Source organism: Neovison vison, chromosome 11 (genome assembly GCF_020171115.1).
Source record: "Neovison vison isolate M4711 chromosome 11, ASM_NN_V1, whole genome shotgun sequence".
Classification (NCBI taxonomy): Eukaryota; Metazoa; Chordata; class Mammalia; order Carnivora; family Mustelidae; genus Neogale; species Neogale vison.
Genome location: NC_058101.1, coordinates 119776115 through 119920293, shown reverse-complemented (window position 1 = coordinate 119920293; position 144179 = coordinate 119776115). Strand labels below are relative to the sequence as shown.

General features: G+C 39.7%; 3 protein-coding genes and 1 non-coding gene across 5 annotated transcripts; 1 reads left to right on the top strand and 3 right to left on the bottom strand.

Annotated features, from left to right (window-relative positions):
- Positions 1 to 17116: 17116 nt before the first annotated feature.
- Positions 17117 to 17275, bottom strand: LOC122890569. The gene has a single exon (XR_006381098.1). It is a non-coding gene; the product is annotated as a U1 spliceosomal RNA (small nuclear RNA).
- A 16693-nt stretch (positions 17276 to 33968) lies between these two features.
- HSD17B13 (hydroxysteroid 17-beta dehydrogenase 13) lies at positions 33969 to 51918 on the bottom strand. The gene is made up of 7 exons (XM_044224566.1): positions 51575 to 51918; positions 47979 to 48086; positions 46827 to 46958; positions 44591 to 44697; positions 44226 to 44363; positions 41335 to 41451; positions 33969 to 35064 (listed from the first exon to the last, which is right to left on the bottom strand). The coding sequence occupies exons 1-7, from the start codon at positions 51782 to 51784 to the stop codon at positions 34974 to 34976; spliced, it is 903 nt and encodes a 300-aa protein (XP_044080501.1). The 5' UTR covers positions 51785 to 51918; the 3' UTR covers positions 33969 to 34973.
- An 8322-nt stretch (positions 51919 to 60240) lies between these two features.
- On the bottom strand, positions 60241 to 100399 carry HSD17B11 (hydroxysteroid 17-beta dehydrogenase 11). Its single transcript, XM_044224565.1, has 7 exons — positions 100008 to 100399; positions 93144 to 93251; positions 90467 to 90598; positions 89608 to 89714; positions 80201 to 80338; positions 66337 to 66453; positions 60241 to 61112 (listed from the first exon to the last, which is right to left on the bottom strand). The coding sequence occupies exons 1-7, from the start codon at positions 100215 to 100217 to the stop codon at positions 61022 to 61024; spliced, it is 903 nt and encodes a 300-aa protein (XP_044080500.1). The 5' UTR covers positions 100218 to 100399; the 3' UTR covers positions 60241 to 61021.
- A 15195-nt stretch (positions 100400 to 115594) lies between these two features.
- NUDT9 (nudix hydrolase 9) lies at positions 115595 to 142178 on the top strand. 2 transcript variants are annotated; one of them, XM_044224564.1, is made up of 8 exons: positions 115595 to 115674; positions 123676 to 123915; positions 127045 to 127140; positions 129574 to 129660; positions 134433 to 134544; positions 138448 to 138594; positions 140473 to 140557; positions 141379 to 142178. In XM_044224564.1, the coding sequence occupies exons 2-8, from the start codon at positions 123719 to 123721 to the stop codon at positions 141561 to 141563; spliced, it is 909 nt and encodes a 302-aa protein (XP_044080499.1). In that variant the 5' UTR covers positions 115595 to 115674; positions 123676 to 123718; the 3' UTR covers positions 141564 to 142178. The 2 variants fall into 2 exon arrangements, with proteins under 2 accessions (XP_044080499.1, XP_044080498.1); XM_044224563.1 differs by lacking the exon at positions 115595 to 115674 and adding an exon at positions 116020 to 116279.
- The last annotated feature ends 2001 nt before the right edge of the window (positions 142179 to 144179 follow it).

Sequence of the window (144179 nt, the reverse complement as noted above, 5' to 3'; positions counted from 1 at the left end):
GCGAGGAATGTTTGGAAACGATCCTGAGACTATTTCAAGGACAGAAAAATATCAGAGAGGCTGGGATTCAAGCAAAACACTTGCCAGGCACAAGTTGGGACTATTTTAGAGTATTTTGTATCCTGCATTTTTGTTTTAGGTGTATTCCTCAGATTTTAATGTTTTCAGGTGATGGAACCTTGGAGAAAGACTCGTTATACCTTACATATTGCTTATGTTTATTGAACGTTGTTATTTGGGCCTTTAAGGCCATAAATATTGATTTTTATCTGGATGCCCTCTCTTTATGGCTTGGGTCCGGGAGCAAGAGTAGGGAATCCTTACCTAAGATAGTAATTGTGCTCCCGCCAGAGATCTGTACAAAGGAAGCAATATCCTGGTGCTAGGACAGAGTGCCAGAGGAGAGAACAGAAGTAAGGACACGTTCTCTTTGCTGAATATGCAGAGAGAGCCAAGAATCAAATCTGCAAGGCATGGGGTTTCTTAGGTGAAGGACTTACATATGGGTACACCATTTATTGATTACACAGCCATTGGTTCTACATGGATGTGTAATTAGCTACCAGGGACGAGGGGCAGCAAGGGGGATTGGGTCACCTCTGTATTACTTCTGAATCTGAAATGGTATACCGTTTCATCCTGGGTGGGGCAGGGAAAGAGATCTTTGGAACTTGATCTTTACAAAAATGTTTTGCTTAAATCCCTATAAGAGCAATGTCTTCCAACTGGCCCTGTTTTCCAAATTATGCTCCCTGCCATCTCTCATAGCAAAAGTCCTTTGAATATTGACACGTATGTAGAGACCTTTCCAAATTCCCATTGGTGCATAGCCTCCAAACTGGCATACGAGTTGTAGCAATTTTCTCTCGAACTCTAGCAAGCATTCTGTCACCAGTAGAAATGTGTGGCTGCCTTTGAGTCCCTGCCAGTTCCCAGTGCTGGACCCAGCCCATTTTTCATTAATGGCCATTTTTATTCTTTATGTCAGTGGCATGCTCTGCTTAGAACTCCAAAGCTGTCTGTCCTATCCTTGTTTTCTTCCAAATTATCTTTCGTAACTGGAGCCTAGACCAGGGTTCCCTATATGTGCCTGATCACCAGCTCTGCAGAAGCCAATCAGTCTTTTGAAAATCCTTTTTAGGTAGGTAAAGTAGGATAAGGGCTAGGGGGGATAGCAACCCCCAGCCTCCTAGGTCATCAAGAGTTTCTTGGACTTTGGGATTCCAGGAAGCTTACTGCACACTGGGGATGGCTGGGCTTCTTGTCTGAAATATTCTCTCTTAAACTGCGCCTTTCACTCCCCTATCCCAGTCTGTAATCACTACCTCAGCAGTCTCCTTAATTTCCCTGCGACACAGGTTGAATTCTGAAGCTCTTACAGCTCATGCCCCCTCTTTGTCCTCTAGGCGTCTCCCAGTTTGGCAGTAACTGTGAGGGGTGTACCTGGTTCTAAAATGATGGTTTCGTCTGAGATCAAACTGGGGGTTTCACCTTCATTCAAAGCAGCCTTGATAAGCTGAAAAGCAAAAGCACAAAATAAAACTGTGAAAGGTAAAGTGAAATGGTGGCACTCATGTCAAGGGGCCATTAAGGAAGTGAGCCTTACTCGTGTCCTCAGCAGACGGAGCCATGAACTCCTGAACTGGTCCAAGCTGCAGAGATTCCAAAGACGGCCCAAGCACCTGTGATTTGCTGCTTTGCTTCGTGACAGCCTTAGCAACCCATTATGTTCGGCCAAGATTAGTTGTCTGTCCAACCAATCAAAATTATTTGTCAACAACTCATAGAAGCACTCTCTTTGGTCTTTTAAAACCCCTGCTTTTTGTTCCCTAGGGGCACACAGTTTGGGTTGCTACCCATGTCCGTGCTCCCTGAATGGCAATTCTGAGACCCCCAAATAAATACTTTTGTTTTATTTCTGCTCTGTCTCTTTTCTTAGTTGACAAACAAGTAATGTTTGTCACTTGGGCCCCTGGCCCCTCAAAGAGTTGGCTAAGCTTGGTCCAAACCCCAGTATCACAGTCTGCGAGGGTCCAATGTCCTCTCGACTCCTCACGCTTTCCTCTGCCTTCGGCATTCCATTCCCTTCAGGTGCATCTCCGATCAGCCCCCACGAGATCCTGGACGGGAGATCTGTCCCTTCACCACGTTCAACTCACTCACCTCAAGTCTTTCATGATTTTTTCCAGTAGATCTGCCTGAGGAGTGGTGGTGGTAGTCTTAAAGAGATGTCACCTCACGGGCTTTTGTTATCCTCCATCTACCCCCTCTCTGTCTCCTTCTCTTCCTTTTCTGAATCTACCACAAGACCCATCTCCCTGTCCTACACAGGGCATTTTACCCACATGCAGACGCTCTCTATTTCTGAGCTTCCAACATACACAAGTTCCACAGGCTTGTCTTCCGTACAAATACAGCACCCTCCCCGAAGGGAATTCTGATGAATTCAACTTTTCCACTCCAATGCACTAGAAAAACAGATTGGGAAAGGTCATGCTATGGCCAGAACTACTTAGTGCCATATTTTGGGAGGAGGTAATTTTTCATCTTTACTTTTGTAGTCTATTTTTTTTTTAAGTTAGTTTTGCCAAATAGCTTCAATTAGCCCTAGGTGGAATAATTTTTAAGGGCTCCCTCAACAGAGAATTACTTCACCTTTAACCCGAACAGTGTTGATTTGGTAATGCTTTCTCTTTGCCTCTCCTCTCCTGAAGACTCTAATTTGATGCAGAATTTCTCCCAGGGTAATGAAAGAATTTCTCTTTACTGTTGTGAAAAGCATAGCTGGGATACTCCCTACACTCATTGCTCGACTTCTCCTTATTCCGCTTATCCACTTGGCTCTATTTAAACAGATTGTTTGACGGCGCCTGGGTGGCTCAGTTGGTTGGGCAACTGCCTTCAGCTCAGGTCATGATCCCGAGTCCCGGGATTGAGTCCCACACTAGGCTCCCTGCTTGGTGGGGAGTCTGACCCTCTGCCCTTGCACACTCTCTCTCACTCACTCTCCCTCTTTAGTAAATAAATAAAATCTTAAAAAAATAAAAAAAAACCAACCAACTAGATTGTTTGAAAAGAAGGAGAAAGCGTAAGAGGAAGAACAAAAGGAAGGAGGGCGGAGAGGGGCTACTTAATCACCGTTGTTGTTTTCCCTTATGTGCTATAAAGCTAGTCTCCAGTCCATTTGATATCCATTATTAAGCATGGTTAGTAGGTGAAGGGGAGGACAAACTATTAATAGGTACATGACCAAGAATGGATTATAGTGAAATGCATTTTTTTTCATCTTTATTGTATCATTAATCATTGAGGGGAGGATAGGAGGTTTTGTCCTTTTATTTATTCCACTCTTTTTCTTTCTTGGAGAATCTCTGTATTTTACTTATTTAGCTACACTTTACATGAAGGAATATAAGAATGTTTTTTAATTTAACTTAATTTTATTTAATTATTAAAAAAAAGATTTTATTTATTTATTTGTCAGAGAGAGAGAGGAGCAAGAGTGAGCACAAGCAGACAGAGTGGCAGGCAGAGGCAGAGGGAGAAGCAGGCTCCCTGCCGAGCAAGGAGCCCCATGCGGGACTCGATTCCAGGACACTGGGATCATGACCCGAGCCAAAGGCAGCCGCCCAACCAACTGAGCCACCCAGGCATCCCTATTTTTTTATTTTAAATGCTTGGGAATTTACAGAGTTATGTTCCTAGATTGGTATTATATCCATCTCAGATGAGACTTCAGAGTCATTTGCCCAAGGTTGATATAATAATAAAAATTGCCAAGTTATAAAATTTTCTGTAGTGCACTGGTGCTCTCTCTCTCCCTTTTCCAGTTTTATCCTCTGTTTTTAATGCTTTACAAATACTTAACATTTTCCCCTCTTACAATCTTCAGACACTGAGAATTTTATACCACTTTCCTTTTAGGAAGTAAGGAGAATATGAGTCTAATCTTGCTGCAAAATGACTCAGGGTTCCCTTAAAATTTTTTTTTCTTTTTTAGATATTTAATTTATTCATTTGAGAGAGAGAGAGAAAGAGCACCAATGGGGGGAGAGGCAGAGGGAGAGAGAGAAGCAGACTCTCCGCTGAGCAGAGAGCCCGATGTAGGACTTGATCCCAGAACCCTGAGACCATGACCTGAGCTGAAGGCAAACGCTTAACCATCTGAGCCACCCAGGTGTCCCTCAGGGTTCCCTTTCAAACATGACTTCCATGAAAAATGAGAGATAGTGAGCAGAAGGCAAATCAGAACCTTGTGCTTATTTAATGATCTGTTGTTGACCCACTGTCTAAATTGCTTTAGGCCTTTCCTGATTAAATTTTTTTTTTTAACTATTGGGGTACCTGGGTGGCTCAGTCAGTTAAGCATCTGACTCTTGATCTCAGCTCAGGTCTTGGTCATAGGGTTGTGAGTTTAAGCCCTGCACTGGGCTCTACACTGGGCATGGAGCCTATTTAAGAATAAATAAATAAAAATAAATAAAATTTTTTATTTTACTGTTGAATTATAGTTGACAGACAATGTTACATTAGGTTTAGGAACATAATGTAGCGATTCAACAATTCTGCCCATTATGAAATGTTCCCACGATACGTATAGTTACCTGATTTCTCTTTGTTCTAGGGTAATGCACCAAGACTTATTTTCATGGATGACTTATTCCTCTGCTCTTTCTTCAAATTCAGTGAGTACCTGAACTAGCCAGAAGAGCACACATTTTAAAAATTTGTTAAATAGAATGGATTTATCAAGGAATCATTTTTCTATTTTATTATATACTGTTTGACAACTGTTTCAAGTAGCATCAGTTTTAACTCTATTTTTACAATTTAAAATTTTTTATTTATTTTTTTTAAATTTATTTATTTATTTATTTGACAGAGAGAGATCACAAGATCACAAGGCAAAGAGGCATGCAGAGAGATAGGAAGAGAAGCAGGCTCCCTGCCGAGCAGAGAGCCTGATGCAGGCCTCGATCCCAGGACCCTGAGATCATGACCTGACCCAGAGGATTAACCCACAGAACCACCCAGGTGCCCTATAATTTAAATTTTTCTTGGAGAAAGACATGTACTCAGATTTTAACAAGACCTGTAATGAAAAGCAGTACCCTCTGCCCCACTCATTTACTTATTTAAAAAAATTTTAAACAATGTATTACTCACACTGTTTTGCACAAAACTAAAATTTTTCTAGCCATATCAAGAAGTAGTAAAGAGTGAACACAAAATCAAGAAAAACAGGAATTAATAGACACTGACTTCAAGATCTGTCAGTTGGAATTAGCAGAAAAACTTAAAAAAAAAAAAAAAAGGCGTAAGTCCTCCTCTTCTCCCACCTTCCCCACCACAATCATCGCCACTGATCCGTGTCTATCTCTGAGGGTTTTTTGGGTTTTGTTTTTTTCTTTTCTTTTGTTTTTTTCTTTTTTAATTCCAGTATGGTTAACATACAATGTTATATTAGTTTCAGGTGTACAATATAGTGATTCAAAAATTCTATACGTTACTCAGTGCTCATCCTAATAAGTGTACTCTTAATCCTCTTCACCTGTTTCTCCCATCCCCCCATCACCTCCCCTCAGGTAACCACCTGTTCTCTATAGTCAAGAGTCTATTTTTTATCTGTCCCCCCCACTCTGTTCATTTGTTGTTTCCTAAATTCCACAAATGAGTGAGATCATATGATATTTATCTTTCTCTGACTGACTTACTTCCTTAGCATTATACTCTCTAGCTCCACCCACATTGTTGCAAATGGCAACATTTCATTCTTTTTTTCTGGCTGAATAATATTCCATTGTCTATATATACCACATCTTCTTTATTCATTCATCTATCGATGGACACATGGGCTGCTTCCCTAATTTGGCTATTGTAAATAACACTACAATAAACACAGGGGTGTATGTACCCCTTTGAATTAGTGTTTTTGTATTTTTTGAGTAAATACCCAGCGGAGTGATTACTGAATCTTAGCATAGTTTTATTTTTAATTTTTTGAGGAACCTCTCTACTGTTTTCCAGTTTGCATTCCCACCAACAGTACAAGAAGATTCATTTTTCTTCGCATCCTCACCAGCACTTGTTTCTTGTGTTTTTTATTTTAGCTTTTCTGAGAACTGTGAGGTGACATCTCATTGTTGATTTACATTTCCCTGATAATGAGTGATGCTGAGTAGTTTTTCATATGTCTGTTGGCCATCTGTATGTCTTCTTTGGAGAAATGTCTGTTCACATCTTCTGCCAATTTTTAAATTGGATTATCTGAGTTTTGTAGTGTTGAGTTGTACAAGTTCTCTATGTTAATATCCAACATCCCCTATATTGGATATTAGCCCTTCATTGGATATGTCATTTGCAAATATCTTCTCCAATTCAGTAGGTTGTCTTTTAGTTTTGTTGACTATTTCCTTTGCTGTACAGAAGCTTTTTATTTTGATGTAGTCCCAATAAAGAAGAGGCAAGAATATGCAAAGGGAAAAAGACAGTCCCTTCAACAAACGGTGTTGGGAAAACTGGACAACTACAGAAAAAGAATGAAACTGGGCCACTTTCTTACACCATACACAAAAATAAACTCAAAATGGGGACACCTGGTTTGCTCAGTTGGTTAAGTGTCTGCCTTTGGCTCAGGTCATGATCTCAGGATTGTAGGACTGAGTCCTGCATCGGGCTCCTTGCTCAGCAGGGACCCTGCTTCTCCCTCTGCCTACAGCTACCCCTGCTCGGGCTCTCTCTCTCTCTCTCTCAATCTTTGATAAATAAATACATAAAATCTTAAAAAAAAAACCCACAAAACTCAAGATGGATTAAGGACCTAAATGTGAGACCTGAAAGCATGAAAATCCTAGAAGAGAGCACAGACAATAATGTCTTTGACACTGGCCATAGCAAAATTTTTCTAGGCATGTCCCCTGAGGGAAGGGAAACAAGAAAAAGGGAAACAACAACAACAACAACAACAACAACAACAAAAAACTACTCAATTTTAATGGGGCTGACAGTTATTTATTTCTTGATAAATAACAGGTTCACTCTACTATTTTTTCTCCAATTTTACATATGCGCACGAAGGACGGAAAGAGCAGAAAGAGAGAGAGAGAGAATCTCAAGCAGGTTCCATGCTCACCATAGAGCCCAACAGGGGGCTCTATCTCATGATTGGAGATCATGACCTGAGGGAAACCACAAGTCAGACGCCCAACTGACTAAGCAACCCGGGTGTTCCTATTTTACATATTCTTATTTACTTTCAACCAATTAGTTCTCTTACACCTCCAAAAAACTGTCTTTTTTGTTTTTAGTGTATTCTTGTTTTATTCATCCATCCTTGAGTCATTCATTCATAATTCTTGATAGCAGGGTAAATGTCCTCTTAAGTTATACGTATGAATCAGGTAAGCCATTTACTCCACGCAACCCTTCTCTCTTGCTCTCACTCTTTCTGCAAATAGCCACCGCTGGAGCTCCTTGGCCTTCTGTTCCAGTTGGGATTGGTTGCTCTCTAGGTCTGATGCACAGCTATCATCCTGGAACTTCCTTTGCCTTTCTTGTGTGGGATTCCGTGTTCCCTAGATCCTACATCTTTTTTTAGTTAACTTTCCATCATGTGGAAAATCTCTTCTAAGTAGCTTCCCAATAAAAACAACATGATAAATAAAGTTTTGAAAACTTGGAATGTTTGAAGATGACTATATTCTACCCTCACGTTGATTTGGCTGGGAACTTAATTTTCAGTAGAAAATAATTTCTTCTGAGATTACGAAGATACTGTTCCATCGTCTTCTAGTTCCTGTGTGTATGTTGAGAAGCCTGTTTTTTTCCATTCACAAGATTTTGTATATAAACTTTTTTCTCTTTCTGAAAGATTTAGGGATATTATCATCATCCTGGTGTTCTGAAAATTCATGTTGATGTGCTTTACTGCCAATATTCTAAAATTTATTGGCTATAATATTCAGAGGGCTCTTTCTATCTGAAGAGTTATAACCTTCATTTCTGAGTAAGCTCCGGAAGATCAGGAATTTTACTGCCTTACTCTTTAATGCTGTGTCCCCCAGGTTCTGGCACATCATAGGTACTCACTATACATGAACAAATGAATTCACGACTAAATGAAGAGGGGAGTTTTTTGGTAATACTTTTTTTGTTAATTTCCTCCCTCCCTTTCTTTTATTATTTGGAACTTTTCTGGTACTCTTGTTTTCTTTTCTGTTCTTTCTTTTATTTTAGATCTCTCTGTCTCTGTTTTAATTTCTGTGGAATTTCCTTGGCTTTACCTTCTAAACATGTGTGTGTGTGTGTGTGTGTGTGTGTGTGTGTTTAAGATTTAATTTATTTATTTGAGATAGGGAGCAAGCCAGCGAATGAGGAAGTGAGAACACAAGTCGGGGGAAGGATAAGCAGACTCCCTGCAGAGCACCACATCTGACTGGGGCTAAAACGCAGGACCCCAAGGTCACAAACTGAGTGGAAGTCAGATGCTTAACTAACTGAGCCACCCAGGTACCCCTCAAAATGTTCCTTTTATAAATTAGTACATTTTTCTTGTTCTAAGAATATCTTATGTCCTATACATATCTTAAAACTTGAGGATATCACACTTGTTTACTTGTTTTACTTCAATTTACTCAAAAGTTAGGTGAAAAAATTAGTCTGCTTCTTTTTGCTTTACCCTCTGGGGTTTTAGGTTTCAGATTTTTTCTGTTCTACTAAGTTACTTAGCACACATCCATCTGCTTTCTACATTCTCTTCTCTGTTGTAGTCTTTTTTCTTTTTAAAAAAATTCTTGTCCTTTTATAGTTCTTTTTTGTTTAAAGATTTTATTTATTTATTTGACAGAGAGAGATCACAAGTAGGCAGAGAGGCAGGCAGAGAGAGAGGGGGAAGCAGGCTTCCCACTGAGCAGAGAGCCTGATGCGGGGCTCGATCCCAGGATCCTGAGACCATGACCAGAGGTGAAGGCAGAGGCGTATTAGCCCACTGAACCACCCATGTGCCCCTGTCCTTTTATAGTTTTTAAAGATTCCTTAATTGGTATTTTAGAGAAATTATGAAAAGGAATGGTGGTAAGTTTATGTCTCAATCTACCAATTTAACTAGAATTTCCCACTACATTCTCCTGAAAACTTTAAAGGATTGGGATTGGGTAAGTTTTTTTTATGAAGACTTGAACATAGCATGGAAAAATAGTCTTGATCATGAAGATGGTGAATGAGTTATTATTGTTTTTAGGTAATAAAATATAATGTTTTAATAAGTAGTTTTAGCATATAAAACATTTAGTATAAGTGTGAAAAGTTATTCTCCTGGATTTTATTTAAAAGTTTTAATGAGGATTTATGGCCTTTGCAGAAATTCTAAGGCAAAGTAATACTAAACACTTGTCTACCCAAAATAGGGAGGAGAGAAGGGGAAAAAATAACATCTCTAAAAACTATTGTTCCACACATATTAAACACAGAAACAACTCAAGGACAATGCAAATAGTGCTCATTTCAGCATAGGCCCTTCGATGGCAGATAATTTCGCTCCCTCTTGGTGGCGCTGTCTGCAAGGAGTTTAATGAAAGAGCCTGAACCCGCTAACGCCCAGAAGAAAGTGCAAGGAGTCATTGCAGGGACTGATCATCTCCCAGAAGTACAATTGATAAAATCGAGATAAAATCTCGGTTTCCCTCAATAATCTAAAGCAAGCAATGTCTACCGTAGGGTCTGTCATTTTAAAGACAATTTACTTACAAAGTTAATACATACACACATTAAAAGTCGAGTCATACTGAAGACTTCTAAAAATGTATGCCCCTTTTTACTTCTTTTAGTTTTTTCTTTTTTTTAGCCTTTTCTTTTAATAGTTACATGCATATTCTAGGAAAATAAGGTATATACAGCCATCTTTTGATTAACTTTCGGTATTATTAACTGACTTCTGGGTTAGTCTAGACCCTCCAAGAGGCAGGCACAAAAGTGGGAAATTTATTAGGACAATGCCTCTAAGGACAAAGGGAGAGGGAACAAAGGGAAAATTGCAATGCTGTCAGACGGTTCAGCAGGGCTTCCTAAGTCAGAGAGAGGGAAAGGGGGAAGATTGGGCAGAATCACTTTATAGTGCAGAGCAATTCGAAGGAAAAGTCAGCAAGGCCGTTGGGGACTCTCTGAATCAGGGTCACCCATTGGAGAAATCCCCTCTCTCCCAGAAACCAGTTCACCTTAATATCCCTTTTTCTCTCAGTCCCTGCTGGGAGCAGCCCCTGGGAAGTACAGACTTGGCATAAAGGTAGTGAGGGATTTCAAAGCGCAGTGACTGGGCCCATTGGATGGATATGTGTGTGTTCCCCACAGTTAGAAATCTGAGAACCAAGATGCCCTTCAACGGATGAATGGATAAGGAAGATGTGGTCCATATACACTATGGAGTATTATGCCTCCATCAGAAAGGATGAATACCCAACTTTTGTATCAACATGGACAGGACTGGAAGAGATTATGCTGAGTGAAATAAGTCAAGCAGAGAGAGTCAATTATCATATGGTTTCACTTATTTGTGGAGTATAACAAATAGCATGGAGGATAAGGGGAGATGGAGAGGAGAAGGGAGTTGAGGGAAATTGGAAGGGGAAGTGAACCATGAGAGACTATGGACTCTGAAAAACAACCTGAGGGTTTTGAAGGGGCCGAGGGCGGGGGGCAGTGAACTGGTTTCTGGGGGCGTGGGAGGTTGGGGGAACCAGGTGGTGGGTATTAGAGAAGGCACGGATTGCATGGAGCACTGGGTGTGGTGCAAAAACAATGAGTACTGTTACGCTGAAAAGAAATGAAAAATTAAAAAAAAAAAGAAAGAAAGAAAGAAAAAAGAAATCTGAGAAGGGACGTTCTCATGCCTGCCTCCACTTCCAGTATGACAGGTGAAGATTTCAGCTCCCTTTCATAGACCCTTTCCCCTCTTTTCTTCTCTCCAGTATAATGATACTCCAATTTTAATTACATCCATATTCAGGGTTGTCATTATTACAATTCCATAAAATTTGCTCATAGCTGAGCCAGAGATTGTATTATACTATTTTTACTGTGTACTTTTTGTATTTCCTAGAGATAATAATTACCTCATTTTTCCCCCCACTTGCTTAGTTTTGAAATTACAGCTAAAGTTTCCCACATCCCCAATAGATTTGTAAAATACTTCTTACTATAAATTTCCACATAGTAAATGTAACAGCAAATCTGCTAAGTTCCGGAGAGGGCTGGTAAATCGTTAACAGCTAGCTGACCTGGGAGGGGTGGTAGGGGCAACTGAACTCTGAAGTTTAGCTTTTCCCCTTTCATTGTGTAAATACAGATTTACACAGGACCTACTTCAAGCTACCAGTTGTGATGTCACTGACTGCAGGGTTGGAAAGAGAAGGACACAGTGTCTTCTTGTGAGCCTGTACAAGTTGGCTCTGGCACATCATGGAAATGGCCCTCCTGGAACTCTTCAGCCTCATGTTCCAATCTGCTCTTGTCATTCTGTAGGCCTGCTATAACCTCACCTCTCTTGTAGTTCCCTGTTTTTCTTCTAATTCTTGAAGTAGGTATAATAAATAGAATAAAATAAATATTCTATTTATTTATTTGACAGAGAAAGAGAGGGAACACAGGCAGGAGGAGAGGGATAGGGAGAAGCAGGCTTCCCACTGAGCAGGGAGCCCGATTTGGGGCTCGATCCCAGGACCCTGGGATCATGACCTGAGCCAAAGGCAGACGCTTAACGACTGAGCCACCCAGGTACCCCTTGGAGTAGGTATTATCTTAATTTATCCTGTCATTTTGATGAAGCGCATCTTCTCATTATTTCTTGAGAAAGTCCATATAGCAGGTTGACAAACTTTCAATTCTGTTTGCATCTACATTTTCTTTTTTTTTTTTTTTTAAGATTTTTTATTTTATTTATTTGAGAGAGAGAGACAGTGAGAGAGAGCATGAGCGAGGAGAAGGTCAGAGGGAGAAGCAGACTCCCCATGGAGCTGGGAGCCCGATGTGGGACTCGATCCCGGGACTCCAGGATCACGCCCTGAGCCGGAGGCAGTCGTTTAACCAACTGCGCCACCCAGGCGTCCCGCATCTACATTTTCAAACTTGCCTGAGAATGTCTCCCTCTACCCAATATTTCCCTAATAATTTTCTTATAGAGCTCTAGTTTTAAAACTAGGTCTCCTCAGAAATTTATAGGCATCGCTCCCTAGTCTTTCAGCTCCCTAATGTTGCTGTTATCTCCTTAAATGTTCTTTTAAAGGTTTTATTTAGTTTTTTATTTGAGAGAGAAAGAGAGAAAGACAGCAGACTCTACAACTGAGTACAGAGCCCCATGTCTGAGTACACAGACCTGCCACCCTGTGATCATGATCTGAGCTGAAACCAAGAGTGAGTTGCTTAACTGACTGAGCCACCTGGGCACCCCATCTCCTCAAACTTCCATTATTTATTTATTTATTTTAGATTTTATTTGTCAGTGAGAAAGAAAGAGAGCACAAGCAGGGAGAGCAGCAAGCAGAGGGAGAAGCAAGCTCCTGGATGAGCAGGGAGCCTGATGTGGGACTTGATCCCAGGATCCTGGCTGGGATCATGACCCAAGCCAAAGGCAGATGCCTCACCATCCAAGCCACTGAGGCATTCCTCATCAAACTTTTAAATGCGAAGTGATTTTCTCTCCACGAGTGTTTATAATCATCTCTGTCCTTAGTGGTTTGCAATCATGCATTTTTAAAAAAATTTAAAAAATTAACATATAATGGGGGTACCTGGGTGGCTCAGTGGGTTAAAGCCTCTGCCTTCGGCTCGGGTCATGATCCCAGGGTCCTGGGATCGAGCCCCACATCGGGCTCTCTGCTCCGCGGGGAGCCTGCTTCCTCCCCTCTCTCTCTCTGCCTGCTTCTCTGCCTACTTGTGATTTCTCTCTGTCAAATAAATAGAATCTTAAAAAAAAAAAAAAATTAACATATAATGTATTGTTAGCCCCAGGGGTACAGGTCTGTGAATCGCCAGGCTTACACACTTCACAGCACTCATCATAGCACATACCCTCCCCAATGTCCATAACCCCACCACCCTCTCCCTACTCTCTCCCCTCAGCAACCCTCAGTTTGTTTCATGAGATTAAGAATCTCTTACAGTTTGTCTCCCTCCTGATCCCATCTTGTTCCATTTATTCTTTTTCTATCCCCAATCCCCCCATGTTGCCTCTCAACTTCCTTATATCAGGGAGATCGTATAATAATTGTCTTTCTCTGATTGAGAAATTTATTTTGCTAAGCATAACACCCTCTAGTTCCATCTACATCGTTGCAAATGGCAAGATTTCATTTCTTTTGATGGCTGCATAGTATTCCATTGTCTATATATACTACATCTTTATCCATTCATCTGTTGATGGACATCTAGGTTCTTTCCATGGCTACTGTGGACATTGCTCCTATAAACATTCAGGTGCATGTGCCCCTTCAGATCACTACATTTCTATCTTTAGGGCAATCATGCACTTTTTTCTAAATATTTTCTCATTCCGTGTTAGTAGCAATCTTTCAATCTGGACACTCACATGTAAGTTGTCCTTTCAGTTTGGACAATTATTTCCATCAATTCTAGTTACCTTTCTTCTTTGGTTTTATTGAAATTTCCTCCCTTTCTTATTTTTAAGTATATCTTTATTTTCTTCCTATTAGACAGATATTGAGTGTACTGGATATACTAAAAACAAAAGCAACAACAACAAAAACTTTTCCTTTTTTTTTCTCTTTTTGTTCTTCTTTCTAGCTATTTTCTTAATTTCACCTGCCAAAGTTTTCACAGAATTTTTTTATGCCTGTCATCTAATCTGTGATTGTTAAGAACTCTATTTTATTCTCTACTATTTCCTTTTAATAACATTTATAATATCTTTAATATCAATAATATCTTTGTTTCTTGTATGCAGTATCTTTTCATATCTCTCTGAGGATATCAATTAAAGTTTAAGTTTTTATTTTACTCTCTTTATTGTTTATTTTCAGTCTTTAAAAAGTTATTTATGGTCTTTATCTGTCATGTAGGAGGCATATTTTTCAAATGCCTGGCAATCCTGTGTCCCCAGTTCTAAAAAATCAAATAGAAATTCTAGAGACATTGGCTGGTTCACTGTAGTTTTTTCAGAGGACCATCAGATTTTTCCATTTTGGACCCCCACATGTCAGAATCTATAGAACTTTCCTCTTGTGTGATTCAGTTTCTTAAAGAAATAGCTGCCAATCTCTTGCCCAGGGGGATGGCTGGCCGACTGGAGGAGGATGTGGGAAGCGTTCCTCTCTCAAGGTCATTTCAACAGTCTTATTATAGAATCTCATTTAAACATGAATTGAGGTCTTCCTGTGTATAGGCATTATGGAAGAGCTGAGAATCTGAAGAAGAAAGGACAAGGTTCCTACACTCAAGGAACTTGATCCAGTGGGGAAGCAGGAGAGCAACAGATAGTTGTAATCCAGCATAGGAAAGTTATAAGAAGACTTGACTTTGTCCAGAAGTGATTAAGCACTGTCACATCTCCAACTCAGGCACAAGCCACACATGCACCCACCTCCTGTCCCGTTTCCCATTTCCCACCATTAGATCAAAGTTGTGTTCTCTTGCCTGTCCTACTTTTAGCTTCATTTCCCTTTTCCTCTGGTGTCCTTAATTTTCTGGGATTAGTTATTTGGTTTCTTCCCCCCCAAATCATCTTGTAGATGCAGTATTTAAGGTTAAATTATAATACTGTTTGCCTGAGGAGGAAGACATGTGTTATAAATGGAGAAACTTGATTTCTTAGAGATTGTTCTATAGACAGTCATAGAGAAGACGAAGGCAATAGGACATCATTAAGGACACCCAAGAAAAATATCCTGACCATAGCTTATTAGAAAAAAAAAAAGTGATGTTTTAACTTACAATTACTGTAAGTATTTACTAAAAGTTAACTTTATAATTTTATTTTCCCTTAAATTTATGGCAATTCTGTTATAAATGAATGCATTTTACATAAACAATTTATCTTTAGATTTTTTGGTGTTTGACCTTGTTACTGTCTTTGGGAACATCAGGACAAGAGCAGACACTTTAGTGTTTCTGTGACTGACTTGATTCATTCTTTAATCAATGACAGCTTCACATTTTTAAAAAACATTAATTCATCTTATTATTACCAACCAATGATTTTTCAATGTCAGAATACAATTCGCAACTGAAATATAAAAGTTTGCTTCATTATTAAGAAAGTGTCTGGGGGTACCTGGGTGGCTCAGTTGGTTCAGCCTTGATCTTGGGCTCAGATTGTGATCTCAGGAACTTAGGATCTAGCCCTGCATTAGACTCCCTGCTGAGCAGGGGGCTCTGCCTTGCTGCTCCCCCTGCTTGTACTGTCTCTCTTCCTCTCTGTCAAATAAACAAATAAAATCTTTTAAAAAATTAAAAAAGCAAGTGATGATGGAAAAAAATTTTTTTTAAAGTAAGCTTTATGCCCAGCTCATGGTGTAACTTGAACTCACGGCCTCGCGAGCAAGAATTACATGCTCACCAACTGAGCCACTCAGTTGCCGCTCAACTCAGACATTTTGAACAGGCTTCAAGCTTACAGATTTTGAATGAAGCAGCCATATAATCGAGAGCCAGCCAAAATAAAACAAGAGGAGGTAATGTATGTCACCTCTAGCCTACAAAAGCTTTCACTGGTGATTCACCAGCCTCTTATTCCCTCTGCTGACCAAAGGTGGAGGACAGGGAAGCCCAGTAGGAGAACAGAAACACACACACAAAATAGCTTGCTCTCCTGAATGGATTTCATTTAAATGGTGAATAAACTATTCTATAAGCCACTGGGATATGTGGATTTATCTGTTACAGTGGTTACTATTGCCTTAATGGATACACCTCTTCACGAAACTATCCTGCACCTTCATTTGTTTTTTTTTTTTTCCAGGCTCATTCATTCCTTTATTTAAGTAATCTTTACACTGAATGTGGGGCTTGAACTCATAACCCCAAGATCAAGAGTCACAAGCTCCACCACCGACCGAGCCAGCCCGCCGCCCCCTCACACGTTCATTAATTTAAGAAATATTTAACAACACGTAAAGAGCAGCCGCTGTATCAAGCCACTGGTATGCAGTAGTAAGTAAGACTGGTAAGGTGCTAGCTCTCTTGGAGCTTATATTCTCATGGAATGGAGACAGCCATTAAATGAGTAAGCACATAAATAGTAACCAGGGTCAGAAAGAAGGAGGTGCTAGAAAGAAATAAGACAGAGTGAAGACCAGCAGGATGTAGAGGCTGCTGTAGATGGGGTGTTCATGGAAGGACACTGTGACAATATGATATTTGGGCGGAGGCTTGAACGATGCCTCAGTTACATTTCTTTGGAAAAGAAGCATTTTCCAAAATGAAAACTTCCTTTCTAATATCCTTTCAAAATAAGCCTTTCTGCTCTGAATCAGAGTACATGCCAATGAGTCCTCAGATATCTCTCCCTAACCTAAGAGAGCTAACTGATTCCACAGCTAGAGCAGTAGCAGCTGAACCACGATCACCTGACTTGACCAAAGTACTTTTTGACAATCCCAGAGCCCTTGATTACCTAACTGCTGAACAAGGGGGCATTTGTATGATCACAAATCCACCTGTTGCACATGGATAAATGCCTCTGAAGATGTAGAAATTCAATTACACGAGATCAGAGAACAAGCCTGTTGGTTATAACAAATTTCACCTATTGACCCCCCCCCCACCTCCGCCTCAATCTTTCGACCTACTTAGCGCGTTACCTTCAGGTTTGGGCTCCTGGTTTAGAACCATCATAAAAACTAGATTTGCCATGTTACTTTTGATTCTGCTTTGCATAATTATTTTTAAGTCTTGTGCCTGCTGCTTGGCAAATCTTTGTAGAAATAAATTCTATAGGGTGACACTAGTTCAGTGCTTTGATATGCTCTCTGACATTTATGACCTTGACAAGATATAGACTTCGGATAAGAACTACCTGAGAGTTCTCTCTCCTAACCAATCTTGTTTTTTTTTGTTGTTGTTGTTTTGTTTTGTTTTGTTTTCTGTGTGTGTGTGTGTGTGTTTGCCCAGGGGTGAGTGCAAACAAGTCCTACACTACCACAAATTATGCAGTTGAGTTTCCCGCATTTGGGGACATCTCAGGGGTCAGCTCATCTGGAATACCAAGGATGAGCCTCACGCTTGGAAAACAGCCTACATGATCATGGTATCTCCCCTGCCAGGTTAGTATCTAACCTCCCTTGAGACCAATTATGTTCTTAAATGGTTTCCAACTGCTATGCACTTGCCCTCTGATGTGGGACATAACCATCGGAATAGGTCCTTCCTGGCACCAAAGGACAAAAACCACTAAATGCAGAAAACCAAACTCTTGACCAGTGCTACTTTGGAGAAAATCTGGATCAAAAAGGGGAAATGTGAAACTGAATAAAAGAAACCTCATTTAAAATGGAGAAAGGAAGCCAGAGGGGAACCTCCTACACCCTATCACTTGTCATCAATTGTAGACCCAACAGAAAGAGACATACCTTACCTCCTTGCCCAGCAACAACCTCAATCAATAAAAAATAATTTTAAAAAACCCCACAACTCAGCCAATGAGAAACCATAATACCCTGATCTCTTGATTTCCTCCAAAAGATTTTAATTCAAAGCAGTCCCTTCCAGTTTCCTCCTTTTCTCTATAAAGGTTTCTGTCCCTTCATCTCCAGACTTGCTTATGGTTTGCCATAGCTCGAATATCTTGACTGGCAATTCCTTTGCTATTTCTGAAAAAAACAATTTTGCTGGGAAAGAGCTGGCTGTCAGGGTCAACAACCTTGAGCAGAATCAGTCTTGTATTTTTTTTTAAGATTTTATTTATTTATTTGACAGATAGAGATCACAAGTAGACAGAGAGGCAGGCAGAGAGAGAGAGAGAGAGAGAGGAGAGAGCAGGCTCCCTGCTGAGCAGAGAGCCCGATGTGAGGCTTGATACCAGGACCCTAGGATCATGACCTGAGCCAAAGGCAGAGGCTTTAACTCACCAAGCCACCCAGGCGCCTCCAGTCTTGTATTTTAAAAGATGACTTTGGCTGCTGGGGAATCTTGTAGGATGTCCAGGTAGAACCCAGGAGAAACCTAGGAGGCTGTTGCAATAATCCAGGCAAAGTGAAACAATGACTTGGACCAGGGTGGCAGCAGAGGACACATGGTAAAGAGGGGCTGAATTACAGATGTGGTTTGAGTGAAGAGTGGACAGGATTTGCTGATGGTTTAGATATGAAAAAGGAAAATGACAATCAATGACAACTTCAAGGATTTTAGCCTGAGACTCAGAAGGATGAGGTTGCCATCTGCTATGATAGAAAAGACCCCATGAAGAGCTGGTTTAAGAATGAATATTGAGGGACGCCTGGGTGGCTCAGTGGGTTAAAGCCTCTGCCTTCGGCTCAGGTCATGATCTCAGGGTCCTGGGATCGAGCCCCATATCGGGCTCTCTGCTCAGCAGGGAGCCTTCTTCCTCCCCTCTCTCTCTCTGCCTGCCTCTCTGCCTACTTGTGATCTCTCTCTCTCTCTCTCTCTGTCAAATAAATAAAATCTTAAAAAAAAAAGAATGAATATTGAGAGCTTGGTTTGGGAGATGTTAAACTTGACATGTGTATTAGACATTATATATCTCATCTTATTAATTGCCAAAATAATTCTGGAAGTAGGTATTATTGTCAATTCCATCTTACAGATGAGAAAAACCAGAGTTGAGGGAAGTTAACTAAGTTGCCCATCCTCACACACTAGTAAATGGAAAAGGCAGATTAGAACCTGAGTCTTTGGGAATCCAATATCAGGATTCATCCCAGCACCAGTCTGTCCTACCTTCTTCTACAGACTGTTTTTCACCTTACTCTCTATGACCTAGAATTTTTCCACCTTGCTTTCAATACAAACTGTTCTTAGTAAGTCTCTATCTCTGGTGCCTGGTTACTATCTAAGCTCTGACGATTAAGCATAGGATTTTTACGTGATGACCATGCATGGCAGAGATTGCTAATAAGCAAACCTCCCCTAAGTTCCAAATGTGTCCATGATTGCCTAGGTAGACACTAAATTCTCAGCTCCCCTTATAGCTACGTGTAACAATACAACTAAATTATGGCTGAGTCATAGGAATGAAGTGGCACTTGTGACTTCCAGACCATATACTTAGAAGGAAGCTGCTTTCCTTTCTCTTCCTCTTTCCCATTTCCTTTGGTCTAGAACCAGGACATGCTGGAGCACAAGGGATACACCTTCAGGGAAGGTGGGGCAAAAGAAAGAGTCTGGGTCCCTAAATGACATTGTAGAGCAGAGCTGGCTTCTTCTCCTGGACCATCCAACACCTTAGACTACTTTTCAAATACGAGAAATTAAACCTTCTCTATTGGGTAAGCCAGTATTAGGAGAAGCTGAACTACTGGCTTAGCCATATATAGCACTGATCAGTCAATATACCACAGCTTCCAGAAGGTAGTACCATATAGTGGTCAAGAATACAGGATCTACCGGACAGTGGGTCCGGTTTTGTCTATGCTATTCAGTAGCTGTGCATCCTGGCCTGCCTACAGAATCTCTCTGTGCCTCAGGTCCTGTATTTTATTTTACTTTTTGCAGATTTCATTTATTTACTTATTTATTTAGAGCCCAAGTCAAGGGAGGAGCAGAGGAAGGAGGAGTGAGAGAATCTCCAGCAGACTCTGCGCAGAGCATTGATCCTGATGTGGGGCTCCATCTCATGACCCTGAGATCACAAACTGAGCCAAAATCAAGAGTTGAATGCTGAACTGACTGAGCCACCCAGGCGCCTCTCAGCTCCTTTACTTTAAGAATAACAAGAGTATCTACCTCATAAAGGTTTTACTATGGTTAAATAATTTATTTACTTATTTTATTTTTTAAAAAGATTTTATTTATTTGACAGAGAGAGAGAGAGATCACAAGTAGGCAGGGAGGCTGACAGAGAGAGGCAGGGTAAGCAGGCTCCCTGCTGAGCAGAGAGCCCGATGAGGAATTTGATCCCAGGACCCTGAGACCATGACCTGAGCTGAAGGCAGAGGCTTAACTCACTGAGCCACCCAGGCGCCCCTGGTTAAATAATTTAATATGTGCAGGCCATTTCGAGCACTGGCCAGAGCATGGTAACGGCTCGATAAATATTAGCTACATAGGCAATATTTTAAAAGGTGAGAACAAACTATTCACATTGAGATTAAATCATGACCCAGAAAACATCGTATTTGAATTGGGATGAGTGAGGATCAGGCAGGGATCATTTTTGAAAAAGAATACTTGAGTGCTTTGCCCCTTTCCCTTCCTGGTGACGGCAGAAAAGGCTAGCTGTCCATCCAAACATTGTGCTTCCTCTAACAGCGTGCTGTCTCACTCACTATCCAGCCAGGGGCTCTTTGTCCCCAGGCTTTCTAAATTAGTTTTTGGTTGAAGGCTTTAGTATTAGTATTATTGTGATAAAATATACATAATATGAAATTTACTGTTTTAACCATTTTTTAAATGGTTCAGTTACAGTCCAGTGTTGGTTAGTACATTCACATTGTTGTACAATTATCATCACTATCTCTAGACATTTTTCATCATCCCAAACTAAAGCTCTATTCAGTTTATATATATATATATATTTATATTTTATATATATTTATTATTTTTAAGCTTTTTAAAAAATTTAATTTTAATTCTAGTACACCTAACACAGAGTTATATTAATTTCAGGTGTACAATATACTGATTCAACAATTCTTTATATTATCAGTGCTCATCATGATAAATGTGTTCTTTAATCCCCATTACCTATTTTACCCAGCCTCCCGCCACACAATCCTTCTCCGGTAACCATCAGTTTGTTGTCTGTAGTCAGTTTCTTGGTTTGTCTCTCTCTCTCTCTCTTTTCCCCCTTCATTCATTTGTTTTTCTTTCTTTCTTTTTTTTTTTTTCAAGATTTATTTATTTGACAGACAGAGATCACAAGTAGACATAGAGGCAGGCAGAGAGAGAGGAGGAAGCAGGCTTCCTGCTGAGCAGAGAGCCCGGTGCAGGGCTCAATCCCAGGACTCTGGGATCATGACCTGAGCTGAAGACAGAGGCTTTAACCCACTAAGCCACTCAGGTGCCCCCATTTGTTTTGTTTCTTAACTTCCACATATGAATGAGATCATATGATATTTGTCTTTCTTGGACTTATTTCACTTAGCATCATACTCTCTAGCTCCATCTGCATCTTTGCCAGCGGCAAGATTTCACTCTTACTTATGGATGAGGAATATTCCATCGTATATCTATATATCATCTCTTCTTCTTTTTAAAGGAGAGAGAGAGTGAGCATGAGATGGGGGAAGGGGCAGAGTGAGAGGGAAAGAGAATCTTAAGCAAGCTCCATACCCAGTGCAGAGCCCCAAATGGGGCCAGATCTCATGACCCTGAAATCATGAGCTGAGCCGAAATCAAGAGTCTGACACTTAACCAGCTGAGCCACCCAGGCACTCCTCCCTTTTCAGAAGAGATTTATTTATTTTTATTTTAGAGAGAGAAAGAGAGAAAGAGACAGCATGCATGTGAGTTGGAGGGCAGAGGGTGGGAGGAGCAGTGGGAAGGGGAGACAGAGAGAGAGAATCTCAAACAGACTTGGTGCTCAGTATGGAGCCCAAAGGGGGGCTCAATCCCACAACCCTAAGCCAAAACAAGAGTCCAATGCCCAACTAATGAGCCATCTAGGGCCCCTATACCACACCTTTATCCATTCATCTGTTGATGGACACATGGGTCGCTTTCATAATTTGGCTATTATAAATAATGCGGCAATACACATAGGGGCATATACCCCTTTGAATTAGTGTTTTTATATTTTGGGGGTAAATACCCGGGAGTGTGATAACTGAATTTTAGGGTAGTTCTATTTTTAACTTTTTGAGGAACCTCTATACTGTGCTCCAGAGTGGCTGTACCACTTTGCATTCCCATTTGCGAGTGTTCCTTTTTCTCAACATCCTTGCCAAAAGTTATTGTTTCTTGTGCTATTTAATTAAATTAAAAAATTTTTAAGATTTTATTTTTTTATTTGACAGAGAGAGAGAGATCACAAGTAGGTGGAGGTGGGGAGCAGGCCTCCTGCTGAGCAGAGAGTCTGATGCAGGGCTTAATCCCAGGACCCTGAGATCATGATCCGAGCCAAAGGCAGAGGCTTAACCCACTGAGCCACCCAGGTGCCCCGTGTTTTTTAATTTTAAACATTCTGACAGGTATAAGGTGATATCTCATTGTTTATTTGCATTTCCCTGATGATGACTGATGTTGAAACTCCATATGTTTTAAGCCATAACTCCTCATTCCTTCCTCCCACCAGTTCCTGGCCACAACTGTTCTACTCTCTGTCTACACACATTTGGTTTTTTGTTTTGTTTTGTTTTTAAAGATTTGATTTATTGCAGAGAGAGACAGGGAGAGAGACTCTGAAGCAGATTCCACTGAGTGAAGAGCTTGTTGTGGGCATCAATCCCGGGACACTGAGATCATGACCTGAGGTGAAACCAAGAGTTGGATGCTCAACGGACCGAGCCACCCAGGTGCCCCTGTCTACCCATAATTGACTAGTCTAGGCACCTCATATAACTGGAATTATAATATCTGTCCTTTTTCCTTTGTCTTACTTTACTTAATATGATGTCTTCAAAGTTCACCCATGTTATAGTATGTGTCAGAATTTCCTTCCCTTTAAAGGTGGAATATTCCATTGTGTGTATCTATCACATTTGGTTTAGCCACTCATCTGTTGATAGATATTCAGATGGGCTACAGGATTTTTAGAAGTGGATGAGGCTTCTCCAGTTCTCTCTTATTCCATCTGATTTAGAAAGCCCTGAGATCTTGGAAAACAGACAAACTTCAAGAAGGAAGAGAATTGTACCCTGAAACAACCAAAAACTGCCCTCTGACCAGGCATACTTGCCTGGGTCCTTTATAAGAGCAAGAAACACATTTTCATGGTATTAATTAACCACTGGAAATGTGGAGCTTATTTGTTACAACATCTTGTGTTACTGCAGAGTACTCATACACCTTTATTGACTTGACAAAATACTTTTGGTCACTGAACCACAAAAATAATATTTTCCCCCCTCTCTACTATCACAATGCTTCTGCCTCTAGAAAACCACAGTCCTGGGGCTTCTGGATGGCTCAGTTGGTTAAGTGTCTGACTTTGGCTCAGGTCATGATCTCAGGGTTCTGGGATCGAGCCCCATATTGAGCTCCCTGCTCAGCAGGGAGTCTCCTTGTCTTTCTCGCTCTGCCCCTCTTCCCACTTTTTCTATCTCTCTCTCTCTCTCTAATAAATAAATACTTAAAAAAAAAAAGAAAAGCACAGTCCCTTAATAAAAAAGCAAGCAATATTGAAGGAGCTCTTTACACTTTGCCCTCTCAGTAAGAGTAAGAATTTTGACTTCTTTTCCAGAACCTACTGAAGATTAGTGCATCTATTACCTTGACTGAACTAAGATATTCCTCTGTGCAATCTTGGGTCATGTTTCAGTTCAAATGATGCATTTTCTTTAATGAAACTGCACAAAGTCCTTCAGGCCAAAATCATCAGAGCTTCACTTGGCAGAGGTCCTGGCAAATCAAGAGCAACTTCTTCCATTTGTGTTGGCACCACCCCCAGATATGTTTGTTTAAGCTCTGTCAGCCAAAATGTATAATGCTTACCTTTCTCATATTTATCAAGGTTTTGAAAAAAGAAGGCAGCTCCTTCTGTGAAGCATGTACAGACTGATCTTAACCCCATCTGGTGACAGGTTACGTAAGAGTGAATAAAACACATTAACAGTTTCCTTGCTGACAAGAGTGACTACAGTCAGATGGGCTTACCCAGAATTCCAAGATTCCAGGAGCCTCCGGGTGTCTGGGCTACCTTGTCTCCCTCAGATTCCTCTTTAGGTCATTTCGAAGAGCAACTTGTTTTCCAACACATCTTTTTTTAAAAAGATTTTATTTATTTATTTGTCAGAGAGAGAGGGAGAGAGAGCAAGCACAGGCAGACAGAGAGGCAGGCAGAGGCAGAGGGAGAAGCAGGCTCCCTGCCGAGCAAGGAGCCCGATGTGGGACTCGATCCCAGGACGCTGGGATCATGACCTGAGCCGAAGGCAGCTGCTTAACCAACTGAGCCACCCAGGCGTCCCTCCAGCACATCCTTTAACTGAAGGGTGGATTTTCCTGGCATTCAGTCTGGAAAAATTAGAAAGCCGGAGATACAAATTTTAAATGTGTGTTGGAAAAGTCAGGGGATGGTAGTTGACTCCATCTCTGCAGGGTCGAAAGGACCTGAGAGCACAGTCATGTACGGAGTGCAGAGCGGGCATTGGCGGAAATGCTAAGCCTGATTGTCTCTGGCCATGCTGGCTCCCAGGGTACCAGCTCTCGAGGATCTCACCCTGAACGGGGTGTGGGGGTGGGAGAGGATTCACGAGAAAGGAAACGGAGAGAGAGGGGTGGGAATGTGAAGCCTCAGAAGACAGAATGAAGGCAGAAGAATTGGTAAGGTGGTGGGTGAATCAGAAGGGGAAGAAATGGAAGGAGAAAAGGAGAATAAAGCAACGAAGAGGGAAAGGGGAAAGAAAAAATGTGAAGGAGTGAGGGAGAGGGCTGGAAATTAACATTCACCGAGTACCTTTTAGATAAATGATAATAGTCTTAAGGCTGGTATCTTACTTTTCAATTTGTTGGGACAGGGGCTAGGACTGGGCTTCAGCCACTGAAAGCCATGACGTCCATAAAATCTTGTCCTGGATGACAGCTGGTTGGTAGTTGGAGGGGCCTTCAGCCACGAGTGGACCCACAAATTGCAGGGCCCTGCACGAAATGAAAACGGGATCTCCTGTTTTAAAATTACTATGAATTTCAAGATGTTGACAGCAGAGTATGAAAGCAATTGTGGGGCCCTCCCGAGCACAGGGCCTGCAGCAGCTCCACAGATTTCATTTCTATAAAGCTCATCTTGTCCTCAACATATCGGCATGACTAGAAAGCTAGAAAAGGAACTTACATTAAGGTAGTGTCTATATGATAGAAAACCATCTGGTTGACCAAAATTGCATCTTGGGCACCATTTAAGTGAAATGGTCGCTTAGAATTTTTCTTAGACCATCTATTTGCCTTATGTTATATCAACTTAGCTCAGTTTTCTTTTGTACCTGGCTCTACCGCCTAGGGCTTTATCTTTAAGATAAGACTTGTGCTTCCTTAGTTAGGACAATAACTACTATGAAATTAATAGCTACTCATAGTTTTAAATATCAGGCTCAAAGATGGTATTAATTGCACAAGAAAGGGTCAGGCATTAGCTTAAATTTATCAAACATAAGGAGACCTTGTGATAAGCTCATGCAGACACAGAGGAAGAAAGCATGGAGAAGAAATTCATAAAAATGTAATAATGTGCAATTATTAAGAAAAGAAGTAAAGTTTATTTAACTTGTATATTTTCCTTTATGCTAATGATAAGTGACTCTAAATCCCCTTTGTCCTGTGTTCTGGGTGGCTCTAAGTTTCATATTTAGTTCATTTTTTAAAAATATTTTATTTATTATTTGAGAGAGAATGAGAGAGAGAGAAAGAGAGAGAGAGAGAACAAGTAGAAGGAGGAGCAGAGAGAAAAGCAGACCCCATGTGGAGCAGGGAGCCTGATGTGGGACTCAATTCCTGGGATCCTGGGATCATGCTGAGCCAAAGGCAGATGCTTAATGACTGAGCCACCCAGGCACCCTAGTTTGTCTTTTTGCAGATGCAAATTGCATTTTTGTTTGTTTGTTTAAAGGATTTTATTTCTTTATTTGAGGGGAGTGGGCATGAGGAAGAAGGGGCAGAGGGAGAGGGAGAAGCAGACTCTCCACTGAGCAGGGAACTCCACACTGGGGCTCAATCCCAAGACCCGGAGATCCTGACCTGAGCTGAAGGCAGATGCTAGGCACCCTGAAAAAATTCTATTTTATATAAAAAGTCAAAGATTAAGGACTTTGTGGGTGTCTCTGTTTGTTATTGGCACTTGGCCCTCCTTTACACATCAGAAAGGTGGCTGGGTCTCTGGGCAGGAAGATCTCAGCAAGCTCCTTGATGCTTACTCGAATGTAGAATGACCAAGACCATCATCCTTTTAGCCTGACCTTCTCACAGTGTGCATTTCTTTTTTTTTTTTTTTCTCTTTGACCGATACTGTTTCCTCCGCGAAGTTACTCCGCGAAGAGCGGCAGTTCACGGGGAAACCGCATAAAATATGGAACGCTTCACGAATTCGCAGTGTGCATTTCTTGATCTCTAACCCATCAAGCTTGAAATTTTAAAAGAGAAAATCCAAGTTTTACTCAGATGTCAATTAGTTAGAGAGAAACCAGCACTCATTTTGAAATAATTTCAGATTTACATAATTGCAGTAAACATAGTACAAGTATAACCTTCAACCAGTTTCTCCAAATGTTATTTTTTTTAAAAGATTTTATTTATTTATTTATTTGAGAGAGAGACAGTGAGAGGGAGCATGAGCAAGGAGAAGGTCAGAGGGAGAAGCAGACTCCGCATGGAGCTGGGAGCCGGATGCGGGACTCAATCCCAGGACTCCAGGATCATGACCTGAGAAGAAGGCAGTCGTCCAACCAACTGAGCCACCCAGGCGTCCCTAAATGTTATTATCTTACATAAACCATAGTACAATGATTAAAACTGGGAAACTTATTCAAATTTTGCCAGTTATCTCACTGATATTAAAATGTTCAAACTATATGGGCTCAGTCAGCAGAGTGTGTGACTCTTGTTCTCGGGGTTGTGAGTTCTGGTTGTGAGTTGGGTGTAGCGATTACTTAAAAATATAATCTTAAAAAATAAAATAAAACATTCAAACTACATAGAAAACAACCTGGTGGTTGCTAGAGGGGAGAAGGGGTGTGGGTGGAGTAGAAGTGGTTTAAGAGCACACTTACCATGATGAGCATTGAATAATATATAGAATTGTTGAATCATTACATTGTACACCTGAAACTCATATAACACTGTACATTAATTATACTTGAATAAAAAAATAAAAATGTCAGAATTGAGTTTTGATAAGATATAGCTGGTAACATACAGTTTTTTGATTTAAGAATTTTTCTCTAAAACGTGTTTACCATCTAGGTTGTTTGTAGTCTTTTGTAGTCTTGGGGCAAACATTGATACTGGTGAAAATCTAAAGTTATCATGTTGAGGCAATCTCTATATATATTATCCAGTTTTAGTGCTTTAATGGGATATTTGTTTTGTCCTAACTCTGGAAACATAAATTGGTGAGCTTCAATATCAATTTGATTTTAAGTAATCTCTAACTCAATGTGGGGCTCAAAGTCACAACCCTGAGATCAAGAGTTACATGCTCTTCCAATTGAGTAGCCAGGTTCCCCTTGGATCCCCACTTTTTTTTTTTTTAAGGTTTATTTACTTATTTGTCAGAGAGAGGGAGCACAAGCAGGGGGAGCAGCAGGCAGAGGGAGAAGCAGACTCCCTGCTAGGCTAGGAGCCCCAAGCAGGACTCGATCCCAGGATGCTGGGATCATGACCTGAGCTGAAGGTGGATGCTTAACCGACTAAGCCACCGAGATGCCCCAGTGTTAGGTGGTTTTTAAAATCATATATTCAAAAAATAATTGGGCACCTGGGTGGCTCAGTTGTTAAGTGTCTGCCTTTGGCTCAGGTCATGATTCTGGGGTCCTGGGATCGAGCCCCACATTGCCCTGCTTACTGGGAAGCTTGCTTCTCCCTTTCCCACTGCCCATTCTTATGTTCCTGCTCTCACTATCTCTCTGTCATATAAATAAAATAAAATCTTCAAAAAAAAATAATAGAAGAGTTAATAGTGGGTGGAAATACAGATCAAACAAATTGGCCAAGAGCTGAGAACTTGGAGAGGCTGCCTGATGGGAAAAGAGATTCATTATACTATTTTTATGTATATTTTATAAATCTATATAAACAAAAGCCAAGAAAAATATACAAAGGTCATTAACTCCTGGATAATATTTTCTTAATATAATTACTTTTTCTAATTCCCCCTATGTATGTATTTAGAGGCAGGGTGAGGGCAGGGGGTGAGGGAAAGAGACAATCTTAGACAGGCTCCACACTCATGAGGAGCCCTGTGGTACTCATCGTGGGACTTAGTCTTGTGACCCCGAAATCATGACCTGAGCTGAAATCAAGAGTTGGATGGTTAACTGACTGAGCCACCCAGGTGCCCCTTCTGGCACAATTTCTAATCACAGAGCACTCCTGATCTGAAATGAAAAAACTTTTGTTATGAGAATTTTATATTGTAAATGTTAATTGTCAAAAGGAAAGAGGAAAAGAAGTCCTAACCCAGACAGACAGACAAATAAAAGTCTGGAAAGACTTTGAAAATAAAGATGACAATAGAAAAAAATTAAAAATCATCTCAAATCCTACCACCACTGGAAGTATTTCAGTGTATATCTTTCCAGAATTTTTAAATAAAAAAAATTTAAGAAAAATATTTGTTGGGGCACCTGGGTGGCTCAGTGGGTTAAGCCTCTGCCTTCATCTCAGGTCATGGTCTCAGAGCACCGCATCTCTGCCTACTTGTGATCTCTATATTTAAGGATCACAAATTCAACATATATATCTCACGAACTCTATATTTAAGAGTTTCGGGTTTTTTGGTTTGTCTCTTTTTCTTTTTATTCATTTGTTTTGGTTCTTAAATTCCACATATAACTGAAATCATATGGTATTTGTCTCTCTCTGATTGATTTATTATTTCACTCAACATAATGCCCTCAGATCCATCCATGTTGTTGCAAATAGCAAGATTTCTTTTTTTCTGGCTGAGTAGTATTCCATAAATCCATATGGATTTATAAATCCATAAATAAATATATGTATTCCATATAGATTTATATATATGGAATATTATATATAATATACATATATATTTTTAAATAAATATAATTAAATAAATATCTACCTATCTATCTATATATCTATATATATCACGCCATGGCTTCTTTAACCATTCATCTATCAATGGACACTTGGGCTGCCTCCATATCTTGGCTACTATAAAGAATGTTGCAGGAAACATAGGGGTGCCTATGTCTTTTTTAATTAGCGTTTTTAGTATTGAAATCGTATTTTCTTTGGGTAAATACAGAGTAGTGGGATTACTGTGTCATATGGTATTTCTATTTTTAATTTTCTGAGGAACCTCCATGCTATTTTTCACAGTGGCTGCACCAGTTTACATTCCCACCAACAGTGCATAGGGGTTCCTTTCTCCACATCCTCACCAACACCTGTTGTTTCTTGTCTTTGATTTTAGCCATTCTGACAGGTGTGAGGTGAGAGCTCACTGTGGTTTTTATTTGCCTTCCCCTCATGATAAGTGAGGTTGAGCATCTTTTCACGCATCTGTTGGTGATCTGCATGTCTTCTTTGGAAAAATGTCTTACGTTTTTTGCCCATTTTTTCATTGGATTATTTGTGGTTTTTTGGTGCTAAGTTATATTAGTTCTTTATATGTTTCAGGTATTAACCCCTTATTGGATGTATCATTTGCCAATATCTGCTCTCAGTTAGTAAGTTGCCTTTTTGTTTTGTTGACAATTTCCTTCACTGTACAAAAGTTTTTATTTTAGTGTAGTTTAATTTTGCTTTTGTTTCCCTTGCCTCAGGGGATATGCATAGAAAAATATTTCTATGTCCAATGTCAAAGAGATTATTGCCTATGTTTCCTTCTAGGAGTTCTATGGTTTCAGATCTTTAATCCATTTTGAATTTATTTTTGTGTATAGTCTATGAAAATGGTCCAATTTCATTCTTTTGCATGGAGCTTATCCAGTTTTCCAAACACCTTTTGTTGAAGAGACTGTCTTTTCCCGTTGCATATTCTTGCCTCCTTTGTTGTAGATTAATAGACCACATAAGTTTGGGTTTATTTCTGGGCTCTTTATTGTGTTCTACTGACCTGTGCATCTATTTTTGTGCTAATACCATACTGATTTTGATTACTACAGTTTTGTAACATATTTTGAAAACTGGAATTGTGTTGCCTCCAGCTTTGTTCTTCTTTTTCAAGATTGCTTTGGCTATTTAGGTCTTCTGTGGTTCTGTACACATTTTAGGATTATTTGTTCTAGTTTTATGAAAAATGTTGTTGGTATTTTGATAAAATTTGAAAGTCTGAAGATTAAATCTGAAGATTGCTTTGGGTAGTATGGACATTTAAACAATATTTGTTCTTCCAATCCATGAGCATGGAATATCCTTCCATTTGTTTGGGTCATCTTCAATTTCTTTCATCAAAGCTTTATAGTTTTCAAAGCGTAGGTCTTTCACCTCTTGCTTAAATTTCTTTTTAAGTGTTTTATTCTTTTTGGTGCCACTGTAAATAAGATTGCTTTCTTAATTTATTAATTATTATTAATTAATTATTTTCTTAATTGCTTTCTTAATTTCTCTTTCTGCTATTTCAGTTTTAGTGCATAGAAATGCCAGAGATTTCTGTATATTAATTTTATATTCTGTGACTTTACTGAATTTTTTTCAGTTCTAGTAGTTTCTTGATGTAGTCTTTAATCTTCTCTATAAATAGTATGTCATCTGCAAATAGTGACAGTTTAACTTCTTCCTTACTAATTGGGATACACTTATTTCCTTTTTCTTGCTTGACTGCTGCACCTAGGACTTTTAGTATTATTTTGAGTAAAAATGGTGAGATCGGACATCCTTGTTTTGTTCCTGATCTTAGAAGTAAGGCTCTCAGTTTTTCACCATTGATCATAATGTTAGCTATAGGTTTTTAAAAATATACATTTATTGTGTTGAGGTATATTCCCTCTAGCCCCATTTTATTGAGAGGTTTTTTTTTTTATCTTGAATACATGTTGAATCTAGTGAAATGCTTTTTCTGCGTCTATTGAAATGATCATAAATTTTTTTTATCCTTTCTCTTGTTAATGAGATGTATTACATTGATTGGTGAATATTGAAACACCCTCTGAATCCTGAGAATATATCTTACTTGATCATGCTGATTTTTAAAAATGTATTGTTATTTTTAGTTTGCTAATATTTTGTTGAGGATTTTTGCATCTATGTTCATCAGAGATATTGGGCTGTAGTTTTCTTTCTTTTTTCCTCTTCTTTTTTTTTTTTTTTTGTAGTGTCTTTATTTGGTTTTGGTATCAGGGCAATCCTGGCTTTATAGAATAAATTTGGAAGCTTTTATTCCTCTTCTGTTTTTTTTTGGAATAATTTGAGAAGAATAGATATTAACTCTTCTTTAAATATTTGATAATTTCACCTGTGAGTCCATCTGGTCCTGGACTTTTGTTGTTGGGAGTTTGTTGTTGTTGGGGGTCTTTGATCACTGATTCAGTTTCATTTGAACAAACTGTAACCAGTTTGTTTACATTTTCTACTACTTCCTGATTCAGGTTTGGAAGGTCATATATTTTTAGGAATTTATCCATTACTTTAAGGATGTCCAATTTGTTGGTATATACTTTTCAGAATACTCTCTTATAATCCTTTGTATTTCTGTGGTGTTGGTTGCTATTTCTCCTCTTTCATTTCTGATTTTATTTGATGCCCACCCACCCCCCACACTTCATGAGTCTGGCTAAATGTTTATCAGTTTTCTTGATCTTTTCAAAGAACTAGCTCTTAGTTTCCTTGCCCTATTCGGGTTTTTGTTTTGTTTTGATTTTTTGGGGGGGTCTCTATTTCATTTATTTCCGCTCTAATCCTTGTTATTTCCTTTCTTCTACTGGCTTTTGTTTTTTTCTAGTTCCTTTGGGTGTAAGATTGGGTTGTTTGAAGTTTTTTTTTTTTTTTTTTGAAGATTTTATGTATTTATTTGACAGAGAGAAATCACAAGTAGATGGAGAGGCAGGCAGAGAGAGAGGGAAGCAGGCTCCCCGCTGAGCAGAGAGCCCGATGCGGGACTCGACCCCAGGACCCCGAGATCATGACCCGAGCCGAAGGCAGTGGCTTAACCCACTGAGCCACCCAGGTGCCCCTTTTCTTGCTTTTTGAGGTAGGTCTGTACCCCTGTAATCTTCCCTCTTCAAACATCTTTTGCTGCATCCAAAGATTTTGGACCATTGTAATTTCCTTTTCATTTGTCTCCATCTATTTTTTTTAAATATTTTATTTATTTATTTGAGAGAGAGAATATGAGAGTTGGTGGGGAGGGGCAGAGGGAGAGAGAATCTCAAGCAGACTCCATGCTGAGTGCAGAGCCTGACACGGGGCTTTATCTCACGATCCCAAGATCATGACCTGAGCCAAAATCAAGAACTGGATGCTCAACTGAGTGAGTCACCCAGGTGCCCCTTTCTCCATGTATTTTTTTATTTCCTCTTTGATTTCTTGGGTGATCCATTCATTGTTGAGTACCATGTTACTTAGCTTCCATATATATGTATTCTTTCCAGATTTTTCCTGTGACTGATTTCTAGTTTCATATTGTTGTGGTTGGAAAATGTGCATGGTATTAATCTTCTTGGGTTTGTTGAGCAATAAGAAATTAGAAACATTAAAAATGTCTGTTACAAAGGGATTGTTTATTATAATATCATTTAGTACCATAAGCCCAAGAAAAAGGATGAGGTTAAACTACTGAAAGAAAAGGCTGTTTGTGATACATTGGTAAGTTAAAAAAACACATTACAGAATATAATGCATGTTATCAACCTATTATATAACACATGCAATAACACACAATAAAATAATGTAATGTATTTATCATATAAATGCCTGTATATGCATTAAAAAATGACCAGAAGTTTGTGCATTAATAGCCTGACCTCTGAGGAATGGGATTTTGGGGGGGGTAGGCTTATATTTTCTACTTTACATATTTCTCTTTTGAAATTTTGTAATCATACTTTTTAAAATAACACATTTGAAGCTTCACTTATACAGTTCTTAGTTTAATTTTTTTTAAGATTTTATTTATTCATTTATCATAGAGTGAGAGAGAGAGAGCACAGAAAGTGAGGCAGAGGGAGAAGCAGACTCCCTGCTGAGCAGGGAGCTGACATAGGACTCAATCTCAGGACCGTGAAATCATGACCCAAGCTAAAGGCAGACACTCAATGAACAGAGCCACCTAAGCGTCCCTACAGTTCTTAATTTTAAAACAAGGAATTAAAATGTCATCATGGGGTCACGTGGATGGCTCAGCTAACCTTCTGCCTTCAGCTCAGGTCATGATCCCAGGGTCCTGGGATTGAGTCCTGCATTGGGCCCCTTGCTAGGTAAGGAGTCTGCTTCTCCCTCTGCCTGCCTCTCCCCCTGCTTGTGCTCTCTCTGACAAATAAAATCTTTAAAAAGTAATTTAAAAAATAAAACATCATGAATAAGAATTATTGCCAAAGTAGCTAGGAAAAAAATCTCAAACAATAATACTTCACTCAGCGCCACACACAGAAAGGATTCAGTAAGTCATCTGATAAACCAACACTCCTGCTGTCAAAGAAGCCAAAGCTCAGAGAACCCCAGGACCCCTTAGTATCTGCAGGTTCTAGCTGGTCACCCTCCAGATCCTTGCTTTCTGAAGGAGATTCATTGAGACTGAGAGATCAAAAATCAAATCTCTATTTAATAACCACAAGAGGTTATTATTTATTTATTTATTTTTAAAAAGATTTAACTTATTTATTTGAGAGAGAATGAGAGAGAGAAAGCATGAGAGGAGAGAGGTCAGTGGGAGAAGGAGACTCCATGGTGAGCAGGGAGCCTGATGTGGGACTCCATCCCAGGACTCCAGGATCATGACCTGAGCCAAAGGCAGTTGCTTAGCCAACTGAGCCACCCAGGCACCCAAGAGGTTATTTTTTAAAAGCACAACATACTTGTCATTTGTTTATAAGACATTTTTATTAATGATTGGTTTTTAATCTATCATTTTTAATAAAAACAGGCAGATAGTTGATGTAAAAGCAGTCTATTATATATGAGAAAAACCCTGAAATAAGATTACTCTTGATGTAGTGGGAATCAGATTTTTTTTTTCTATTTAAAAAAGAGACCACTCTTTTCATCTCTTAGATCCACTGTCTAGTATTAGGTAGTCAGCCTAACTCCTTTGTTAGTTTTTATTTTTGAAGCTCAAAACTATCTAAACATCTCTGGTACCAATGATATGTGAAAGCACAATCTACAAAGAAGGAAGTTATCATGGGGTTAAAATTTCAGATATCCTGAGATTCAAGAGAGGGTCACCTTTTGTATGGCACAGTATTTTAAGAGGTTATGAAAAAGGCAGAAAGTATAGAGTGTCTACTCCTGGTGGACATAAGAACTATATAAAGGACAGAATCAAGCAAGAAACTACAGAATACTGTTGCACTGTTTGGGGTTGATGAAATGGGAGAAGCTAGAGAAAGCTTCCAAATGTTGAATTTCATAGAACTAACCTCTTTGTCCTTTGGAGGACTACCGGCTTCTTAAACTTCATCTCTAACTGCTAGCTCACAGGGCATAAGTGTTGACAAGGTCTTAGGCCTTTCCTGTGTAAATTAAGTTTGCTTTGTATTTACACTCAGGGAGGTAGCCTTGTTCCCCTCCAAGCAGAAAGAAAAGAAATAAAGTATCTTAACAAGAGTGGCTTTTTGAGTATGTGTATGTAAGCACAGAAGTTTTTTAAGAGGCATGGGATGAAAAATGGATTTGTTAGAGCTACATTAATATTCTTGAGAAAGACAGGTAATTAGTCTCGTTCATTTGAGCGCTGCTAATGTCAAACCAATGTTTTTAATATTAACAGAATTGAAAAAAAATGTGAAATTAAGCTTTGATGCATTGATTCTAAACTTAGATTTACATTGTTAAGGTGCATACATCTCTGGCTGGAGCTCAGTTATTCATTTCATTTTGGTTTTGTGGCCAATCACTGCTTCAAATTGAATGTTCTGTAAATGATTTATAGCCGCCAAGGCTCGTTCAGGAAGAAATCTGTATAAAAAAAAAGATGAAAAATTCTCAATTAAAAAATTTTTGACAGGGGAGTTCTTTTTTGTTGTCCGTTAAAATTTACGGAGAATTATCTGGTTTGCATTTAGTTTTCCTGTGTTCCTCCTTTTCCCCTTCACATCTACCCCTCTCTCTTTTGTGTGTGTGTGTGTCTTTTAATACTCGTAGTTCAAATACTGTGGACATATAAAGAAAGCACTGACATATACTACTCTTAAAACCTTCTCATATTAAAGAAATACTAAAGGAGATTTTATATGATAAAGATGTGAAACTGAAGGGCTGGACTTATTGCTGAAACTGTCAATGAATCCTGATAGGAAGCATTCACAGAAGGACTGCCGAACCTACATCCCTTCACTTCTCCTTAAATATTTACTATCTGTTACATACCTTATAAGAAGGTAGACCAAGGTACTCAGCTATGGCCTAAGCAGCTTATTGCTGAGCTAAGAGGCTAAGAGGAGGCAATGAACGAGAAATACCAGCCTTTTCTAATTAAGGGCTATAACTGTGAGTAGAATTCATGTGGGTTAGAATAGCTAAGGAAAACTTCAAAAGTGTTCAAGGATGAGTAAGATTTGAGTAGACAGATGAAAGGAAGAGCATATGTGTGAATTTAAGAAGGAAGGTATAACACATTCTGCAAAGAAAGTCATATAGAAAATCATTTTGGTGTTGACTAATGCGAGATTTACATCCTTGCCTGGGGTTGGATGGATAGAATAAGCAAAGGGGCAGGGAAGTTCTGGCTGGGAGAAAGACAAGTATAACTATTTAACTATTCTCACAAAGAAACCTCCTTGCTAGTAACTGCATCTGCTCACAACATCGTCTATCTCTGTAAAAGGAATATGTGAAGAAGGTAAACGGTAAGTCCCTGTTGCTGCGTAACCATCATGACAATTCCACAATAATACCAAAGATTTTGAGACTCTTGTTTCTTGTACAAGGATACCTGTTCTCCAAACCTGACAGGATGACTATGCTTAGTATCTTGTTCATAAGAAAATATGCTATGATTTTGATTTCTTTCAACATTAACATGACCCGTTTTGAGCCCCAAGAGAGGAGGAATCCCATGAAACTCCTTTCTTACATTTGCTTAGCAACAAGACCTTTAGTCAACCCTTGAGATGATGTTACCATGAGGCTGAGGCTATGCTAACTTAAGTTAGTCTATTTAAGCTAAAATGAAAGATTGAAATTGATGTAGCAATGAAGTTTGTCCCCATTCTTGGATTGTTCCATTCCAAGGTAGCACTGTTTATGTGGATTGCTTTTTTTTTTTTTTAAGATTTTATTTATTTATTTGACAGAGAGAGATCACAAGTAGGCAGAGAGGCAGGCAGAGAGTGAGAGGGAAAGAGGCTCCCCCGCTGAGCAGAGAGCCCAATGCGGGGCTCGATCCCAGGACCCTGAAATCATGACCTGAGCCAAAGGCAGAGGCTTTAACCCACTGAGCCACCCAGGTACCCCTATGTGGATTGCTTTCAAAATGACCCAAGGCCTCGTGAAGTTAGCATTGTTATCTTCTCATTGATACAATTTTAGTCGATCATAAACTGTCCTTCAAAAGAAAGCTGAGATTATCTCCTCTGGGTAAATATTCCTATCTCTTCTTAGCATATTTTAAAGATTTTCTTTAATTTTTAAGTAATCTCTCCACCCACTGTTGGGTTTGAACTCACAATCCCAAGATCAAGAGCTGCATGCTCTACAGACTGAGCCATCCAGATGCCCTTTTTCCTAGAATGTTATGCAAGTTCTGCTTCCTAAGCCTTTAATATATGACTTCTGCATTGTTGTTGTAGTTGTTGTTTTTAATGGCAGGGGCTTCACTTGTCTTCTGGGATTATTAGGGTATGCTTAGAAAGGAGGTATTAACACCATCTGCATTTTCTATATGGAAAACCTGAGGCCACAGAGGTTAAATAACTCATCCATGGTCAAAACACTCTAAGTGGTAAAGTGGTTTTTCATCTTAGGTGGAGCCTTCATTCTTAATCACTTTATCATATTGTATTCCTTTAAAAACAATCTTTGCTTTCGTTAGAGCAGCCTCCAGCAGAGATGATACGGAAATCATAGAGGTGACAGAGAATGTCATTTAAGTACTGAAAAACAAAAAACTACCAACCTAGAATTCTATACTCAGTAAATATATCTTTCAAAGCTTAGGACAAAATAAAGAATTTGTTAAACATACACAAAGCAGAAGAATTCACAACCAGCAGAACTTCTCTGAGAAAGTGTTAAAGGATACTCTTCGGGCAGAGGGAAAATGAAACCCAGTAGAAGTCTGGATCTACACAAATGAATGAAGAGCACCAGAAATGTTAACCACATGGATAACATTTAAGAATTTACCTGGTTATTTAAATCTCTTTAAAAAGATATTGACTGTCTAAACAAACAAAAACTTACATAATGTATGTCTTTTAACATATGTAGAATTAAAATGTATGACAATCATAGCATAAGTCAGAGGGGAAAGATAGAAGTATGCTATTGTAAGGTTCTTAGACTATACAGAAAGTGGTATAATATCATTTGAAGATTGACTGTGATAAGTTAAAGACACATACTATGGATTCTAAAGCAATAACTAAAGTAACAAAACAAAGAATTATAGTTAGTAAGCCAAAAGATGAAATAAAACAGAAACATGAAAATATTCAACTAAACCAAAAGGAGGCAGAAAAAGAGAAAAAGGAACAAAGAATAAATGGGATTAATAGAAAACAAATAGCAAGCTTTACACCTAGATTTAAATCTAACTATGTCGGGCGCCTGGGTGGCTCAGTGGGTTGGGCCGCTGCCTTCGGCTCAGGTCATGATCTCAGGGTCCTGGGATCGAGTCCCACATCGGGCTCTCTGCTCAGGAGGGAGCCTGCTTCTCTCTCTCTCTCTCTCTGCCTGCCTCTCCATCTACTTGTGATTTCTCTCTGTCAAATAAATAAATAAAATCTTAAAAAAAAAATCTAACTATGTCAATATTCATATTAAATGTAAAGAGTCTAAATATCCCCAATTAAAAGGCATAGATTGCCAAATTGGATTTAAAAAAAACCTATATACTGCCTACAAAAACACATCTCAAATATAAGGAGATAAATAGGTTAAGAGTAAAAGAAAAGAATAAGATATATTAAGAACATTAATCTAAAGAAGCTGAAGTGGGGGCCCCTGGGTGGCTCAGTGGGTTAAAGCCTCTGCCTTCGACTCAGGTCATGATCTCAGAGTCCTGGGATCGAGCCCCACATCGGACTCTCTGCTCAGCAGGGAGCCTGCTTCCTCCTCTCTCTCTGCCTGCCTCTGCCTACTTGTGATCTCTGTCTGTCAATTAAATAAATAAAATCTTAAAAAAAAAAAGAAGCTGAAGTGGCTGTATTAATATCAGTAGATTTCACAACAAAGTATATTTCCAGGGATAAATAAGGTTATTTCCAACATGAGTAGCTCATTCATCCAGAGGACATAATAATCCTCTATGCACATAATAACAGAACTTCAAAACACAGGAGGCAAATATGAAAAGCAAAGAAAATAGACAAATTCATAATTATAGTTAAAGATTGAGATTCCTTTCAATAATTAATAAAATAGTCAGAAAACAACACTATCAATTTGATCTAAGCTGACATTTATAGAACACTCAACAATAAGGAATACTCTATTCATTCTTTTTGGGTACACATGGAACACTTACCAAAATAAACCATTTTCCAAACTTAACCTTGTCTCAATAAATTTAAAATATATCATTAAAAAGTAATTAAATTAGAAACCAGGAAAATTTCCAAAAGGTAGAAACTAAAAATTGCATTTCTAAGCAATCCATGATACAAAAGGGAAATCAGAAAGTATTCTGAACAGACTATAAATGAAAACATAATATGTTAGAAATTGAGAGACAGAATTGAAAATAGTACACATGGGAACTTTATAGCATTAAGTGCCTATACTAGAAAAAAAATAGATGAACTCAGTTTCCATGCTAACTAGAAAAAGAAGGGAAAATTAAATGGAAAATAGTCATCATAAAAGAAATAATAAGAATCAGAAGTTAGTGAAATAGAACATACAAAAAATTAAAAAAAATACATAAAAAAATTGGGGCACCTTGGTGGCTCAGTGGGTTAAGCCTCTGCCTTCAGCTCAGATTATGATCTCAGGGTCCTGGGATTAAGCCCCGCGTTGGGCTCTCTACTCAGTAGGGAGCTTGCTTCCCTCTCTCTCTCTTTGCCTGCCTCTCTGCCTACTTGTGATCTGTCAAATAAATAAAACCTTTAAAAAAAATAAACCAAATACTAGTTCTTTGGAAAAAAATCAATAAATCGATAAACCACTAGATAGACTGAAGAGAATAAAAAATAAAAAATACAACAAATTACCAATATCAGGAATGAGATGTTCTAAATATATTAAAAATACAATAAGGGAAGATTATGAATAAATTTATTCCAATAAATTTGACAACTTAGATGAAATGGACAAGTTCCCTAAAGGACACACATTACCAAGAACAAATAAGTACCCTGAATAGCCCTATAGGTTTTAAAGAAATTGGGTTGTAGTTAAAACTTTTCTACAAAGAAAATAGGCCCAGGTGGCTTCACTAGTGAATTCTACCAAAGTTTAAAGAAAAAATAATGCCAATCCCACAGAAGCTCTTTTGGAAAAGGGAAGAGGAGAGTATACTTTCCAACTCATTCTATGAGGTCAATATTATACTGATACAAAATCAGACAAATACATTACAATGGAGGGGTAATTTATTCTTTAAATTTAATCAGCAAAATGTACCATATCAACAAATGGAAATGAAACTGAAAGAAAATATGATCTTAATACAGTTAGTAAAAGCATTTGATAAAAACTCTCATCAAAATAGTAATAGAATAGAAGGGAACTTCCTAAACATGATAAAAAGCATCTATGAAAAAACTATCTACAGCTAATGTTATACTTAATTGTGAAATACTTAATACTCTTCTCTTAAGCTTGAGAGGAATACTTGGATGTATGCTTTCACCAATTCTATCTGAAATTGCATGTAAAGTTCTAGCCAGTGCAATAAGAAACAAAATCCATATGGATTGGAAAAGAAGAAATAAATGCCTTTATTTGCAGACAATATGATCATCTAAAATAATCTGTAAAAAAAATCTGTTAAAATCTACAAAAACTACTAGAAATGAATTTTGCAAGTTTGCTAAATACAAGATCAAAATGCAAAAATCAAACACATATTAGTAACAAACAATGGGAAATAGGAAAATTTTTTAATGCCATTTGCAATAGCATCAAAAATATTAAAATTTTGGGATGCATCTGATAAAAGGTGTGTAAGATCGTATGCTGAAAATGATAAAATGTTGTGTAGAGATATTAAAGAAGGTAAGAGAAAAAATAGGAAAGATATTTTATGTTCTTTGTTTTCTTGGATTGGAAAACTCACTATTGTTAATGTCAATTCTTCCCTGGTTGATCAATAGATTCAATGCAACTTCCATCTAAACTCCAGTAGGCTTTTATTTATTTATTTTTTTAAAAGATTTTATTTATTTGTTTGACAGAGAGAGATCACAAGTAGGCAGAGAGGCAGGCAGAGAGAGAGAGGAGGAAGCAGGCTCCCTGCTGAGCAGAGAGCCCGATGCGGAACTTGATCCCAGGACCCTGAGAACAATGACCTGAGTCAAAGGCAGCGGCTTAACCCACTGAGCCACCCAGGCACCCTCCAGTAGGCTTTTAAATAGACCCTTTAGGGGCGCCTGGGTGGCTCAGTGGGTTAAGCCACTGCCTTCGGCTCAGGTCATGATCTCAGGATCCTGGGATCAAGTCCCGCATCGGGCTGTCTGCTCAGCAGGGAGCCTGCTTCTCTCTCTCTCTCTGCCTGCCTCTCCATCTACTTGTGATCTCTCTCTGTCAAATAAATAAATAAAATCTTAAAAAAAAAATAAATAAATAGACCCTTTATTTTCAGCTATATTGCATTTTCTTTAAACTGTTTTTCCTTCAGTTGGAATGGTCTCTAGCAAAGATTAAAGTGGGATGGTAGATGTGGTAGAGAAAATGAATCATTCTTTTTGGGGGGTACTGAATAAGGCTGTAACAGAGAAAACTTAACTGTTCTCCCTAGGCCTGGAAGGGGGTTTCCACAGCAACTTTCACAGCTGAAATACTCTTCATCATAATGACAGCTCTATTGGTGTTTTTAGCATTTTAGATGTTTTGTGCTGTACTTACTTGTCCAGTATTATATAGATATTGAAATACGATGGAACAAAAATCATCTTCTTATTGGTAAGTATTCCGTCTATCAAGCTTCTTGCAACTGTATCTGTCTCCAAGAGAGGCCACAATCTGTGATAAGAAGAAAAAACGTTGGTTATTTTTGTTGTTGTTGCTTTAATTATCAAAGACAGGAAATTTAACTTATCATGATACCAAATTAGGATTTAAAAGGTTCTAGGATTCACTGAAGAAATGCCACCTGCTCCCACCTGCCCAACACATGACATGGGGACGTTTTGTTATCACAATCTTAAACTTTCCCATCCACTGGGCATGTTTAATGGCTCACTCCCTCAAAATATCAAAAGGGTGGAGGGGCGGCGGGTGGCTCAGTTAGTTAAGCCTCCAACTCTCGGTTTCTGCTCAGGTCATGATCTCATGGTCCTAAGATGGAGCCTCGTAATGGGCTCTACTCTCAGCAGGGAGTCTGCTGGAGGGTTTTCTCTCTCCTTCTCCCTCTGCCCCTTCTGTTCATGCTCTCTAATAAATAAACAGATCTTTAAAAAATTTATCAAGTGATGAAGAGGAATTAGATGATAGAGGTGAAGACGTTCCAGGCAAGGAAGAGTAGTGGGTACGATTATTTTGGGGACAGAAGGGAAATATCTGACATCTTTCTTCAGGGCTTCTGGGATATAAGGCTATTGCTAAGCATAATTTATTTCTACTGGAGTTATCCCATAAAGCTGGATTATTGTTGTTCTTTTGAGATTTTATTTATTTGTGAGAGAGAGAGAGAGCGTGAACATGTACAAGCAGCAGGCTGAGAAGGCAGAGGGAGAAGCAGCTTCTCTCCTGATCAGAGCTGGATGTGGGACTCGAACCCAGGACCCTGGGATCATGACCTGAGCCGAAGGTTGCTGCTCCACTGACTGAGCCACCCAGGCGTCCCAAAACTGGATTATTTTGAAGGCATCTAATTCTTGCGGTCCACCTCTGAACTGCCTATGTTATAATTTAATGAGAGTTCAAGACGCACACAGGAAGTATACTGCATTCTGGAGGCGTGACCTTGTACATACTGAAGACTGTGTACATGAGTTCCTGAGAAGCATTTATAACCACAGGCTCAGAATGGAAGATCCACTAGTGCAAGATGATGACAAGAAATTAAAATATAAATGGACTGAAAGTGTTACATCAAAACTAAGAAGTCTGGGCACAGGCTGAATGGAAAAAGGTAGAAGAGCTAAATTGTAACTTCTTTTCCTGACATGTTCTGTGGATTTACTCCAGATTATTATGGGATGGAGGTTTCCGTGGCATTAAGTAGCAAGTCAGCACAGAGTAATATAAATCAATACCTTTCTAAATTATTGGGTTCTGCCTCTTCCCTCCTTGAGTTTTCCTACCTGGTTTCTCTTACCCAGTGTCTGAGCCAAGCCTGATATTATTATATAAATATTTTAGCCTTTGCCAAGGGGATTCGGAATCCAGCTTTCTTCGTCAATCTTCAGCATTGCCTATCAGCCCCTAAGGGTCCCTCTCAGGCCTCCACACCCTCTGGGGTCGCATTAGCCTTACTCTTTTCATCTACCCTGTCTTCCCCACCGGTGGACCTGGTACTCTTGGCACACTAGTCCTGAATGCTTACCAAGAGGGTTTTATTTGGCCCAATTTTCTGTTTAAGCAAACAGAGTCCAGAGTCCCAGTCATACCACAGTATTTAGTTAAATACTGTGTACTTGATAAGTGCCTGTGGTCTAGCACTATTAAAAACTGCCCTGCCTGCAGGGGACCACAGCTCCAGGGGCCACACAGCTAATCCGGAGCTTTAAGTCAGTGGCTTCAAAGGAGGCTAAGTTTTAAGAAGAATTTGTTAGCTCTTGTGAAGGAATCTATTGAGGACTAGTTCCCCTTTAGTACCAAACTGGCTTCAGATGAGCAAGCTTTGTGTCTTTTGTTAACCTGCAGCAGAATATATACCAGAATCGAGGCAAATCTGTGAGAGTATCTGAATATTAGGGACTATCTCCTTACCTTTCTGCTCCCCCCCACCCTGGACCATTTTCTCCTCTCTTATGGTTTCAAATGCCCCCGTACCAGAGATAAAGTTCTCATAGAAATTCATCTTGATAAAAGGGTTAGGGGCTCAATTTGTTGCTGCTCCTAGGAGCATTTGCATTTTCATGGAGGACAAGGAGGTAATGGTGATCAAATGATGAATACATGAGTGTTCTCCAAACCGGTCTCCAGACTTACCTGGTAGGTATAGGTATGCTTGTAAAGCAAAGCAAAGCAAAACGTCTCATTCTTGGAGCTCATCTCAGTCAGAATCTCTAAGGAAGACTCACAGAACATTTATTTCCTATGGAAACCCAGGTGAGGATTCTTAGGATCAGAGCAGTTTGAAAAATGTTGGAGTACTTCACGCTAGCACCTTGGAAGATGGAAAGGGGGTGTATACTTGTATCTTTCCATAGTCCGAGGAGGATAAACCATGAATGGGCAAGGGGGATGTTACATAATATCCATTTTAGGGGTGGGGCTTCTAGAGAGGACACTCTAGACATCTCTGAGCACACCTCTCCAGCCTGTCCCACCCCCCTCTCATTCCCTCTTGGCACCTGAGTGTGTTGAACCTTTCACCTGGACTCAAATAAACACCCCATTGCCTAACTCATTGGCAGCTGGTCACTCCTGCTAGTCTTCAATGCACTTTCCCCCTTTATTCATCTAATTTTAAACTGAAAACTTAAAGGCAGTTCAATATTAAGAAGAAACATTTTTCCTTTTTCATTTTTTCCATATTTTCCTCAGTTGATCCACCTAAAGATTTCTTGTACAGATTTCATATCAATTTCTCATGCCATATTCTCATCATAACTTGACTTCGACCTCACCTTGTGCTTGGGTTTTTGGTGAACCCAGTATTCACAAAAACTGGGCAGAGACATGAGGTTTTGATTCCAGTTTTCCCCAAGGTTTCAAGTTCTGATGTCAGAGCTCTATGGAAGCCAACGGCAGCAAATTTGCTGGCACTGCAAGAGAATAACCCACCATTATTACTAGCTTTCTGTAAGAAGGCAACGCTGATTTGGTTTGAGAACAAGTAGAAGCCAACGTCCTAAATCTTCCACTTGGTCATCAGTTTTCATCTACATTTTCTTAACATGATTTTACAGAATTCTGAGTGTACCAATTTCTTACTTAGCAACAATAGCAATATATATATATATATATGTCACTGCTGGAAAATATCACTTACCAATATGGGATAAGATAAGGAATCACTCCGTGGCCACACACTGAAGCCACTGTGACAATGTGGCCATGATTTCTCTTCATCATGGGTGGAAGAAGTGCTTTTGTGATCTTAAAGATCATTGCAGAAAGAAAAAAACAAACAAACATGGCACAGGTATTAGGTTTCTAAATTAGGTAGTTTTCTTTTTAAGAAAAAATAACATTTGAGACAACTTTAAAGATGAAGTGAAATACGTGTTGATATTCCATGATCACTTCTATGTAAATGACAGAAATGAAAAAGATTGAAATGTATTTGTTTAAGTTGGCATTGAGGGCTGTGTACTAAATATCACATGCTAAGAACTCATTTTAATATGCCCCCTTCTTCCTTGGGGGACCTGGGAGGCTCGGTCAGTTAAGTGTCTGACTCCTGATTTTGGCTCAGATCACGATCTCAGGGTCACGAGATGGAGCCCTTGTTGGGTTCTAGGCTCAGTGCAGAGAGTGCTCGAGATTCTTTCTCTCCCTCTCCCACTGCCTCTCCCTGTGCTTGTGGGCTCCTGTACACTCTCTTTCCCTCTCTCTCTAAATAAATACATTTAAAAAATCTTTTTTAAAGGTTTTATTTATTTGAGAGAGGGAGAGAGAGAGAGAGAGAGACAGAGACAGAGAATGAGTAGGGTGAGAGGCAGAAGGAGAAGCAGGTTCCCTGCTGAGCAGGGAGCCCAGTTGGGGTCTCTGGACCTTGGGATCATGACCTGAGCCAAAGGGAGACACCTAACCGACTAAGCCACCCAGGTGCCCCAATAAACAAAAATCCTAAAAATAAAATTCCTCTCTTGTCCCTTCAGAAGGAATCAAATATCTCTTTTATGGATAGGTCAACTGAATAATATCAAGGGGAAAATTTAGTGTTTTCAGAACTAAAAATATCCCCTATGGTAATCTTTTCTTTTTTTCTTTTTGGTTTGGAGCTTTATCATTCTAATTAGAAGAATTGAAACCTTGTGTTACTGTATCAAGTTAAGTAGAAAAAGCTGAGTTTTGTCCTATCCACAATCATGGTCTATTATGATTATATTTAGTATCTCCCTATTTGTGACATTGTGTATTATATGTTGATGTTACAGGAAACAGAAAGCCATTCTTTGTCTCCAAAAAGCTTTTGCTGTTTTGTGAGAAGTATCAGTATTTTACAAAATAAACACACTCTACGGACTCTATAGCAAATTCTCACAGCCAGAACTGCCAAGCCAAGCCACTCCCAAATTTCTGACCCACAAACTCTGAAACAAAAACAAACATTTATTGTTGCTCTAAGCCATTAAATTTTGATATAATGTGCTATGCAGCTATAGATAACTAACACATGAGGTCCCTATGTAGTTTGGTGGGCATAATAATCAATCCTCACTAGCATGTGTGGGGTCTGGGCAGATGCAGGGGGGACACATCTCTTCCTTCTCTTCCAGAATCCAGATTTGCTCTAGGCTCTAGACTTAATATTGGGGCACTGGAAGATAAATCCATGTAAATGCTTTCTACAAACTCATAGTTCAGTTTCCCTTTTTTTTTTCCCCCCTAAGATTTTATTTATTTGACAGACACAGCGAGAGAGGGTACACAAGTAGGGGGAGTGGGGGGGGGTGAAGCAGGCTTTCCGCTGAGTAGGGAGCCCAGTGCGGGGCTCGATCCCAGAACCCTGGGATCATGACCTGAGCCAAAGGCAGCTGCTTAACGATTGAGCCATCCAGGCACCCCTTCTGGTCTTCTGATAACCAATTATAAGAGGTCTGTAGAGCCATATATCTAACTTTGTCATGGATCTAGAGCTTGTCTGAGTCTCGTGCAGTGAAGTTCCTAACCCCTATATACATTCAAGTAGTGATTTACGTTGTCCTTTCAGTTCTAAAATTCCATGGTATGAGGTCACAAATGAATGTATATCATATACATTTCCTCTAAAGCACTGAAAAGATGTACATTGACAACCCTTAGCAAAGCTCCACAAATATATTGAGCACCTGGTCCATCCAGGTCAGGTTTTGTGTTAGGTTCTGGTGTATAAGACCGACCAACTAGCCTACATTCTGGTAAGTTGTGTCCCTTCAAACTCCATGCCTTTCTGTCAGAGACTCTCCCACTCAAATTAATTTGGTTATTCTTGATTTAAGGCAAATATAAAGGTGTGAACTTAACTACACCTAACGAGGAGTGTGAGATATCCACACCTCAGAAAGTTTTCTCACACTCACCCAAAAATGTCCCAGGATGTTGACCTCAAAAGTTTTGGTGATCTCTTCATCCTTGGTACTAAGAAGGTCAGCTGGATATATTGTCCCGGCATTATTCACCAGGATGGTCACATCTCCCACTTCTTTCTTTACCTTTGAAATGGAAAAAAAAAAAACAAAACACATTCACTGGATGTGTTACAGAAACTCAAAGTTTTGAAAAAAAGAAAAGAAACAAAGTTTCAGGGCTGAAGTCATTCAGGGTTTAGATTCTTTATTGCACTCCATCAGGTCTCTCAGAGTTCAGGCAGGACAAAAACTTGAGTCAAAAAGTGGATGTCCGGCGCCTGTGTGGCTCAGTGGGTGGAGCCTCTGCCTTCGGCTCAGGTCATGATCTCAGGGTCCTGCGATCGAGCCCCACATCGGGCTCTCTGCTTAGCAGGGAGCCTGCTTCCCCTGGCAAACCCCCCACCCCCGCCTGCCTCTCTGCCTACTTGTGATCTCTGTCAAATAAATAAGTAAATCTTAACAACAACAACAAAAAAAGTGAATGTCAAGGAAACACTGTCATAAAGCTAGGAGAAAATTTTTTCCACATCTAAGTAATCTTGGTCCTACCACCTACTAGTCATGTGACCATGGACAGCCTAACCCCTCTGAACCTCAGTTTGCTTATGAGTCAAATGAGGTCAATAGGGTTATTGGGGAGATTAAAGCCTACAGTCATTTATCAGTGTGCTCAGTTCACTGTATTTGATATCTACTCTTTTAAACATTGTCATATTATTAACATCACATTTTCTATAGAAGGCTAGGTTACCAGCATCATAAATAAAATCCCTCAGAGAAAAAAACTGCAGATAAAAAAAGGAATTAGTGCCAAAGTAATAGGACTAAAACGAAACTAGAAAGTGATCCTTTCTCCTGGGGATAAAACTCTTCTCTGTCACTCCACACCACTGCTCAAACTTCTGAGCACAAAGAAATTGACCCTAATATTTAACAGTAGGAATAGCCAGAGTGAGTGGATTCTATGCAAGGAGATAATATATGTCCTTCCTTCTTCACAGCCTCCTCAGTTGTAATTGAATCAGGCCACCAGAACGACACTTTACATTTTCCATGTCAATGGCTACAAAATCACTTGAAGAAATGTGTCATCTGAAGTCTCACCTGCTTCACAGAGTTATAAATGTCGTCTCGGTTACCGCAGTCCACCACATAGGCATGGGCTGTGGCCCCCAGTTTTCTGCATTCGTCTGCTGTTTCCTCAACACCGCGCTGCAATCGGAAAGGGTAAATGCAGAAAGATGTAGGTCAGTTAGGGGACAAGAGTGGGAGAGAAAGAGCTGGAGAAGAAATGTCTCTAAAGATTAAAATTCATGTCCAAAATGCCTCCTCGTTTGTAAGAAAGTTTCAGGAGAGACGCTGCTTGCCTAATGTGCAAAGAGATTTTACCTGGCTTTTCTGCCAGCCAGTGCTCCCACCCGTCACGTGTTTTCACCTTGTTTGGCTTTATTCTCAACAGCCGTTCTTTGTCAAAGTGTGTGTGGGGGGAATCCTTCACATTTTTCTAGCTTTTTATCTTGGGTTAGAGGGTTCTCCAGGAGGCAGTTTCTCTAAAAGCAGACCACTCTCACAGCTAGAACACGCTTGAAAGATGTTGCTCTTGGTGGGGTCATCAATGGAGATGTTGGAGGACACGAGAAAAGGAAACTCAGCTTTTCATTTTACATATATTTATTGAGCACCAACCATATAATAGATAGGCAAGCAATTCTAAACGATGGTAATTTTAAAGTCTATGCCTCTGCCTGTCATAGTTTTCTCCAGGATTCTAATTGAACCATCTAGGAGGGAAGGAGAAAGAAGGATCCTTATTTGAGGAAGACTTTTATAGGGAGAAAAACTACTCTTGAGGATATAATCTTGTGTGCCAGTGTTCCGGAGTGAAAATAGGGGAGAGCCCTGGATAGTCTCCTCAAGTTTGCAAATGTAGTAACTTTGTAGTAACTTTTAACTATTCTAGGACATGGAGAGGGAGAAACTTATTTTCAGCCTGAATTCAAAGACCTTCTTCCTAAAATAAAATTGTCCTGTTGTTTCTCGACCTACATTTCTGAGAAATTAGAATTCTTTTCAAGTTTTGACTTCTATTGATTTTATTAAGATTATAAGGTTTTAAAAATTCCACTTTTTCCTCTCACAATTTATAGACTTTTTGTGATTAAGAGGCAAGGACACCTCAAAGCCCTTTTCTCACAACGGGTTGTTAGTTGTGTGGCTGTAGCTGGGGCGGGGCGGGGGGGGGGGGACAGTCCCTGAATGAATGACAGGTGGGTTCCCTTAGCCAGCCCTGTCTCCCTGGGGTCCTTCATATTCCAATACTTCAGGCTAAGCCCCAGAGCAGTAGCCTGGAATCCCAAAGAAGAGACCTGAACAGAAATTAGGACATGTAGTCATGGTCAACGTCCCCTCATAGTGTTTTGGGAGTTGCAGAGGAGTAAAGGAGGACAGGTGCTCTTTCCCCAATTTCGGCTTCAGTTGGTAGCCTGCTCATTGCCCAGTTACAGGAACCACCATGCATTCTCTTGTCTCTAGATTCACGGTCAGTAGAGAGCACTGGTCACCAGAGCTTTCCTCAGAGGCTTTGATTGAAGAATTAAAAATTTGTCAGTCTTACAACCGAGCTATAGAACTACAAAATGTAATGTCCTGTCTTTTCGAAAGCAAAATAGTTGCTTTAACTTCAACTCCAGCTTGGGTTGTTTACTCCACTTTCCAGAGTTTTCCTAGAGCAACAGTTCAGATTGAGTGAGGGAAACTGCTAAGATGATTCATTAGGTCAGGCAAAAGAAGCCAGCCATAACAAAAAGGGAGTTGGGACCTTCCACAGGTAAAGAAGACCTGAGTTACATTTGCAGCCCAGGAGTGAATCGTTTAATACCTTTAATGTTTAACCATAAAATTCAAGGATTCAAAGAAATCCGGTGAGGTGAGGCAACTCGTCCTTCAGGCAGAATCTTAAATAAGTCAATTTTTTTTTTTTTTGTCACTGGAACTTTAAAAATGTAATTAAGTGTGAATTCTCTCCCCCAAAACACACATCTGGAAAGATCCAAAGGTTAGATTTTATCAAGTCTTTTTCATGGATTTATACTTAGTTCTCTTTCTTTTGATGAGTGCTTGAGAACAGCAGACAAGTTTTCTCAATTTAAATTCTTGTCCTCTTCTAAAGACTGCACTGGAATCTCTTCAAGGACCAAACCGAAGCCAAATCACTTTCATGTACATCAACTCATCTATTAAATGCCTGGGTCTGTTACATAGAAGTGTGTCAACTTTTCCTTGTATAGTATCCTTAGTGTCTGGAAAGAACCAGAGAAGAACTACTTTTCTAAGTTCAAGTGACCTTTCTTTTTAAAGATTTTACTTTTAAGTAATCTCTACCCTCAGTGTGGGGCTTGGACTTAGAACCCCAAGATCAAGAGTCACGTGCTCCATCGACTGAGTTAGCCAGGTGCCCCCAAGTGACATTTCTGAAGGCTTTAAGAAGCAGGGGCCAACTGGACATGATAGCAAAGAACATCAGAGAGTAGTAATACGATGGCAGTTAAGATCTCACTGTGATTTGTGGAAAACCTGATTCTTAAAAAAACTTTACAGTTTTTTTAATCTTAAAATCCTGCAACATTTTTCTGTGTATATTTTCATGGCCTTACCAGAATTCACAAGTTTAGGGGAAATGATACGAAATTTCAGTTATTTCAGTTTTGAGTAACTAATATGGTGTTTACAAATAACAGTACAAGAAAAATATGAATGCTCAAGAGAAAGCCCGACTCACTGGTTGTGGATTTTATTTAACATGACTAATGTTTACTATGGCCGAGCATTCACTTGTTTAATCTTCTTGCCCAGGAATCCACAAACTATTGTGCAAATTGCCAGAGTAAATATTTTAGGATGGTGTGCATGTGAGGGAAGGCACTAAGAGATTCTATCATACGTTCTTCTTTGTTTCTTTATTTGGTTTTTGCCTTCTTTGACATGCTTTTAACAATGTAAAAATCATTCCTAGGGGAACCTGGGTGGCTCAGTGGGTTAAAGCCTCTGCCTTCAGCTCAGGTCATGATCTCAGGGTCCTGGGATGGAGCCCCACGTTGGGCTCTCTGCTCAGCAGGGAGCCTGCTTCCTCCTCTCTCTCTGCCTGCCTCTCTGCCTATTTGTGATCTCTCTCTGTGTCAAATAAAATTTTAAAAAAATCTAAAAAAAAAAAAATCTCAAAGAGAAGGAAACGGCACCTGGGAGGCTCAGTTGGTTAAGCATCTGTCTTCAGCTCAAGTCATGGTCCCAGTGTCTTAGGATTGAGTTCCGCACTGGACTCCTTGCTCAGCGGGGTGCCTGCTTCTCCCTCTCCCAACCCTTCCCCCTGCTCATGTTTGCGCTCTCTCTCTCTCTCAAATAAATAAATAAAATCTTAAAAAAAAAAAAAAAGGAAACGGGAAAGCCTGGAAGTAGCCTGGCTCTGAGTCCATGTTATCAACCATGCCAGATATCATGGCATTAAAAAAAAAAAAAATCACTGCTTAGTTCTCAATTATGTTCCCTTTGTCAAACCATCCCAATACATATGTAGAATATGGCACTGGAGAGTTTATTAAACAATGAAAAAGAAAAATACAAACGTAAGCAGTTGCTAAGTGAAATAATTTTTACAACATATGTCTTACTTGTGACTTCAAAAGATGGGCACGTGAGTGCGTTACCTTATTAATATCCCACAGAACCAGTCGGCTCTTCCGTTTTGCAAATTCATATGCAGTCCACCTCCCGATTCCATGCCCGGCTCCTGTAATGAGAACGATCTCCCCAGCCACCGATTTTCTCCTTCGGGGAAAGAAAACCTTCACCATTGCCTCCAAGTAGGAGTAGATAATGGTGAGCAGGAGCAGGAGGAGATCCAGGATAATATTCATGGCGCTGCTCTGTAGTCTTCTCCTCTGGCTCTGTCCTCCTCTAACGCCAGCAGAGAGCCACCCTCTCCACAGAGCTCCCGAGAAGAGCTGTGCTCCAAGTGTGGATAGGACTGGCAGAAGTAAGCCAGATTTGCTGCAGGCTTTGTCCACGTGTTCTAGTAGATTGGAAACACCTGAGTTTGGAAGTGATGCAATTGTTACTGAAAGCTTGGCACAGGGACATGGAATCCTGGAAGAAGTGTTCTTTGGACTGGCTTACCGAGAAGCAGTTGTGTGCTATGTTGCACAGAGAAGTTGCCCCTCTAGAAATAATTCCAGAGAGAGCGCATCAGCTAATGGTGTTTTGCTCATCTCTTGGTATCTCTCTGTAAACCAGTCTGTGTGTGTGTGTGTGTGTATGTTTGTGTTTAATTGAATGAAAAGGGGAAAGGAGAGATATTATCTTTAGGAGACTTAAATATGGGCCAACCAACCCTAGTGTGATTCATTTATTCAGGAAAGCTCAGCATCAATATTTCTGTGAACTACTTATTTTACAGGAGGTGCTAATTTCTCTGAAAACCTTTTAAGTTTGGAGGAGATTGGAGGTTCTATAAAGCAATCAGTTCCCTCTGTGATGCTATGGGAATGAGCATTAGCTCAGGAGCCAAGACTGCACTTAAAGGTGGTACGACTTGAGGGCGCCCGGGTGGCTCAGTTGGTTAAGCGACTGCCCTCAGGTCAGGTCATGATCCTGGAGTCCTGGGATCGAGTTCCGCATCAGGCTCCCAGCTCCACGGGGAGTCTGCTTCTCCCTCTGACCTTCTCCTCGCTCATGCTCTCTCTCACTGTCTCTCTCTCAAATAAATAAATAAAATATTAAAAAAAAAAAAGTGGTACGACTTGCACTTGGTCTTAGCCAAAAGGCCGAGAAGCAATAAAAGTGGTATGTCTTCCAACACCCCCAGAGTAGAAACAACTCAGGTGTCCGTGAACAGATGAATGGATAAACAAAATGTATTGGAAATATACACGGGCATATTATTCCTTTCTAAAAATGAATGCATTTCTGATACACGCTAAAACATTCATGAACCTTCCGAATATGCTAGGTGAAATGAGGGCCACAAAAGGACAAATATTGCATGACCTCACTTAAATGACCTAAATTAGTCAAATACACAGGGACAGAGAGTTTGGAACCTTGGTTATGAGGAAATACCATTCTTTCTTTGGAGACCATGAAATGAGAAAGAGGATTTATGTACATTACTATAATCCATTGTTTGCTTAGTCTAAATATAGTAATCTGCCATGTTCAAGTTGAGGAATATGATCTCTTCAAATAATGTAGTATATATATGCAATGGAATACTAGCAGCCAACAAACACCCCAAATCTTGCCATTTGCAATGCCGTGGATGGAAGTAAAGGGTATTATGCTGAGCAAAATAAGTCAATCAGAGAAAGACAATTATCATACGATCTCTCTGATATGAGGAATTCGAGAGGTGGGTGGGGGGTCACGGTGGGTAGGGAGGGAAAAAAATGAAACAAGATGGGAGCGGGAAGGAGACAAACCATAAGAGACTCTTAATCTCACAAAAGGAACTGAGGGCTGCTAGGGTGTGGGGGAGATGGATAGAGTGGCCGGGTTATGGGCATTGGGGAGGGTCTGTGCTATGCTGAGTGCTATGAAATGTGTAAGACCGATGATTCACAGACCTGTACCCCTGGGGCAAATAATACATTATATGTCAATTAAAATAATTTTTAAAAAATCTCTTCAAATAAATACTTCTTCCCTCCTTTCTGGAGAGCTCATTAGTACATCGTCAAAGGTTCTGTGATTGCCAAACTGATAAAGCAGTATTAGGTAATCTTAAATGTCTTATAAATTTCTTAAGGCTCCTAAACCTAGTTTGTCTTTTTTTTTTTTTTTTAAGATTTTATATATTTATTTGAGAGTGAGCGAGTGCACAAGCAGTGGGGAGGGGCAGAGGGACAGAGAACAGCAGACTCCCCACTGAGAGCAGGGAGCCTGACTGGGCTCTATCCCAGGATTCTGGGTTCATGACCCCAGGTGCCCCAGAGCCTAGTTTCTATCCAAACAAGCTCCATGTTCAGACTCAGCATATATCTTTTTTTGTTGTTGTTGTTTATTTCTTTTCAGTGTAACAGAATTCATTGTTTCTGCACCACACCCAGTGCTCCATGCAATCCGTGCCCTCTCCAATACCCACCACCTGGTACCCCAACCTCCCACCCCCCACCCCTTCAAAACGCTCAGGTTGTTTTTCAGAGTCCATAGTCTCTCATGGTTCACCTCCCCTTCCAATTTCCCTCAACTCCCTTCTCCTCTCTATCTCTCCATGTCCTCTGTGTTATTTGTTATGCTCCACAAATAAGTGAAACCATATGATAATTGACTCTCTCTGCTTGACTTCTTTCACTCAGCATAATCTCTTCCAGTCCCGTCCATGTTGCTACAAAAGTTGGGTATTCATCCTTTCTGATGGAGGCATAATACTCCATAGTGTATATGGACCCCATCTTCCTTATCCATTCGTCCTTTGAAGGGCATCTTGGTTGTTTCCACAGTTTGGCGACTGTGGCCATTCTCAGTGTATTTTTAATTTATGAAACCCCTTGCTTCACCTCTGCATATCAATCCAACTTCTTTCCTTATAGTAGCAAAGAGAGGGTCTTGATCTCTAGAGTGTACGTCTCAATATTTCTTTCCTTGTTCCTCTGATTATTCTTTCCCTATCAATTCCAACTTCTTCCTGCCTACAGGACTTGTCTCTTTGGCTTTCAACTACTTTCTGTTCTCTACCATTGTAAAAATATTCTGCGAAAGCCTTTTCCTCCCCACTCCTGTTTGCTATCCCATCTTTCATATACCATTGAAGCATTACACAGTGATCACCTCTGTTTTCTGGCTCCCCATTTCCTTAGGAGAGAAATCTCTTGCCTCTTTACTCTCTACCAGGTACAAAGGGCTATGAAGGTCCTAAATGTAAGGTGCTCTGTGAGCATCACCAGACCTGAGGATGGGGGGAGGGTCGGAGCTGAGCCATAAATGGGACCTAACGGGGGAGTGGGTAAGGGGTGGTCATAAGGGGAAGGATGTTCCAGATACAGAAAAATGCGTGTAGAGTCACTGGGAGGTGAGAGATCATGGAACATCCAAGGACTAGGAGGAGTCTGTGCTGTAGACTGAACGTTTGTATATTGAAACTTAATCCTCAAAGTAATGGTATGCTAAGATGATTAGTTCAAGCTAATGGTTAGGATTCTTGTAAGAGAGATCCCAGACAGCAACCTTGTCCCTTTTGCCATGTGAGGACACAGCAAGAAGACAGGCTGGTTGGCTGTGAAACAGGAGGCAGGCTTTCCCCAGATGCTAAGTCCTGGTGGCTTGATTTTGGAACTCCCAGCCTTTAGAACTGGGAGGAAAATTTGAGTTGCTTAAAATACAGCTGGTCTTTGGTATTGTGCTGTAACAGCCTGAACTGACTAAGACACCCTGAGTCGGAAGAAATTCTGCCTTAAGACTGTAGGATCAACTTTTGCCCAAGAGTTTCTAGCCTGCCAGCCTCCCACAGGTTTCAGAGTTGCTCGCCTCCCTCAATAATGTGAGCCAATTCTTCAATTCCTTGAAATATTATCCCTCCTTTTAAGTATGTATATATGTATATGAAATCTCCTACTGGTTCTGTTTCTCTGAAGAACTCTAAGGCAGGTAGTAAGGTTGGGTAAGAAGACTGGATTACATATGGCTTTCTAATTCATGGTAAGGACTTTAGCTTTAAGTTTTAGGTGAAGCTAATAGGGGATTTTGAGCTGAAGCATGACATGATCTCATATTTTAAAGACTCATTCTGGGGATGCCTACGTGGCTCAGTCAGCTAAGTGTCCAACTCCTGATCTCAGCTCAGGTCTTAATCTCAGAGTCCTGAGTTCAAGCTCCACATTGGGCTCCACACTGGGCATAGAGCCTATTTTAACAATTTTTGTGTTTTTAATGAAGAATTATTTGGGCTGCTGCACGGGGGGGGGCCGGTGGGGAACAGGAGGTGATGGCGGCAGGGGGTGGGTAATAAGAGGTGATAAAATTCTGGACATATTCTCAAGGTAGAGCAAACAGAACTGCTTTTGTAATGAATGGGGAGGGAGTCAAGGGTCACACTAAGTTTTTTGGCCTGAGCAACTGGAATAGTGGGGTTTGGAATAGGTTTGGGTCACCATCAGTTTTGGAATAGGTTTGGGACACCTGCTCAGTTTCAGAAATCATGGAGTGAAAGGTCTGTTGGTCATACCTGCAAAGACATCAAGAAGGGGATTGCTTATAGTGTTTGGCATTCAGAGGAGAGATTCAGGCTGGAAATGTGGCAATGATGACCAATATTGAATGTTATGTGCCAGAGGTTAGAGGATTTGGGTGAGGTGAAGGATGAAGGTGAGCCAGGGGAAGAAGGCAGGTGTAATTCTAGGTTTTTAGCTTGGACACTTGGTAGTCTCTGTCAGGGAACACGGAGGGTCTAGAGAAGATGCTAGATTTTGTGTGTATTGTTTATAAGACATTTATGTAATTGGAACTGGAGATAGTGGAGGAGATCATACAGTCTAATTCAGTCCTTTTGCAGATGAGGAAATGGAGGTTCCAGCATGGCTAGCTTGAATTAGAGTGCCCAGGGCTCTTTTGGCCATACCAGGCCACTTGTAATTATAGGGAAGACTGTAAAAGTAAAAGGGATATCTCTCTCTATCCCCAGATTGTCTAGTCATCCCTATACCAATTAAAAAAGAAAAAAGAAAGAAATGAGAGAGAAAAAATAAAAAAAACTTGAGTGGTCAGTTTGGATCTATGGTCAAGTGGGAATTCGTATGTATTTTGGGGAAGGGTGTGATGTCCAGGGCAGATCAAGACTATCCCAGTATTTTCAGGCTCAGCATTTTAATTTCAGGAAACTTTAGACTGTTGTGATATTGGGCCATTCCAGGCTAGACTTTTTTCAGGTAGAATACTTGGGTATCTGCATGTAACATTTTGTTCCACTTTAAAGTAATTCCTAGATGAACGAGCTTCAGTCAGAGATTATCATTGGCTAATATTGTTTGAATACCAAGAAAAGCTTGGGTAAAAGGAAGTAGAGAGGGTTTAGGGTGATAGTTCACCTCTCCAAGAAGTCCCCTGATGCTGGAATAGTGAGGTCAGCAAACTTGCATTCATTTTTCTTTCATTTATATAATTTTTAAAAAAAGATTTTATTTCTTTGACAGACAGAGATCACAAGTAGGCAGAGAGGCAGGCAGAGAGAGAGGAGGAAGCAGGCTTCCCACTGAGCAGAGCGCCCAATGTGGGGCTCGATCTCAGGACCCTGAGATCATGATCTGAGTCAAAGGCAGAGGCTTCACCCACTCAGCCACCCAGGCGCCCCTCATTTATATAATTTTATTTCTTTTCAGTGTTCCAAAATTCATCGTTTATGCACCACACCCAGTGCCTCATCTTGACCTCTGAGTAGCTGTGTGATTTAAGGTTAAATTTGTTGAATCTCTTTGGGCTATAAAATGGGAAGAACGATGTCTACCACACAGAATTCTTCAAGGGAGTCAATCTATCACCCAGCCTGGGAGAGGAAGCTCTTCATAATTGCCCCCTTCCCCACAGCAAAATCCTTATTAGTTATTCACACACTAGCCAAGCTGGTGTTGAGGACCTACTAAGAGTCAGTTTTAACCCTTTGCCTTGACCTGATTCCTCACTCTTTCTAATCCTCATTTCCATTAAAAAGCAGGTACCTGGCAAGAGAGACTCTGTGGCTTGGGGACAGGGATGGGGAAGAGTGTTTTTGAAGGCAAGCCTGGGAGTATTCTCTAAGGGGCTGGGGAAGGCCAGTGAGTCCTAGTCATCCCATGGCGAGGCTCCCAGGGTGATACCGAGGGCTCAGGAAGGCTTTATGGTGTGTCCAACGAGGGCTGGTTCCTTGCCAACAGTCAGAATTTCCCTACCCCACAAAAGAGAAAACCATCTGACATCAAGTTGTTAGTTTAGTACCACAGAGTACCATGAGTTGACAATTAGAGAAGTCTTTCCTGTTTACCCCAAGACATGGTAAGCCTCTTTGATTTTGGTGTTAACTCTCAGAGGTAGCCCTATTGATGGCTGAGAAGAATTTTCCCACTAAATTGTGGAGACGTGGGTTCAGAGTTAGAATTCATTCACTCAAATAACAGTTAAAAGTTTTCAGACTTAGAGTCACAGCAGTAATTGCCCGATGTTAGTGAATCAGAGCAATTTTTTTTTTTTTTTTTTGAAACAGGGCAGAGAATAAAAGCCCTGAACCTCTACAGCATTCATTAACCTCTCAGCAGAGCTGGGGCTCCAGCCTCTAAGATTTTCTGGGGAAGAATCTCCCTGTGGGAACTTCAACAGTGCTTCAACATCGCCTACTACACAGAATTGATGGAGAATTAAATGGCAAACTGTGCTAGCATGTGGTTAATGTTCCTAAAGGGGACCAAGTCCCACTCTGTCAACATACTATCCAAATAATACTTACTTCTAGTCATGGTTAATGCCAGACCCCACCAAAGTGTTAATTTCAGACAAGTGTGTTAAGAGCTGAACATGTTTGGGACGCCTGGGTGGCTCAGTTGGTTAAGCAGCTGCCTTCAGCTCAGGTCATGATCCCAGCGTCCTGGGATCGAGTCCCACATCGGGCTCCTTGCTCAGCAGGGAGCCTGCTTCTCCCTCTGCCTCTGCCTGCCATTCTGTCTGCCTGTGCTCACTCTCTCTCCCTCTCTCTCTCTGATAAATAAATAAAATAAAAATCTTTAAAAAAAAAAAAGAGCTGAACATGTTTACTGTGAGAAGAGGAAAGTTATCTGTATATTTGGGGCCTTAGTTATCTTCCTGAAGTGTTTGCTGAAGATGTTCTCGCTTACTTCATTGCTCTGCTTGGCAAGCTGGACAGGAATCACTTCATGAAAAGAACAAACATGATATGTATTTCAGATGACTTCTAAGTGGACTCTAAGAGACTCTCCGCCCTCTACTGTGAGTCTCTGCTAACAGGACAGGGTTGAGGCAAATCTATGAATTCTGGGGTTATTCACAAATTCTCTAACAGAGTGCTCCCACAGTACAACCCATGGGTGGAGAAGAATCTCAAATTATTTTACTTAAATGTAACAGTGTTGGGGCACCTGGGTGGCTCAGTCATCAAGCATCTGCCTTCAGTTCGGGTCATGATCCCAGAGTCCTGGGATCGAGCCCCGCATCGGGTCTCTGCTCCGTGGGAAGCCTGCTTCTCCCTCTCCCACTCCCCCTGCTTGTGTTCCCTCTCTCGTTGTGTCTCTCTTTGTCAAATAAATAAAATCTTAAAAATAAATAAAGTGGGTATTATAGAGGGCACGGCTTGCATGGAGCACTGGGTGTGGTGAAAAAATAATGAATACTGTTTTTCTGAAAATAAATAAATAAATAATAATTTTTTTTAAAAAAAAAGAAAGAAAGAAAGAAAGAAAGAAAGAAATGTAACAACGTTTTTGAAGGCAGGTATTCCTGACTCAGATATCCACTGAACGTAGAGTGTAGTCTCACAGCAACTGCATTCGGATTCTCTGTATCAGAAGAAGGAAGCTGATAGGTAGGGAGAAATTTATTGCAGGAATACCTGCTGTGAAATTCTCTCATTATAGAATCTCAGGTATAACCTCCCTAAGCAGATTATCCTATGATCCTTCTAATCCGCAGTGGCACTGATGAGATGACTTAATTTGTTGACTAAGTCAAGTCTTGAGACTTAAAATATATGTTACAAGTTTTGAGACCTAGAGTCTCACGCTGAGTCTCATGAAGAGACCTTCATGCTGACAGCAGAGAACAAAATCCCGGAACTCTGTAGAGTATTCATTAAGCTGTCGGCAGAGCTAGGGCTCCAACCTCTAAGGTTCTTCTGGGCTCCTGCTCCCTATAGGAATTTCAACAATGCCTTCAACTTCACCTGCTACACAGAATTCCTGGAGGTAAATCAATAAATATTAAATATTAAATAAATATGTTTCTGTATAGAAACAGAATTAAGATCTTTTACCCTGAAGTTTATGTACCTAATGTGACCCATTTACTCCATTTCACAAGGATGAGTATTCTGATTTATATGTTTTCTGAGTATGGACCTTCTGACACAAGGATATGGACCTTCTGACACAAGGACCAAAGTTCTCTCATTTGTGTATGTGTCTAATACCATCTTGGAAAAATTTTTCTTCAATAGAAATCCAGCAAGCCTGCTTAGTTTTTCCATTTATAGGTCGGATCTTAAATTCTCATCACACTGAGCATCAATCACATCCGAGAAATTTCTGGGTATTAAAAAAAAAAAAAAGACCTTTGATTACATAATCCATTTTCTTTTCATTTGAAGGTTAGGGAAAGTTCTGTTCAAGATGAAAAGATGGAGACAAAAGTTTAAATCTGTTTATTGTTGCCACCGTGGGTACATTCTCCTAATTCTCTGCCTCAAATCCCAATGATGCTTTTATACCTGCAACACGCGTGGATCTCTAGTTTCCTTGAGATGAAATGTTTGGCTTTGGAATGTCAGGCATCTTTCAGGAAACAGAGTGGTAATGTGTAAGATGAAATGTTTCAGTGACATTTCCTACATCACATGAAACTCACTGTGAAATGCCAGTAGATACAGTCCTTCATTGTATTTAGAGAGCCTGAAGTTTTTGTTTTTATGGAGACTAGAAAAGGAAACGTGAAATATATAAAATTTAAGTGCAATTAGAAATAAAAATATATCTTATACATTTATAGTACAAATTTTGCAAAGACTTCACAAGGCACGAAATCTTAGAAATTATAAAATTATTTTTGTTCCTTTTCTCCATTTTCTATAAGGTCAATTCCTAAGATACTCCCCTCTTTGTATTATTATATGAAATTAGCTTTCACCTTAAGGACAAGTGTTAATAAATGAGGACCTACAGGGCCTCAAAAGATGATACTGAAGAAGAAAAGTTAATTAGGAAAAGCAGAAGTCTAAGCATTCGTTTAAGTTCTGATTAGTATTAGATGAAATCAACTTAACCCTTGTAAATCAGTTCTATTTATTTTTAGCTAATATATGAAAAAGAATTTAAGTTATGCTACTTAAATATAATGATGTTTTGGAAAGCTGGTATTTTTGAAGATACGTATTTACATCAACTAAATGTGGAATGTAGTCAGTGTAGGACTTATTGTCCTTTAGTTTTATATCCAATAACTGCATCAAACCTAACATTGATCTTTCGTTTTAAAAATGCCAGGAAACGCTCCGGAAGGATCCTAAAAAAAGGAAAAAAAAAAGGGAGTACATGAAAATAATTAGGAAATTAACATTAAGTGCATTTGTAAAATATCTCTTCTTTTAAAATACTTACATTTATCATATATCATCTTTTTTTGTATGAGAAAAAGAACTTTAGTTACATTCTATGTATGAGGCAGCTACATGTCATGTATAAATCAGATACTGGACTATAATCACATACAAACAGAGGAAGGAGGAATAGGCACGTACAAGATGGAAACTATTTTGGGGCGCCTGGGTGGCTCAGTGGGTTAAGCCTCTGCCTTCAGCTCAGGTCATGATCTCAGGGTCCTAGGATCGAGCCCCGCATCGGGCTCTCTGCTCAGCGGGGAGCCTGCCCCCCCCCACCAACTGTCTGCTTCCCCCCCTCCCCTGCTACTGCCTGCCTCTCTGCCTACTTGTGATCTTCCTCTCTGTCAAAAAAAAAAAAAAAAAAGGAAAAAGAAAAAAAGGAAACTATTTGTTGGACTCTCTTTCTTCCTTTCTCTTTCTTTTTTCTTTCTTTCTCTCTTTAAGAATAAGGAAGTTTTTTGGATATTTCTTAAAAAAAAAAACAGACTTCAGTCTTATTGCCCTAGCCCCCACTTAACAATGGGTATTTGTAAAGTCTCCCGTTACAGCGCTGTTTTCTTATCTATCCACTATGGAAATGCCTGTAGGATGGAACTTTCCATCCTATGGTCTCTGGAGAGCCTCAGATGAGGACTCCTATACGCCTTGTCTAAACACCGAAGGCATGATTTTTCTCTTGCTCCCCTTCACTACTATTTTCTCACAGATTTAAGTGCTGCATGATAGCTAACATAAGGCCGAGAAGGAAGACATTACCACATTCATAGCAGGGTCTGTTATCAGTAACAGAGATAGTACATATCTGTAATCTGTAGTTTGGGTGTATCCTTTACCATGTATTATATTAAACAAGATTAGTTTTAAGATTAGGAGCTTTAACTCTGAGTCACTCCTCTATGATCTTTACAATTAAATCCATTTCTTTTTTTTTTTTTAAGATTTTATTTATCTATCTATTTGTCGTAAAGAGAGAGAGAGAGCACAAGCAGGCAGAGTGGTAGGCAGAGGTAGAGAGAGAAGCAGGCTCTGCCTGAGCCAGGTGCCTGATGTGGGACTTGATCCTATGACCCTGGGATCATGACCTGAGCCGAAGGCAGTGGTTTAACTGACTGAATCACCTAGGCATCCCTAAATCCATTTCTTTTTCAAAAAGAAAAGGAAGGAGGCTTCAACTCCTTTAGGGTAGGAGTGACTTGAAATACTTAATTTTTGAAACAGATACACACCTGTGTTTCTCAGAAGATCTGAGAGAGGAGGTGCCTAGAACTGAGGAATTGAGAGGCTAACGTCTTTTAAAATAAGAAACATGATGTTGTAAAGGAAGTGAGAACAGAACTAATTTTATACTTTATAATTCAAAATATTATTAAAATGTTCCACTGAGAGACTGAGGGAGAACTACTAAATGAAAATGCAGATAAAGCAGTTGGTTTTGAGCATAATGCTGAACAAGTTATTTAACTTGTGAGTTTAAATTCCCCATGGGAAAATGGAAAAATTAATGCCTGCTCTACAGTGTTCTTGTGAAGAATCAATGTGTTATCTAAAATGCTTTAAACAGGGCGCCTGGGTGGCTCAGTGGGTTAAGCCACTGCCTTCGGCTCAGGTCATGATCTCAGGGTCCTGGGATCGAGTCCCGTATCGGGCTCTCTGCTCAGCAGGGAGCCTGCTTCCCTCTCTCTCTCTCTGCCTGCCTCTCCATCTACTTGTGATTTCTCTCTGTCAAATAAATAAATAAAATCTTTAAAAAAAAAATAAAATGCTTTAAACATTTTTTTTTGTTTATGATGGACACATAGTAGGTCTAATTTTTTCCCCTTCCCACCCTATACTGCAGGTTTGGGGCCAAACTACTGCAATAAAGCAAATATTACAATAAAGCAGGTCAAATGAATTTTTTGGTTTCCCAGTACATATAAAAATTACGTTTACACTATAGTATAGTCTATTAAGTGTGCAATAACATTATGTCTAAAAAAGTTTATAGACCTTAATTAAAAAATACTTTATTGCTAAAGCATGCTAGCCATCATCTGAGCTTACAGTGATCTGAAATCGGTTGTGAAATATAGTTATGAAAAAGTGTGAAATAGTTCAGGAGTTATCAAATGTGACAGAGACAGGAAGTCAGCAAATGGTGTTGGAAAAATGACACTGGTAGAGTCACTTGATACAGGGTTACCACGAACCTTCAGTTTGTAAAAACACAGTATCTGAGAGTACAGTGAGATGGAGGGCAATAGAATGAGATATGCCGGTACTTAAGAATATTGAGGAATTCATCACATTCCAGTAAGACTGAGAGAATCTAAACAGAATATGTAAGTCGCCATAATTATAGTTGACCTTGCACAACACACATGTGCCTTTGATGCTCCAAAAACTTAACTACTAAAAGCCTATTGACCAGAAGGAAGCCTTATTGAGAAGCTAAACAGTTAATAACATGTTTACATGTTATATGTATTATACACTATATTATTTTCCCCCTTCCTTATACTATATTCTTACAATAAAGTAAACTAAAGAAAATGTTACTAAGAAAACCATAAGGAAGAGAAAATACATTTACAATACTGTGCTGTAACAACAACAAAAAAATCCATCTCTGGACCCCTGCATTTCAAAGCCATGCTGTACAGGATCAGCTGAATATACAGACATCTGACCAGAAGGCATTAAAAAAGGCCTGGCAACTGAGCACCAAAGTTTGATTCTGTCAGAGAAAAATCAGGGCAATGCTAATAACAGTGTTAATTATAATAATAATAGCTGTATATAACATTTACTGAGTATTTACAATATACTAAATACTTTAAATGCATCATTTAATTTATTTCTCACAATCCTATAATGTCTTACTATCTCCATGTGGCAGATGAAGACGATGAGCTGCTAAGAAGTTCAACAATTTGGGATGCCTGGGTGGCTCACTTGGTTAAGAGTCTGCCTTTGGCTGAGGTCATAATCCCAGGTCATAATCCTAAAATTGAGTCCCACATTGGGCTCTTTGCTCAGCATGAAGCCTGCTTCTTCCTCTGCCCCTCCCCCACTCATGCCTGTGCACACACACACTCTCTCTCTGACAAATAAATAAAACCTTAAAAAAAAAAGGAAGTTAAACAACTCATTTTGTGTTCATGTGGTGAGCAAGTCACAAACACAGCTTCCTCTAACTCCAAAGCACAAAACTTGAGTCTCTATAGTAATGGTCTAGGAAATAGAATTAATTTATTAAATCAACAAACATTTTGGTGTCCCCTCCATATGTCCATCAACTCTTCAAAGTATAGGGGTTACACAGAGTGATGAAAGCAGGTGAACTTCCTTCCCTCATACACTTACATTCTAAAGGACTGTAGTCACTGAGTGCTTACTTATGAAATGTAACAAAAATAATGCTAAATACATCACAGGTTTTAACCTGGTTATTCCCAGGAGATCCTTGAGTTTTACCACCTAAACTTCTAAGGGATGTACAACTATAGCTCCTTGCAGAAGGGGCTAAAAAGTCTGACATGTGTCATGTATGCTTTTGATCTCTTGACATTTTTTCAGTTCTGAGGTCAAGTCATTCTCAAAGTACAATCTTGAACCAACTGCCTGTGACAGTTGCCTGTTAAAATACAGATGTCTGGGTCCCAAACAAAATATCCTATATTAAATCCTTTAGAGGTCAGATCCAAAGCATCTATTTTTTAAAATTATCTTCCCAGGGTGCCTAGGTGGCTCAAGTCAGTTAAGTGTCTACCTTCGGCTCAGGTCATGATCTCAGGGTCCTGAGATCGAGCCCCATGTCGAGCTCCCTGCTCACGTGGAACCTACTTCTCCCTCTCCTCCCTGCCTGTGCTCTCTCCCCCTATCTCTCTCACTTTCTCTCAAATAAATAAATAAAATATTCAAAAAAATTATTTTCCCAAGCGATCCTGATATCCCACCATGTTGCAGAAGCCCAACTGTAGGAACAGAGAACAAGAAGCTGGCTGGCTGGCTTCCTTCTTTCCTTCCTTCCCTCTTCTAACCTAAGTCACCTCTTCACATTCCCCTCATGACCTGGACCAGCCTCACTGCTACACAGTGTTCCCATGTGAGTAATGAGGCAATGTGTTATCAGGAAGGTAAGGTAAGCCAGGGGGTTCCAATCTTGGCTGTACATCAGAATCACTTGGAAAGTTGTATCTCTCAGAGACCAGCCCACAATCCAGGTCAATTACATCAGTCGTGGGGAGCAGGTCCCAGGCCTTAGTATTTTGAAAACTCCCAAGCGAATTCCAACATGACCAAAGCTGAGCACTACTGCCCTAAAGAAATGCTTCTCAAATTTGAATATGCATTCAAATCAGCTGTGGATCCTACAGGAATGCAAGCTCTGACTCAGGATATCCAGAGATTCTGTTTTTCTAACAAACCCCCAGGTGATGCTGATGCCACTGGTCTGTGCAAGTAGTAAGGCTCAAGGATCTTTAAAATTATAAAATGTATTTAACAATTCCTATCCCTCAGTGTGACTTTGCACAAAATAAGAGCTTGATGATTATCTTTGTGTATTTAGATGAATACCTAAAACCTAACTATGGTCTCTTCTAATATTGTTGTTCTAGGATTCCATTATGTAATAATAATGCTGAAAACTATACTTCTCTATAGTCATTCATCCAAGAGACAAGACTTTCAGAAATATACACCCTTCGTTCTCTAGAAAGAAAACTTAAAAACTTGTGGAAATTATTGAGTTCATTTACTCAACTGCTATACAAACGCTGCTTTAAGGATTAACAAATGTGGTTTTAGAAACCGATGTGGATTGGGATGCCTGGGTGGCCCAGCTGGTTAAGTGTCTGGCTTTGGCTCAGGTCATGATCCCAGGGTCCTGGTAATGAGTCCCACACCAGGTTCTCTGGTCAGAGGGGAGTCTATTTCTCCTTCTGCTCCCCCTGCTTGTGCTCTCTCTCTCTCTTTGACAAATAAAAATATTTAAGAAAAAACAACTGATAGACATTGAAACTTACCTTTTTTAAAAAAACTTAATTCCATTTAATTGTACTTTATCAAATGTCTGGTTTAAATCTAAATACAAATATGTAATACATAAATCTTCTAATGGTGATAAATGTAAATGTCACTTACTTTTCCACCACTGTTAAAAAGCTTATAGAAGATGGAATAAAAATCATTTTCTCCTCAGTCAGGATCCCATTCATCAGCCTATCTACCACTTCCTCAGGTTCCAGGGTGGGTCCCAAACTGAAATCAGAAGCAGTCGTCAGCAAAAAAACATTTCACGGTCAGCAAAAAAACATTTCACGGAAGCATCTACTTTAGTTAGGTGCTAAACAAAGAAGTTAAATTACCATAGGAATCATAACGTAACAGCCTTGTAGCATCTGGCCCATTAGAAGTGCTCAAAAATAGTAGCTGCTTTAGCATGAATATTAACAACATCCACTTATTTGGTGCTTATCATGTACTATGCACTGTGCTAAACACGCTCCATAGGTCCTCTCACTGAAGTTTGCAACAACCGATGATGGAGAGACTACAGTTCCTATTTTGCAAATGAGAATTATGTAAGAAACCAGGAGTCAAAAATAACTGAACTGGATTAGGACTGACAAATTCACTTCTAAATCTTTAGAAGTTTTGGAGCACCCGGGTAGCTCAGTCAGTCAGGTGTCTGCGCCTTCAGTTCAGGTCATGGTCCCAGAGTCCTGGGAGGGAGCTCGACTCGGTGGGCTCTCTGCTCAGCAGGAAGTCTGCTTCTCCCTCTTCTTCTCCCTCTCCTCCTGCATGTGCTCTCTTTCTCTCTCCCTCTCTCAAATAAATAAATGAAATCTTAAAATGAATCTTTAGAAATATTGGGGGAAAAGCCAAATATCATTATACAAGTTTTATTATATACCAAGACTCATCAGCAAACAATTTCTAAAGTGTCAGAGAAAATTAAAATATAAAAATGTGCCTGGCTCCTAGTATCCAAAATCTATAAAGAATTATCAAACTGAAAGCTCAAAGAATAAATAATCCAATCAAGAAGTGGGCAGAAGATAGGAACAGACATTTTGCAAAGACGACATCCAGATGGCCAACAGACACATGAAGAAGTGCTCAACATCACTCATCCTCAGGGAAATATAAATCAAAACCACAATGAGATACCACCTCACACCGTTCAGAATGACTAAAATTAACAAGTCAGGAAATGACAGATGCTGGCAAGGATGTGGAGACAGGAGAACCTTACTACCCTGTTGGTGGGAATGCAAGCTGGTGCAGCCACTCGGCAAAACAGCATGGAGGGTCCTCAAAAAGTTGAAAAGAGAGCTACCCTACAACCCAGCAATTGCACTACTGGGTATTTACCCCCAAAATACAAATGTAGTGATCCAAAGGGACACCTGCACCCCAATGTTCATAGCAGCAATGTCCACAATAGCCAAACTATGATGTCTATAGTTTGATGTCCATCAACAGATGAATGGATAAAGAAGATGTGGTATATATACAAAATGGAATATTATGCAGCCACAAAAAATGAAGTCTTGCCATTTGCAAGAGCCAAGATGTCTATCAACAGATGAATGGATAAAGAAGATGTGGTATATATACACAACAGAATATTATGTAGCCATAAAAAATGAAGCTTTGCCATTTGCAACAACATGGATGGAAGCAGAGTGTATTACACTAAGCAAAACAAGTCAATCAGAGAAAGACAATTACATGACCTCACTGATATGTGGAATTTAGGAAAGTGGAATTTAGGAAATTTAGGCAGAGGATCATAGGGGAAGAGAGGGAAAAATGAAACAAGATGAAACCAGAGAGGGAGACAAACCATAAGGGACTCTTTTTTTTTTTTTTTTTAAAGATTTTATTTATTTATTTGACAGAGAGAGATCACAAGTAGGCAGAGAGGCAGGCAGAGAGAGAGGAGGAAGCAGGCTCCCTGCTGAGCAGAGAGCCCGAAGCGGGACTCGATCCCAGGACCCTGAGATCATGACCTGAGCCGAAGGCAGCAGCTTAACCCACTGAGCCACCCAGGCGCCCCCCATAAGGGACTCTTAATCTTAGGAAATAAACTGAGGGTTGCTGGAGAGGAGAGGGGTGGAGGGATGGGTTAAGTGGGTGATAGATACTGGGGAGGGCATGTATTGTAATGAGCACTGGGTATTATATAAGACTGATAAATCACAGACCTGTACCCCTGACACAAATAATATATGTTAATTAATTGAATCTAAATTAAAAATAAAATAAAAATATTTTTAAAAACAAAACGAAAAATGTGCCCAGCTCTAGGTCCTTCATCTCCATAGGGAGCCCTTATATTTACTAAGCCTTGATTTAGTTTTCAGCCTTATTACTTAGTTCCGTATTGCATCCTCACTGCATAATCACGCTGGCATACTAACTATGGAGTAGCAGGAGGTCTCCAAAAGGTGGCCTTTGCCATCTGTGTGTTAGATCATGTGCGCTTAGGATGGTGTTATGCAAGAATTGGCCCTCAGTTTTTAAAATTTTGGTGGTGACTTAGAAAAAAAGATATATAATTAATTACACTTATGAAATCTGCCAACATCACCAAACTATTTGAGTAACATTCTGGGGAGGCAGATTTTTAAATGTGTGTGACTAGTTAAGAGAAGAGAGACAAAAAGAATTGGATGAGATTTGTTAGGAACAAATATAGAATAGTTCATTTGGAAAGAAAAAATATGCAGTGAAGTAAGATTAGGACAGTTGAGAAGTATTATATAGTATTAGTGGGTGATGTACATATTTACATATATATGCACACACACACATATATATATGTATATATATATAAAATTCTACAGTATTGTACTTAAAAGTGAGCATGATTCCTAAGTGGACTATAAGAAACAATGCAGAGGATCATAAAGGAAGAGAGGGAAAACTGAATGGGAAGAAAACAGAAAGGGAGCCAAACCATGAGAGACTGACTCTTGACTACAGGAACAAACTGAAGGTAGCTGTGGAGGAGGTAGGTGGGGGGATGGGGGTAACTGGGTGATGGGCATTAAGGAGGGCACATGATGTAATGGGCACTGGGTGTTATACACAACTGATGAATCACTGAACACTATACCAAAAACTAAGGATCTGCTATATGTTGGCTAATTGAATTTAAATTAAAAAGTGAGCATGATAATTGAATATATGAAGGAGAGCAGAGTTTAAAATATATATGGTATGACCTTTCATTCTCAGCATAGGGCAGTCATTTATGAAAATACTGTGCTCCTCCTGGATCCTGAAGTATTACATAGGAAAAATGTGGAGATGCAACAGAAGAGGAAATATAACAAAGATGACAGCTTTGGGTCCAGAGGAGGTAAAAATGAAAGGCAATCGAAGCCTGAAGAAGACTAAGCCCTCCTTTGGCCTGTGGTATAAGCAGAGCGTCAACAAAAATGAACTCAGAAACTGAAAGATGCTTATACCTTCAAGTGTTCAGGAGGAAATTCACTTCTTAGCATACTGCTACCAGACTTCACTATTCCCACGCTCCATGAAAACGCACAGATACCTGTGTGCGCAGTATAGCATACTTCCCCACTCACACTGTGGCCTTGTGAACCCCTCCCAGTCAAATGCTGTTGCACTGACTAAACTTTTCTTAGTGTACTTGATCGCTTTACTCAAAGTCTCAGCCTCTGTCAAAGAAATTTTCATTGAATTTAATGGCTGGCCAATACCATGATTTTTAAAAGGCCAATAAGAAAAGACTTTCAGAAAATACTATCTTGGCAGAATAAAATCTTAATCATTAAAATATCAATACATGGAAAATTATTTTTCCCTATTAGTAGTAAGTAGTAAGAGTCTAATAGTAGTAAGAGTTGCAAATCCTATTAAATAAATGCCCATGATGGATTTTGTAGAAACTGTCCCAAAATACTCTAGGCCTCTCTGTTGGTGTAGGGAAGGAGAATGCACGTGCGGGTATATGGATGCTTAGGGACAAAGAGTATTTTCAGGTAGAAGGACTATGTTTGATTATCTAGCTACCACTTAAGTGGCTGAGTAAGTTTGGGGAAGATATTTCTACTCTTCAACATTTGGAGGTTGAAATCTGAAAATGGGGTTAATGCAGTGATATGCTAGTAAATGTTTTGCAACTGGCTCTCTAGGGCACAGAGTTCCCCTTTTTGTAGCATTTCCTTTCTATGGTGTAAAGACTCTCACCAGGGTGGATTTCAAGCTCTCAATGCGGTGTCGCTGAATGAACATAAGCTGGCTTCAGCAGGCCACTGCTCATGTGCATGGAAGCACTGTACACAATCATACTATACAAATGTTGTCACCTTCTTATATAACATTTTCTTTTGTATGGTACTCGGCAACAAAAACTATTATCTTTGTGTAGCACAGACGAAAATTAAACTCTTAAAAACTTTTATGTATATTTCATGTAGGAGAGTAGATGTTTTTAAAAGGATGTTGAACAAAAATTCTTGGCTGTCAAAAAATCTAAAAAATTCAGATTATGCTATACTGTTGGGAATGGAGGGAGAGAGTGGGGAAAGAATATTTAATTAAAAATTGTTCATATACATAACAGAGCTCCAAAATACATGAAGCAAAAATTGACAGAATTGAGGGAAAACACAGTTTAAAAATAAGAACTAGAATCATATGGTTTTGCTTACTTGTGGAGCATAAGGAATAACACGGAGGACATGTGGAGATGGAGAGGAGAAGGGAGTTGGGAGAAACTGGAAGAGGAGACAAAGCAGGAGAGACTATGGACTCTGAGAAACAAACTGAGGGTTTTGGAGGGGAGGGGGATGAGGGGGTTGGGTGAGCCCGGTAGTGGCTATTATGGTGGGCACATATTGCATGGAGCACTGGGTGTGGTGCATAAACAATGAATTCTGGAACACTGAAAAGAAATAATAAAATAAAATAAGAACTGGAGACATTAATCTTACTTTCAACAATGACTTGAACAACTAGACATATTAGCAAAGAAACAGAGAACTTGAACAATAGTATAAGCCAACTGGATCTCCCAGCATCTAGAGAATGCTCCATCCAAAAACATTCTTCTTAATGGCACACAGAACATCATCCAGGACAGACTGTATGTGAAACCACAAAACAATTCTTGTGAAATTTTTAAAAAGACCAAAATCATACAAAATATGTTCTCCACCCACAACAGAATAAAATCGGGAATCATTAACAGAAGGAAAACTGGAAAATTCACGAATATGTGGAAATTAACCAGTGGGACAAGGAGGAAATCACAGAAAATTAGGAAATAGTTTGAGATGAGTGAAAGAATACAACATATCAAAATTTATGCGATGCAGCAAAACCAGTGCTCTGAGGGATATTTATAGCTATAAGTTCCTACATTTAAAAAAAAACCCGAGATCTCAAATCCATAATCTAACTTCTCACCTTAATAAACTAAAAAAAAAGAACTAAATATAAAGCAAGCAAAATGAAAGAAATCATGATTAGAGCAGGGATAAATGACATGGAGACTAGATTATAGTAGAAAAAAATAAATGAAACCAAAAGTTGGCTCTGTGAAAAGATCAACAAAATTAACAAACTTTTAGCTAGACCGACCAAGACAGAAGACAGATTATTATGAAAATGAGGACACTATTGCCTACCTTACAGACATAAAAGGGGTTATAAGAGAATACTATGAACAACTGTATACCAACAATCAGATAATCTACAAGAAGTGTTCAAATTCCTAGAAACACATAAAGCACTAAAACTAATTCAGGAAAAAATATAAAATCTGAGTAACCTTTAATAACAGATTGAATCAGTAACCAAAACAACAACAACAACATCAAAAACCCACAAACCCCCGCCGGCAAAGAAAAGCCCAGGACCAAATGGCTTCATGAGAAACTCTACTCAATGTTTAAAGAATTAACACCAGTCCTTCTTAAAGTTATAAGCCAGAATTACCCTTTAACTAAAGCCAGACTAAGGTATCACTAGAAAACTAAATAACAATATCTCTTATGAGTATAGATACAAATAACCCTCAACAAAATCCAGCATCAAACCAAATGCAGCATCACAGTAAAAGGATTATAAAGGTTGCTGGGTGGTTCAGTTGGTTAAGCAACTGCCTTCAGCTCAGGTCATAATTCTGGAGGCCCTGATCAAGCCCCATGTCAGGCTCTCTGCTCAGCAGGGAGTCTGCTTCTCTTTCTCTCTCTGACCCTCTTTGCTTGTGTTCTCTCTCACTCTCTCTCTCTCTCAAGTAAGTAAATAAAATCTTAAAAAAAAAAGAGCATTATATACCATAGCCAAATGAAATTTACTGAAAGAATGCAAGGTGGGGGCATCTGGGTGGCTTGGTTGGTTAAGCGTCCAATTCTTGGTTTCAACTGAGCTCATGATCTCGGGGTCGTGAAATTGAGCCCTGCATCAGGCTTGGTGAGGACTCTGTTTGAGATTCTCTACCTCTCCCTCTGGCCTTCCCCTCAGCTCCTCTCTCTCTCTCTCTCTCTAAAATAAAATAAATAAATAAAAAGAACACACAAAAAACTCCAAGAATGCTAGGTGGTTCACCATATAAAAATCAATCATTATAATATATCATATGAAAAGTCCCACATGATCATCTCAATAGGCACAGAGAAAGCATGTGACACAATCCAACATGTTTTCATGGGGGAGAAAAAAAAGCACCCAACAAACTAGGAACACAAGGAACTTCCTTAAGATGATTTCGTAAGTGCTTGTATGATGCAGCTTGATTTGATTAAGCAGAGTGGAGTAAAGAAAATGACAGGACTTATTAAATATGAAAAGATGACCATCAGCTTTTCTGATAATCAAAGAATATTAATATAACACAGGGCACCTGGGTGGCTCGGTGGGTTAAGCCTCTGCCTTCGGCTCAGGTCATGATGTCAGGGTCCTGGGATCAAGCCCTGCATCAAGCTCTCTGCTCAGCAGGGAACCAGCTTCCCCTCTGCTTCTCTGTCTGCCACTCTGCCTACTTGTGATCTCTGTCTGTCAAATAAATAAATAAAATCTTTTCAAAATATATTAATATAACACTTTTTTATTCATCATATTGACAGAGATTAAACATGTGTTGGGGTCTGGGTGGCTCAGTTGGTTAGGCATCTGCCTTCGGCTCAGGTCATGATCCCCGGGTCCTGGGACGGAGCCCCACATTGGGCTCCCTGCTCAGTGACGAGCCTGCTTCTTCCTCTCCCTCTGTCCCTCCCCCTGCTTTTGCTCTCTCTTTCTCAAATAAATAAATAAAATCTTTAAAAAAAATAAAAAAACTTGTGCTAATATTCAAAGCTGGCAAAGGTAAGGGGAATGGGGTATAAAGTACTCAGGAGAATCCTGAAGGGCAATCTAATAAATCTATCAAAAGTAAGTAAGTTCCTACTCTTTGAAATTTCATTAAAAAAAAAAAAAAGTAACAAAATGGTTAGAAAAGTGAGCAAAGATACATATGCCCATCTACATATATACACAGCAGGGGTCCCTATTATTTTTTAATTGTCACTAGTACAGCTTTGCCAGAAGAGGGCACTCGAGCCCACAAGGTAGGTTAGTTTGGGCAACCCTGTCTTGGGAGCAAGGTTAAAAAACTCAAATACAATTTTTAGAAATATGGTGTCTGTTTTTAACTGCCAAAGAACAGCCTGGGTGAAAAAAACTGACCCAAATATATTATATCAGGGCCCCATGAGGGTTTTCCTCCTGAAAATAATGGAGGAAACTGGCAAATCTTATCCTTGAGGATGGAACTCAACTCTTCCTTTCACCCTTCCTTTTAATTATAATGGACTCTTAAAAAAATGTTATTCAAATGATAATGAAAACACAACGGTTCAAAATCTGTGGGACACAACAAAGGCAGTCCTGAGAGGAAAATATATAGCGGTACAAGCCTTTCTCAAGAAACAAGAAAGGTCTCAGGTACACAACCTAACCCTACACCTAAAGGAGCTGGAGAAAGAACAAGAAAGAAACCCTAAGCCTAGCAGGAGAAGAGAAATCATAAAGATCAGAGCAGAAATCAATGAAATAGAAACCAAAAAAACAATAGAACAAATCAACGAAACTAGGAGCTGGTTCTTTGAAAGAATTAATAAAATTGATAAACCCCTGGCCAGACTTATCAAAAAGAAAAGAGAAAGGACCCAATTAAATAAAATCATGAATGAAAGAGGAGAGATCACAACTAACACCAAAGAAATACAAACTATTATAAGAACATACTATGAGCAACTCTATGCCAACAAATTTGACAATTTGGAAGAAATGGATGCATTCCTAGAAACATATAAACTACCACAACTGAACCAGGAAGAAATAGAAAGCCTGAACAGACCATAACCAGTAAGGAGATTGAAACAGTCATTAAAAATCTCCAAACAAACAAAAGCCCAGGGCCAGACGGCTTCCCGGGGGAATTCTACCAAACATTTAAAGAAGAACTAATTCCTATTCTCCTGAAACTGTCCCAAAAAATAGAAACGGAAGGAAAACTTCCAAACTCATTTTATGAGGCCAACATCACCTTGATCCCAAAACCAGACAAGGATCCCATCAAAAAAGAGAGCTATAGACCAATATCCTTGATGAACACAGATGTGAAAATTCTCACCAAAATACTAGCCAATAGGATTCAACAGTACATTAAAAGGATTATTCACCACGACCAAGTGGGATTTATACCAGGGCTGCAAGGTTGGTTCAACATCCGCAAATCAGTCAATGTGATACAACACATCAATAAAAGAAAGTACAAGAACCATATGATACTCTCAATAGATGCTGAAAAAGCATTTGACAAAGTACAGCATCCTTTCCTGATCAAAACTCTTCAAAGTGTAGGGATAGAGGGCGCATACCTCAATATCATCAAAGTCATCTATGAAAAACCCACCGCAAATATCATTCTCAATGGAGAAAAACTGAAAGCTTTTCCGCTAAGGTCAGGAACACGGCAGGGATGTCCATTATCACCACTGCTATTCAACATAGTACTAGAAGTCCTAGCCTCAACAATCAGACAACAAAAGGAAATTAAAGGCATCCAAATTGGCAAAGAAGAAGTCAAACTATCACTCTTTGCAGATGATATGATACTATATGTGGAAAACCCAAAAGACTCCACTCCAAAACTGCTAGAACTTGTACAGGAATTCAGTAAAGTGTCAGGATATAAAATCAATGCACAGAAATCAGTTGCATTTCTCTACACCAACAACAAGACAGAAGAAAGAGAAATTAAGGAGTTAATTCCATTTACAATTGCACCCCAAACCATAAGATACCTAGGAATAAACCTAACCAAAGAGGCACAGAATCTATACTCAGAAAACTATAAAGTACTCATGAAAGAAATTGAGGAAGACACAAAGAAATGGAAAAATGTTCCATGCTCCTGGATTGGAAGAATAAATATTGTGAAAATGTCTATGCTACCTAAAGCAATCTACACATTTAATGCAATTCCTATCAAAGTACCATCCATCTTTTTCAAAGAAATGGAACAAATAATCCTGAAATTTATATGGAACCAGAAAAGACCTCGAATAGCCAAAGGGTTATGGACATTGGGGAGGGTATGTGCTTTGGTGAGTGCTGTGAAGTGTGTAAACCTGGTGATTCACAGACCTGTACCCCTGGGGATAAAAATATATGTTTATAAAAAATTAAAAAATTTTAAAAAATGTTATTTATTTTTATTGAGAGCTAATCAACACATCATATAACACATATAACTTTAAGGTGTATGATGTGTTAATTTGATACCTTTATATATTGCAATATGATTACCATGGAATTAGCTAACACCCCTACCACATGATTGATTGTGTGTGGGGGTCAGTGGAACAATTAAGATCTAGCCTCTTAGCAACTTTGATGTTTATAATACAGTATTGCTGTCTACAATCACTATGCTGCACACTGAAACTCCAGGAGTTATTCATCTAATGGTTGCAAGTTTTTGCTCTGAAATGATTAGCTCCCTAGTGCTCCCACCCACCGCCCCACCCCCCAGTGCTCCCATCCTAGCCTCTGGTAACTCCTGTTCTACTCTGTTTTTAGGAGTCCAGCTTTTTTAGAGTCCACACATAAGTGAGATCATATAGTACTTGTCTGACAGGTTAGTGAAGTTTTATCTTCTTTCTACTCCTCCTAGTCAGCTCTACTCCTCAGGCCCCCAAATTAATTTGTCCTTTATATTCTCTCTTCAGGGTCCCATGAGGGTTTACTTGACTAATACAGATGAATTAAAACACTGGCCTTCTGAAGTAAATATGCTCACTTTTGTTTTCTAACAAAATTGTATCTTAAAAATAGGCTCTTGTGGGCACCGGGGTGGCACAGTCGGCTGGGTGTCCAACTCTCGGCTTTGGCTCAGGTTGTGATCTCAGGGTGATGGGATCAAGCCCTGCACTGGGCTCCACTCTCAGCCTGGAGTCTACTTGGGTTTCTCTCTCCTCCCAGTGCTCCTCTCCCTGTATGCTCTCTCTCTAAAATAAATACATTTTTAAAGATGGGCTCTTGGACAATTTGATAGATTCTTCAGGGGGCATGAGATCTTTGGACAGCTACCAAATTTCCACCTGATGTTGACTTTCTACTCTACCTGTGGGTAGACATATTTAGGTTAAGGTGTTTTTAAATAGAACCTGCTATTTTCCCTAAGTGCCACAATGAATATTTTTCATTAACTTAAAATATATTTCCATTAAAGGTAGATGAATGGGGGGAAAGAGGAGAAAAATGTGAGAAGGCAAAATAAAATTTAAAAAAGGAATCTTAGGGTGCCTGGGTGGCTCAGTTGTTAAGTATCTGCCTTCAGCTCAGGTCATGATCCCCGGGGGTCCTGGGATCGGGCCCCACATCAGGCTCCCTGCTCAGCGGGAAGCCTGCTTCTCCCTCTCCCACTCCCCCTGCTTGTGTTCCTTTCTCATTGTCTGTCAAATAAATAAATAAAATCTTTCCAAAAAAATCGAATGTTAGCACAATAGATAATCTAAAAGTAGATCCAAGTAAATATGCAGGTTTATTCTAAAGATTGCATTTCAAAGCACTGAAATAAATGATATAGTATTTAATAAATAGTGAAAAATAACTTATTAACTATTTGGGAAAAACAAGCAGGACCATGACCTTATTTCTTAAAGTAAATGTGGGTGGAGCAAAGGTCTAAATGTGACAGTGCAACCATAAAAGTACCAGAAAAAAGACACAGGTGGATAATTTCATAAGCTTGGGGAGAGGAAGACCTTTATAAACACCTCGTAGAACCTAAAGGCCATGAAGAAAAAAAAAAAAAACCTGAGAAGTTTTAATGTAAAACTAAATAAAAATAAGTTTAAAGGCAAATAGCCAGCTGGGGAAAAATATATGTAACATGTATGACATACAAAAGGGCACCTTGAATGTACAACAAACTCCTAGATACCAGTTTCAAAACTCGATAGCTCAGTAGAAAAGATGAGCAGAGGCCATGAAACAGGCAATTCACAAAAGAAGTCACACTACCGAAAAACCAAAGAAAACACCTGACTCTAGCTACTAGGTCATCAGGAAACAAAGAAGATCCTTCACAGAGGGAAAGGGCAGAACATCTGCAGAAGGCAGACCAGTGAGGAAGTAGGAAGTGGAGGTGCTCTCCCCGCACCGTGGTACACGGTGCAGCACTCCCCAGGCAGCTGCGCAGTAGAAAGGAATATTAAAATTTGTATTACCCTCTGACCCAGTAACCCCACTTCTAAAATCTACCCGAAGGAGGGTTGCCTGGGAGGCTCAGTTGGTTGAGCGTCTGCCTTCAGCACAGGAATGATCTCAGAGTCCTGGGATGGAGCCCCATGCCAGGCTCCCTGCCCAGTGAAGAGTCTCCTTCTCTCTCTGCCCCTCCCCCTGTCCGTGCTCTCTCTCTCTCTCTCTCTTACAAATAAATAAAATTTTAAAAAAATTCATTTCAATCCAATCCAATCTACCTGAAGGAGACGGTACCAAAACGTGAAAATGTGTGGCATTAGGATGTGGCACTAGATCTCTGCCCTCCTCTGTCCCCCTCTCTCCTCAGAATCCTAGTTCCCCTCCAACCTGGGGTGGGGGGAGCAGACAGGGAAGTGTGGAAGAGAAGCCCCAGGCCCAAGATTCCATCTTCTTTCCTTCCTGATCCCAGAGTGGGGGCAGGAAAAGAGGGTGGCATCCCCAGCCTCCGGCACTGAGGAAGAAGAGGGCTCCTAACCCCTGAACTCTGACCCCCCACCCACCACGTCCCTTTTTCCCCCTGCGCCCAGGACTGGGCCACTTCTGGGTGGGGCCTTGGGTTCCAGCTTGGCTCACATCGAGAATGTAAGAACTACAAACAAAATTTCTATTAAATTAAGCTTTGTGGAGGGGCGCCTGGGTGGCTCAGTGTGTTAAGCCGCTGCCTTCGGCTCAGGTCATGATCTCAGGGTCCTGGGATCGAGTCCCACATCGGGCTCTCTGCTCAGCGGGGAGCCTGCTTCCCTTCCTCTCTCTCTGCCTGCCTCTCTGCCTACTTGTGATCTCTCTCTGTCAAATAAAAAAAAAAAAAATTAAGCTTTGTGTCAAAAACATACCAAAACAAACCAAACAAAAAACAGCTGTGCCAGGGGAAAAGATCACTAGTAGACACAACAGTTCAGACTAAGTAATCAATACAATTTATGGTAAAACTCTGTATTTACTGACAGGAAATGACGTCCACGACATACTGCTGAGGGAAGTTAAACACCTGACTTACAGCCTTCAGGGCCCCATTGTAATATACACCATTTACATAAAATTCAGACATTTAAACAGTATGCAGAAAGATGTCTAGAAGAAAGTTCACCAAAATGTTGAGTAGTCTGCACTGGATAGAGGGTTTCAAGGAAACTCAAAAAGAACCTTTCCTACTTATTTGTATTTTTTTATGTATCGGAATTTTCAAAAAGTACGTATCCTGTTTACAAAGACATTAAAACTATGCCCAAAGAGGAGAAAAATTAAAAGTTAACCTCAGAACTGATCCTTTATAGTTTTATTTATTCATTTGTTTATTTTAGAGAGGGAGATGGGGTGGGGGAAGGGCGGAGGGAGAGGGGGAGAGAGCGAATCCTAAACAGGGTCCATGCCCGGCTCAGAGTCACATGCAGGGCTCGATCTCCTGATCCTGAGATCAGGACCTGAGCTGAATTCAAGAGTCAGGAGTTTAACCACCTAAGCCACACAGGCGGCCCTGTAATTTTATTTTATTTTATTATTATTATTTTTAAAGATTTTATTTATTTATTTGACAGAGAGACATCACAAGTAGGCAGAGAAGCAGGCAGAGAGAGAGGAGGAAGCAGGCTCCCTGCTGAACAGAGAGCCCCATGCGGGACTCGATCCCAGGACCCTGAGATCATGACCCGAGCCGAAGGCAGCGGCTTAACCCACTGAGCCACCCAGGCGCCCCCCTGTAATTTTATTTTTTAACCAAGTAAAGACTGGTACTTATGTTGGAGGATAACCTCTATTACCAAAGGAAGGTGTTTTCACCCTGGTCCTGGGTTATCTGTATCAGAATTGCTGATGGTGCTTGTTTAAGAGAGCCCCAAGGCCTCTCCCCACCACCACTCTCTCCCAGCCAAATCCAGGCAATCAACCGCTCTGGGGGTGGGAACCCCTGTATGCTTCCCAAGCACTCCTGGGGAAATGTATGTATACTTAAGTCAGAGAACCACTGCCCAGGAAAAGACAAAAAAAAAAAAAAAAAAAAAAAGGAGGATTAGCAAGTTCACCTGAGTTAACGCATATTTGTTTATATACGTTCTCTCCCTCCCTTTGTCTCTCCACCTGTTTTCCCACACTGTATAGGAGCTGAAATTGAGATGAGCTAAGGGCATCAGATATCAGGCTTAAAGGATTAAAATATTTAAGAAAACCCACAGAGTGGCTGATATTCATGGTAATCACCAACCCTCTTGTCTCAACTTACGCAGTACTTGGGTTTTTGATGAAGCCAGTGTTTATGAAATTAGGGCAGAGACATGTTGTTTTGACTCCAGTTCTTTCTAAAGCAGCCAGTTCTTCAGTCAAAGCTTTATGAAATCCAACAGCAGCAAACTTGCTTGAACTGGAAATAAACAGAGAGAGGTCACAAAAGGATTCAAGGAAGCTGCTGCATCTACTTAATTCCACTGTCCGTTTTCCCAAGTTAAGTGTGCTCTTGGGTCCGGCCTCATGGCCAACAGCTGAATCTCTGGGTCCAGCCCTAACCTACCGAATCAGAACTCACAGTATAGAGTCTCAGGTAAATTTATAGGCATTTAAATCTAAGAAGGAGGGTGCCTGGATGGCTCAGTTGGGTAAGCGTCTGACTCTTGATTTTGGCTCCGGTCATGATCTCAGGGTTGTGAGATGGAGCCCAGGTTGGGCTCTGCACTCAGAGCGGAGCTTGCTTGGGATTCTTTTTCCCTCTCCCTCTGTCCCTCCTGCTTGTGCTAAGTGCGTGGATCTCTCTCTCTCTCAAAGATAAATCAATAAATCAATCTTTAAAGTCTAAGAAGCATTGGCAAAGAACACTTACTACATCCCCACACCACTTACTGAGTAAGAACTGAGTAGGTTCAAAGGTCTTGCTAGGGAAATTGGCAAAGTGTTTGCTTTTGTTGTTGCTTCCCTAAGAGTTAATGTCACCATAGCCTGTTAATTATCTAACATACCCAGGAATTCCTGGGAAAACTCCCCTAGACAACTCTTATTTTTCCCTTTAAGTCTCAACTTCACTTCCTCAAAGAGGTCTTCCCCTGACCCCTAGACTAAATTATTTCCGTACTATATAGTAATCTTCTGGTTTTCATGATAGCCTGTTTAGGGTTTGTGATTAAATATTCATTGGGGTGAATTTTTTTTTTTTAACACCAGTTCCTCATACTTTACTATAAGTTTCATGATTATTTTGGTTTCCAATAAATCCCCAGGGCCTAACACAGTGCTTGGCTTATCATAGCTGTTCAATAAGTATTTGTCAAATGAATGAATCAAAATGCAAAGCACTTCTTATCATTACAGCACCTTCATTTGGGAAGAGAAGAAAATTATTCATATTCTAAGCAGATATTATTTTTCTAATTAGGTTTTTTAAAAATACCTTTATTGAGAATTAAATTCATGTATCATAATCCACCCATTTGAAATGTACAATTCAATGTTTTTTGGAATCTGACATTATTTTAATTTTTAAAAATTGTCTGAAAATATATATAACAAAATTTGCCATTTTAACCACTTTTAAGTGTGCAGTTTTGGGTCATTAATTACCAGATTATTTTTCTGTAAGTCTGTATTTATTAGCGATTATACAAAGTAGTTGTAAATTCTTGCCAATTAACCTGTGCTTTGGAAAATACAAACCTGTGGAAAGTTCCCTCAACTTTTTTTTTTTTTTTAGAACTCACACATATACTGAAAACTTAAAAGATGGCTAGATTTACTTACGTAAGATATAAACCTTACCTTGAAAAGACACAAAAATAATCATATGTAAAACTGATCACTGTCAGACACTGTCCTCAGTTATTCAGATGTATTATTGCATTGAATCTCCACAACGACTCTTTGCAATAGCTGTGACTATGATCCCCATTTACTAGAAAGGAAATTGAGGCACTGGGGTGGGGGAGCTGGTTGGGTATAATCTGAAGCTACCCCCGGTTGCACACACAGGGTAGGGAGGCCAAAGAAAGAGGCGGACCACTCTGTATCTGTGGGTTGCAGGGTTAATAAGCAAGGGAACTTGGGACACTCATCTTGCGCAGATGTAAGGTGAGTAGATTCCCACACCACCAGCCAGAATCTTTAAATTTTATATAGAGGCCTTAATTGGGCTCAGCATATATACCATCCACATAGTCTTGACACCACTTTTCTTTTCTTTCTTTTTTTCTTTTTAATGATTTATATTTGTTTATTTGGGAGAGAGAGTGTGAGAGAGACCACAAGCAGGGAGAGTGACAGGAGAGGGAGAAGTAGACTCCCCGCTGAGCAGGGAGCCCGATGTGGGACTTGATCCCAGGACCCTGGGATCATGTTCTGAGCTAAAGGCAGAGGCTTAACCAATTGAGCCACCCAGACATCCCTCAACACCACATTTCTATCTCAAGGCTGTGTCCTTGAGGCAGCTTTTGGGAACCGGGAAGGCAGTTGGATACTGTTCCAAGGACAGGGCAGTGGGGAGGAGCCTACAACTGCCTGGGTCCAGCTCGCAGGTCACGTCTTCTGGACGAGCTCCCTCAACATGGTTACAGGACTTGCCCAAAGACACAAAACAAAGTGGTAGAATCGGGCTTTAAAATTGGGCCAATAAACCAGGCCTCTATAAGATGTACTCTAAACCTCATTAGCTCCCGCCCTAGTTAAGAGGCAAATGACAAACTGGTAAAGCAGTTGCAACAGGTAAGCCATGGGTAAGGGTTAATACAGGGAACTTTATAAATGAGTAAAACAGTACTCTAGTTGATAAGCGGCTGAAGGACATTAGCAGTAAAGTCACAATATAAAAATACCAATGGGTGTATGCATATAAAAATGTGTTATTTCAGGAATAAAATAAACACAAACTAAAACAAGTTGGGGGGGGGGCGCCTGGGTGGCTCAGTCGTTAGGCATCTGCCTTTGGCTCAGGTCATGATCCCAGGGTCCTGAGATCGAGCCCTGCATCAGTCTCCCTGCTTGGCAGGAAGCCTGCTTCTCCCTCTCTCATTCCCCCTGCTTGTGCTCCCTCTCTCCCTGCCTCTCTCTCTCTCTCTGTCAAATAAATAATAAGATCTTAAAAAAAATAAATTGAAAAGATAAATAAGATGGGACTTTTACCTAGCAATAATGGTGAGGATATGAAGAAATTTTTATTTGTTAGAGTTGCTTTTCAAAGTGCAGAATGTTTTCATTTTAAATCATTGAAGTAGGAATCTTTTCTCTTTAAGCCTTCAATATATGTCTAAGCTTAAAAATAAAAATGAAAACAAACAACGACAACAACAAAGCGATGAGAGAGGACTTTCCACAGCTTTCTATTTTCCAAAGCACAGGCTAATTGGCAACTTTTTCTGGAAGGCAATTTGGCAAACGGTATCAAATTCATTAAAAATACACCATGCTCTTAGATCTAGTCCTTCGTCTTACAAGTATTTATCCCAAAGAAATAATTGGTCGTGTTTCTAAAGATTTATATTCAAGGTTAGTCTCTGGGATATATAGTTCATGAAGGCCAATAGGTGGAGACCATTTTAAACGTATGGAGTGGGGGAGCCTGGGTGGCTCAGTGGGTTAAGCCTCTGCGTTCGGCTCGGGTCATGGTCCCAGGGTCCTGGGATGGAGCCCCGCATCGGGCTCTCTGCTCCGTGGAGAGCCTGCTTTCTCCTCTCTCTCTACCTGCCTCTCTGCCTGCTAGTGATCTCTGTCAAATAAATAAAAATCTTTAAACAAAAACGTGTGGAGTGGACAGCTGTTTGTTTTTGCCCTTTGGTATTCTTATTTCCTTATTCTGGAGACCTCACTCTGTCACTAGCCTGACACAGGTGGCCCCTGTCCAGTGGCTGGATCCACCTGGAGTGATCTCTGCAACTAGAGCGTTGGAAGGCATTGCTGAGAAGTCAAGGCTTTTCCCCCACCTGCTGGCTATTACGAGGATATCGCTAAGGGAACTGCAGGTAGCTACTTCCCCAACAGACAGAGGCAGAGAGCCTGCCTGACGCTCTGAACTACAGAGCGGCGGCGGGGGGGAGGGGATGGGACGGACGGGACCCCTCTTCTGGTCCGAAGCAGTTTAAGCGTCATGTCCCTTGCAACCGAAAGAGTCCTGACAGACGAACTGTGCAACAATAATGGATAATTTGCACAAACAGTAGTACATATGTGCAGCGGCATAGCATGCAAAAAATGAAAATGACATTGCACATATATGTATTAACATCCAAATGTTCATGTAAAATTTGGGGCCCCTGGATGGCTCAGTCATTAAGTGTCTGCCTTCAGCTCAGGTCATGATCCTGGGGTCCTGGGATTGAGCCCCAAATTGGGCTCCCTGCTCAGCGGGGACCTGTTTTTCCCTCTCCCACTCCCCCTGCTTGTGTTCCCTCTCTCGCTGTGTCTCTGTCAAATAAATAATAAATAAAATCTTTAAATTTAAAAAAGTCAAGGGACGCCTGGGTGGCTCAGTTGGTGAAGCTGCTGCCTTTTGCTCGGGTCATGGTCCCGAGGTCCTGGGATCGAGTCTGCATCAGGATTCTTGCTCCGTGAGGAGCCTGCTTCTCTCTCTGCCTCTGCCTTCCACACTGCCTGCTTGTACTCGCATGCTCTCTCTCTCTCTCTGACAAATAAATAAATAAATAAATAAAATCTTTAAAAAATAAAAATAAAAAAGTTTGTAAAAAGCCAAGATTATGCAGGTAGATTTTTTTCAATGCTTGACTACATACCTATATTTAAAATGTCCTAAAAAATTATAACAAATGCTAACCATGATTATTTCTGCACGGTAAGACTATCAGTAATTTTTTTCTCGTTTACTAAGTTGTATTTTCTGGTTTTTCTTAAGTGAACCAAAAGTGCAGAAGTACATAAAAGCTCAGAGTTAATGATGTTGAGCATATTAAAAGAACTCTGTATTTTTGAACTTCAGGGTGAATTTATTTTCAGATATATGTATATATGAAAGCGAAAAGTGAGTGGATTTTTTCCCCTGCATTTTGTAATATTATATCAAATTTCTTATTATTAATAACATGAATATTTCTTACCCCAATCATTCTTTTAAATAACATTTCATTATAAGCTAATAAAGGTCAGGACTTGATTTAGCCACGTCTTCCCACACTACAATCTTTCATGATTGTAAATTGGCTCTTCAAGTTGACAAGATATATTAGCCAGAGTTTCATGGTACTTTCAAATACTTTCTTTAAGGGGTGCCTGGGTGGCTCAGTGGGTTAAGCCTCTGCCTTTGACTCAGGTCATGTTCTCAGGGTCCTGGGATCGAGCCCCACATTGGGCTCTCTGCTCAGCAGGGAGCTTGCTTCTCCCCCTCTCTGCCTATTTGTGATCCCTCTCTCTGTCAAATAAATAAATAAAATCTTTAATAAAGAAATAAATATTTTCTTTTAAAAATCCAGATACTTTTGGACAAAATACTTAGCAAGCAGCCAAAAACATTTTAGAATGGAATTAAAAGGTCAACATCTCGGGGCACCTGGGTAGCTCAGTGGGTTAAAGCCTCTGCCTTCAGCTCAGGTCATGATCTCAGGGTCCTGGGATTGAGCCCCGCATCGGGCTCTCTGCTCAGATGGGGAGCCTGCTTCCTCCTCTCTCTCTGTCTGCCTCTCTGCCTACTTGTGATCTGTCTGTCAAATAAATAAATAAAATCTTAAAAAAAAAAAAAAGTCAACGTCTCTCACCACAAATCCAGTTCTGTGATCTTGGATTTTTCACATTAATCATTTAAAACTGTTGAACTGTAACTTCAAAATAAATTGCAACTTTTTTTTCCAACATAGGTGACTGGAGCTGTAATAAATTATTTCGCTGTGGGTGTAGCAACTCAGGCCAGTGACAGCGAAAGACTCCATTACAGGGAAAAGAACTAGGTAATTCCAGATCCCCTCTCATTTCATCTCAACACTGGGGAGCCAGAATATACAGGATTAGTTTCACCGAGGCAAACCATTCTGGAAGTTAAAATAAGAGGTGGGACTTTGCTGTTTTGTGTAACTACAGGAAAACAGAATTAGGATGTAACACCAACAGGAACCCTCCTGTTATCGAACAATTACAGGACTCCAGATTCTATCCTAAATGCATTACATTATATGATTTAAACTTTACAGCATCCTGAGGATTTGGTTAGTTGCTGTGATGAGCTTCTCCTATGAGTGAAGAAAATGAAGCACAAAGGAGTTGAGTAACTTGCCAAAGTCACACATTAGTAAGTGATTGGGTCAAGATTCATAACCATATGATTCACAACAGTTCCATCCTGGAAACAACCCAGATGTTTCTTTTCTTTCTTTCTTTCTTTTTTTATTTGACAGAGATCACAAGTAGGCAGAGAGGCAGGCAGAGAGGGAGGAAGGAAAGCAGGCTCCCTGCTGAGCAGAGAGCCCGATGCGGGGCTCCATCCCAGGACCCTGGGATCATGACCAGAGCCGAACGCAGAGGCTTAAACCACTGAGCCACCCAGGCGCCCCAACCCAGATGTTTCTAAATAGTAGTATGGATAAATACACGCTATCTAGTCACCTCACGCATACTACACAGGCAAGAAAATGATGAATCCGTGGCTATCAGCAACAGGCAGGACATTCCTAACATACACAGCATGAATCCGTGTGTATAAAGATCAGAAGGGGGCAGAATTCATTTGTGGTGTGACACAAATCCTTCGAGAAGGAGAGAGGGACTATGGGTTGGGAAGAGTTCTAAGGTCTTGTCCTAATTTTTGGATCTGCATGGGGGTTACACAGATGTATCCACATCACAGTAGCTCATTGAGCTGCACATTTATGACCTCTGCATTTTTACCAATCAATGTAGGCTATACTTCAATTAAAAAGTTTTTGTTTTAAAAAAGCAGTGTCTCGGGGTGCCTGGGTGGCTCAGTGGGTTGAGCCGCTGCCTTCGGCTCAGGTCATGATCTCAGGGTCCTGGGATCGAGTCCCGCGTCAGGCTCTCTGCTCAGCAGGGAGCGTGCTTCCCTCTATCTCTCTCTCTGCCTGCCTCTCCGTCTACTTGTGATCTCTGTCTGTCAAATAAATAAATAAATAATCTTAAAAAAAAAAATGCAGTGTCTCAGTTATATTGCCCAGTTGTTAACAACAACCACCGATAAACACTGCTTTCTGCTGGGAGGAGTCTTCAGTGCGTCTCTCTGAAAGTTCTATCATTGAGCAGAGGCTGAGCAAAAACCAGAAGCAAGTGAATCCAAGACAGCTGCGAACACGAAGGATCACAGACTGCAGCAGCTCGGGCCACGCGCAGCCGAGGAGCCAAAGAAGAGCCCCGCAGGGGCAAGCAAGCCGCCCCTTTCCCCGCAAAGCCGGAAATGCACAACGCACTTGTATGCTTGCGACCCTGCCTTTCAGCCCAAAGGGTGCCTTTGTGTGAAGACAAACCTACTCCTCTTCTCAAGTGACTTTACTGCCATCTCCTGGAGAATCTTTCGAGTTTAAAGGGACCCGAACATGAACAGTGCAGCCTAGAATTGTGTCGTCTGCAATCCACACAACTGTGTGTGTCGTTCCTGCTTTTGACAAGACTCGGTGAGATCTTTCTCTGCTGAAAGTACTACCAATAGGGACCAAAATAAATTTGTTTCTCATGCAAAACACATTCTCCCTTGATTTTCACTGCTGAACATTCAGTGGAGTAGAATCAAGTCCGAATCAAATGAGCTACAGTATTTACTAGGGCAAAGAGAAGGAGAAGGCATGACTGCCTTCCCAGCCCCTGCTGGACTCAGATTTTCTTGGCCTCTCCCGATCCCTGGGGACTAAGAATCTGGCAGGGGAGCGGGGTGTCACGTAGTATCTGAGAAGCAACCCCTGCCGCTATCGTTCATCACGTGCAGGAATGCCAAATCCTATCAGCCTCAGAGGGCCAGGGGACAATCACCTAACTTCTAGTGGCCCTGGACCACAGGTCTGTCCTGCGATTGCCTCAGCAGTCCTTTCATCTTTTAGAAAAAAAACTCAATCCAAGTCTGTGTTGATTTTAAAAACTATTAGAAAACAAACACATGCTAAGAAAGAAAGAAAATATAAATGAATAAAAGGAACAAAATAAATTACTTATCATTACCAAAGAATAACCACTCTCTGGGTGGGGTCAGAGGAAAATGGCTTGGTGTATATGTGTCCTTGGGAACTTATGAAATGCAAGATACAGATCTTTTATACACACACACACGTATGTATTAGATAAAAACAGATACCCATCCATGCCAATGTTTATAAATTTATATCCATACAACTATATGTTGTTTCTAGAATTTACTTACTTACTTAATTCCAAAATGACAGAAAACAAATTTGAGCATATCTGTACATTTATTTGACAATACATATTATTTGAATATGTAATACAGTAATTCAACATTTTAAGAGTCATTATTTGCTAAAATATAGAAATGGCCAGGCACTGTTGGGGTGTGTGCAATCCGTAGGCTCCCCTGGGCTATGGTGGCCTCACTGAGCAATTCTCCACAGTATACAGTGGAACACACCATTCTTGTTACAGTTAAGTTCTTCAGGTATTATAGTGGCATGGGTTTGTTTGTTTTTTTAAAGATTTTATTTATTTATTTGAGAGAGAGAGAGAATGAAAGAGCCCAAGCATGACAGGAGAGAGGTCGGAGGGGTAAGCAGACTCCCCGCCAAGCAGGGAGTCTGATGTAGGACTCGATCCTGGGACTCCAGGATCATGACATGAACCGAAGGCAGCTGTTTAACCAACTGAGCCACCCAGGCACCCCGGCATGGGTTTTTAAATGGGTAACTATTATGATTCTTTTTTTACAACAATTTCACTGTTTGGATGCTTTTACTACTTAGAATTCCAGATTATACTCTTTCTCTTTATACTGTTTTGTTCCCATAAAATTACTTTATTAAAATTTATTATTAACTTTTATTCATGGTACAAAAATATTCCTCTTCTTTTATCACTTCTTGCTGCTAAAAGGGATGAAAAATGCTTTAAGAGCCCGCTTCTAGGAGCATCTAGGAGCGTTTAGGTGGCTCAGTCCGTTAAGTGTCTGCCTTTGGCTCAGGTCATGATCCCAGAGTACTGGGATCGAGTACCGAACTGGGCTCCTTGCTCAGCAGGGAGCCTGCTTCTCCCTCTTGTGCTTGCTCTCTCTCTCTCTCAAGTAAATAAACAAAACATTAAAAAAAAAAAAAAAAAAAAAAAAGAGGGACACCTGGGTGGCTCAGTTGGTTAAGCAGCTGCCTTCAGCTCAGGTCATGATCCCAGTGTCCTGGGATCGAGTCCCACATCGGGCTCCTAGCCTGGCAAGAAGCCTGCTTCTCCCTCTGCCTCTGCCTGACGCTCTGTCTGCCTGTGCTTGTTCGCGCTGTCTCTCTCTCTCTCTCTGACAAATAAACAAATAAAATCTTAAAAAAAAAAAAAAAAGAGCTGGCTTCTAATTGGATAACTTCCCTGTAGCCACCTCTAGAACGGACAACCTGGAGGGGATTAATGGTTGATAATGCTACTGTACAAGAGACTTTGTGCTACTTTCTATTTGGGCAACTTCAAGTTTATCATCATTAATGGTAGTTTTCATTAGATAAGATAAGAAATCACACAAAAGTTAAACACAGAAACAAGTTAAGGGAACACAAGCTCACTTACCAATAAGCAAGTAAGAAGGGGACCCCAGTATGCCCAGCTGCTGAAGCCACAGTGACAATATGGCCGTGATTATTCTTCATCATTGCTGGAAGAAATGCTTTTGAAGTCTAGCAATAGTGTTTATGAAGAGAAAAAGATATACTGTTATTTCTCATTTTTAGACCCATTGGGAATATTTCCAAACAAAACTATATTTTGTTAACATTTTTCCTAGAATAAAGGGGGAAAAAAACCAATTAATTGCCAAATGTGGCAAATTAAGGCACCTGGACATGATACCTAGATTGGAAAAACTAAGCAAACAATGGATACTGAAAACTTTGAGAATCCATTTCACTAAAATTGTGAACTTCTAATATCCCCTGAGCCTCTACATCTTTTGTCACTGATGTTTTCTATCATTTCATATATTGAATAGATATAATAACTAGAGTTATCAAAGAATTTATATATAATGTGAAATTGTTAGAAAATAGTTTGGATATGTCATCAAAATACTGAAATGAATAGCAACCTTCCAGTAGTCACTGAACGGTTCATGCAATAAATATTTATTGAGCACCTACTATGTGACGGGGATTCAAAACATTAAGGCAATGCCCTATGTCCTAATAAAGGCAGAATGACAGGCAGATTCATCAGTTATAAAGATGCATTGGGTATCTTTTGCCTGGGTGGCTCAGTCCCTTAAGCCTCTGCCTTTGGCTTGGGTCATGATCCCAGGATCCTGGGATTATGACCTGAGCCCAGGGCAGACACTTAACACACTGAGCCACCCAGGTGTCCTGAACTCTCCACTTTAAACATAGTCTTTGGGTTTTACGAAAGGGAATGTGTTCATAAAAGAAGTCATACCTACCCAGAAATGTGCAAGTACATTAACTTCAAAAGTCTTTTCAATCTGAGGATCTTGTGTTGCAAACAAATCCGACGTGTAGACGACACCAGCATTATTTACTAAAATACTAACATCTCCAATTTCTTCCTTCACCTTTAAAATTAAGACAATTATCTGCATCATGAAGAATACTGAAGGAAGATTTGCATGCAAGGATTATTAAAGAACTATGTGTTCCTCTATTAGATGTGGGGGGAAAAGTAGTTCTGTAATCTATGTGCCAATATGGAAGAAAGAACCTTTTAATCTTAGTTACTTAGTTTCAAAAGAGCTCTACCTGTAAGTCTGGTTAGGTAGAAGTTTTCTTTTACAATTTAGTCTCTTGACTTTGTTGATTTTACCTTGAGAGGCCTTTGGCTAATAAAAATGTAATCAGTGGCAAAAACAAAAACAAAAACAAAAAATAACCCACAAACTAAAACCCCAACAACCAAAACCCAGCATTTAAAATACGACTTAAAAAGTAAGCAAAAAAATTTTTTTAATGAGTTGGTAAATGCATGGACTATCTGGGGGTCTACGTAAAACTGATTATACCATCAAGCTGGTCACACCTTCTATTTCTTGATTTTTGTAGTCACTCCATTCTGTTCCTCGCCAGCCTTCCTCCCGCAGGTGGCAGTTGGCAATGCTAGAATATCTTATCTGATATTTTTACGGTTCTTTGAGTAACTAAGCTTCTTAATGGATAGACCCTAGAGTTACAATGCATTCTGTTATACATTGTGTTCCAAATAAAAGCTAACTTCTGTTAGGAGTTATCATATTTAGATAGTGCTGGGGTGTGCTGGGGGACTGAGGGGGAGGTAGCAAATCTCTTGTTAAAGGCTTTCATTGTGTTAAACATTTTGCATGATTTCATTATTTATCTCATTTAATTCTCACAATAATTCCATGAGCTGCAACTCTGGGTATGCTCACTTTAGAGAGGGGAGGAACATGATACACAGAATGGCTCCTCCTTGACCAAGGTCACATGACTATTCAAGGTCCCCTGGAGCTGAGACTCTCCTAGATCTTCGGACCTCAGAGGCCAAGACAAACCACAAAGCTCAAACAGAAAGGAAGCCGGTAGGTGGAAAACCCATCAGGACACCAGTGTGCCAAATACTGAAGGCCTGTCAGCCAGAAATGAACTTCATCAGGTTGTACTGAAAGTAAGGAAGAGTCAAGTTAAGATACTGGGCCCTTGATCAACACTATTTGTACCTACAGCCGCATCTCTAGCACGATCTGAAAACCGTTGTTCCGAATCATGCCCCTCAGATATGGAGAAGAACAGGACAGGGTGTGTGGCTGAAGCGATGGAGCTGTTGTAATGCGTCCAAACTAGCATGACTGAAAATATAAACCGCTCCTTTATCCTGCTGAAGAATCTGCCCAGAAACACTTGTCCCTTCCTTCGTCCTTGAGTTCCCCGTCATCACCTATTGTCTCTCCACAGTGTGACATAAAAATGTCCTGATACTAAAGTGGCCACATCAAAATAACTTCCAAATATCTGATCATCACACAGCATGGGGCATATTTTGTTTAAGCATATTGCTTCTCCTTGAGCGATTTCAGTAAAAACATCTGTAGGGTTAAAACACATGGAATGGGTTCAAATAATGAAATCGCCTTTTCCAGAACAGTCTATTCCCAGATAAGTCAAGGAGGGATCACTATGTGCCAGGTACTGATCCAAAAACTTTACATCATTAATTCACTTAATCTTCCTAACAACGCTGTGATCCCCATTTTATAACTGGGGAAACTTAGGCACAGAAAGGTTAAGTAACTCACACTCATATAGCCAGTAGTAACTGGAAGAGTGTACATTTCTCTAAAGGAAAATCATCCTTAAATGAAGATGTTTCTTGTCTACTTAGCTCAGGCCTCACCAGTAATAGAGGCATTAGCTTGAGATACAAGGTTACAATTCAAAATTAGAAGTTAAAAATGTCTGCAGATCTAAAAGTCTCTAAGCAAGGAGGTTCTCACGGCTGGTTCAGTCAGAATCTTTATACTGTAATGGATCGGATTATCCAGGGATAAGGTCCAGGAACGTGTATTTTAAGGAACTTGCTCAGATAATCCTACTGCTTTCTTACTATTGTGACATTCAGTTAACAAGAACATGTATGAATGCATTCAGAGTGAGGCACCATTATATATACACAGCACATCTCAGTTGTATATAAGAGAGGCAAATACTGCTTTACAGAGATCAATCTATCTATGATCAGAGCCTGATAAAGTTAAATTTATCCTAACTCCTTAACCCAGTTCTTTGGGCGTCTGAAGACCCTGTCAGTGATTTGCAGGGTCATCCATGAATTTACTTGTAGCAGAATCACATGGGTGAGGTGTGGGTATGTGGGGTACTAAACAGGCAGATTCCTGGGCCCAAGCCTTGATCCACGAAAGCAAACCTCGGGGGCGTCATTTTTTAACAGGCTCTCTGGAGGATTCTAGAACACACTGAAGTCTGGGAAACTCAGTTCTAGGTTCTAGTTGTGGGTCCGCCACTAGCTGACTGAACAATCGTGGGCAAATGACAAAACTTCTGCTAATTCGTCTGCATCATGACCCTGTCAGCTCCAGAATCCCTCTAGGCTCTGACATGATCCGATTCTAACCAAATGCAAAATTTCACCTTCTTCGCAGAGCTGTAAATATCTTCTCGGTTACTGCAGTCTACCACAAAGGCATGAGCCTTCGCACCCAGTCTCTGGCATTCAGCAGCTGTGTCCTCAATTCCGTGCTAGAAAAGCCAACAAAAATTTGATAAAGAGAACAACGTAAATGACATGAACATATTATATCAACAGCTGAAAATAAATTAAGGACAGTCAGATTGTCTGAACTAGTGTTGGGCAAGAATTTAACTGGACAGATCTTTGGCAGGGATATAGGTTACACTTTGCTCTTTGTACTCTGACTAGTTTTTTATCTGGAACCAAAGTTAAAGCAAGCTTTTTAAAAGAAGAGAAAAATCTGGGGTGCCTGGGTGGCTTAGTTGATTAAGCGGCTGCCTTCGGCTCAGGTCATGATCCCAGAGTCCTGGTATCGAGCCCCATGTTAGGCTCCCTGCTCTGCGGAGAGCCTGCTTCTCCCTCTGCCTGTGGCTCTGCCTACTTGTGCTCACTCTCTCTACCTCTCTGTCAAATAAATAAAGAAAATCTTTAAAAAATAATTTAAAAAAGAACATAAAAATCTTAAGATACTGGTTTTGTATTCACGAATTTTAATACCTGTGAATAGGTGTGGTATGACACACATTGTGATATGACACATTCATATGAATGAATGTGAATGTGTGATAAATACTATCAGGATTTTAAAAAATTTGAGATTTTTCTTCCATTAAAAACTGTCACTAAAAACTATTCACAAGTATCAATTTTCTAGCTGCAAGATAAAAAGGGGTTAACTCATTCATTCATTCATTCACTCATTCTTTTAACATTTTAATGTGTAGGTCACAGTCATGGTGCTTAGAAAAACCTTACAGAGGTTTGGGGGGTTTGGGGAGTAGGAAAAGAATAAGTGAAACAGGATGGGATCTTGAGGGAGACAAACCATAGGAGACTCTTAATCTCACAAAACAAACTGAAGGTTGCCGGGGGAGGAGGGTAGCGAGAGGGTGGCAGGGTTATGGACACTGGGGAAGGTATGTGCTATGGGGAGTGCTGTGAAGTGTGTAAACCTGGTGATTCACATACCTGTACCCCTGGGGCTAATCATACATTATATGTTAATAAAAAAAATTAAAAAATTATATTAAAAAAAAGAACACCTTACAGACAGAAATATGAATGAGGCAGAGTATTAACCTCAGCAAGCTCACAGTCTAGCAGATACATAAAGGAAGCATAAGATTTATGTAGGACACAATGAAATTGTTATTATGTTGGAATAAAGGACTGAAAGCTGGCAGTTTCATATGGCTCAAACTAATACACTATGATAAGTATAATAACAAAACAATATACAGAGAGTTATGGGGAACACAGAGGAGGTGCATGAAATACAATTCTAGAACAAAAGGTACCAGGGTGAGCAGAACAGACAGGTAAAGAGAAGGGAGGCAAGGGCAGGCAGGCATAGTGTAAACAAAGGGATGGGCAGTAGAAAGGTCCAGTGGGAAAATATTAGCAGACTGGCATTGCTGAGTCATAAAGCTCAAGGCCAGCAGGAGTTCAGATCAAAGGACATTGTGTGTCATACTAGGTTTTATCCAAAAAGTTGGGGAGGGTGGGCACTGACTGAATTACAGAATCAGATTTGTATATTATCCTGATTATTTTTGCTAACGTATGGAGGACAGATTTTAGGGGTCAACACTGCAGGAAGAGGGAAACATTAGTAGGGAGTTTACAATGATTCAGCCAATAGATGGTAGAAGCTTGAGCTGGGGTACGACTGGAAAGAATGAGAAGAGACTGAGCCTTACAACCTATCTTCAGGCAAACTCAGCAGGTCTTGGCCGCTAGATGAGGAAGGTGGGAAGAACCGAAGCTGAAGTGCTTCCTTTTTAGTTGGAGGAAATGGCGACATAGTGTTGCAACAGTCAGATGGAAGTCACAAGGAGAGCGGATCTGAGAAAAGGAATGATGACAAGCCCAGTCTGGAGTGTTGATTTTGTCACCTGAAGTTCATGATTAGACCTTAGGGGTTCTGTTTTCATTTTTCTTTTTTTTTGTTTCCATTTGTGCTTGTTTGTGGGTTTGCCTTCACCAGTTTTGTAGCTTTTTCATTGTAAAGAATGCCTCAAACCATACCTTGGACTGAGGGTTAGTCCGTGAGCTCTGCAAGCCAAGAAATTACCGTCAACTAACGCACAAGTAGACAGACTTACTACATTTACCCACAGAGAGAACGGCAGAGCAGAACACTAGTATGCAAATTTGCAGGTAAACTTGAACTCCTCTTGCAGGAAAACCAAAATCTGGACGGTTATGGAAAAAATTCAGTTTGCTCAGTGAACTTACTGTGTGACAGTAAAAGGAAATAGGGTGTTTTCCCTTTTGCTGAAATCTCTCCCACAAACTGCTGTTTGTCCTCTGATGAGGAGCCCTTATTCCCCAAAGGACATTGGAACATCTCAAGTAAACCTTATGTTGCCCTCCTGAACCTGACAGGGAGCTTCTGGCCCCTTCCTTTGAAAGTATAATTTCATTAATGTAGTATATACACATGATGGAATATTATTCAGCCTTCAAGAGGACCAAAATGCTGCCACATTCCACAGCATGGATGAACCTTGATGATCTTAAGCTTGGTGAAACAAGCCAGATACAAAAGGACAAATATTGCATAATTCTAGCTATATGAGATACCTAGCATAGTCAAATACACAGACACAGAAAGGAGAATGGTGGTTGCCAGGACCTGGGTAGTAACTTTAGTGAGTGCAAAGTTCCATTTTGTGATGACGAGAAAGTTCTGGAGACGGATAGCAGAGATCATTTCGTAACAATGTGAATGTAGTCAACACAACTAAACTGAAACTTAAAAATGTTAAAATGGAAATGTTTATGCAATACATATTTTACTGCAATAAAGAAAGTTTTAAAAGTATATGGTACTGATTCTTTGGGTATTCACAAAATTCAGTCCTTACTTGAAACAAAGTCTACACAAAGCTCCATTTGCCCTTTATTCCATTGCTTAGTGCTGGTCTCTCTGTCAGTGGGCAGGATGTGTAGCAACAAACATACCCGTACTTTACATCTGCAATCATGCTTTCGCCCATTCCCCTGGTCTTCCTCACTTAGGGCCAAGGTCTGCACTCCGTACCTCCTGAACTATGCAGCAAATTAAAGTTGGAAATCCTGCCACGAAAAATTTTAGATAGTCTCCATATTCATTTGGTGAGAAATAAAAAGTAAGCGGACCCTTAAAATTCTTCTCAGCACAATGGACCTGCTCATCATTCTTCAACACTTGCCTTGTTAACCTTTTTCCTAATGTGCTATACTCAGTCTCAATTTTTAATCCTGGGCTCTCTCTTAAGACTTTACTTACCCTTCTTTGCCCTCTTATCCCCGCAACTAAAGCTCTCTGCCCATTACTTAGACTACTAAACGTCTACATGTTTTTCTGATTGTTTCCAGTGCTTTTTTCATTCATTAATTCACTTTTCCATCTGATAATCAGTCTTTGAGTATATTATAGGTGCTCACCACTTGCTATAAATTTATCTTCACAAATTCATCTAACCAGGCATGGGGGTGAGACTGATCAAGAAATGTGATTATCTATGGGACGCCTGGGTGGCTCAGTTGGTTAAGCAGCTGCCTTCGGCTCAGGTCATGATCTCAGCGTCCTGGGATCGAGTCCCACATCGGGCTCCTTGCTTGGCAGGGAGCCTGCTTCTCCCTCTGCCTCTGCCTGCCTCTCTTTCTGCCTGTGCTCTCTCTCTCTCCCTCTCTCCCTGACAAATAAATAAATAAAATCTTTAAAAAAAAAAATGTGATTATCTACATAAAACAATAAAAAATTCATGGTGCCCGTCTCAGTCAAAAAACGAAGCTGAAGCTACCATGAATCCCTCCCTAAATTCATGTTCCTTTTCTGTGGACTTCCTGATGAATAGGAAATGTCTGCCCTCGACCTCCTGAGAAGGATATCTTTGGGCATTGCTATCCTTGCAGCTTGACTTAATCTGAGAAATTTGTCTCTGGAGATAATTTGTCTTTGAACCCTGGGGCAGAGGCGGGGGGAAGGGAAGAATTTTATCTGGCCCCTCCCTGCCCTTCCAAGGGGATCTGAAAACAATCTGAAGCTTTCCTCTTTTTCACTCATTCTCCCCAGACACCAACCCCAAAGTTGGACAGCTCTAGCTTCTGCTGCCTGGACTGCTTGAAATTTCCACCCTTACTCTCCCTCCCCAGTCAGGTTTAGTGGTTCTCACACTTTCATAATTTTAAAACCTGTAGAATTTCAGTAACAGTGGACTGCAGTATATATACTGAACTAGGGCTGCCCATCTTTTTATTTAGCCAAGTAAAAACATTAATACCAACACAGAAACTACCAGTTAATATCATTGTAATTTCACTAAATATATGGTATATTTCACCCACAAAACAAGTGGGGAGGATATAACCTTACAATAATAGATGGCTTATTTAAATGAGATGAATTTAACATAATAAATACTCACTACACTGTCCTTAATTTTCTGACCACTTCCGCTACTACTTCCTGGTCTGCAAAACCAGCATCATCTCTGGCCTGGATTACACCAGTCTCCTAACTGCTCTTTCTCCCTGCAACCCAACAGTCTAGAATCTGGCTCAAAACCTTCCACTGGTTCCCCCAGGAAAAGCCCAAGCACAAACAATAACTGCTAGGAACCTTAATGATCAGGAGGTGCTGCTGAAGTTTCTTGACCTGCGCTGTCTCATAAAATAAAATGTGAGCCACATACTTAATTTTAATTTTTTTTTAGCAGCCACACTTGAAAAAATAGCATTAAGAAGTGTATTTTATTCAACTTAATATACCCAAAATATTATTTTGGAATATTTGTTATTATTACAAAATACTGTATTTCAACATGTAATCTATATAAAAGTTGTTTGTAAGATAATCAGCATTCATTTTTTCCATACTGTCTTTGAAATCCTGGGTGTAATAACTTCGACAGCACATCTCAATTCAAAGGAGCCACATTTCATAGGCTCAAAAACCATTCGGTGGTTAGTAGCCACAACTATACTGAAAAGCACAGATCTAGATTTTTCTTTTATTTCTCTCCCTTCCCTCACTCTGTGCCATGCTCTGCATTTGCTGATCCTGCAGAGATATGTGAGGGGCTGCCTGCCTCTTCTGATCTTGACTCAACTATCTCCATCTCAGGAGGCTTTCTGTGTAAGATCAACATGTTCCTCCCTGTCCCATCCCCAACCACCACCATACAGGAGTCCTTACCCACTTTCATATTTTACTTTTCTTTATACTTAACCACCTTCTCGCAATTACATAATTTATTATACAGCATATCTTGTTTACTGTTCCTTGTTCATGAAGTTTGTGTTTTTCTTACTGCTGTGTCCTTAGTTCTGCATTAGAACAGTGCCTGACACATAGTAGGCACTCAATAAAAAAACTTGTTGAATAAATGCACTCCACTCCAAATCAGAGAAAATTTTGTATGAAAGAGCAGAGGGCATCGGGAGCCAATAACACAGATGTGTAACCTAATTCTTAGCCCTAAGTCCTGCAATGTTAGCTTAAACTTCACTTTGTGAATGGATAGTAACTAACGTGTTATTATCCAGACCATATACCAGACACTACTAAACACTGCTAGACACTATGGGTACTCTTTTGGTATAAGCCTCCCACGCCTTTAAGGTAAGTACTGTTATTTTACCCATTTTGCAGGAAAGGAATCTAAAGCTCTAGAAGTCAGAAGGCAGCTTATGAAGAGGTGGAGGGCTCCGCGGACTGTGACCTACCTCCATGCCTGACATTCACCACCAATGACCGCATCAGACTAGACTGGGCCTCCTTTGTATCTTCCATTGCATGTATAATTATTTAAAGTCTATTTTCTCTACAAGATTGTTTGCCCGCTTGCTCTGTCCTTACTATCCTGCAATAGATACTCAATAAGTACTTGCTGATTGCTATCTCAATCATCCACTCACTGGGAGGACTCTTATTAATGGCCCATTCCCCGAATTTTTGTTCACAGCTACAGTGCTGGATGTTGACTGATGGGTAAGAGATAGCTTTTCAGGCCTTCAGGTGCCTCACAGAAATCCCTCTGTACATCTAACACTGGCCATGTAAAAGGTTAGATTCTAAATCCTCCTCTTTTCCTTAAGCCTACACCTTTATTCTTGTAAAACATTATGTATATTGAAGAGTGTTTCCTTTTATTTTTATTAAAAGATTTTTTTTTGTTTAATTTTACTTTTTTAAGTAAACTTGGTGCCCAACATGGGGCTAGAACTCAACAACCCTGAGATCAGGAGTCCCACGCTCTCCTAACTGAGCCAGCCGGGTACCCCAAAGAGTTTTTTCCTTTTATATTGTTTTTAAAACATGATTTTAAGAATTATTTTTTGGCAATTGCTATGATACAGTAATATTCTTTTCTGTTGGGTATCTTTTAAACCCCCTCAGCTCAGTAACGGCAAGTAGGATTTTTCTCTTAATAGGTTCAAAGTACTTAATAGGCTAACTTAAAACCATTACTCTTTCCATTTGTTTAAGATAGAGGATCAGTGAAATCAGGCTCTGGAGGAGATCACAAATTCTTTTCTGGGCAAAAGTAAGATTACATTTACAATGCCAAATTAGTGATGGGTAGTAACCGCGAATCTTATATCCTCTAGGTCCATTTATCCTGTAATCATAAACATTAATGGATCTATAAAATGCCAATAGTCATTTTCTTCTCCCTACTTCATAGAGATGCTGTCCGGGCTTGATGCCTACAGAATGCATCCATGACTACAATTAAAGGTGCCAGAAGGTAAAACACAGGAAGCATGATTACCTTATTTATATCCCAAAGAACCAGTTTGCTTTTACGTTTGGCAAATTCATAGGCAGTTAGTCTCCCAATTCCGTGTCCAGCTCCAGTAATCAGGACGATTTCCCCAGTAACTGATTTTCTCTTCTTAGGAATAAAACGCTTCAGGAGAGACTCTAAGGTGAAGATGACGAGTAAAGGCAGAAGCTGGAGGCACTGCAGAAAGAATTTCATCCTTTCGGTTGTCGTGAGCTGTGGGCGCGCTTCCTTCCCCCAGTCCCTCCAAACTGCTTCTGGGGGGTGGTTCCGTCACACACCCGCGAGCACAGAAGCAGGGCAAGGAAGGGCTCCTTTTATCGGAGAGAAACAAACAACTCTGAAACCGTTCCTTCCGCTGGGCTGGGCTTGGTTAGGTCTTTCACAATTGGTTCGGGCTGCAGTGCGGAGCGGCCGCTCGCCCGCTCAGAAATCTGGGAGGGACAAAGTCCAGAGGAGGGCACGGCTTCGCGGTCCGCTCGGCTTTGACCCACTACCTCGGGGTCTGGCGAGCCGACCTTCGGGGCACAGCTCCCGCTTGTTTTCCTAAATGTGGTAATTCCTCTCCAAGTTCCAAAGATAGCTGGCAGTGTCCGCAGTCCAGATGCTTCTTTGAAACTTGATGCTCACCATTAGCGAAGGGATGCAAATGCAGTTTCCCGTCTTAAAAGGAACGTGGGGAGGTCAGTTGTTCCGCAAGCTCCCGCCCCCCCCCACCCCGAGATATTATGTCTCACATTTTAGTTTGAACTAAACGCGATTTCTGGAGGGCAGAGAAAACGTTGTCCTTTCAAGGGCAGCGATAATCAAGGGCCAGGAAAAATCGTATCATACCATCCTTACGATCCTTGTTTCGACAAGGAAGAGCAGTATATTTGGATAACCTTTTTCACTCAACCCGTTGCAATTTGTGGGAACAAAAAACACAACATATCACACATATGTAATTGTATCTTTATCCAGGTTAATAAATCACTGCTTCCAGAATGAATAATAAAATAGAAAATCACCTTGCATAAAGATTATCTTGATATTCATTCAAATTGTGTGACCCTACAGTGCTTGGAAAGAGATTTCTGCCATGTGGATGACTGCCGGTCACTTTATATTTAAGAGGCAGGAAAGTCAAAAAGAAAATGAAGTTCATAAAGAATTCATACATCTATCATCTACAACTGTTTCTTATGGTTTTCAAATCCAAGTTTACAATAGTACAAATACTTGCATAGAAAGTTTCCGTTTCCAGAGCTTTTTTCCACATATATTATCTCATTAGATTTTTTAAAGAGGCTCTTAGGAAGTAGAGAAGAAAACTGTTTATCTCCCTATCTTATAAATGAATAGATCAGCTGGATTAACTTTTTAAAGCTCTCTCAACAAATAAATGCATAACTGGGGCTAGGGACAGGTTCAGCGTTTGTCAGAACTTTTTGTCCAATATCTATGGGAAGAAAATACACTTTATATGTGTACGTGTGTTTGCTTTCGTATATGTTGACTTTCATATATGTAAACTCTGTCTCTAATATTTTTTATTAAACAAATTGTATTTGGAGGACCTGACTGGCTCGGCTGAGAGACCATGCGACGCGGGAGTTCAAGCCCCACCTTGGGTGTGGCGATCACTTAAAAAAATAAAATCCTAAAAAAAAAAAAAAAAGAAAGAAAAAGAAAATTGTATTTAAAGAGAACCATGTAGGGTTTTTTTTTTTAAATTTATTTATTTGACAGACAGATCACAAGTGGGCAGAGAGGCAGGCAGAGACACAGGGAGGGGGAAGCAGGCTCCCCACTGAGCAGAGAGCCCTATGTGGGGCTCAATCCCAGAACCCTGTGATCATGACCTGAGCTGAAGGCAGAGGCTTTAACCCACTGAGCCACCCAGGCGCCCACAAATAGGCATTATGCCAAGTGTTTCACATATAGTCACAGTTCATTTTACCCTCTCAACACTCTAAAAAGTAGCTTCAATGGGATGCCTATTTCATGAATAAAGAGACAAAGGATTAAGAGAAATAAGTAGATCACCTGAGGTCATAGTATAAATGGTTGAGCTGAATTTAGATCTAGGCCATTATCACTATGCTATGTTGCCTTTTTTCTTAGGACAAAGAAGAAAAGCCAAGCCACCACTAAATCACTTTGAAAAATTCAAAAGGATAAAAACTATTACTCATAATACCTTTTATTGTTCATAACACCTCCCCCTCATACTGTTAGGTAACTTACTTCCTAATTAACAGGCAGTAGAGTACAGCTATTAAAACATGGATTTTGTTGTTTTTTAGAGAGAGAGCAAGCAGGTGCTGGGGTGTGTGTGTGTGTGTGTGTGTGTGTGTGTGTGTGTGTGTGTTGTAGTAGGGGAGGGAGAGAGAGAATCCTAAGTGCAGATTCTGACTTGGGGCTCAATCTTAGGACCCTGAGATCACGACCTGAGGTAAAATAGAGTCAGACGCTCAGCTGACTGAGCCACCAGGCACCCTTAAAACTAGGATTTTGAATTCCTGCCAACTTTTTATTGGCTATGTGATAGCTGGTTGATTACTTACCCTTTCCTGAGTTCTCAGTTAATTCATCTGTAAAATGGATACTCTAGCAGGTTGGTTGAGTAAATGAGATATTTCAAAAGCACAGAGCTGACATCTTACATACAAATATACTTAATGAATGATAGTTACTACTGTATTTTAACCAATCATAAGTAAGAGTTTATGTTTGCCAGGCTGGCTCTGTCGAGTCCTAGTGGATTCAGAAGGAAAGGCCACCATACTTTGCAATTACATAGGCCAGTTAAGAACTTTTCCCTGTTACTTTAAAGAACACTGAGGAAGAACATTCAGAAATGATTGCCAGACTGTGCTAAAGGAGGTCTTCCAAGAGTTTTTCAGTCATTCTAGGATAGAATGACCTTCATACTTGGCTCTGATGTCTGATTTTTAGAGCTGGAGGGATTTAAATGTTAGCTTGTTCAACCACATTTTTTTTAAAGCAATGAATCTATGAATTCAAAGTAAATAATATATCTGGTTCAACATATAAAAATATGTAAAATAAAAATAGTTATATAAGTATATAACTATTTTTATATTTATAAATTATTATACGTATATATATGTAAATATGTAAAATAAAAATGGTTCGACAAGGGGCACCTATTAAACGTCTGTCTTTGGCTCAGGTCGTGATCCCATGATTCTGGGATTGAGTCCCACGTTGTGCTCCCTGCTCAGAGGGGAGTCTGCTTCTCCCTCTGCCCCCAATTTGTTCTCTCAATACCACTCTTACTCTCTCATTCAAATAAATAAATAAAATCTAAAAAAAAAAAGTTTCAGCAGGGTCAATGATAAAAACCAATAGTCCTCAGTCCCACCCTTGTCTAGCTCTTCAGATTAAACACTTGCAGCCCTTTTAGTTGTCTCTTGTACAGTTGACATCTATGCTCCTAAGGAAGGCTTACAGTGTCATTTATTCTTTTTTAATTTATTTTTATTTTTATTTATTTGTCAGAGACAGAGGGAGAGAAAGCGAGTGAGCACAGGCAGACAAAGAGGCAGGCAGAGGCAGAGGGAGAAGCAGGCTCCCCGCCGAGCAAGGAGCCCGATGCGGGACTCGATCCCAGGACCCTGTGTTCATGACCTGAGCCGAAGGCAGCTGCTTAACCAACTGAGCCACCCAGGCGTCCCTACAGTGTCATTTCTTAATCAATACTAGACATGACTAATTGATTTTCTTCCATCACAGCTGAGGATATAGTACACTTATTCCACTCCTAACACCCTTCTCCCTATATGTTCCCAATACAATTATATCACTATTCTCACTACTTTTGTTTGGCCATATTTAAAACTTTTTAAAATTATTTTTAAAAAGATTTTATTTATTTATTTAGCAGAGAGAAAAGGGGGAGGGGAGAGTGTGCACAAGCAGGGGGAGCCAGAGAGGGAAAAGTACCTGGGATCCTGAACTGAGCCAAAGGCAGAGGATTAATGGAATAAGCCACCAGCCTTTCCTGTTTATATTTAAAACTTGTACACTTTTTTATGTCTTATTCCTGCCCCTGTATGATGAAACTTCTGGCTTCCCATTCTGTTAAAGTAGGGTAAGCCCTATTGTTTTCCTCAGCTGTCCATTCCTACCTTGTCATATCTTGTTTACTTTCATATTTTCAGGACTGATCATATCTGTATTTTGTAACTGTAACATTTTCAGTGCTTGGTCTATGTTGATTCTGAAAGCAAAAATCAACAGATAGCATTTACATTCTTATGACTAAATAGTGGCCTTGCTCAGCAGGAGGCTGCTATTAGATGAACTGGGACAGACTGAACTAGAAGAAATCAGAGTCAACTCAAAACTTTTCATCCTTGGCCTTTATGAAGACCGAGGCAGCATAATGTCAAAGAAAAAACTCTAAAGTTAGGTTGGAATTCCAGCTGTCACTCTCTAGTTGTGTGATTTTCAGCAAGTCATTTAAATTCTTTGTTTAAATTTCCTTCAACATGCATTAACTTAGTAAGAGACAGGACCAGTGGCTGATTGAAAGAACACAAGATACTAAGAAAAGCCTTACCATAAGGGAAAGAGGAAAGTAGGCTACTTCTGACCCAGGGGATTATGTAAAAGGAGAAAGGACAGCAGTAGAGGCAAGTATTAAGAGTCTAGTATCAACACTTCTCATTCCAACCTTTATTGCTATGTTGCTGTTTATCTAGTTCCAACTTCTACAAGCCTACTTCTCCGTGTTTTGAGGGATAAAGTTTGGTACAATGTTAATGCCTTTCCATTGCACTTGGGATAAACTGCTAATTCCTTACCATAGCCTATAAGACCTTTTATGATTTGGTTCTTGGGTCATATTTTTACAGAAAATAAACCTATAGTAGCTTAGTCATAAAGGGGACTATTTTCCTTATCAGCCCAGAAGCAGCCAACGCGGGACTGGTGCAACTACTTGAGGAAGTAACAACAACAAAAATAAAAAAAAATAAAAAAAAAAAAAACCCAAAACCTCAGGTTCTTTCTTGTACCCTATTCTGCCATCCATGTGTATGGCTTTTGTCTTTAGAATCTCAAGACGGCTGCTCCTTCTCTAGGAAATGGGCCCTCTTTTCAAGTGAAATAAAGGAGGGAGGGGAAATTGCAAAGTTAATAAAATCACTGGTCTCTTTTGAAATCCTGGGTGTAATAACTTCGACAGCACATCTCAATTCAAAGGAGCCACATTTCATAGGCTCAAAAACCATTCGGTGGTTAGTAGCCACAACTATACTGAAAAGCACAGATCTAGATTTTTCTTTTATTTCTCTCCCTTCCCTCACTCTGTGCCATGCTCTGCATTTGCTGATCCTGCAGAGATATGTGAGGGGCTGCCTGCCTCTTCTGATCTTGACTCAACTATCTCCATCTCAGGAGGCTTTCTGTGTAAGATCAACATGTTCCTCCCTGTCCCATCCCCAACCACCACCATACAGGAGTCCTTACCCACTTTCATATTTTACTTTTCTTTATACTTAACCACCTTCTCGCAATTACATAATTTATTATACAGCATATCTTGTTTACTGTTCCTTGTTCATGAAGTTTGTGTTTTTCTTACTGCTGTGTCCTTAGTTCTGCATTAGAACAGTGCCTGACACATAGTAGGCACTCAATAAAAAAACTTGTTGAATAAATGCACTCCACTCCAAATCAGAGAAAATTTTGTATGAAAGAGCAGAGGGCATCGGGAGCCAATAACACAGATGTGTAACCTAATTCTTAGCCCTAAGTCCTGCAATGTTAGCTTAAACTTCACTTTGTGAATGGATAGTAACTAACGTGTTATTATCCAGACCATATACCAGACACTACTAAACACTGCTAGACACTATGGGTACTCTTTTGGTATAAGCCTCCCACGCCTTTAAGGTAAGTACTGTTATTTTACCCATTTTGCAGGAAAGGAATCTAAAGCTCTAGAAGTCAGAAGGCAGCTTATGAAGAGGTGGAGGGCTCCGCGGACTGTGACCTACCTCCATGCCTGACATTCACCACCAATGACCGCATCAGACTAGACTGGGCCTCCTTTGTATCTTCCATTGCATGTATAATTATTTAAAGTCTATTTTCTCTACAAGATTGTTTGCCCGCTTGCTCTGTCCTTACTATCCTGCAATAGATACTCAATAAGTACTTGCTGATTGCTATCTCAATCATCCACTCACTGGGAGGACTCTTATTAATGGCCCATTCCCCGAATTTTTGTTCACAGCTACAGTGCTGGATGTTGACTGATGGGTAAGAGATAGCTTTTCAGGCCTTCAGGTGCCTCACAGAAATCCCTCTGTACATCTAACACTGGCCATGTAAAAGGTTAGATTCTAAATCCTCCTCTTTTCCTTAAGCCTACACCTTTATTCTTGTAAAACATTATGTATATTGAAGAGTGTTTCCTTTTATTTTTATTAAAAGATTTTTTTTTGTTTAATTTTACTTTTTTAAGTAAACTTGGTGCCCAACATGGGGCTAGAACTCAACAACCCTGAGATCAGGAGTCCCACGCTCTCCTAACTGAGCCAGCCGGGTACCCCAAAGAGTTTTTTCCTTTTATATTGTTTTTAAAACATGATTTTAAGAATTATTTTTTGGCAATTGCTATGATACAGTAATATTCTTTTCTGTTGGGTATCTTTTAAACCCCCTCAGCTCAGTAACGGCAAGTAGGATTTTTCTCTTAATAGGTTCAAAGTACTTAATAGGCTAACTTAAAACCATTACTCTTTCCATTTGTTTAAGATAGAGGATCAGTGAAATCAGGCTCTGGAGGAGATCACAAATTCTTTTCTGGGCAAAAGTAAGATTACATTTACAATGCCAAATTAGTGATGGGTAGTAACCGCGAATCTTATATCCTCTAGGTCCATTTATCCTGTAATCATAAACATTAATGGATCTATAAAATGCCAATAGTCATTTTCTTCTCCCTACTTCATAGAGATGCTGTCCGGGCTTGATGCCTACAGAATGCATCCATGACTACAATTAAAGGTGCCAGAAGGTAAAACACAGGAAGCATGATTACCTTATTTATATCCCAAAGAACCAGTTTGCTTTTACGTTTGGCAAATTCATAGGCAGTTAGTCTCCCAATTCCGTGTCCAGCTCCAGTAATCAGGACGATTTCCCCAGTAACTGATTTTCTCTTCTTAGGAATAAAACGCTTCAGGAGAGACTCTAAGGTGAAGATGACGAGTAAAGGCAGAAGCTGGAGGCACTGCAGAAAGAATTTCATCCTTTCGGTTGTCGTGAGCTGTGGGCGCGCTTCCTTCCCCCAGTCCCTCCAAACTGCTTCTGGGGGGTGGTTCCGTCACACACCCGCGAGCACAGAAGCAGGGCAAGGAAGGGCTCCTTTTATCGGAGAGAAACAAACAACTCTGAAACCGTTCCTTCCGCTGGGCTGGGCTTGGTTAGGTCTTTCACAATTGGTTCGGGCTGCAGTGCGGAGCGGCCGCTCGCCCGCTCAGAAATCTGGGAGGGACAAAGTCCAGAGGAGGGCACGGCTTCGCGGTCCGCTCGGCTTTGACCCACTACCTCGGGGTCTGGCGAGCCGACCTTCGGGGCACAGCTCCCGCTTGTTTTCCTAAATGTGGTAATTCCTCTCCAAGTTCCAAAGATAGCTGGCAGTGTCCGCAGTCCAGATGCTTCTTTGAAACTTGATGCTCACCATTAGCGAAGGGATGCAAATGCAGTTTCCCGTCTTAAAAGGAACGTGGGGAGGTCAGTTGTTCCGCAAGCTCCCGCCCCCCCCCACCCCGAGATATTATGTCTCACATTTTAGTTTGAACTAAACGCGATTTCTGGAGGGCAGAGAAAACGTTGTCCTTTCAAGGGCAGCGATAATCAAGGGCCAGGAAAAATCGTATCATACCATCCTTACGATCCTTGTTTCGACAAGGAAGAGCAGTATATTTGGATAACCTTTTTCACTCAACCCGTTGCAATTTGTGGGAACAAAAAACACAACATATCACACATATGTAATTGTATCTTTATCCAGGTTAATAAATCACTGCTTCCAGAATGAATAATAAAATAGAAAATCACCTTGCATAAAGATTATCTTGATATTCATTCAAATTGTGTGACCCTACAGTGCTTGGAAAGAGATTTCTGCCATGTGGATGACTGCCGGTCACTTTATATTTAAGAGGCAGGAAAGTCAAAAAGAAAATGAAGTTCATAAAGAATTCATACATCTATCATCTACAACTGTTTCTTATGGTTTTCAAATCCAAGTTTACAATAGTACAAATACTTGCATAGAAAGTTTCCGTTTCCAGAGCTTTTTTCCACATATATTATCTCATTAGATTTTTTAAAGAGGCTCTTAGGAAGTAGAGAAGAAAACTGTTTATCTCCCTATCTTATAAATGAATAGATCAGCTGGATTAACTTTTTAAAGCTCTCTCAACAAATAAATGCATAACTGGGGCTAGGGACAGGTTCAGCGTTTGTCAGAACTTTTTGTCCAATATCTATGGGAAGAAAATACACTTTATATGTGTACGTGTGTTTGCTTTCGTATATGTTGACTTTCATATATGTAAACTCTGTCTCTAATATTTTTTATTAAACAAATTGTATTTGGAGGACCTGACTGGCTCGGCTGAGAGACCATGCGACGCGGGAGTTCAAGCCCCACCTTGGGTGTGGCGATCACTTAAAAAAATAAAATCCTAAAAAAAAAAAAAAAAGAAAGAAAAAGAAAATTGTATTTAAAGAGAACCATGTAGGGTTTTTTTTTTTAAATTTATTTATTTGACAGACAGATCACAAGTGGGCAGAGAGGCAGGCAGAGACACAGGGAGGGGGAAGCAGGCTCCCCACTGAGCAGAGAGCCCTATGTGGGGCTCAATCCCAGAACCCTGTGATCATGACCTGAGCTGAAGGCAGAGGCTTTAACCCACTGAGCCACCCAGGCGCCCACAAATAGGCATTATGCCAAGTGTTTCACATATAGTCACAGTTCATTTTACCCTCTCAACACTCTAAAAAGTAGCTTCAATGGGATGCCTATTTCATGAATAAAGAGACAAAGGATTAAGAGAAATAAGTAGATCACCTGAGGTCATAGTATAAATGGTTGAGCTGAATTTAGATCTAGGCCATTATCACTATGCTATGTTGCCTTTTTTCTTAGGACAAAGAAGAAAAGCCAAGCCACCACTAAATCACTTTGAAAAATTCAAAAGGATAAAAACTATTACTCATAATACCTTTTATTGTTCATAACACCTCCCCCTCATACTGTTAGGTAACTTACTTCCTAATTAACAGGCAGTAGAGTACAGCTATTAAAACATGGATTTTGTTGTTTTTTAGAGAGAGAGCAAGCAGGTGCTGGGGTGTGTGTGTGTGTGTGTGTGTGTGTGTGTGTGTGTGTGTGTTGTAGTAGGGGAGGGAGAGAGAGAATCCTAAGTGCAGATTCTGACTTGGGGCTCAATCTTAGGACCCTGAGATCACGACCTGAGGTAAAATAGAGTCAGACGCTCAGCTGACTGAGCCACCAGGCACCCTTAAAACTAGGATTTTGAATTCCTGCCAACTTTTTATTGGCTATGTGATAGCTGGTTGATTACTTACCCTTTCCTGAGTTCTCAGTTAATTCATCTGTAAAATGGATACTCTAGCAGGTTGGTTGAGTAAATGAGATATTTCAAAAGCACAGAGCTGACATCTTACATACAAATATACTTAATGAATGATAGTTACTACTGTATTTTAACCAATCATAAGTAAGAGTTTATGTTTGCCAGGCTGGCTCTGTCGAGTCCTAGTGGATTCAGAAGGAAAGGCCACCATACTTTGCAATTACATAGGCCAGTTAAGAACTTTTCCCTGTTACTTTAAAGAACACTGAGGAAGAACATTCAGAAATGATTGCCAGACTGTGCTAAAGGAGGTCTTCCAAGAGTTTTTCAGTCATTCTAGGATAGAATGACCTTCATACTTGGCTCTGATGTCTGATTTTTAGAGCTGGAGGGATTTAAATGTTAGCTTGTTCAACCACATTTTTTTTAAAGCAATGAATCTATGAATTCAAAGTAAATAATATATCTGGTTCAACATATAAAAATATGTAAAATAAAAATAGTTATATAAGTATATAACTATTTTTATATTTATAAATTATTATACGTATATATATGTAAATATGTAAAATAAAAATGGTTCGACAAGGGGCACCTATTAAACGTCTGTCTTTGGCTCAGGTCGTGATCCCATGATTCTGGGATTGAGTCCCACGTTGTGCTCCCTGCTCAGAGGGGAGTCTGCTTCTCCCTCTGCCCCCAATTTGTTCTCTCAATACCACTCTTACTCTCTCATTCAAATAAATAAATAAAATCTAAAAAAAAAAAGTTTCAGCAGGGTCAATGATAAAAACCAATAGTCCTCAGTCCCACCCTTGTCTAGCTCTTCAGATTAAACACTTGCAGCCCTTTTAGTTGTCTCTTGTACAGTTGACATCTATGCTCCTAAGGAAGGCTTACAGTGTCATTTATTCTTTTTTAATTTATTTTTATTTTTATTTATTTGTCAGAGACAGAGGGAGAGAAAGCGAGTGAGCACAGGCAGACAAAGAGGCAGGCAGAGGCAGAGGGAGAAGCAGGCTCCCCGCCGAGCAAGGAGCCCGATGCGGGACTCGATCCCAGGACCCTGTGTTCATGACCTGAGCCGAAGGCAGCTGCTTAACCAACTGAGCCACCCAGGCGTCCCTACAGTGTCATTTCTTAATCAATACTAGACATGACTAATTGATTTTCTTCCATCACAGCTGAGGATATAGTACACTTATTCCACTCCTAACACCCTTCTCCCTATATGTTCCCAATACAATTATATCACTATTCTCACTACTTTTGTTTGGCCATATTTAAAACTTTTTAAAATTATTTTTAAAAAGATTTTATTTATTTATTTAGCAGAGAGAAAAGGGGGAGGGGAGAGTGTGCACAAGCAGGGGGAGCCAGAGAGGGAAAAGTACCTGGGATCCTGAACTGAGCCAAAGGCAGAGGATTAATGGAATAAGCCACCAGCCTTTCCTGTTTATATTTAAAACTTGTACACTTTTTTATGTCTTATTCCTGCCCCTGTATGATGAAACTTCTGGCTTCCCATTCTGTTAAAGTAGGGTAAGCCCTATTGTTTTCCTCAGCTGTCCATTCCTACCTTGTCATATCTTGTTTACTTTCATATTTTCAGGACTGATCATATCTGTATTTTGTAACTGTAACATTTTCAGTGCTTGGTCTATGTTGATTCTGAAAGCAAAAATCAACAGATAGCATTTACATTCTTATGACTAAATAGTGGCCTTGCTCAGCAGGAGGCTGCTATTAGATGAACTGGGACAGACTGAACTAGAAGAAATCAGAGTCAACTCAAAACTTTTCATCCTTGGCCTTTATGAAGACCGAGGCAGCATAATGTCAAAGAAAAAACTCTAAAGTTAGGTTGGAATTCCAGCTGTCACTCTCTAGTTGTGTGATTTTCAGCAAGTCATTTAAATTCTTTGTTTAAATTTCCTTCAACATGCATTAACTTAGTAAGAGACAGGACCAGTGGCTGATTGAAAGAACACAAGATACTAAGAAAAGCCTTACCATAAGGGAAAGAGGAAAGTAGGCTACTTCTGACCCAGGGGATTATGTAAAAGGAGAAAGGACAGCAGTAGAGGCAAGTATTAAGAGTCTAGTATCAACACTTCTCATTCCAACCTTTATTGCTATGTTGCTGTTTATCTAGTTCCAACTTCTACAAGCCTACTTCTCCGTGTTTTGAGGGATAAAGTTTGGTACAATGTTAATGCCTTTCCATTGCACTTGGGATAAACTGCTAATTCCTTACCATAGCCTATAAGACCTTTTATGATTTGGTTCTTGGGTCATATTTTTACAGAAAATAAACCTATAGTAGCTTAGTCATAAAGGGGACTATTTTCCTTATCAGCCCAGAAGCAGCCAACGCGGGACTGGTGCAACTACTTGAGGAAGTAACAACAACAAAAATAAAAAAAAATAAAAAAAAAAAAAACCCAAAACCTCAGGTTCTTTCTTGTACCCTATTCTGCCATCCATGTGTATGGCTTTTGTCTTTAGAATCTCAAGACGGCTGCTCCTTCTCTAGGAAATGGGCCCTCTTTTCAAGTGAAATAAAGGAGGGAGGGGAAATTGCAAAGTTAATAAATCACTGGTCTCTTTTGGCCAGGAAAATAATGGCCTTCTCAGAAAATCCACACGGTAGACTACCACATTCATCTCATTGGCCAGGAAAGGGTTGTGTGGCCCCCTTAGCTGCCATAGGGAGTAATTTTTTTTTTTAAAGATTTAAAAAACCCAAACACCGATTTTATTTATTTATTCAACAGAGAGAGAGAAAGTGAGGGGGGTGTTGAGAGAGAGGGTGAAGCGGGCTCCCCACTGAGCAGTGAGCCAGACGTGGTGCTCCATCCATCCCAGGATCCTGGGATCATGACCTGAGCTGAAGGCAGATGTTTAACTGACTAAACCGTGCAGGTGCCCCAACTGGACACATTTCTACATATGGCATGGAAGAAAGAAGAATGAATAAATGGGTATTGGGAAACAGACTGCTGCATCCAACATCCTGGCTACCTCTCTGGCTTCATTGCAGATCACACTTTCTGGTTTACTACTACGCCTTAGCACATTGACCTATCTGTTCCTTGATTATGGCCAAGATCTTTTCTACCTTAGAGATTTTGCACTTACAGTCTTCTCTGCTTGGAATACTTTCCCTCCAGGTTTTCCAGTGGCTGGCAGCTTCTCATCCTTAAATATTTCTCAAGAGTGATCTCCTCAGAAAGACAACTATCATATGATCTCCCTGATATGAGGAAGTTGGGAAGCAACGTGGGAGTTTGGGGGGTAGGAAAAGAATACATGAAATAAGATGGGATCGGGAGGGAGACAAACCATAAGAGACTCTTAATCTCACAAAACAAACTGAGGGGGGTTGGGGAGAGGGGGGTAGGGAGAGGGTGGTTGGGTTATGGACATTGGGGAGGGTATGTGCTATGGTGAGTGGTGAAGTGTGTAAACCTGGCCATTCACAGACCTGTACCCCTGGGGCTAATAATACATTATATGTTAATAAAATTTTTTTAAAAAGTTAAAAAAAAGAGTGATCTCCTCAGAGAAGTCTTTGCTGACACTCTTCTCCTATAATATAGTTACTCCAGTTTCTATTATTCTTTTATGCAGCAAGTTGTCTACTCCCTTCATAGCAGTTTTCCTAATAGGCAATTCCTAGTTTGTTTAGTTATTTACAATTCATTTACCTCCCCTAGACAGTAAGTTTCATGAGAGCAGGACCTTGTCTGTCTTTTCACAACTTTATTCCTGGAACGCTTGGTAAATAGCAATCCATAAATATTGTTATGTAATGAAATGAACACAACAAGGGAGAAACAGTTGAAATTTTAATCACTTTCAATTTTAGTATGCCTGAAATCAATTCCGGTAATCACATACATTGCTTTCCTACTTAAAAACATTCATTAGGCAGCATCTTTTGCCTATCTCACCAACTATTGCAAGAAGCCCTTAAAGATGGTTTGTGGTTACTATATAAAAAAATTAAATACAAAAGCCCTCACTTCTCTCTACTTATGTTCTAATGATACCCACTTTCTTTGGGATTTAGATAAATGGAAGGTAGTACAAAACAGTAAATATTAGAGATGGCATTTCGGTTCTACCCACGAGTGGGCCAACAGCCATGCTCACTACACTCTAGCAGATGTTCCCAAAGGGTGGAAACTCCCCCCTCCCATACCGAGACCTGCTGTCTGAGCTAATTGTGGTATATCCTACTACCGAGGAGTTGGTTTTATTTGCACTGTTGGGTTAATTCTTTAAGCTAAGTCCATTCCAATCTCTCTTTATGGAATGTAGTTAGAAAACTAGATCTTGAGGAAAGTTCTGTGAGAATAACTGTCTCTCTCCTGTTTCTGGTCAAACGTTTTGTGGCTCACTGCCTTATTTCTCTTCTTCCTAATGACTCATTTGTCAGCATACTTCAGGGGAGCTAAACATTTTTTTAAAAAAAGATGTTATTTATTTATTTGACAGATAGAGATCACAAGTAGGCAGAGAGGCAGGCAGAGAGAGGAGGGGGGGGGAAGCAGGCTCCCCGCTGAGCACAGAGCCCGATGTGGGGGTCGATCCCAGGACCCTGAGACCATGACCTGAGCTAAAGGCTGAGGCTTAACCCTCTGAGCCACCCAGGAACCCCAGAGCTGAACATTTTAAACAGAGCCCGCCTAATTAGATTTCTGGTTTAAGCAGAAGCTAAGAGCTGTCAACAATGAGCGCAAAATGTATCTGACCAGAGGAAGCCAAATTCAGAAATTTATTTTTTAAAAAGCAAACTCATTTTAATAATAGTACTCTACAATCTGAAAGAATTGTCAAAAATAAACAAACCTGGATACTAGCTAAGGACACATTTTATTCAGTAATAACTACTGTGTGACTAAAAACCTCCCTGAAACAGAAGGCTGGAGACTTTTAAAGGCTGGAGTGTGCTAAGGGAAAGGCACTGAGGGGTGTTAAAGGGGTGAGTTGCTGATTCCATGAGTAGGCCATCTGGTTTATTAGCTGGTGCCTGTCAGATAAAAAACTTCTATCTTTATGACAAGAGGCAGCAGTCCAGGATGAAGAAAGATGTCCATTAAAGTTAAGCCCATATTCTCCCACAGGGACTGGGGAGTTCTCTCTCTGAATGATTGCATCTCTCTCTGAATGATTGCATTTTAAAGTGAGGGGCTCTCAGGTCCTTGAGGAAATAGTTCTGCATAGCAGATTTTTAACACAAAGGGCAGAGAAAGGATTTATAATTGCAACTTTTGAAAGAAACTGCTCTAAGAGAGAGATGTAGGTACTGTCTGTCTATCAGGAGGTTTTGCCTGGAACAGTCAATTCTCCTGCACTGTTACCTTTTCCACACAGGCATTTTAAGGGATGTTCTGGGACAAGCGTAAGGACAAGGCCTCAAAGTGCTTAAGTCCTATTAGTATAGTCAAGTCTCTTAGTGTAGAGGTTGTGATGGAGCTGCTATATGCCAAAAGTTCTGCATTCTTCAGTCTTCAGAACAATTCTTCCCAAAGTTTGATTAATCTGGCTTTTGAGATAGTCAAAGTTTTATAATGTCTGTCCATACCACACGCTTGAAAAACTGGATTATGTACTTAAAAGTTAAATATTTGCCACATTAAGAAAATAATGAATATAAAAAATTAAAGAGCCAGATTACAAACTGTTTTGTACAGATATGAATTACCAATCTTCAGTCTGGCGGTCTGGTTAATTTTTGCCCCTTGTTTGTCTTGGGTGTTGCTCTGCATTCCTGCTCCAAGCTGAGCAGCCGGCTCACAGCTGGTTTGCTCCTCCAAGGGTTTGCCAGGGCCACATCCGGCAAAGCTCTGTCAAATTTAGCGACTTGGTAAAAGAGGAAGAGAAAAGCCTTAAGTGGATTGCAAACCTCTTAAGTACCTCTTTTGCCACCAACTTCTTCAGATAGGATTAGGACACCCGTTGTTCACTACGGGTGAAGGGGCTTGTAACTCCCTCCTGCCGATAAACAAAAATAACAGGTAAACAACCTTCTTTCAATCACTTGTCTTTCCTTCCCCATTTCCCCCGCTTCCAGCTCCCCTTCTTTCACTTTCTCCTTTTTCGGGCGCTTTTTCGGTACAGTTCCCCCACTCCACCCCAAGTACGCCTGCGGACACTGGGAGGTCGAAAAAGCAGAGCGCTGCGAAGCCGGCGCTGTTCTTGCTTTACGGCGCGGCTGTAAAGCGCTGTTACGGACGCGGGAGGTCACGGGACCCGCGTCGCCGTTCCGCGGCTGCCGGCGCTGGTACCGCCCGCGTAGCCGGCGACTCTGGTTCCCTTCGTCTCGCCGGTGCCAGCGGGGGATTATTTGGGGAGAGCTCCCGGTCTTGTGTGTTTCTGTGAAAGGCGTAGATACTCCTTCCTCGAAGGGCGGCCCGGTCCTAGTGCCCGCTAGATACCTGGGGCCGTGGGGCGGACGGACGCTGTGGCCCCAGCTAAGCGTGACCTCGCTCCGCGAAGCCGCCCGCGGGCAGCTGATGGCTGAACGCATCCTGGGAAAGACTTTAGCCACAGTGTCTCTTTCGGTGGCCTTGGCCTCTGTGACTGTCAAGTCCTCGGGCTGTTGCAGCATCCCTGTGTGCAGGTATTTTCTCTCTAGTGCTGCCTATGGAGTCTTCGGGTTGTGGGTGGAGCCAGCGTCCGGTCTTGCGGATTCCGTAGGCTTTGCGTGCATCCTGAGTTTTTATCGCGGTATTCACGTTTTCACAAAGACTCCGAAATGTTTTATTTACCTTTTGAGGAAAAATGGTGGTAGTAATTTTTCTTCGTCTCTGATGCTGAAATATGCCATTCTCCATAAGTCACCAGTATTACTGTTTTCCGAGAGCTTAAATAGCACTTGTTCGGTTGTGGTGGTGTCCCGTGCCATTCCCCCCGGTTGATACTTAAAATATTGTGATGAAAATTAATACATGCATATAGTTTAAAGATTTGAACAGTATAAATGGTGTAAAATGAAAAGTATAAGTCGTCATTCCTCCTCACCACCTCGTTTTAAAAATATATTTATCATCTCTCTCTTTACCCCTGGGTAAATTTAGGGATTTACGGTATCTCATACTGCCTCCTCCTTTTATATTGTATTTTTCCCCCCTCTTTTTTTTTTTTTTTAATGGGAAAAGGAAGGGTTTTACTTGCAACAAGTGAAAAAGAACACCACGTATACTTCCCAAAGCAGTGTCTCCTCAAACAACAAAACGGGAAGTTTCAAGCTAAGGGGACATATATGTTCATGAAGGGACTTGACCAGTGGGGAATTCAGCATGGAATTTGGGCAAAATTATCTGAAGGTGACAGAGTCCAGGATCTTGGAAGTCATGAGGGCCCACAGGGGTCTAGGTCATCAGTTCTCTGGATTTGGTTGTCTGAGTGCTGGAAAGGGTTTAGATCCTACAAAGATAACTCAAGATTATGTCACATGTCAATCTTCACTTTTGAATTAGCCCTGGGAGTTTTACCACTGATTTACTGTCCTGGGTATGTTTAGGGTATCTTCCAGGCTCATAGTGGCTCTTTGATCTTAACTTTTTTCACAAGATGGCTCGCTGCCTAAAGTGGCTTTTCTTATACCAAGAAAGCTATATCTGTCTTTCTTTTTCTGGGGACCCCTAACTCTTTCTGCTTACATCACCTCTAATGGATCATGTTTTAGTTCCATTTATGTTTGTTCCAATCATGAGCTTTCCTTATGTCGGATTTCTTTTCTTTTCTTTCTTTCTTTCTTTTTTTTTTTTTTTCCAATTTATTTATTTTCAGAAAAACAGTATTCATTATTTTTTCACCACACCCAGTGCTCCATGCAAACCTCCTCCGGCTTGGAGGTTGTTGAGGTACCCCAACCTCCCACCCCTCCGCCACTTCAAACCCCTCAGATTGTTTTTCGGAGTCCATAGTCTCTCATGGTTCACCTCCCCTTCCAATTTACCCAAAAGCACATACCCTCCCCAATGTCCATAACCCCACCCCCCTTCTCCCAACCCCCCTCCCCCCAGCAACCCACAGTTTGTATCGTGAGATTAAGAGTCACTTATGGTTTGTCTCCCTCCCTATCCCTTCTTGTTTCATGGATTCTTCTCCTACCCACTTAAGCCCCCATGTTGCATCACCACTTCCTCATATCAGGGAGATCATATGATAGTTGTCTTTCTCCGCTTGACTTATTTCGCTAAGCATGATACGCTCTAGTTCCATCCATGTTGTCACAAATGGCAAGATTTCGTTTCTTTTGATGGCTGCATAGTATTCCATTGTGTATATATACCACTTCTTTATCCATTCATCTGTTGATGGACATCTAGGTTCTTTCCATAGTTTGGCTATTGTGGACATTGCTGCTATAAACATTCGGGTTCACGTGCCCCTTTGGATCACTACGTTTGTATCTTTAGGGTAAATACCCAGTAGTGCAATTGCTGGGTCATAGGGCAGTTCTATTTTCAACATTTTGAGGAACCTCCATGCTGTTTTCCAGAGTGGTTGCACCAGCTTGCATTCCCACCAACAGTGTAGGAGGGTTCCCCTTTCTCCGCATCCTTGCCAGCATCTGTCATTTCCTGACTTGTTGATTTTAGCCATTCTGACTGGTGTGAGGTGATATCTCATTGTGGTTTTGATTTGTATTTCCCTAATGCCGAGTGATATGGAGCAGTTTTTCATGTGTCTGTTGGCCATCTGGATGTCTTCTTTGCAGAAACGTCTGTTCATGTCCTCTGCCCATTTCTTGATTGGATTATTTGTTCTTTGGGTGTTGGGTTTGTTAAGTTCTTTATAGATTTTGGACACTAGTCCTTTATCTGATATGTCGTTTGCAAATATCTTCTCCCATTCTGTCAGTTGTCTTTTGATTTTGTTAACTGTATCCTTTGCTGTGCAAAAGCTTTTGATCTTGATGAAATCCCAATAGTTCATTTTTGCCTTTGCTTCCCTTGCCTTTGGCGATGTTCCTAGGAAGATGTTGCTGCGGCTGAGGTCAAAGAGGTTGCTGCCTGTGTTCTCCTCAAGGATTTTGATGGATTCCTTTCTCACATAGAGGTCCTTAATCCATTTTGAGTCTATTTTTGTGTGTGGTGTAAGGAAATGGTCCAATTTCATTTTTCTGCATGTGGCTGTCCAATTTTCCCAACACCATTTATTAAAGAGGCTGTCTTTTTTCCATTGGACATTCTTTCCTGCTTTGTCAAAGATTAGTTGACCATAGAGTTGAGGGTCTATTTCTGGGCTCTCTATTCTGTTCCATTGATCTATGTGTCTGTTTTTGTGCCAGTACCATGCTGTCTTGATGATGACAGCTTTGTAATAGAGCTTGAAGTCCGGAATTGTGATGCCACCAACTTTGGCTTTCTTTGTCAATATCCCTTTGGCTATTCGAGGTCTTTTCTGGTTCCATATAAATTTTAAAATTATTTGTTCCATTTCTTTGAAAAAGATGGATGGTACTTTGATAGGAATTGCATTAAATGTGTATTGTGTAGATTGCTTTAGGTAGCATAGACATTTTCACAATATTTATTCTTCCAATCCAGGAGCATGGAACATTTTTCCATTTCTTTGTGTCTTCCTCAATTTCTTTTATGAGTACTTTATAGTTTTCTGAGTATAGATTCTGTGCCTCTTTGGTTAGGTTTATTCCTAGGTATCTTATGGTTTGGGGTGCAATTGTAAATGGGATTGACTCCTTAATTTCTCTTTCTTCTGTCTTGTTGTTGGTGTAGAGAAATGCAACTGATTTCTGTGCATTAATTTTATATCCTGACACTTTACCGAATTCCTGTACAAGTTCTAGCAGGTTTCCCCCCCCCCCCTTAATTCATTGTTCAGTAAACACGAGGTCCTAGATATTATGCCAGGTACAGAGTAACGAACGAGTTTGATGTCTCTAGGAATGGTTTTCAAGAAATTCTTCTCGTTTGGCATGTCCTGTTTACTTTGAGCAAAAGGAAATTTTCTTCATTCCCCCCTATCCCCCCGTTTTTGTCCTGTCTCCCCCTCCCCCCAGCCTGGGACTCTTGTGATAACTGTTGGACCTTCTGGGTTAAACCTCTTGGTTCTTTTTTTCTCTCATTTTCTATTCGTTTGTCCTTTTTGTATGGTGTTCTTAGAGATTTTACTCAAATTTATCTTCCAGATTACTAATTCAGACTTCATCTATTGTGTCATCTGTTCTATTGAGTTGCCAATTTTGACAAGAACTTCTTTTTCTCTAATTGCTCTTCTTAATAGCAGCCTTTTCGTATTTTATGGATATGAAAACTTCTGAATCTGTAAAAATGATAATTAAAATAAATTATCTTCTATTTCATGAATTAACTGTTAGGTGTCAATGGTCCTGTTACTTTTCAGTCCTTTTTCCTTCTGTTTTTTCTTAAACATCTGGGGGGCACCAGTTATTGGTTTATATTTTGATTAATGTAGGTAATAGACATTGTTTTCTCTAAATGGGAGGACTGATAGAACATTGGCACATAGACTGGAAGGTTTCAGGTGAGTGTGTGTGAGCAGGTAGCCAGTGCACAGGCTGGGAATGCTCGCCTTCCCCTTTCCAGGATTTATACTAGTGGAGTGAATTCTCTGCTGAGCATAGCTGCCTTAACTGTATATCCTCATGTGAACTGTGGTGATTTTAAGCCTAAATTGCTGCTGTATTCTATAACACCAGTATTCACAATAGGGGTTCTAGTCTTCCATTTTAACTTTTTGGTTTTATTCCAGGGGCAGACATAACTAATGCCAACTTTTTATTTGGGGAAGGAGGGTGACCGATTTCCATGGTTATTGCCCCACTGCACACTTAAGACAGTTGGGCCCACTAGTCCAAGCTTGAAACCACTCAGGCCACCTCTTTTAGGAATGGCATCTCTTACCCAGCTTTTTGTGCATATTCTCAAATATAATTTGTTGTATTTTGTTTTGTGGGTCAGTATTAACCCATCCACTTTCTACCTAAAATTGGTTACAATCTCTTTTTAAAAAATTTTTATTTAATTTTTAAATTTCAGTGTTTCAGAGTTGGTTACAATCTCTTATTCAGAAATGTTCTATTTGGAACACTCTTATTCAGAGTGTTCTATTCTCTCTCCTGCTGTGGATTTTGTTGCCTTTTGTACATCTTTATCTCTTTTCAGTGGGATTTGGGAAGGAAGGAATAAACATCTATGCTTTTTATAATACAACATCATGTGTCAACCAAATTCCAATTAAGGTAAAAATTAACAAAATTAATAAACAAATATTCCAAGTTAAAAAACCAAACTATATTCTTTGGAAGTTACAAGAGCTATTTTTGATAGATGCCACTACAACAATGTAAAATTGCTTACCAGTTACTCTCTCTCTCTTTTTTTAAAGATTTACTTATTTTATTTTAGATTTATTTTAGAGATTGTGTGTCAGTGGGGGGAGAGGGCAGAGGGAGAAGGAGAAAGAACAGTTTTCGAACAGACTCCCCACAGAGCACAGCGCCAAGGAGGGGCTCCATCACAGGACCCTGAGATCATGACCTGAGCTGAAATCAAGAGTCTGATACTTCACCGACCAGGCACCCCAGTTACTCTTCATTTTTATAATACTGGGAACCCCGGGTGATGTGAGGGTATATCTAAAACCAGTGACTGCTTATTGATGCCCAGAAGTTTTTAATTTTGTTATAGTCCAGTTTATCTATTTTTCTTTGTTGCCTGTGCTTTTGGTTATATCCAAGAAATCATTGTCAAGTTTAGTGACATGAAATTTTCCCTGTATGTTTTCTTTTAAGAGTTTTATAGTTTTAGGCCTATGTTTGGGTCTTTGATCCATTTTGCATTAGGGTTTACATATGCTATAAAGTAAGGGACCATCTTCATTTGCATGTTGATATCTAATTTTCCTAGCCCTCTTTGTTGAAAAGACTGTCCTTTCCTGTTAAATAGTCTTGGCACCCTTGTCAAAAATCATTTGACTGTCTATGAGGGTTTATATGTGGGCTGTCCATTCTGTCCTATTGATCTATATGTCTGTCTTTGTGCCAGTATTACACTGTTATGATTACTATAGCTTTATAGTAAGTTTTGGAATTAGGAAGTATGTCACTTCAACTTTTTCGTTTTCAAGGGACTGTTTGGGGTCCCTTCTTTGTGATCTTGGGAAGTTTTCAGTCTTTCACTATCACACCAAAAAATGGGCTTTTTGTATATGGCCTTTAATATGTTGATATAGTTTTCTTCTTCTTCTTCTTTTTTTTTTTTTTTTTTTGCTTTTTATTTGAGGTAGTTTTCTTCTATTCCTAGTTTTTTTAATGTTTTTATTGTGAAAGGGTGTTGGATTATGGCAGACTTTTACTGTATAAGTTGGGATGATCGTGTGGTTTTTTCCTTTGTTCTGTTAATGTGTATTACTTTGATTGATTTTTGTTTTTTATTTTTTAAGATTTTATTTATTTATTTATTTGTCAGAGAGGGAGAGAGTGCACAACAGAGTGGCAGGCAGAGGCAGAGAGAGAAGCAGGGTCCCTGCCGAGCAAGGAGCCTGATGCGGGACTCCATCCCAGGACGCTGGGATCATGACCCGAGCTGAAGGCAGCAGTCTAACTGACTGAGCCACCCAGGCGTCCCTGATTTTTATATGTTTAAACATCCTTGCATTCCCATAAATCTCACTTGGTCATCATGTCTCATCCTTTAAATGTGCTCTTGAATTTTGTTTGCTATTATTTTGTTGAGGATTTTTGCATCAATGTGCATCAGGGATATTGGTCTATAGTTTTCTGGTTTTCTAGTAGTGTCTTTGTCAGGCTTTGATATCGGGATAATAATGGTGGCCTCACAGAAAAAAATTAGATATATTCAGTTTTTTTGGAAGAATCTGAGGAGGATTGGTGTTAATTCTTTACATGTTTTATAGAATTCACCAACAAAGCTGCTGTCTCCCAAGTGTTTCTTTGTCAGGAGTAAATAAATACGGTTTTTGCATCACCTTTTAAAATTATTTATAGGGATGCCTGAGTGGCTCAGTTGGTTAAGCATCTGTTATTTTGGCCTAGGTCATGATTCTGAGGTCCTGGGATTGAGCCCCACAATGGAGCCTGCTTCTCCCTCTGCCTGCTGCTCCCCCGCTTGTGCTCTCTCTCTCTCGGACAAATAAATAAATAAAATCCTTAAAAAAATAATAGTATTTATATAACCCCATTCAAATTTCACGACTGTCTTGCAAAAAAATTTTTTTTTCCTTTTTTGGTTCAAGAACCAATCCCAGATCATTGATTGCATTTAGTTTTCATGTCTCTTTAGTCTGCATCTATCTGGAAGAGTCCTCCATCTTTCATGATGTTGTTACCCGTTGAAAGAGTACACATATTTATTTTGCAAGCTGTCCCTTGAACTGATTCTATTCTATTATTTCCTTATGTTTTCGATTCTGGTCATACATTCTGGTAAGGAATACTTCAGAAATGATAACTGTGTACTTACCAGTGTATGAAACAAGGACACACAGCACATTGACTTTATTTCACCACCCTAGCCAGTTGGTGTTTGTCTGATCATTGATATTGTGAGAACAGGGCAGGGATGCTGTCATCAGTTTAGAACTCGTGTATTTATCATAGTCTGACTTTCTGTAGTATTATTCTGTAGCACTTCTTGTTCTTTTTTGTGCCATTTTTGCCATACATTTTATACATATGTTAGACTACAGAATATTTTCAAAGAAAGTCTTTTACATTTGTTTTTAGGTTGAATTTTCATAACTTCCCCAACTTTTGTTCTAAAAAAGGTAAGCTTCTGTCCATTTTTCTCAGCTAAGAGAAATAAAATGAGTCGGTTCCAATTAATAAAATTTGGCAATATTTAAAAAATTCTTATATTTGAAAATAATTTTCTCATAGATGTTAGACTTGTATACTTTGAAATCGAGAAGTATGTTTTTGGGTCTTTGAGTTAGGTTCTTTATTTTTAATTTTTTTTTATTGGTATCTATGTAAAACATTTTTTATCTTTTTTTCTTTTCAGAAACACATTTTCATCCTGTGGGTTTCATCTTAGCTCGAACATCATGTCTACTTCTAATGGTGCCAAAGAGAATTCCCACAACAAGGCTCGGACATCTCCTTACCCGGGTTCAAAAATCCAACGCAGCCAGGTTCCTAATGAGAAAGTAGGCTGGTTTGTTGAGTGGCAAGACTATAATCCTGTGGAGTACACTGCAGTTTCTGTCTTGGCAGGACCAACGTGGGCAGATCCTCAGATCAGGTGAGCAGATTTGCTGGCATTAGCTGGTAGCTGGGTGTAAGATGGTGAAGAGAATGGTTGTATTTGTAAGTTATCATTTTGACAGAGCTGAAAAATTATTTTTACCTAGTGTTTGACTTTGTCAGAACTCAGTTTCCACATTGGCTTGAATGCTTGCTAAAGCAAGACAGTCCATTTTTGTGTTCTCTTGGGGGTATTATGATGATTCTTCCAAAAAAGTAAATCTGTTTTACTGTGGAGTTGTTTTATAGAATGGCAAGTGGTGGTACTTATTTTCATTTGTTCTGTTTAGGTTATCAGTAGAATACCTTTTGTGGTTATTTTCCACCATAGCTAGACTCGTATTTGAAGTAGTGAAAATATTTTTCAGATTACTAAGAACAGGAGGATGATAAAATTAGAGCAGTGGGACAAAAATAAAAAAGGGATAGATAAAGGATAGAGAAGAAAACAAACACTCAAGCAAAAATCCTTTGACTAAATTCATGGAAGTACATCAATTCACATTTTATGTTTATGTTCTTCTTCTTTTTTTTTTTTTTTTGTACAAAATTTTTTTTCAATTTATTTATTTTCAGAAAAACAATATTCATTATTTTTTCACCACACCCAGTGCTCCATGCAATCCGTGCCCTCTATAATACCCACCACCTGGTACCCCAACCTCCCACCCCCCCGCCACTTCAAACCCCTCAGATTGTTTTTCAGAGTCCATAGTCTCTCATGGTTCACCTCCCCTTCCAATTTACCCAAATTCCCTACTCCTCTCTAATGCCCCTTGTCCTCCATGCTATTTGTTATGCTCCACAAATAAGTGAAACCATATGATAATTGATTCTCTCTGCTTGACTGATTTCACTCAGCATAATCTCTTCCAGTCCCGTCCATGTTGCTACAAAAGTTAGGTATTCATCCTTTCTGATGGAGGCATAATACTCCATAATGTATATGGACCACATCTTATCCATTCATCCGTTGAAGGGCATCTTGGTTCTTTCCATAGTTTGGCGACTGTGGCCATTGCTGCTATAAACATTGGGGTACAGATGGCCCTTCTTTTCACGACATCTGTGTCTTTGGGGTAAATACCCAGGAGTGCAATTGCAGGGTCATAGGGAAGCTCTATTTTTAATTTCTTGAGGAATCTCCACACTGTTCTCCAAAGAGGTTGCACCAACTTGCATTCCCACCAACAGTGTAAGAGGGTTCCCCTTTCTCCACATCCTCTTCAACACATGTTGTTTCCTGTTTTGTTAATTTTGGCCATTCTAACTGGTGTAAGGTGATATCTCAATGTGGTTTTTTTTTCCCAATTTATTTATTTTCAGAAAAACAGTATTCATTATTTTTTCACCACACCCAGTGCTCCATGTTTATGTTCTTTTAATTGATATAATGATAGAACTTTTTAATGTGCTAACTATGAACTAAGTATTGCACTAAGTGTTTTATAAACATTATTTTATTCTTATAATTATTCTGGAAGACAGACAGTGTTGTTATTTCTGCTTGTAGAAAAAACACACACGAAGAATGGAAGCACAGGAAGGTTGCCCTTTACATCTGGTCACAGAGCCAGTAGATGGTGAAGCTTGGACTTGAACTCTGTGTGACTCCTAGGATTCATGCTTTTAACCACTCTGCTAAACTGCTACCGTGGTTTTAGAATAGTTTTATAAATTTGATTTAATGGGCCAATTTATTATAAATGCTTCCCAAGGGATTATTAGTCGGATAAGTAAAAAATGTTGCTAGTTAGTTCATTAGGTTAAACTTTACCATGGTCTTACTGCTGTGACTTGATTTTGACCTACAATTTTTAAATTTTATCTGAAGATGTACTTGTAACTTCGTGATAGTACTTGAATTATTAATCATGAAGCTAACTTGTGGAGATATCAGGAGCCTCAGGGAATTCTACTTCCCCCATTTTTAGAGTATTTTACATATACATCATGTACAATTAAAATTAATGGTGTCAGCAAGGGTGCTATATAGTGTGAACAGGAAGATTGAATACATTGTCTTACATTTTCATTCAGTTTATTTTTTAGGAGTTGAATTTATATCACCATCTAAGTCAAGCTTTATTACTAACATTAAAGCTTTATTACTAACATTAATATTTCAATTATGATTAGTTTCATGCTTTTTTTCCCCAGTGGTGAGTATCTGGAGTCCCCAAAGCATTGTAACACTGGTTTTATAATGTCATGATTTTTACCATGTAATTCTTTTTATTTGTGTGTTAGATGGAAGATTGATTAGAAGTCTTGAAAAAATGTCTGATCGTTCAAATTGGAACTTATTTCCATAATAGAGCACAAATACTTCTTTGTTCACTTATTGAAGTTAAAACAAGAAAAAACCTAAAACTTAGGTCAGAACTGCCTATGAACAATGTAGTGCTATACAACTATTCACTATCAATGCAGTTATGTCACTGGTTTCCTAATGGTGAGGGAAGTAGTTTATTTACATTTACATTAAAAATATTTTTATTGAGGAATGATGGATACAGTAGAGTGCACATTTCTTATGTATGCTTCTATAGCTCAGAACGATTTTATGTTTATATGGCTTTACCATGGAGATCAAGATTTAGAACATTTCCAGCATATATCTATTTTAGTCTACATCATAGTTGTTACAAAGTTTTAGGGTAAATTCACTGTTTTGTGGGTTTATTTTGATGAAAATATTAGCTAGTATATATTTGAGGAAATTAAAATTACTTTGAGACAGTAAAAACATCAAGATATCAGAAAGGGTCTTATTTTGCGATCCACATAGAAACCACCAGTTGCCGTATTGTGCCCACAGACAATTCCTCTTTGCTAATAGTAATGTAGACTTTTTTTTGTAGCATGTGGGAGGAGCAGCAGATTTTCTGTATAGTCTTTCCTAGAGGGGTTATAATACACATCCTTGTATTATAAGGTGTTTCGGTAAACACTTATTTTAAGAACCTGTTCCAAAGGAATAAGATGGATTTGTAAATGAAAACTTGCTCTTAAAAAATTAAGTTTCAAGCATACTTTATTATAAATAACAGATTGATTGGCATTAGTGAGCTCTTGGTAGTATTAGGCCATTATTTCATATTTTGCTTTCATATTCTCATTCCAGTGAAAGTAACTTCTCTCCCAAGTTTAATGAAAAAGATGGGCATGTTGAGAGAAAGAGCCAGAATGGTTTGTATGAGATTGAAAATGGAAGACCCAGGTAGGTACTGGGGATGGATATCTTACAATAATGGGTCTTCTAAGGGTAGAAAACCCAGTTAACATTTATCGAGTGCTTGTATGTGGCCAGACAATGTACAGAAGAATTTATACGTGTGATCTAATTAAAACACTACAATAACCCTGTGAGTGGATATTTTTAGTTCCATTTATAGATAAGGAGAGAGAATGTAAGCAGTTTGCATACAGTAAGTGGGAGAAGCAGGATTTGATTGCACTTTTTTGTAACTCCACTTTGAAGGTGGAAATAATTGAGTTAATGAACAGAATGGAGGGGTGCCTGGCTGGCTCAGTCAGTAGAGCATGTGACTCTTGATTTGGGGGTTGTGAGTTGAAAACCCACATTAGGTGTAGGTATTACTTTAAAAAAGTTAGGAAGAACTGTGAAAATTAGCATGCCTCATCTAAAACAAAAAAAGAGCAGAGATCTGTAGTCACACTTCTTACCTTGGAAAAGTGTGATTGTATTCTTAGTTCCTCAAGGACAAGGCAGTGATAGTGCTCCTCTTATCATAACCTGGTTCTTCAGTTTTGCTAAATTCAGTCTTTGGTCATAGCTTCACTTTTCTGTGTTACTGGATCTTTTGATTATTTATTTATTTATTTATTTATTTTTTAAGACTTTATTTATTCATTTGACCTACAGAGATCACAAGTAGGCAGAGAAGCAGGCAGAGAGAGAGGAAAGGGAAGCAGGCTCCCTGCTGAGCAGAGAGCCTGACTCTGGCTCGATCCCAGGATCCTGGGATCATGACCTGAGCTGAAGGCAGAGGCTTTAACCCACTGAGCCACCTAGGCGTCCTTTATTGGATCTTTTTAATAACACTGCATTTGACTTATTCCTTGGGTTCTTTTTCTGGATAGAATATATTAAAAGATATATTTAAAAATATATGTTAAAAGATACATACCCATGTAAAAAGAAAGGCAGCAAAGGCAAGATAGCATATTGTTTTAGCCAGGAGCCTGACTAATAGAAACAATTCTAGCTTGCCTGAGTAACAGGTGAACTTTAGGTTGATAGGATCATCTCAAGGAGGCTGAAGCATAAATGCAGCTAACTTTAGGAAAGGGCGGGAATTGAAAATCCATCTCTGCTTTCTGTACATGTTGCATTTATTTCTCTTTCACTGCAAACAACTTTTTCTGCTTCTCAGGCTACAGGATAGTCTATGTGTCTTATCCATAGTTTCTGATGTACAAGTTAGAGGCTTAGCCATCTACAAATCTAACATTCTCTTTCTTAATACTGGCTTTGATCATTTTTATTCAGGGGTGTCTGGTTACATGGAATAAAACATAGTTGTTGGCCGCCTTGTCCCTCCCCCTGTGAGCTTGAAAAGTAAAACTGTTGTCACCTGGCCAGGTGCCTTGTCTTTATTTGTAAGTCTTGCTGAAATATTTCAAAGCCTGGTACAAAAACAATAGCAAAACTCATTCAACTTGCATAATAGTCAACAGGGAAAACCAGAATAAAAAGAGATGGATGATAGGGAAAATTTGGGCTCTGTGTTTATTTACATTCATGTATTGGGAGAACAAAAGATAAAATCATAATAAGGTAAGATTGTAGGTTACAGTGTTTTACTTGTACATAATGAAAGTTGAACATTAAGGAATAATGACTGGAATAAAATTACGCATGAGTGTTGCCATGTTTACCTGATAGATTTTTTTAACATTGGGTTGTGCTATTTGGTTAAACAGTAAGTTGGCATTTTTATAAAATCGTTTCCTTTAAAAATATTGAAACCCTCAATAATACTACTACCTCATTATATGATACAAAATATATATTATTGGTAATAAACGTCCAGAACCCACTGAGAATAAATGGACTTTTAAAAGTAACAAAAATAAGGGTGGAAGAATGTGTGACTCTTGATCTTGGGGTTATGGGTTTGAGTCTCACATTGTGCATAGGGATTACTTAAAATGAATTTTAAAAAAGTAACAGCTACTTCATGAGAAGGATTGTATGAGATGGGAGTTAAGAAAAGGGAGTGGTGAGAAAGTGAAGATGAGAATGGGTATCTTGAAAGATAAATCATCACTGTTGTAGAGATAGATGATGACTAGGTACGACCATTTGTTTGCCCTGTTGTACGAGTCCAGAGAAGTGCTGGTTTAAATTTAGGAATATAGATGAAAACTGAAAAAGTTCTCATATTGAGAATGACTTTGAAAATGAGATCTTCTCCTGGTTCAAGCTCACAGCTCAGACATGCACACTAAAAGTTAAATAACAGTGTAAGGAAATACGTAATTTTAGTGCCAGATATGTGATAATGCTAGTGGATTTGAGATGAGATATCATTTCCCTCTTACTGTACTTACTGCCTTCTTCTGGGCCATATCAAGTTACGTTAAAAAAGATGGACACATTCAATTGTTTTTACCTTTTTTGTCCCAGAAATCCTGCAGGACGGACAGGACTGGTTGGCCGGGGGCTTTTGGGGCGGTGGGGCCCAAATCATGCTGCGGATCCCATCATAACCAGGTAAGAATGAAAACATTTCAGTAGCAGAGAGCCAAGTGATTGGAGAAATATGGACTGTAACCACATGTTTACATATATACATGTATGTATGTTTGTGTATATATAATGTATACTTGCATAAGTATGTGTGATTGTATATATACATGTATGTATATAGGTATACTTGTGAAATCTATATTTTAAAGGGACTTCATGTGAAATCATACTGATAGAAGTGTGAAGCTTCTATCAGTATGAAGTGTGAAGTGTGAAGTTTTAGGCATTATCTGAACAAAGTTAACTCACCTGGTATTTACTGAACATCTGTTTGTTCACAGAATTGAGTAGGTGTTTTGGAGGATATAAAAAAGTAAAAGAATCTTAAGTTTCAGCTCCCTGTCACAGAAGAGCTATGGCTTCATTTGCAAGATGAAAAATATGAAATCAGAAAACATGTCAAGGTTAAAAAAAAATGTCAGGTAACATGGGTGATAACAGGATGCTTTAGAAAATTAGATGACGGGTGCTTGGATTGCTCAGTAGGTTAAGTGTCTGACTCTTGATTTTGGCTCAGGTTATGATCTCAGGTCCTGAGCTCAAGCCCTGCATTGGGCTCTGTGTTGGGCATGGAGCCTGCTTAAATTCTTCTCTCTCCTTCTCCTTCTGTGCCCCCCACCCCATTAGATTAGATGTGGGTCATGATGATGGTAAACTGGAGCACCCAAGAAAGGCATTGTTAAGGAGGTGGTCTTGAGCTGAGCTTGAAGCTTGGATAGCGGGACAGCAGGAGAGCCAAGAAGGTGGCTTGTAGTAGTATCTGAGTACTGAGGGCCAGTGAAAAACCAGCTTGGTTGAAGCAGAAGATTTTTGTAGAATAGTGGGTAATTAAGCTTATTTAATTTTTGTGCAATTTTATTGTGGAGAATATTAAATGCCAGAGTTAAGGAGTGTGAACTGGAGCCAATGAAGATTTCAGAGCAGGGGACAGGCATTCTCTTCCTGAGGGAGGTCTATCTGGTAAGCCAGATTGTATTCGGAAGGCCCCTTGGTGAGCATGAATCAGAATAAAGAAGGTAGGTGAATCCAGTGTTTATATGTACTTGACTGTCTCCGTGGGGATCATCTTTCCAGCACATCTGGAATATTGTATCATCTCTGTCATTCTTTTAATTTCTTTATTTTTAGGATGTCTTCACTTACCAATTCCCTTCTCACATGTAATTGTTAACTTCCCCTTATTTTTTTACTTTATTTTATTTTTTTTTAAAGATTTTATTTATTTATTTGACAGACAGAGATCACAAGTAGGCAGAGAGGCAGGTAGAGAGAGAGAGGAGGAAACAGGCTCCCTGCCTAGCAGAGAGCCCGATGTGAGGCTCAATCCCAGGGCCCTGGAATCATGACATGAGCCGAAGGCAGAGGCTTAACCCACTGAGCGACCCAGGTGCCCCTGTTACTTTCCTTTAAATAATGCAAATACCCTCAATATTTTTACTTCTTTAGTTTTGATATTTTGAGGGCCTTTCTTTCTTTCAGGAGACTTTGTTTTTCTCTGATCTAAGAATATGATTTCATAGTTTAACTCTAGGAAAGTAGCTTATTTCCCTTATTTTCAAGTTAGTGGAAGAGGCACCAATATTTGTCCCATTTTATTTGCCTGCTTGCCCTTTCAGTTCTCCTGTCAAAAGAGATCTTTATCCCACCCCCCACCCCTGACTTATCTTTCATCCATCTATCCACCTACCCACCTGCCAGTCCACCTCCCTCCCTATCTGCTTACCTGCGTATCCACCTGCCAACCTACCTATCAGTTTCAAATTTCTTTAGAAGCTTTATGGTTCAAATGAAATGGGAAGAGTTAATACGTTTTTATTAATGAATGTAAGTAAAAAATATGAATGACAGTATCTGTTTCTTTCCAGTTTTGCTGAGACCAGCTAAAATGAGGAAGGTGTGAAACATTTGAAGCAGGAATGCTAATAAGGGGCTAGGAAGAAAAGGGAAGCTAGAGACTTGAAAGTTAGCTTCTCATTAGCTTATTTTTATCTTTGGTGGAACAAATATATGGGAGTGTATGTGGTGATTGTGTTGCATTGTTTCAAAATAATAGACATTTTGAGCTTAATTCTGCCCTTATACAAATGAGATGCCTGAAGGCTTTGAGATGGTCCATGGCTGTGAAAGAGCCCACATGTGGCAGAGTCTAGCTTTCAGCTGTGTTGTTAGGTTGATGTTCTTTGCTGCCTCGGTAATGGATCTGTTAACCAATGAGTCCCTTTAAATTGAAGAGGAGCAGTAGAAATGGAGGGAAGAGAATAATGTAGGAAGTTAGTTTGTCCATTTGCTTTTCACAAAACTCCTCAAAGTAGGTATTAACCTATCTGTTTGATAGATCTGAAAGTGAAAACTCACTGAGGTTAAGTGACTCAACCTAAATCTTGTAGATCTGAAATTTGAATCACGGGTATTTGTTTTCAGATATTGTGCGTGTTCTTTTATGCCAGTTTTTCACTAATGAGTAAAAGAGTCACCTAGTCACTTTTAAAGATTCCATTCCCTTTTTTTTCAAGTACTTCATGGTTCAGAACAGCATTGTATAGTATAGAATTTCACAAATGTTCTTGCCCATACTCTCCAGGGCAAGTGTTAAATTTTTCTCTTCCCAGGTGCCTCTCCTAGGATTCTACGTGTACAACTATCTGACATTCCTTTAGATCCTTTAAAATGAAAATGTGTTGGGTAGTGATAATATATTATTGTGAATAAAATCAGGTCAAAAGTTAATGGTGTTAACATTTTCTTTCTAGTTTTGGTGAGACAGGAATGTGTGGGCTATCAGAAGTGGGGAGGGAATATCAATAGTATGTAGAAATACCATTGTCGGTAAATTAAAGGCAGTCAGTTACTTATAGGGTTGTTTTGAGGTCTACATGAATAAATACATTAAAGACTTAAAACAATATCAGGTATATAATAAATGGTGTATAAATGGTTTTTAAGAGATAAAAGTAAAACCCGTGCTCTCTCTGTTCTTACCATGTCTGCCTTCAGTCCTATCCTCATCATCATGTACCTGGATCATGGTTAACACTTTTCTAGCCTCCAGTCTTGCTTCCCTCCAAACCAGCCTCCATACTTTTGTCAGAGTGAGTGAACTTTCTAAAATACCAGTTGCTTATGGCTTTACTCTACTTAAAAATATTCTCTGGCTCTCTAAGCAGCTGACCTTGTTTAATTCTTTGCCTACTCCTCTAGCCTCATCACACCTCTTGCCCCCACTGATGGCCATATAGCCAGACTCCACCTGTACAACATACTATTTTACACCTTTGTTTCTTCCTCATGTTATGCCTGTGTCTGGCATCCTTAAAAATTGATGGTGTCTTGTACTAATTGTTCTTTCATTTCTATTTACTCCTCAAACTGTCATTCTCTCTTATTATTTATTCACCTACATATCTAGCTCTGCTGTTAGACTATGAGCTCATTCAAGGCAGGAATTATGGGATGGAATTGGTAGTCAGCCACTATATTAAAAAATTTGGAAACTCGTATTTAAACTCATTTTTTTAGGGGCACTTGGGTGGCTCGGTCAGTTAAGTGTCTGCCTTCAGCTCAGGTCATGATCTCAGGGTCCTGGGATCGAGCCCCATGTCGGGCTCCCTGCTCAGTGGGAGGCTGCTTCTCCCTCTCCTTCCTGCCTATGCTTTCTCCCATTACCTCTGTCCCTATCTGTCTCTCTGTCTTAAATAAATAAATAAGTAGGGCTCCTGGGTGGCTCAGTGGGTTAAAGCCTCTGCCTTCGGCTCTGGTCATGATCCTGGGATCCTGGGATCGAGCCCCACATCAGGCTTTCTGCTTGGTGGGGAGCCTGCTTCCTCCTCTCTCTGCCTGCCTCTCCGCCTACTTGCGTTCTCTTTGTCAAATAAATAAATAAAATCTTTTAAAAATAAATAAACAAGTAAATCTTAAAAAAAAAAAAAGACCAACCCACCTCATTTATTTCATTGAATCTAATGCCATGCAGTGATTAGATACTAGGCTTTCTTTTTTGGTTTAGTACTGGAAGTTCAAAGTCTTTATCTTTGCCTAAGTTTGTATTAGAATAATTCTTAAAATTGGGTGTTGAGGGTGGCTGTGGTGGGGGTAGAGAAGGGAAAGGGGAGATGTATCAGCATTTCTGGCAAAGAAGATATGGTTAGAAGAAGTGCATTCTGAAAGGAATTATCTATTTAAAATATTTTTTGAAAAGATTTTATTTATTTGAGAGAGTGAGCAAGAGTCAGGGGGAGGGGCAAAGGGTGAGGGATAAGCAGACTCTGCAGTGAGCACAGGGCCCAATGTGGGGCTCAATCCCATGACCCTGAGATCATGACCTGACCTGAAATCAAGAGTTGGACACTTAACTGACTGAGCCACCCACAAGTGCCCATACACTACTTGTGGTTCTTAAAAAATGTCCTTGGACTATTTTTTAAGTTTATGCTCCTGTCTCTAAATTCTGTTCAGCTTTTAAACTTCTTTTTTTGACAGTACGTAAGTAGTAAAAACTATTTATATTCTGAATTTTTATTCCAGAGAATACAGTATCTTTTATGGAAAGTAGATATCCGGCTTGGTTCGTAAATACAGAGTGTTTCTATTACAAAATAATTTTTTGGTAAAACTAGCTGATTTGAAGTAGACTTATATATGTCTTGTTATAAAGAAAAATACATAAACTTTGTCTCAGGCTTGAGACAGGTCCTTTTCTTTGCTCTAAATCAGTTACGATTTTCTATTATTATTTTTAGGTGGAAACGGGATAGTAGTGGAAATAAAATCACCCACCCCATTTCTGGGAAAAACATCTTACAGTTTGTTGCAATAAAAAGGAAAGACTGTGGAGAATGGGCAATCCCAGGGGTAAGAATTAAAATTAAATCAAATTAATGTTTTAAGTCCTTCTTAGTTGCTTCATTTGCTGCAAGGTTATTGTGTGTGAATCTTTACCCTTCGTTTATCTTCCCTCTCTCCCCACTTCAGGAATTCTTTTGTCATTCCTCACTGCAGTGAAATCTCACTGTCAACAGCAAGTTTAAGATGATGCATCAAAGTGTTAGAATTTGAGTCTAATTATAAAACCTTTGGAAAAGAACATGGACTTTGGAGTTAGACATAGGCTTGTATCCTGGTCTTTCCACTCACAGCTGAATATTTGGAGTTCAAACCCTTCTCTTTAAAATAAAGATAATTGTATCTACTTCATGGGATTACTAGTGATAAAGCACCTGACATAAAGTAGGTATTCATAAATGGTGGATCCCGTTTCAGAATTCAACCTCTACTTCAAGTCCGAGTAAAACTGAGAGCATTCTTGTGTTGAATTCTGATAACTTTAGACATTAAAAAAAGATAACTTTTATTACGTACTGTTTCTTGTAGTTTTTAAAAAGTTCCACAATATCATCAGGAATAGTGTATTTTTTTACGTTCATGTCAGTGTATATTTGAAGTGGTATTTTAAAATGGGTATTTGTATTAATAAAAGAAAGTACAAGAACCATATGATATTCTCAGTAGATGCTGAAAAAGCATTTGACAAAGTACAGCATCCTTCCTTGATCAAAACTCTTAAGTAGGGATAGAGGGTATATACCTTAATATCATCAAGCCATCTATGAAAAACCCATAGCGAATATCATTTTCAATGGAGAAAAACTGAGAGCTTTGCCGCTAAGGTCAGGAACATGGCAGGGATGTCCATTATCACCACTGCTATTCAGTGTAGTACTAGAAGTCCTAGCCTCAGCAATCAGACAACAAAAAGAAATTAAAGGCATCCAAATTGGCAGAGAAGAAGTCAAACTCTCGCTCTTTGCAGATATGATACTTTATGTGGAAAACCCAAAAGACTGCACTCCGAATCTGCTAGAACTTGTACAGGAATTCAGTAAAGTGTCAGGATATAAAATCAATGCACAGAAATCAGTTGCATTTCCATACACCAACAGCAAGACAGAAGAAAGAGAAATTAAGGAGTTAGTCCCATTTACAATTGCACCCAAAACCATAAGATACCTAGGAATAAACCTAACCAAAGAGGCAAAGAATTCTATACTCAGAAAACTATAAAGTACTCATGAAAGAAATTGAGGAAGACACAAAGAAATGGAAAAATGTTCCATGCTCATGGATTGGAAGAACAAATATTGTGAAAATATTTACAATCTACACATTTAATGCAATCCCTATCAAAATCCCACCCATGTTTTTCAAAGAAATGGAACAAATAATCCTAAAATTTGTATGGAACCAGAAAAGACCCCAAATAGCCCTAGGAATGTTGAAAAAGAAAACCAAAGTTGGTGGCATCACAATTCCAGATTTCAAGCTCTATTACAAAGCTGTCAACAGCAAGACAGTATGGTACTGGCACAAAAGCAGACACAGATCAGTGGAGCAGAATAGAGAGCCCAGAAATATACCCTCAACTCTATGGTCAACTAATCTTCGACAAAGCAGGAAAGAATGTCCAATGAAAAAAAGACAGTCTTTTCCACAAATGGTGTTGGGAAAATTGGACAGCCACATGCAGAAAAATGAAACTGGACCATTTCCTTACACCACAAACAAAGAGACTCCAAATGGGTGAAAGACCTCAGTGTGAGAAAAGAATCCATCAAAGTCCTTGAGGAGAACACAGCAGCAACCTCTTCAACCTCAACCACAGCAACTTCTTCCTAGAAACATCACCAAAGGCAAGGGAAGTGAGGGCAAAAATGAACTATTAGGACTTCATCAAGATTAAAATCTTTGGCACAGCAAAGGAAACAGTCAACAAAACCAAAAGACAGCCAACAGAATGGGAGAAGATATTTGCAAATGACATATCAGAAAAAGGACTAGTATCCAAAATCTATAAAAGAACTTACCAAACTCAACACCCAAAGAACAGATATTCCAATCAAGAAATGGGCAGAAGACATCAACAGACATTTCTGCAAAGAAGACATCCAAATGGCCAACAGACACATGAAAAAGTGCTCCACATCACTTGGCATCAGGGAAATACAAATCAAGACCACAAAGAGATTCCACCTCAGTGAGTCAGAATGACTAGTTAAGTCAGGAAACGACAGATGCTGGCTAGGATGCGGAGAAAGAAGAACCCTCCTACACTGTTGGTGGGAATGCAAGCTGGTGCAACCACTCTGGAAAACAGCATGGAGGTTCCTCAAAAAGTTAAAAGTAGTACCCCACGACCCGGCAGTCATGGTACTGGGTATTTACCCTAAAGATAGAAATGCAGTGATCTGAAGGGGCATGTGCACCTGAATGTTTATAGCAGCAATGTCCACAATAGCCAAACTATGGAAAGAACCTAGATGTCCATCAACAGACAAATGGATAAAGAAGATGTGTGATTGAGATATATATATATATATATTCCATTATATATAATGGAATACTATGCAGCCATCAAAAGGAATGAAATCTTGCCATTTGCGACAAGACAACATGGATGGAACTAGGGGTATTATGTTGAGTGAAATAAATCAATCAGAGAAAGACAATTATCGTATGATCTCCTGATGTGAGGAAGTTGAGAGGCAGAATTGGGGGCTTAGGGGTATGGTAAGAAAAGAAAAAAATGAAACAAGATGGGATCTGGAGGGAGACAAACCATAAGAGACTCTTAATCTCACAAAACAACTGAGGGTTGATGGGGGGAAGGGCAGGGAGAGGGTGGTTAGGTTATGGACATTGGGGAAGGTATGTGCTATGGTGAGTGCTGTGAAGTGTGTAAACCTGGTGAGTCACAGAGTTTACCCCTAGGGCTAATATTACATTATATGTTAATAAAAAATTTAAAAAGTTATTAAAAAAGTAAAATGGGTGTGCAACAGAGGTGTTTTTAAAAAATTTTTAATTTTAATTTTTATAAGATTTTATTTATTTATTTGACAGATAGAGATCACAAGTAGGCAGAGAGGCAGGCAGAGATACAAATGCAGTGAGAGAGAGAGGAGGAAGCAGGCTCCCTGCTGAGCTGAGAACCCAATGTGGGGCTCGATCCCAGGATCCTGGGATCATGACTGGAGCCGAAGGCAGGGGCTTTAACCCGCTGAACCACCCAGGCGCCCCTTGTTTTGTTTTGTTTTTAAGGTTTACTTATTTAAGAGAGAGAGAGACAGGGGCAGAGGGAGAAGCAGACTCTTCGCTGAGTAGGGAGCCCAAAACAGTGCTCCATCCCATGACCTGAGGATCATGACCTGAGCTGAAGGCAGTAGCTTAGCCAACTGAGCTACCCAGGTGCCCCCAGCAGAGTTTTTTTTGTTTTTTTGTTTTTACATTTAAAAATTTTTTTAGCAGTAGAGGATTTTATATTTTATGCCATATTATGAAATGGAGATAGTTTGGTAAGAGGACGACACTTTATACATATACTGCTATCTGCAAGAAGGGTTTTTTCCATTGTAGGACAAAAATGGATTGGAATGAACAATGGGGAAGTATTAGCTTGCTGTATTCTTCCTTGCCTCCAGGCCTTCCCCCTTAGCTTGAGTTTGGAAGGTACCAGGAAAGAGGTCTGTTTGGCTCAGTTTACCATAGACTAACCTTGAACCAGTTACTGTGGTCAAATACATGGAATACCCTGACTGGCTGCTTCTCCTAGAATCAAATGGTTTACAGGAGAACATAGCATAGGAGAATGGGGATCATGATTACGGGCAGCTAGAACAATGTTTACTGTATCACCCAGTAAATATTTGTTGCATGAGTTAAGGCGTATTACCTTTTTTCCCCTTAAAATGTGACTCTTAGGGGATGGTGGATCCTGGAGAGAAGATTAGTGCTGCACTTAAAAGAGAGTTTGGCGAAGAAGCTCTCAACTCCTTACAGAAATCTGGAGCGGAAAAGAAAGAATTAGAGGAACAGTTGCACAAGCTCTTCAGCCAGGAACATCTAGTGGTAAGAAAAGGTGGTTCCTCTGAAGGGACTTAGCCCCATGGATGAATGAAAATTATTTAAGGTTCCATAGTGTAATGGTTAGCACTCTGGACTCTGAAAATTATTTAAAAGTTCACCTGGAAATCTGGTAGTTTATTCTCTGAATAAAGTGAATTACCGTGTATTTGAAATACATATTGCTAAACACAACTTAAATTCAGTAGATCTTCACTGAAACACAGTTCTGCTTAAAGTTTTATAGCCCAACTTTAGGCCAATTTCATTAGAATACATTTATTTCCTCTGAGTTTTTCTTTGGACTACATGTTAGCTAATGTGACCCTGAGCTCACCCATCTATCAGAGAGCCTTTAAAAAAAAATTATATGAATTTGGCTGTTTACAAAGACATTTACATTTTAAGTTATGTTATTCAGAGTTTTTTTGGTGGATAACCATTTAAGTCTTACCTCTGTTTTGTCTACATACCCTTTGTAATTTTAAAAAAAGTACACATCAGTATATGTGTACTGATGATAAGAAAAAGTACTACAGAGTTTCTTCTGTTTTATGCTGGCTTTTGTTCTACTTGCTATGTTTCCTTTCTAGAATTGGGATTTCTTATTTATGTTCAGGTTTTTGGTTGCATTTGTGTTAGATGGCTAGATCCAAGTCTTTTCATGTATTAAGAGCTTAAATATTAGTCTTTACCAAATTTATTTATAGATCTCTTTATAACTAAAAGAATCTTTGTATGTCTGAAACTATAATTGCAGAAATTACTAAAACAGAGTAATACTTATAGAGCCTTTAAAAAAGTCATATGGCCCAAATGTGACTGGGAATTTTATAATTCCCAAATTATGAAATTAAAGTCTGTGGAGTTGAGGGTTTTGTGAATTTTTTATTTTCACATGAGGGGGTGGGAGAAGGGACAGAGGGAGACAGAATGCCAGGCTTAGTCCCACAACCCTGAGATCATGACCTGAGCTGAAATCAAGAGTGAGATGCTTAACCACCTGAGCCACCTAGGCGCCCTGAGGGTCTTGTGAATTTTAAAACTGACTCAGATGGTTCTGGATAATATTGTTTCCTGGGAAATTTAAAACAAGCATATAGAATGCTACATGAAAGGTTCTGTGATATTTACATTTCTTTATGAAAGGTGAAATAATGGAGTCAGTTATGTCAAGAGGTTTTAAAATGGAGCTAAGAGGCCTTTAGGAGCTGGGCCTTGTGTTCTTCACCAGGTGGAGCCCTGAACTTTTAAACTGGGCCAAACCACAAATACTCCAAAGACTATACAAACACCTGCAACTTGCTAAAGAACAGACTTGCTTAGTGACAGGCTCAGCAACTGATTATATTCAGCCACGATTGGTTTTCTGTACCAATGCGTCAGAATTCCTTGTAAACAACTTCTACAAGCATTTTCTTTTTAGCTTTAAAAAAGCCTGAATTGGGGCACCTGGGTGGCTTAGTCATTTAAGTGTCTGCCTTTGGCTTAGGTCATGATCCCGGAGTCCTGGGATCGAGCTCCCTGTTGGGCTCTCTGCTCAGCTGGGATCCTGTTTCTTTTCTCTCTGCGGCTCCTCCTGCTTGTGCTCTCTCTTTCTCTCTGTCAAAATAAATAAAATCTTAAGAAAAAATAAAAAAATAAAAAAATAAAAAACCCGACTTTGCTCCCTAGTGGGACAGTGGGTTGCTACCCAAATCTGTGTACCCTTAGTTGCTGTTCTTTGATCCTAAATAAATGTGTAATTATTGCCTCCTGAATATTTATGCACACTGTTTTGCAACAGGATATTTACATTTCTGATTCCAATGAAGGTAACACACATCTGCTCGCCCCATTTGTGTTTCATTTTACACTTTTTTTCTGCCTCCTTTTAAAAAATAGATATATAAGGGATATGTTGATGATCCTCGAAACACTGATAATGCATGGATGGAGACAGAAGCTGTGAACTACCATGATGAAACAGGTAAACTGACTTATGTTTATTAAACTGGGTAAGAGACACCCTGATACTTGTGGAATGAATGCTCATCAAAGAGCATTTGCTTTTTCAAAGCTCTTGATAGCATTGGCAAATTTTCTTACAGAAATATGCCATTTACATTCATAAGTAATGAATGTACAATAGTGAATGAGAGCAGCATTACTTTTAATTTTTTGATAAGTATATTATTATATTATTTTAATATTTATATTTATTTGTAAATACAATTATAAATATTTTCATTTATGATTTCTGGTTTGGGGTCATGCTTAGAAAGGCCCACTTACCTTAATGGTGTAAAATGAATTGCCAATAATTGTTTTATTTTTTATACATTTAAATCTCTAATCCCTCTAGAATTTATTTTGACATAAGTTTTCATACTTATTTAATAGAACTCTTTTTTTAAAGGCTGATATTCTTACTTTTCAAAGAGAAAAGCTTCCTTATTTGTGCCTCTACTTAAAATTTAGGAACTTGGGGGGTGATACCTGGGTGGCTCATTTAAAGTGGCTTCAACTCAGGTCATGATTTCAGGTCCTGGGAACAAGCTTGACTTCGGGCTTTGCACACAGCGCAGAGTCTGCTTGTCCCTCTGCCCTTCCCGCTGCTCGTGCTCTCTCTCTCTCAAGTAAATAGTAAATAAAATCTTTCTTTAAAAAATTTAGAAACTTGATTAAAATTGGGGCATTTCGAAGATTTGGAACATTCTAGTTTTTAATGGACTGGGCCACATTTACTTGAAGCTACAGAATTATGTTGAAAAACTTTTTCTTGGTGATATTTTTTTTCTTTGGTAACAGGTGAGGTAATGGATAACCTTACCCTAGAAGCTGGCGATGATGCTGGAAAAGTGAAATGGGTGGACATCAGTGATCAACTCCAGCTTTATGCCAGTCACTCTCAGTTCATCAAACTGGTGGCCGAAAAGCGAGATGCACACTGGAGCGAGGACTCTGAAACTGAAACCGAGTGCCGCGGGTTGTAGCCCACATCACTGTGGGAACCATGAGCCAGCAAAGGGGCATGTGCTGAAAAGAAGGCAGCATCACAGAGCTCGTCCTACAGGAGGGCAGTGTTGGTCACTTGGAATTTATTTTATTCACTTTCAGAGCTATTTGCATTTAGAAGTTCGTATCAGAATATAATTAGTAAATATAGTGAAATGCAACACAGAATTTTCTGCTTTCCAATCAAAAGCAATATAAATAATCATTTTGTATGTGTTCTAATTAAGCATAGCTTAAACCAAGTCTAAACAACTGATGCTCGCTCAAGAATCATAATCTGAATAAAGATAAATTTATGGTCAGCCATAACTTCTGTTTTCCATCTAGTTCTTACTTATCATTTTTTTTTTTTCTGTTGATCTTCTGTTGTCTGAAGGATGTTCCTGCCACATCAGGCTCCTTTTAGGAGGAGCATCACCATTGTCTAATCTATCTTTAAATTATTTGCCTCATATTTTGTTTTATGTAATCTTGGAATTTGGAATCTTGGAATTTTCAAAATGGAAACCTTATATATTTTTCTTGACTTTAGAATCCGTGTTTTGAGGAAGTTTCAGTCACTCTTTTAGTCAATAAAGATCAAGGTCAATGAACAAGAGCTCCCGTTCTCACTTTTCAAAAATTCTCAATTAGGGATGCCTGAGTGGCTGAGTTGATTAAGCACCTGCCTTCAGCTCAGGTCATGATACCATGTTCCTGGGATCGAGTCCCGCTTTGGGCTCCCTGCTCATTGGGGATCCTGCATCTCCCTCTCCCTCTGCCTGCTGCTCCCTCTGCTTGTGCTCTTTCTCTCTCCCTGTCAAATAAATAAATAAAAATCTTTTAAATAAAAAACCCCCCCAAAACCCCAAAAATTCTGAATTAAAAGATATATTCAGAGAATCGTAAAATGATATGTTTATTTCACTCTACTATAACTGCATGTATCATAAGTGAATTAAGAATAGATGGTCATACAATGGAATATTATGCAGCCATCAAAAAGACAATCTTGCCATTTACAATGACGTAGGTAGAACTTGAGGGTATTATAGTAAGCAAAATAAGTCAATCAGAAAGATAATTATCATATGATCTCACTGATATGAGGAATCTGAGAAACAAGACAGAGGATCATAGGGGAAGGGAGGGAAAAATGAAACAAGACAAAACCAGAGGGAGACAAACCATGAGAGACTCAATCTCAGGAAACAAACAGGGTTTCTGGAGTGGAGGGGAGTGGGAGGAATAGGGTGGCTGGGTGATGGACACTGGGGAGGGTATGTGTTGTGAGTGCTGTGAATTGTATAACACTAATGAATCACAGACCTGTACCCCTGAAACAGTACATTATATGTTAATAAATAAATGTTCAGAAAGGGATTGAAATGAGACAGACGGAGGTCTTTTCAGAGTTATTTATTTATTTTTTTTGGAAGGGAACGATAAGGATTTGAATAGGTTTTTGAGAGGCCTACTGTTAACATGATTTGAGAAAAGGAAAGAGTTGTTGATGGTCTGGGTGCTCGTGGAGGTAGGGTAGAGGAAGGAAAAGAATACTTTTCTGATGGGCAGGTGTATCACATTTTGGCTATACGATGTCCATTGGGAAAGTCCTGTGGTATTTAGTCCTGTCAACCTAAAGTGAGGACCTTCATAATTCCTTTATTCCAGCTGGACTACAGATGGGGGATCTGAAGAAAAGGAGGTTTAGGGAATAAAGACAGGGTTGTTGGGGCACCTGGGGGGCTCTGAGTTAAGCCTCTGCCTTCAGCTCAGGTCATGATCCCAGGATCCTGGGATCGAGCCCAACATCAGGCTCTCTGCTCAGCAGGGAGCCTGCTTCCCCCTCTCTGTCTCTGCCTACTTGTGATCTCTCTCTCTCTCTCTCTGTGTCAAATAAATAAATAAATCTTTTTTTTTTTTTAAAAAAAGGACATGGTTGTTTCCCTTACCATATTTGGAAAAAGTATTATAGTAGCTTGAGGACAAAAGTGGGCTAAAGTAAATCAAAAGGTTTTTAGCTCCCCAATTTGGTATCAAAACTACTTTGGTGGTAAACCTGAGCTGAACTGACAGGAAGCTTTCTGCCCATTCCTGTGACTGTAAGTTTTGCTGAGAAACATTAGAATGTTTGATTTCAGGGTGTTGTTTCAGACCATTCTGGAAGCATTATAAGGTTTCAATATGACATTAATTTTCTAAAATCCATAAAATCCTGGTCCCTGGTTATGTAATAAGGGACTTATTAGTCCCTTAGTGCTGACTAGGATGACCTGCTCATTAGGTAGGTATGTAGGATGACCTTCTTCTAGAATGAACTGTTTGGATTCTACTTTTACTGTTTGGCAAGAAGAGATTGCTTTTTCCTGGCACTAAATGGAATTCTTTAAATTGAAGCTGCTTACTAAGGCTCTTAAGAAAGTTTGAGCAATTCTCTGAAGGTTAACATTTACTTAGGTGTAATAGTGTTGAAACATTTACATTGACATTAGAAAAGATATTAGATAATACAACACTTTATTTAAAGAAGTACTAAAGCACATGGTCTGTAGATAAATTCTTCATGGCATTTTGGAGTTTTCTCTGGGACATATAAAGTATGCAGAATTATA

Excerpts from the sequence above, each read along its gene's own strand:
- HSD17B13 (XM_044224566.1), bottom strand. The coding sequence starts at position 51,784 with ATGAATATTATCCTGGATCTCCTCCTGCTCCTGCTCACCATTATCTAC. Across the intron at positions 44,698-46,826 it reads ACATCCTGGGACATTTTTGG|ATCACAAAAGCACTTCTTCC; the intron begins GTGAGTGTGAGA and ends ATGATCTTTAAG. Across the intron at positions 35,065-41,334 it reads ATCTATATAATACTGGACAA|ATTTCTTCCTGAACGAGCCT; the intron begins GTAAGTACAGCA and ends TTTTTTATACAG.
- HSD17B11 (XM_044224565.1), bottom strand. The coding sequence starts at position 100,217 with ATGAAATTCTTTCTGCAGTGCCTCCAGCTTCTGCCTTTACTCGTCATC. Across the intron at positions 89,715-90,466 it reads ATGTACTTGCACATTTCTGG|ACTTCAAAAGCATTTCTTCC; the intron begins GTAGGTATGACT and ends CACTATTGCTAG. Across the intron at positions 66,454-80,200 it reads ATCAAAAACCCAAGTACTGC|TTTGGGACCCACCCTGGAAC; the intron begins GTAAGTTGAGAC and ends TTCTGATTTCAG.
- NUDT9 (XM_044224563.1), top strand. The coding sequence starts at position 116,173 with ATGGCTGAACGCATCCTGGGAAAGACTTTAGCCACAGTGTCTCTTTCG. Across the intron at positions 123,916-127,044 it reads TGGGCAGATCCTCAGATCAG|TGAAAGTAACTTCTCTCCCA; the intron begins GTGAGCAGATTT and ends TTCTCATTCCAG. Across the intron at positions 127,141-129,573 it reads ATTGAAAATGGAAGACCCAG|AAATCCTGCAGGACGGACAG; the intron begins GTAGGTACTGGG and ends TTTTTGTCCCAG.